The 144,179-nt window shown below is 43.8% G+C and overlaps 1 protein-coding gene across 1 annotated transcript; it reads right to left on the minus strand.

Annotated features, from left to right (window-relative positions):
* Positions 1-38,805: 38,805 nt before the first annotated feature.
* Positions 38,806-90,132, minus strand: LOC310798717 (uncharacterized protein; the record flags this gene model as incomplete). The annotated part of the gene is given in 15 exon segments (XM_083661271.1): positions 38,806-38,936; positions 40,534-42,330; positions 51,041-51,201; positions 53,014-53,313; positions 53,315-53,498; positions 56,438-56,484; positions 56,923-56,933; positions 57,568-57,727; positions 67,553-67,726; positions 69,051-69,224; positions 75,391-75,564; positions 80,747-82,610; positions 85,652-85,759; positions 88,512-88,619; positions 89,874-90,132. Coding segments are annotated over 15 exon segments (5,652 nt in total).
* Positions 90,133-144,179: the final 54,047 nt, after the last annotated feature.

The raw sequence follows: 144,179 nt of genomic DNA on the forward strand, positions 1-144,179 counted from the left end.
ACTGGTCGTTCAAGTACAGATAGTTGCCGTCATAGCCCAGAGAGTTCAGGTAGGACTTTGAAATCACAATGTTCATGTTGTCTGAGGAACAGTCCACACGACCTGAAGAAGCATTATATGTTTACAACTAGTGTTGTGACGTTCGCGAACGACCCCAATCTATTGAACGGCTCTTTGGTAGGAACGACGGGAACCGAGTCGTCGTTGTTGAGAACTGTTCTTTTCCCCCCTTCGTTCTTTTTTCCTCTCCTCTCAGGTTTCTGTCAGTCACACTCACCGGACTATAGCGCTGGAGCGCGCACACAGCACACGCACGCGCGCACACAACACACACACACACACACACACACACACACACACACAGCACACACACACACACACATACACACAGCACACACACACACACACACACACCCATCCCCCTGCTAAGTAAACACAAGCGGGCTCGCTGGGGAGCAGGAGGCTTGCTTGTCATGTTAAAAAGCACACCCCGTTTACTGGCTCAAGCGGGCGGTGTCAGCACTTAAAATAACAGACTACACCGCGGTGAGCATAACAAGTGCATCCTCATTTGATATGCAAAAAGGATGACGTCAACTTTGACGTGAACTTTCTGAGAAGTTTACTTGCAAAGTCAGAGACAGAGCCAGTCAGTCATTTGGCAGCGTGACGACGGCCCACTCCCGATGACGATGATGACCAAGAAGATAACGATGGCGACAATACTACTGCTGAAACCACTCCCACATCATCAGGTACTACAAGTCAGTCGTCCACCGTCAGTCACACCCATGCTGCATCTACCTCTCAGTCTGAAAATAGAACTGGGCCTACATCTCTGCCTGCCCAGGCACCAAGAACCACAGGCACAATACCAAAAACAAGACAGACATCTCTCCATGATTATGCAGCACCTGTCCTAACCCCATTGAGACAGGGGAAGATAGATGAAGAGCTTGCTAAAATGATTGCCACTGACTTCCAGCCATACAGAATTGTAGACGACAAAGGATTTGAGCGATTCTGCAAAGCTCTTAACCCTTCCTACACTCTTCCATCAAGGAAGACAGTAACCAAGACAGTGTCAAACATTGATCAGAGAGAAGCAGCATCACTGAAGGAGAGACTGTCTAAAGTGTCAGCAGTTTGCTTAACAACAGATTGCTGGACATCAAGGGCTACAACCCCATTCATGGCAGTAACAGCCCACTTCATTGGACTGTCTATTGGACTGTTTCGAGTTCATTGACCGGCACACAGGAGACAACCTGGCTGAAAACCTGCTCAGAGTGGCAAAAGAATGGGGAGTGGAGAATAAAGTGGTTTGCTGCATAACCGACAATGCCTCCAATATGAGCAAGGCTATCAAACTCACAAGATGGATCCACCTTCCATGCCTGGCGCATACCATTAACCTGGTTGTCAGAGATGCCCTAACAGAACTAAAACCCATTCTGGATAAAGTGAAAGCGGCAGTGGAACATTTTCATAGGAGCACAGTGGGTGCAGAAAAACTGAAAGCCACTCAGCTCCAAATGAATCCAAACAAGGAACCACAGCGACTCAAACAGGACTGCGTCACAAGATGGAACTCTACACATTACATGGTGAAGAGTTTTCTGGCTATCAGGGATGCCGTCATTTCCACCCTGGCCATCACAAATGCAGACGTCAGCCCTTTGACCCAGGAGGAATGGAGTGTGCTGATGGAGGTGTGCCCTATCCTGGAGCCCTTTGATGATGTCACAAAGGAGATCAGTGCAGACTGGTATGTTATTCTGTAGTTGTACAGTTGGTCAGCTGTAGCTAGCTTTGCATGTTCGCAAAAAATATATGATAACAAATGATGATAATGATAACAATTTTATTTGTAATAGTGTACATTACAGTGTCATTGTTGGTAACACTTTATAATACTGTAATTGTCTCACTATGTATAGTAATATCTCTGCTCTCTCTCTCTCTCCCTCACACACAAACACACACACACACACACACACACTCTAGCTACGTGACTGCCTCAAAAGTAATATTGCTGGCCAAGGGGCTACAGAAAGTTACAACCAACCACAGACCAGACGTAACAACACTAGAAGCAGCCAATTTGGTGGACTCGCTTTGTGCAAGCATGGCATCTAGATTCCACAAAATGGAATATAACCACACCCTTGCAGACGCTGCTGCACTTGACCCGAAGTTCAAGAAGATGGCATTTGGGGACGCCGGAGCTGCAGATGAGGCTTTTCAGAGTAGAAACTGCAGCAGGAAGACTCACTATAAGCAGCAGTAGCCAACCCAACCAGCAACAACCAGGGCAACAAGAAGCAGGAAGACTCACTATCAGCAGCAGTAGCCAACCCAACCAGCAACAACCAGGGCAACAGGAAGGAGCGGGCAGTGCTGCAGAAGGATCAGCTGTTTGGAGCCACTTCTTTGAGCGGGCAGCTGGTGCAGCAGCAACAAGGAATCCCACAGCAGATGCCATCATGGAGGTGCGGTGTTACCTAGAGGAGCCCCTGCTTCCAACATCCTCCGACCCTCTCAAATGGTGGGAATCTCGGGCCAATGTCTACCCCAGGCTTAGCAAGATCATGATGCGAAAGCTTTGCATTGTGGCAACGTCAGTTCCGTCAGAGAGAATATTCTCCAAGACTGGACAAATAATTTCAGAGAGGAGAAATCGCCTTAAGCCCGCAAAAGTGAGGGAACTTGTGTTCATAAATGCAAATCTGCAATAGATGATGGTGCTGCTTGAGTATATTTTTGCTGGCTGAGAAATGCAGCATTTGTTTCCAAAAAAAAAGCAGCTCATCTACACACTGCAGGACAGTTCAATAGTCCATTTCAGGGTTTATTATCTGTATATTTTTATCTATTTTATTTTTTATAACAACTTGAGATAGCTTTCAGAAGTTGGCTATGAGCCTTTTGCACAAAAGCACTATTTTGTTAAGTTGTTTTACTATGTTTACAAATTTGTAATAGATGATGGTGCTGCTTGAGTATATTTTTGCTGGCTGAGAAATACAGCATTTGTTTCCAAAAAAGCAGGTCATCTACACACTGCAGGACAGTTCACTAGTCCATTTCAGGGTTTATTATCTGTATATTTTTATCTATTTTATTTTTCTAACAACTTGAGAATTGTTCACTAGTCCATTTCAGGACTTGGCTAGAGTATGAGCCTTTTGCACAAAAGTACTCTTTTGGTAAGATGTTTTACTATGTTATTAATGTGTGATTTGCACTAAAATTTGTTTAGCACAAAAGTTAATTATACTTGTTTTTTTTATTGTGCCAATAAAAAGTTCTAATAAGTGCTGGATGAATTGTATTCAAGTATTTACATAACACATTTCATACACAGGGTAAATTCATTCAAAATAGTAATTCACTGACAAAGCCACCTTTAATGTTTACAATGCAGATTGTTGACATTAGGTCTGGCAATTCTGATTTAAATATAATGTGACATTTATGGGAAGTTTGTCATTGGTAAATTAATTAACACGTTGACTGCCACTGACGTATTAATACGTCAAAAAAAATCCAGCGGTTCACTGCCATTGACGTATTAATACGTCAAAAAAACGTTGATTTTTTTTTTAAGGTGCTACGTGGATCAATGCCCCCCGCGTCTCCTATGGAGATATTGGAAGTATTGAATGTGTATAATCTATTTTACCGACCAGCTAGGTGGCGACGGTCCTCTCCCGACAGAGAGAAAGTCAACCAAAAGCAGCCGCCTCCCGCGGCTGCTTCCTCCATTCTCAAGGAAATGGCTTGGCGATTTTACAGTCAGAAACGAACGAGCCTCATTCTCATACTGTAGGCGGGGACGCTTTCGCGCTGCTGCGGTGGGGGGTTCCAGAAATGGACTGGGTGGGCAGCATAAAGCCTAGAGTCGCACGGGGCTTCATCGGGGCTCTCAAACCCAAGAGACGAGTGAGACCTATCCACACTCGCTGCCAGGGAGGGAGGCTGCTCAAACTCGCTGCCAGGGAGGGAGGCTGCTCAAACTCCCAGCAGCAGAGCACTCGCTTGTGACAAACGCAGGCTGAAAGCCACTAGACACGCCCACGGAGGGAGGAGTTGAAGGAGAGGGCGTTCAGAACTATATTGTTTGGATGTCTGATCTCTCACTGATGCCAAAAATAAATGGTTAAAGTGACTGTTCTGCCTGTTTGATTGAATTTCACAAAACTGCGATTATCTCAGCTTTCACTCTCAGACGCTAAAACCATGCTGTACTCAACGGCTAATATCTACATAACTACTAACTCTACAAACTAACTCTTTTAGACAGAGAAAGCACACATTCTATTAGTACTTTTGTGAACTTTGTGTTGACAAACTCCAAGCAGAAAATAATCCTCGGCTCTTGTAAAATGAGCCAGAATCCTAAAAAAAACGGCTTGGCAAAAGCTACCTACAGCAAAAAAAAAACGGCTGGCAGTCAATGTGTTAATACATTAATTTATTCCTGTACAGGACTATAAAATATGTGCCAGTCTGCAAGAGGCATAAAATGCACGTTAGGTAAAAACAGATACCCTGTTTTAAATTAGCCTACATTTATTTACAAATTTCGCCAATAGGTCTACACTTACAGCTCCTGATCTATCTACTGGAAACAGTTTACAGTTTCACCTGTAGATGGTGGTCTACACTTGGCTAGAGGTCCTAGCCGCCCCGGGGAAAAAAAGGGGGAGGGGGGCGCGCACTACTGTTTCTGAACGAGTAGTGCGCGCCCCATAAAAAAAAAAAAAAAAAAGGAACGAGGAGCCACTATTTTGAACGGCTCTCAGAAAGGAACAGAGCCATAAGATCCGGCTCCCTTCAAAGAGCTGTTATTCGCATCACTATTTATAACCCAAGAGCAGCAAATTCAGTAGATTCTTCTTTTGGTTTTATTGGTGGTTGGGAAACAGCTTGCGGGTGCATTAGCGCCACCCACTGCCATGGATTATGGACTAGTAACAAACAAAATAAATAAATAAATAAATAAATAATACTAATATTCCCTAGATTCTATTCACTAATTGTCTTGTGTGTGTGTGTGTGTGTGTGTATATATATATATATATATATATATATACATAGATACAAACACATGTATATATATATATATATATATATATACACACACACACACACACACACACACACACACACACACACACACACACACACACACACACACACACACACACACACACATATATATAGCCCCAGATTAGAAAATGCACATTTTCTAGAACAGTTTGGCACAAGGGACACCCATGTCCTCTCTGAGTATGATTGATATCTGCATTCTTTCTTCTGATTTCATTATGAAACATCTGGGGGATTTCAGAATGGTATCAGGTGTGGATCTAAATTGGCTTCATATGGAAATTATGTTACATAAAGCAGAATTTCAAAAATTGCCCCACTTTACACACATCCATCAACCCTATAGATTAGTGATATTTTGCTCTCCAATATTTCTCAGTGCATCCTTTAAAACGTCTCTCCCTGAAATACTTCTGTGGTCGCCATCTTGAGCACAAATTTGATGTCGAGAGGGACACTAGTGTCAAACAAACATTAATGTTGTCAAAACTATACATGTCAGCACTCTAAGGTCCCTATCGTTGCATCGGCGCTGTTTCTAGGCCGAGCGCCTGGCGTAGCGCAAATCAGTGGGCGTGGACCAACGCACTTGATATCGTCGTGCTGGCGCTAGACGCAGCCTCAACCATTACAACCACGCCTTTTAAGCGTAAAATTATGCACCGTCATGCTCATTGGATAACTGCAATAAACGAATCCCACGCTTGCCTTTTTAGCTCCAATTCCAGTGATCCCGCAAAACCAGACGAAAGCCCTTCATCCAGTCTGTCTGTCATTATAGGCTATTATTCTGCAGTTTAAATACTGCAAGCATGTAAATACGCTACACTATAGCAAGATCAAAGTGAAAAGAATGTTCTAAATGCATCAGCTAGAAAAATATAGCCTATCCCTATATGATGAGATTAATTTTATATTGGTGAAAGTTTGTCCAGAACGATATCGTTTTCTCTCCCCTGCTGCAGGTAGAATGATGTACATAAATATACCCTACATTATGTAAAGTCATTGCATAAATGTGTTTTTATTGTAAAACTAAATGTGAGGTTGGGCCAAGTTATTGGAGCGGACATCACAGTATAGCACATGACAGTAGAAGGCGTTCCGCAGCGCGTTCCGCTGTCACTTATCTAAATCACGTTAAATCCACACAGGGTATATATAGGCTCAAGAGGACATATATGTTTCACATAGGGTGGTGTTTCATTTCGATGTTTTATTTGGTCCAATATTGAAATGTGTACAATTGCAGGTTGTGTTACCATTACACATTAATTTAGATCGACCTTTTATATCTATTTCGCCTCATTTGGTTGCTATTTAGTAGCGAAATGGAGAAGCACAATGCATGCTGGGACAGGCCAGACAACTTACAATTTATTTTTCCTATATGGGAAGTGTGTTGTGCCTGTCTAAGCTAGGGAGTCAGAGAGAGAGAGAGAAGGGTGACAGAGAAGAGGAAGAAGAGCACTGGCGCACTGAATAGGCCTGGTTTCAGAGAGAGACAGAGAAGGGTGACAGGGGAGAGGCAGCAGAAGAGCACTGGCGCACTGAATAGGCCTGGTTTTCAAAGGCGCAAAGCGCTAAATTTAAGGCAAGTGCCAAGATATCAGTACGCCGAGATTTAAGGCTGACACGCCCACTTTGGCCCATTCTGGGACTGCGCCACGCCCATTCGGCCTAAAGCGCATTTGGCAGCGTAAAGCCATATTGATATCGTCCCAAAACAGGCGCAAGGCACGTTTTTTTGCGGTTAAGGCCCGTTTTAGTGCCGAAGGCCTGTGGGAGAATAGGGCCCTACATGTTCTCCAGTGTGTTTTTGCAGTGCACTGAGATTGTATTGTTCCCTGGAGTGTGCTGCTCACTATCGGTGAGTTTCGTGAAAAATTATACATTGCATTGCTTATATTTTTGCCATTGTGATTGAGAGCGGTACTTGAAGGGCTTGATGTACAACATGCGGATCGTGTTAAAGTTGTGAACTGTCACCGTTTTATCAAAATGTGTGAATTTAGTCAAAAGTACAGCCTGTAAACTCTTCTAGAGTGAATTGTGAGATCACGGAGGCTGGCGGCTCCATAAGCTCCCATTATAAAGGTTGAAAAAGGTATAAAACTAAACTGTGATTTCTCATAAAGTACAAACGATTCAAATAACATACTTGTAATCCAAAGCACATATGTGATTTTGCTTTACTTTTGTATTGTAAAAAATAAAGTAATTACATGGCATGTGTGAAAGATCGCTCTTGACTCAACATGTTGCTCTGTATGATGCAACACCACAATAAAGCCACACAAACTGCACACACTGTTACACACAATGCAGGAACAGAAAGAAAAGACTTGTTAACCCTGAACAAGTCAGACTTGAGTCAATACTGTGAGTGAGGGCTTCTTCCAGTCTTGTGTCTTTTGTCCCTTTTGTAAGTTGGTGTAGGGGCATGCTACACTTCCTCCAGACTGTGTCCAGGCTATGGTCCAGGAACATCCAGGAGAAGAACAAGGGGATTTCCTCGACTTGCCCTTCATGTTCAACACAACTTTAACTAAACTAAAACAGTCAATGGTGGTCAATGTATCGTTAGCTTGCTTGCTAACATCACTGTTTCGTGTTCTGGCAGGTGCTCCACCCCCCGAACACATCTGGCAGGCTAACTTCGCAGATTTACCAGGCAGATGAATGTGACTGAACTGGGCTGGTATTGTCAACATCGGTCTATGGAGCGACCGTCGTCTTAGCTTATGACCATAAAACTGTCTGCAGAAGACCTGATTATTCCACTGTGCTTTATTTTACCACAATAAATAGCTGGTTGGAGTCTAAAGTAATGTACAAAATGAGTGTAACGTTATCTAACGTTAGTCAAAAAATAAATAATAAAATAAAAACACCAATAAAACCACAATATATTTGTAAAATAATGTCACTGTTTTGGCCAAGCTCGGTTCGCTCGCGCCGACAGCTGTTCAGACGTACAGCCGGTCATAATGCATGACGTAACGTCATCTGTAGTCGCAGGAGCCCGAACACATCTGGCCGGCCGAACACATCTGGCAGGCCGAACACATCTGGCAGGCCGAAGAGCCGCCCTGGCCGCGGTGTGCACGGCCGTCCTGATAGAGGTAGCGGCGGCTGACAATCAGGGAGCGCTGCTTCGAGACGGCGCCAGTGCGCCACACTGCCTGCAGGGGGCAGAAGGTAGAAGGAGCCTTGGAGCGCCAGCCTGCGTTCACTTTGCAGTCACCGGAGGATGTGTCATCGCGACAGTCACAGGTGGATTTGTGGAGCTCTCCTGCAGGACAACCTGAGTGACAGTAGGTAGCGTCTGTTGGCGTGGGGATGTCACTACAGGAGTCGGGTTTGGACCAAGATATTTTTCAATACATTTTTTTCTGGAAGCTGCCTGCGATTTGGCTTTTTTAGCTCGAAATCCTATAGGATCTCTTTCAATATTTCTTTGTCTGGTAGCTGCCTGGCGCAGAGCACATTTTTGCCTGAATGTGATTGGATCTTCACGCAATTGCCTTTGCCTGGAGGCAGCCTTAGCTTCAGTATTTTTTGATCTTCGATTTGCACTGGCGTGTTTTAGTAAAGAATCCATGTTGACGAGAGGTCGGCATGTTTTAGATCTTTGCAAGTGTATTAGCAAATTCCTACAGGGCTTTTGACAGACCTTGCACACATTCTGCATACTTCCAGTATGTTGATCGAATACATCCGTCGTGTGGACTCTGGCTGAGGGCTGCAGGGCTGCTTTGGTTTGGGACGTTTGGTTTGGGACAGGTGGATTTGTCGGGACAGTCACCTGTGGATTTGTGGTGCGCTTCTGCGGGACAACCTGAGTGACAGTAGGTGGCGTCTGCTGGAGAATCAGCAACTTGGTTATTCCCCCATTTGATAGTCTGGATGTCACGGGAACAAAGTCAGCTGGCATTTTGTTACTGGCACTAATAAGAACAGATGCAGGAGTACAATCCTGGTTTATCCCCTGACCTAGATCAATCGGAACTCCATTCATATTCTTGAACACAGCCACGATACTCAGGGGGGCGTTACTGGAGAGACAGACTGAGAGGCTACTGGAGCTGGAGTTTTGTTACTGGCACTAAGAGGGACACATGCAGGGGGACAACCATGTCCCGGGGGCTGGTTTGTCCCCTGACCTAAGATAATGTTCGTCCCTGATTGGTCAGCTGTGTTGGGAACAGCCATTAATAGGCCTATAGGGATCAGGGGTCTGACAGGTGACGGGGAGGCGGGTGATTGGATCAGGGGTCTGACAGGTGACGGGGAGGCGGGTGATTGCGTGTTTAAAAGAGTCTGTTCTGAAGTTGTAGTCTCCTGACAGGACAGAATCGGGGGCCGGCTGTGTGGATTATTCTGCGTTGAGAAAGTCACCTGTTGAGTCACCGGTGGATTTGTGGTGACAGTGACCAGTGGATCTGTGGCGCTCTCCTGCGGGACAACCTGAGTGACAGCAGGTGGCATCTGTTGGTGTCTGGATGTCACAGGAGTCGGGTCTGAACCGAGATATTTTTCTATTATTCTTTTTCTGGAAGCTGCCTGTGATTTGGCTTGTTTGGATATGTTTTTGTCTGGTAGCTGCCTGCGATTCCGCTTGTTTGGATCAAAATCCTAGGGGATCTCTTTCTATATTTCTTAGTCTGGTAGCTGCCTGGCGCATAGCGCATCTTTGCCTGAATGCGATTGGATCTTCCCGTAATTGCCTTCTTCTGTACGCAGCCTTAGCCTCAGTGTTTCTGGATCTTCGATTTTCCCTGGCTTGTTTTCGTAAAGAATCCATGTCGACGAGGGTTTGGCACGTTTTCGATTTTGCAAGGTGCATTACCAAATTGTTATACTGCTTTTGACAGATCTTGCACACATTCTGCATACTTCCAGTATGTGGATCAGATGCATCTGTTGTGTGGTCCTCCTTTCTTCTCTCCAGTAATCCTGCCATAGTCATCATAGGTGATCTACTTTTGATGTTGTCATTCAAGTTGAATCAGCTTGTGGTCTCTGGCTGAGGGCCGCTTTGGTTTGAGATGTTGGTGCACAGGACGCACTTTGGAGCAGGGTTGACGGGCACGTGTAATACAGAGTTTGACCTCTGCCATATCAAATCTAACCGCTTGTCCATCCTGTAGTCATCACCATCCTGACACCACAGCTGCCTGTATTAAAAACAACAGTTGTGTAAGTGTAAGACATATTAGATAGACATTAGACAACATGACAAAACTTGTTTTTTTTCATAACTATCACATAAATAAATGCAACAATCTTGGGCAACACTTTATAAAATAAAGTTCAGTAGTAAGTCATTTATAAGCTATTGATTATGTAGCTATGCCGAATAGAAGAGTAGCACCTGGTAATACAGAACAGTAGCACCTGGTAATACAGAACACGCCTCAAATTGCATTTTATGGTCTATGTACCTTTGTGGGCCATCAAGATTTGTGGATCATCAAGAAACACCGCGGATGCATTGTTCATACAAGCCAACGTTAAACGTTACATATTTCACTTTCTAAAGTGAGCAACGTTAGCCTGACGGTACTTCTAGTGTCGCCGGAATTAGTGGATTTGGGGAGCAGAATGCTGCCACACTGGTCATACAAGCTAAACGTTGCTAAGCTAACTACTAACCTAATTTAATAGTCTCGCCACATTGTAATGTAAACACAAGCTAAAGCACAGACGTGGTGTAACTATAACGCTTCATTTCACTTACCTTGGGGAGATGGACACATGACCTGCTCAATACATTCACAGTAGTCTTCCACTGTTTTATCCAAAAGTGTTTACATCCAAGAGGCAGAGCAACAGAAGATTCTGTTGTGATTTGTGGAATGGGACGAGACCAGACGCCTCTCTTCTTCTTCTTTGCGTTTTTTGGCAGATTGCAATCCAATTATTAAGGAGCATACCGCCACCTACTGGACCGGAGTATGCAATACAGGATCAACTTTTCCTACATCAGTCTATGAAAGAAATTAGATAAAAGAAAGAAAAAAAGAGAACATAAAAATCAAATTGAATCACCCCTCTCTATGTAATCCACACCTTATCTCCTTTTGTTCCCAATATCCCTTTCAAATCCCATCCCTCTCACCCTTTGTTGCAAACTTACCCTTTCTTCATTATATTCAAATTAATACGTGCTCAGTGTTTTCAACAATTACAGTGTGCGCAGTCTTATGAATTTACTTTTCCCAAAATAAATAAAGTCTTATTTAAACCAGTGTGATCGAATCTTAGCCTGGATAAAACTCCTATCATCATCATCTTCTTCTTCTTCTTTGGAAGCCTCTCTATCAATCTTCTTCTTTTGGCTTTATTGGCGGTTGGTAAATAGCTTGCGAGTGCATTAGCGCCACCCACTGGCATGGAGTATGGACTACAGCTCTGGCCTCCAACATTTCTACCAAATTATCTAAACAATAAACACAATAGACCCTTCTCACGGGGGCCATTTTGTGTCGAGAAGCCAGGGTAAACACAGGTGCAAGCAAAACACTAATGAGGGTTTCCAAATTCCAATCATTGAAGTTGGAAACCCTCATTAGTGTTTTGCTTGCACCTGTGTTTACCCTGGCTTCTCGACACAAAATGGCCCCCGTGAGAAGGGTCTATTGTCATAATTAAATAAAACATAACAATAAAAAATACTATTTATCAGATTCCATTAATTAATGGTGTTGATCTTAAACACTCCTATATCCAACATTTGTCACCTTACGTTTGATTTAAAAGAATATTACTGTTTTCCTCTTCAATCTTTCTCAGTGCATTCTTAAAAACTTAATACAAGTTCGGCAACATACTTTTCACCATTAGGCTTCACTCTATATTTATGTGGGTAAGAGACTGTTCTGAAGTTGTGATCTTCTGAGAGGGCAGAATCGGGGGCCACATCCATTGTTAAATGCACATCAAGTGAACATCCCACACCTTGAACATCAAATTGGACTTTGCAGGCCCAATTCTCTCAAATTCAAGGACCCAACACGACCACGACATAGTCTGAGACACGGAATAAGGTTCATTACTGTTACAAGTGGATCTGTTACAAGAATGTTTATGATGAGAAGTAGCAGGCTTTACAGAAGCTCACAGACAATTAAAGAGAGGCATGGATGTGGAGTGTGCTGCGTTACACGTCAAGTAAAAAAAACAAAACAAAGGAAATTAGATTCATATTCTTGTACAAAATATATAAATTCTAGCACGTTCAATGACCCATCTATTTATGTCTATTTTCAAAAAAGTTTCAAGACCTTGATTTTTTTCTTCTTCTCAAATTCACAAACTTTTTCAGGATTTCAAGGACCCGTGTGAAGCCTGTTAAAATCACCTCAAGTTAAAATCACGTGCTTGCTCGGAGATTCACACAACCGCATTCTCATGCTATGCCTTGGTGGTGGGACTGTGACAGGTAGGAGATTGCAGGGAGGGGTTGGTGAGGGGAGAGGGAGGAGTTTTCATTTTCTGTGGTGTTTAAAATGTTCTAAATAAATAACTGTTGAAATTGAGCGGCTTGGACTAATTTTATAAAAAATAATTTTTTACAACTGAAATTACATTTAAAAAACACATTTTACAGAGAAGAAAGTAGAGAACAAATTTACTGTTGGGTACCAGTACCGAATTCCAGGCGCTTGAAATGTGAATGGTACCCAACCCTAGACATTTTGTTTGGGGCAGTCACCATTGGATTTGTGGCGCTCTCATGCGGGACAACCTGAGTGACAGTAGGTGGCGTCTGGGGGAGTAACCAAGTTGATGCTTCTTCAGCATTTGAGAGTCTGGATGTCACGGGAACCAAGTCAGCTGGCGTTTTGTTACTGGAACTGACAGGGGCAGATGCAGGGGTACAACCATGTCCCGGGGGCTGGTTTATCCCCTCACCTAGCTCAATCACAAATCCGTTCATATTCTTAAACACACCCACAATACTCAGGGCGGGCGTTACTGGAGACCCAGACTGAGAGGCTACAATACTCAGAGAGGGCGTTACTGGAGACCCAGACTGAGAGGCTACAATACTCAGAGCAGGCGTTACTGGAGACCCAGACTGAGAGGCTACAATACTCAGAGAGGGCGCTACTAGAGAGACAGATTGAGAGGCTACAATACTCAGGGGGGGCGTTACTGGAGACACAGACTGAGAGGCTACAATACTCAGAGAGGGCGCTACTAGAGAGACAGACTGAGAGGCTACAATACTCAGGGGGGGCGTTACTGGAGACACAGACTGAGAGGCTACAATACTCAGGGCGGGCGTTACTGGATACACAGACTGAGAGGCTACAATACTCAGGCGGGCGTTACTGGAGACACAGACTGAGAGGCTACAGTAGCTAGGGTTTCGTTAGTGGCACTATTTGGGACAGATGCAGGGGTACAACCATGTCCCGGGGACTGCTTTGTCCCCTGACCTAAGACACAGTATGTCCCTGATTGGTCAGCTATGTTTGGAACAGTCATTAATAGACCTATAGGGATTAGGGGCGTGTTTCAGAGTGTCAGAGTCTGTTCTGAAGTCGTCTTGTCATGTATTCGGGGTCTCATAGGGATGAGGGGTCTAACAGCCACTGGTGGATTTGTCGGGACAGTCACCGTTGGTTTTGTGGCGCTCTTCTGAGCCACAGTAGGCGGGTCTAAAAAACCAAGTGTGCGTCTGAATGCAAGATATTTTTTAAACATTTTCTTTTCATGGGCAGCTGCATCCCTTTGAGCTTTTTTACATTTTTGATTTGCCCTGGCTTCTTTCAGTAAAGAATCAATGTCGACGAGGGTTCGGCATGTTTTAGATCTCTGCAAGTGCATTAGCAAATTCCTACAGCGCTTTTGACAGATGTGGCACATGTTCTGCACACGTCCAGCGTGTTGATCAGATACATCTGTTGTGTGGTCCTCCTTTCTTGTCTCCAGCACTCCTGCCATAGTCAGAGGTGATCTGGTTTTGATGTTGTCATTCATGTTGTCATTCAAGTCGTAGGTGTCCTTCAAATTTAGAGGAATTTGATAATTGCTTTTGTTTAAATGTCTCAATCAAAATCAGCTTGTGGTCTCTGGTTGAGGGCTGCTTTGGTTTGAGATGTTGGTGCACAGGACGCACTTTGGAGCAGGGTTGACAGGCACGTGTAATACAGAGTTTGACCTCTGCCATATCAAATCTGACCGCTTGTCCATCCCGTAGTCATCATCAGCATCCTGACACCACAGCTGCCTGTATTAAAAACAACAGTTAAGTGTAAGAAATATTAGATGCACATAGACAACATGACAACACCTGGTTTGCTAATTAGGCCCAACAAATATTGTTTTATCATGTACATTAGCAGCATAGAAGTGTTCTAAAGTTTGGTAGTTGGTCATGGCTGATATAGAACAGACCGCTGTCTCACTGTCACAAGGCACGGCAATCTGATATAATGCTCATGTGAGATGTGACCTCTTCATACATGCTGACGACTCTGCCCTGCTCGATTCCCAAAAACACAACATTGTGGTTGAACAAATATTGAGCTCAGAACCTCAGAAAGTCCAGGACTGGTTAGTTGATAACAAGGAATCTGTAAATGACTGTGTGTGTGTGTGTGCTTTATAACCCCCCCCCCCCCCCCCCCCGATTTTTTTATCCCCCATTAGTGCTAACTTAATTTATTTATCCTGGTTGCTACTCCACCCTCTGCCGATCTGGGGAGAGCCGAAACTGGCTCCATGCTTCCTCTGAGACATGGGCAGTTAGTTAGCCAGCTGCTTCTTTTCACCTGACAGAGGAAGCTTCACCGGTAGGACATAGCACGTGGGAGGTTCACGCTATTCCAACCAGTTCCCCTCCCTCTGAACAGGCGCCCTTAACGACCAGAGGAGGAACCACATTAGCAACCAGGATATTGCATGTTTTGGTGAAGGGGGTTCCTATATGAAGGAAACCCCCAGGAGGCACGGGGAGAACATGCAAACTCCACACAGAAAGGCCCTTTTGACGACCCCACCCGGGCGGTGGGCACTCGAGGACATGCGGACGGGCACGCATTCCTTCAGCGCTCACAGCGTCCCAGGTGGGATTCGAACCCAGGACCTTCAAGCTGTGAGGCGACAGCGCTTACCACTGCACCACCGCACCCCCCCTTTATAACCACTTGTCTGGAGAGAGCATGGCATAGAAAGTTCTTATAAAAAAAAAAGAATAATCAAATTCCTTGGCAGGACCTCCAGATTTCTTGAGCAAGTAGCTATGAAAACTCTTGCTGGTGCTCACAATGCCAATGGTTGTTAGATGCGGTTACATGCTGCCACTCCGACATGCTGCCACTCCGACGTTCTGCCACTCCGAAATATCGGCACTCAGAAAGGAAGTCTATATTCCCCGTTTTTCACTAACCTCTCCCAGCCCCCACGCCAAACCTAACCTCCCCCCATGCCTAAACCTAACCTCCCCCAGACCCTAACCCAAAACCTAACCTCTCCCACCCCCACGCCTAAACCTAAGGTCGGCATTGCGGCTTCTAAGGTGAACAACCGCCAGTCCGAATAATGGAAGTTAACGTTCGGAGTGGCAGCATGTCGGAAAGGCAGAGGAACCCCGTTAGATGCCACCTAACTTTAACCTGAGCCCCTTGTTTTGTTTTGTTTTGAGTGCTATATAATTGTGTATGTACATGTGTATGTATGCATATAGGATGAATCAGCGTGATGTCACTTTACCCCCAGAAATGCGGAACCCCGCAGCAGTTAATAGTATGAGTTGTGCACACTGGTTTAGATACCTACAAGTTAGAAATTATGTTAGATCCAAGATTCATGACTTTGAAGTTCTCCCAAATGAAAATGTTTTTTTTATGTTTTATCGATTCCCCCCCACTCCAGGCATCTTATTTCTAGATTTGTGTGTTTATTTGATGGCTGCATCAGAGCCCCCACTGAGAGGATTAAAGAGGCATGGCAGGAGGAACTTGGTGTTGAATTGTCTGAAGCTATTTGGGACAGGAGTCTATCTGTGGTCCAACTCTGCTCAATTAATAGCAGACACCAGCTGATCCAATTCCAAGTCTACTCTAGATTGCACAAGATCTACCCTTCTGTCTCACCACTATGTGATAGGTGTCAGGTGTTAGAGGGTACATTGTCCCATGCTTTTTGGTTTTGTACTTCATTATCTGGTTTTTGGGCCAAAATATTTGACTGGTACTCTAAGGCCTTCAGCCAGAGGCGGAACTCGCCATTTTCGGCTGCTCGGAATCCTCTCTGCTCCTCCCTACGGCTATACAACAGTCTCTGACGCAGGGAACGACTGTCGCCAAGAGACTCATTCTGAGGGAGTGGAAGTCTCCCTCTACACCTTCTTTTCAGCTGTCGCTGACGGACATGATCTTGGTTATACGTATGGAGAGGCTCCGGTTTTTGAGGACAAATTCTCTTGGGAAGTTCTTGGTTATCTGGGACCCGTTTCTGGCCTATTTGGATGAGGTTAATAGAGGTACGTGACTCGCATAACTGACTTCTCATGGACCCTTTGCGTGGGATCTAGGGCTGCACGATTTATCGTATTTTCATCGTCATCTTGATATGAAAATGCGCGATGAACACATCGTAAAAGTCACGTGTTATCGCAAAAAAAAAAAAACACAGTGCACATGAACGCAACATGCAAGATACCGGCTGAATAAGTGTCCAAATGTTCATGTCATTCTGGCCAATACTCCACTTCTGTTATAACATTTCAGTCTGGAATATGGAATATCTTTCAATAATCGTTATGACTAAAAGGCTAAAAGTAATCTCATGTGTAAGAAATGACTGTTCTACATTGAAGTAAAAATGGAAATAATTAACTTGTTGGTTTTGGATTTTTTTTTAGCTTCAAGAGTGCATTTTTGTTCGTATGACCCTCAACACAGGCTTTGAGAATCCCGTGCCACTTACTGATACGTATGCTTAAATTAACACACTCGTATTGCAAAATGAATTTAGGCCCTCACTGTAATACTTCAGAAGTTGAATTTGAAGTTCAGCATTAATACATTTGTCATTTTTTGTCTTAGATTTACCTTTGTGTGTTATTGCATTACATAATTGAGAATCGATTCTAGATTCTGGAATCGAGAATCGTTGGAATCGAGAATCGATTCTGGAATCGGATCGTGACCCCAGGAATCGGAATCGGATCGGATCGTGGCTTAGCCGGATCGGAGCACCCCTACCCATTAATATTTTTGTTTATAGCATTTTTTGATTTATCGCAGGTCATATCGTCATCGCAATATTGAACAGTGTTATCGCACATCGCAGCTTTTCCTCATATCGTGCAGCCCTAGTGGGACCCCACGCACATCCCTTGCATGCACATGGGGACCTTACGTGGCTGGTAGTGCCAAGCTGTAGTATTGGAATGTGAACTATGTTTGTTTTTTCTTTCTCTGTCTGAGCCTTTTGTGTTGTTTCTGTTTTGCGTTTTGAAAATTGCAAAATAAAATATATTTAAAAAAATAAAAAAATAGTATGAGTTGTGCCAAACAAACGTTCATATCTCAAAAACTATACATCACATCGCTTATATTTTGACATTCTGAGTGAGAGCAGAAGTAGCTCAAGAGTTTGATGTATAATATATGCATGTCGTGTTAAAGTTGTGTGAACTGTCGCAGTTTTTAAAAGTGTAAACAGAGTTAACTGGCTAAAGTCAGACACTCACGCCTCGCGCCACTTGGGCTCCATACACTCTTGGAATTATTGGGTCAATTTCATAATTCAACTGTTGGTATAATGCTATTGGGTCAGTGGTTGGGTCAGCTTGAACAAACATTGGATTAAATTTTTTTTTTTTTTTATACCATCTAATGGGTTAGAGCTGCCCCGCCCATAATAGAAAACAAAATGTATTGATGTCATATCCCAACTGTTGGTATAAGGCTGTTGGGTTCGAGGTTGGGTCTGCTTGATCAACGTTGGATTAAATAGTACACCATCTATTGGGCTGGAGATAGCCCGCCTTATGAATCCGCCCTTTGTTCCTTGCATCCCGCGTTTTATTGTGCAGCATTTGACCGGAAGCGGACCGGATCGGAAGCGGACCGGACCGACAGCAGCATCTGATCTGGGAGCTACTTGGCACTTGCTTTTTGATGATGAAATGAAACAGTAAGGACCATCAGAACATGGGCTTTAGTTATCCTTTGACATTACTATAAGATCATGCATTATCTGTTAAATTGGCTGTATTATTCAGCGTAAGATTAAGAGTAGAATAATGTTGGAATATCACTAACGTTAGCTTGCAGATTTTGGCCATAGCTGGCCGCCGGTCAGCTAACGTTACCTACTGACCAGGTCGTTATTGTAAACGATAACGTGTTCTCAATAATCTAATGATACCTTGTAGAATGAATGGATGGATGAACGAACGAACGAACGAACGAATGAATGTTTACAGCGAGCTAGCGTTACTTAATGTTATGGCAGCTAATAATGTTGGAACATCATTAACGTTAGCTTGCTAACTTTGGCCATAGCGGGCTGGTCAGCTAACGTTACCTTGTTTACAAGGTCGTTAAATAAACGTGTGTTCTCAATCATCTAAACTACCTGATAGAATGAATGTTTATGGCGAACTAACATTGACAGTAAATATACGTTAGCCACTATGGCAGCTAATACGAGCTGGCATTATTACCCGCCAGACAGCTAGCGTTAGTCTCAACCATAGACTGTAAAGGTCTCAACGCCATACCCGCTACGTTATTGTATGTTGCAGATGTATTATGTTGTTCATTTATGTTGTATACGGAGCGCAGCGATTCAAAGTAATATTTGATTCTGGGGAGAGAGTCTTACAGTATAGCTAATCATATAGCGTTTGGCTAGCTAGCTGGCTGCTAACGTTACATCAGGCGTGAGCTAGCATTTGTTGAGCGAGCTATTGATTACAATTCGTGTGGTGCGACACAGGCATTAGTTATGATGGAAAAAATAAGTAACGTTAATCTGGTCTGTCAAGGCCATCCCGCTAAATTAGAAAGCTAAGACAGTGTGGCAACATATTTATATTTGTGGAAAAATTGATAGCTAGCTTGCATTGTGTATTACTACCGGGTCGGGAGGTTACAAGTGTATCAAAGAGTGTAAGCAAGGGGTGACATTTTGGCCTAGAAAAAAACTGCCTCAGCCAATGGGACAACAGCACAGAACGATTACAGCCAATGAGAGGTGTCTCCTCCAGGCCAACATGGCGGGTTTGCTGTGCTCTGATGTTGCAATGGAATGATTTATGAGGTGTTCTTAACAATGCAAGTTCTTTGCACGAACCCCCGTGTGTGAATCAGAAAAACTTTATTGATCTCCGAGGGGAAATTGGGTAATGCTCATTGACTGTAATGCTACAGTTGTTAACACTCATGTAGGATATATATATATATATATATATATATATATATATATATATATATATATATATATATATATATATATATATATATATATATATATATATATATATATATATATATTATATTTAATAGTCATCTCAGAAGAATGGGAATGGACAATAAAAAAATAGAAGTTGGTGTATATATATAAAGGTATAAATGCTGTGCTCTGATGTTGCAATGGAATGATTTATGAGGTGTTCTTAACAATGCAAGTTCTTTGCACGAACCCCCGTGTGTGAATCAGAAAAACTTTATTGATCTCCGAGGGGAAATTGGGTAATGCTCATTGACTGTAATGCTACAGTTGTTAACACTCATGTAGGATATATATATATATATATATATATATATATATATATATATATATATATATATATATATATATATATATATATATATATATATATATATATATATATATTATATTTAATAGTCATCTCAGAAGAATGGGAATGGACAATAAAAAAATAGAAGTTGGTGTATATATATAAAGGTATAAATAAATAAAATATATAAACTGTCATGACACTTTACAACAACAAATTAGAGATCTAGGGCATCCAGGGAATGACATGGCTTTCGTAGGTATTGACAATAAGCTTTCTTAGCAATTTCCAGAACAATATACTAACCCAATCGCCTATGATCAAAATGGCTAGTGAGATATAGGCCCATAGTGTGCACACACATTCATACCTTCCCCTAAATATGTTTCTGCTCATTTCCAAAAGATGGACACGTTTGTGAAGGAGAAACTCCAGGAGTGGAATCTGGCTGAGTGGATCCCTGCTTTTGAAGGTATGTAATCTATTATTTTAGGGATAGTTCAGATTTTTAATGTGGGGTTGTATGAGGTACTTGCCTGCAGTCAGTGTACTACATTCAGTAGAATGTAGCCGGTGCGGTCCCTGTTTGGAGAAATGGAGACCGGCCGCATCAGGCAAGTAGAGCTGTCTGCTGAGTTCTTCTTCTTTTCATTCATTTTTGCTCATGGCCCACTTCACACTCAGCAGACGGCTCTACTTGCCTGATGCAGCCAGTCTCCATTTCTCCAAAGGGACCACGCCGGCTGCATTCTACTGCATGTAGTACACTGACTGTTGGCAGGTACCTCATACAACCCTACATCAAATAAACACAGCTATCCCTTTGAAACAGGTACATTAATGAAATATTAAATGTTACATGAGCACCAACCACACCAAGACAAATTCCTAGTATGTGACACCTTGTCAAATAAAATAATTCTCATTCTGATTCTTAAAGAGCATGGTGCAGGTTGGAGACCACATTGCATAAATATGTGGGAGGAGTATATAGCAATGGTGTTTTCAGAAGGAAAAATCACATAGCTGCATTTAGACTAATTTTTGTAAAGCAGCTGGCCACAGTTTCTGAAATGGAACTGCTTCCTGTAATGTCAGCCTCAGCAGAACGTACAGCAGCAAGCGATGTCACAAGAGGAGAACGGCTATTTAGAATGCTACCCTTTTCTCCATATTTCTGACCTGGGGGCCTTTTTGTTTTGTTTGTTTTACTTAGTTTCGAGCTTCGAGCTCTCACTCTAGTGCCATATCGCTGCCATAGCAGTGCCTCTGGTTGAACTAATTTTTCTCCTAAAAATGACTTTTCTTTAAAACCACCCATCCCACCTACCGGTGGCATGGTATAATGGTGCGGCCACCCACTTATGTAACTTTACTTCCTGATCATCCAGCTCATGAGCACTACGAGAGCTCTCACTAGCCAGCCTTGCTGCTTCGATGCGTTGAAATGCGCAGTGAGCTGGATGAGTTGGAGTGAAGTTACATGAGAAGTGGGCCGACGTGACGGTAAGTGGGTGGCCACACCATTCTCATGTATACCATGGCACCTACCGGTGGGATGGGTGGTTTTAAAGAAAGTAATTTTTAGGAGAAAAAATAATTCACCCAGTGGTGCAGCTATGGCAGCGATTTGGGGGTTGTCCTCTTACTAATCATGAGCCCAAAATGTGAATTCATCAAATGTTTTAACCTGCACCACGCTCTTTAATGGGTAAATAAATGAATATGCCTAAAATGTAGCTAGCTTTATACAGTTTCAATGGAGAAAAAAGTATTGGGATAAATAAACGCCATGTTATATTTTGCAGAGCAGCGGATTGACACAGAGTGCTTCTCCTTTCTCCTGGATGGAGACAGCGTAACCTCCCTGATACCTCTCCTTGGGCCACGGCTGAAATTTCAACGACACCTAAAAAAGTTGCTTGAGGTACCCTAGAGTAGGTCTAGACAAAATGGGTTACGTGTGTTTCAAATGCAGAAGGTCTTTAGGCCCTGACATGAGACAATTTTTTTCCCATCTGAGAGTGATGCATAATGTATTCTCCACGTCGAATTATTTCCAGTGTGCTCAAGTTGGGTGCCATCGTACATTTGATAACCAGAGATCATTTAGGAGACACCTACAGGGGCACGCTATTGAGTTTGATGCTGGAACAGAAGAAGAAGGTTCTTCAGCTCAACTTCTTGACGTGTCCATTTCTCCAGATCCACAATGCAATGTAGTAGGTGATGAGGTGGAATGCAGTGAGACTTCAGTGGAGGAATGGGATGAGTTAGGGGACGACAGCATAAAAGACAGAGTTGCACTCTTCTTAGCTAGGTTGAAGGCCAAGTCCTCACAGACATTCAGTGGGATTAGGGATGTTGTTGAACACACATCTAGTCTAATCAAAGATATAGTTGGTAGTCTGAAGAGAAGAACTGTCTCTTTTTTAAGAGAGATAGGCCACTCTGACACTCCAAAAGCAGAGGAACTGATAGAGCAGTTTGCATTAGCAGCTGAACCATTCCAGGGCTTTCAATCAGAGTACAAGCAAATGAAGTATTTCACCCAGTCTGGATACTTTATACAGCCGGAGGCAGTACCTCTCCCTGGCATTTCCTATACACAACAAACTGATCGAGAGACAGGGACTGTGAAGCAAGTGGCAGTTCGGGACACCTTCCAGTATGTTCCCCTGAAGCCAATGCTGAAGCTTATCTTGGAAAGTCCAGGAACAATGGAGAAAATCTTAGAGTGGCGAAAGCGTGAAACTACAGCCCTTGAGGATCTTAGAGATGGCACACTCTTTGGAACAAATCGCCTTTTTTCTGAAGAGTTCTCTATTCCAGTGGTGGTGTATGCGGATGACTGTCAGATGGTGAACCCGCTTGGTTCTAAAACCACAATCCACAAGCTTGGTTTCATCTATTTCACCATTAAATGCTTGCCACCAGAGTATCTGTCAAGCCTAAAGTCTCACTTCTTGCTGGCAGTGTACAAGACTGATGATGTGAAAACATATGGAATGAATGCTGTCCTAGAGCCAATTGTGAATGAAATTAGGGACTTGGAACAGAATGGTATTCAGATTGAAGCCACACATTTCAAAGGCACTGTAAAGGTTGGAGTGGCGCAGGTCTGTGGCGATAACCTTGGACTTAACAGCATCCTTGGTTACACAGAAAGTTTTGCAGCCAATAGTGTGTGTCGAATTTGTCGGGTACACAAAGAGGTGTTGAGGGGGCAGACTGTTGAAGACCCTTCATCACTGCGTGATAAGGTGAACTACGAGTCAGACTCCCTTCTAAACAACCCAACTGAAACTGGCATCAAAAGAGAGTGTTCCCTTAACAAGCTGCAGTTCTACCATGTGACTGACAACGTAACTCCTGATGTCATGCACGACATCCTTGAGGGGGTTGGTGGTTATGAAATGAAGCTTGTGCTCAATTCTTTAATTGAGCAAAAAATCATGACCCTGGAGCAGCTCAACTATAGACTGACCAGCTTTGATTATGGGTTTTGTGATGTCCATAACAAGCCATCTGCCATCAATCCCCAGGACTTAAAAAATCCTGATGGGGCCCTTAGGCAAACAGCTACACAGACATGGTGTCTACTGAGACTGCTGCCCCTCATGATAGGGGATTTGGTTCCGGAGGGAAACAGACACTGGGAATTGCTCCTCTCATTACTTAGCTGTATGGAGTTGATATTTTCTCCTGAATTGACACAAGGAGCAATAATCTTTTTGGCATCTCTGATTCAGGAACACCATTGTCTTTTTTTAGAGCTCTACCCTGACAGACACTTGAAGCCCAAACACCATTTCATGGTCCATTATCCTGGAGCCATCAGGAAACTGGGGCCTGTAGTTCACTTCTAGTGCATGCGTTTTGAGGCGAAACATGCGTTTTTTAAACGGGTAAGCCATGTGACCTGCAATTTTCGGAATATTTGCAAAACCCAGGCCTACCGACATCAGATAATGATGTGCTACACCCTGCTGTCTGGCCAGATGTTCAACCATGACTTTGAAGTTGGGCCAGGATACACCAATCTCCTTGGTACCATAGAAGATTTTGAGAAGGTGAAAAGTGGATTTGATGGAATTGCTGTTTTCACAGAAGTGTATTTGGCATCTTGGATTAAGTACAAGGGTACTAGCTACAGGCCAGGAATGACACTTTGGCTTTCTCACTCTGCCAATGGTGAGCCTCAGTTCGGAACCATTCGGAGCATTGTGGTAATGAACTCAAAAGTCAAAATCATTGTGAAAAACTGGGAAACGACAGGCTTTGAAAGGCATTTTTTTGCCGTCACTGTGTCTCCTACCACAGCAATTGACGCAGTTGACATTGATTCAATTGCTGACTATCACCCACTCCATGTTGTGACATCCCATAAGGAGAATGACAATGACCATTACATTTCTTTGAGATACAGGCGATTTTAAACATAGGGTGGATTACAGGGCATACTGTACTGTATATAGTTGGTAGTAATGTTCTCAAGATCTAGTTAATCTACCGTTTGTCTAGAGCACTACCTAGTACTACTTCATTTATTGCAACTTATTTCAATATTATGATCTATAATCAAAATTAATATTGCCGTGGAGAGAGATATCATATCAGACATGCACAGTACATCTTGTAAGTCTACCCAGCGATTAAAAAAAAAGAGTATTAAATTTGTATTTGATTTGACTCATTAACCAATTTATCCAATGTGTAGCTCTGACTCTGGTGATAAAGCAATCATTTCCTTTTCATACTTTTAAGGAGTCAAGCCCCACACCTGAGCCTATTGCAGAGCATGCCATACTGTTGCAGAGCATACCAGCCCCAGAAGGTACACCATGCCCAGCATTGCCTACAGAGGAACAAAGAGTTTCAGTGGAGCAAGGAGCAACATTCGTAAGTTCACTTGTTCTGTGCGAGCATTGTTAATAACAATAATAGAGCACCGCAGAAATGAGTCCAGAAGGCAGAAGTCCCAGACTTCCTGGATCTTATGGGGGTCAATGGGGTTTTAGAATGGTGATTTCACTTAAATGCATAAAATAAGGTTAAGTTCTGTAGTTATCAAAAGTTTATGAAACTGTGGCCTTTGTGTTGGCATGATAATCTTCACAAATATGAATCACTTTGAAGCGTTTTCTAAAAATCGTGTTAAAGAAAATGCATTCATGTTTCAAAAGTCATAAAAGTGGTAATTGTTTTGGACCTCATCCCTGAGGTACTAGCTTCACTTTGACTATAGGGAGGGAAGGGTTACAAACAAGTTTGTCTGATTAGTCTACATTTTGAGATTAATATTTTTTTCTTTTTTATTCCTTTTAATCCTTTTTTTTATAGAATGTCTGTGAGATCCTGAACAAAATAGATGATGGGAAATGCTTGGTTGCCAGTCTTGAGGAAAGCCATTACATTTCTATCACCGAAAGAAGATCAATGGTCCGGATACTCGTGTCCCACCTGATGGAGCGCTTCGGAGAGAAGTGAGTACACACAGATTAACTCATTGAGTGCCAGCCACTTTTGGAGAACGGACGCTCCCAGTGCCAGAGTTTCAGAGCGTTTTCAGTGATTTCTCGAGGCCCACAGAATATTGTGTGATATTACTATGTAAACACCGAACACGCAAAAAGAACAAGGAGACTCTATTGTATCATCAGCAAAAAAAAGTTTATTGATACCATTTTCCGTTCTTTAGTTATCAGCCGGAGAAGATAGGTCAAAAACAGCAAATACAGGCATTTCTATCTAGAAGCTGAGATATTCAGCCTTTTGTGAAATGCAGCATTTCAAGCACATTCACTGACTCTAGCTAATATTTTCTGATGTAGTGACATGGTGTAGTTGTGTGCTGCCCTGGGTGCCCCACCCCCCTCTCCCCCACTCAGCTACAAACTCCTCCCCACACTAGTAACACACAGCCTCACGCACCCAGCGTCTATTTTCGGAGTGCTTTTTGTGCGCCGCCTCCCAGGCAGCGCGACAACGAAATGCCAAGCCGGACTGCAGCGAAAGCGTTGGCACTTCGGCGTCGGGTGCTGCCTTTCTGGCGGCTAATCTTGTGAAGAAACTATGCAGACAGACAGACAGAGGCAGAGGAGCTCAGTTGTGTGCGCGGATTGACTGCTGTTGCCAGGCACCGTCAGTTGCAGCCAGAGCAATCTACATGGCTCTGGGCTGCAGCATGAGCGCTTTCTCTTTGATCAGGGGGCTTTTTCAGGCTATATTTCAGACATTTCTCTAATCTGGAGAGCACTGTCGCCACCTATGGGTCTGTAAAATAGGTTATACACACCCAATAGCTACAATATTTGTACAGGAGATACAGAAGGCTTTGATCAACGTCCCACCGTCAAAAAACGCAATTGACGAACATGTTCGTCCTTGGCACTCTACGTTACTAAACCAATTGACGAACATGTTCGTCCATGGCACTCAATGAGTTAAGCCTGTTTTTTTTTTACTAGTGATGAGGTACATTTTCACTAATGCGAACCACATCAGGGTTCCGAACGATCTCATCCAGGTAATCTGTGGTGTGATAACACAATCTGGGTTTAAAGGGATAGTTCAGATTTGAATTGGAGTTGTATGAGGTGCTCTTCTATAGACAGTGTATTACCTACAGTAGATGGCGGTCACCACACTCCCATTTTGGAGAAACAGAGAGTAGTACAGACACTAAGCAAAGCAATGTACTGTTGTTGTGACTGTGAGAGGGGCCAGCAGCAAAATGTAGTATTTTAGCCACCTAAAAGACGGCCCACCTAAACAAATAAATATCAGTGGTGTACAATATATTTTGAATATTTTCAGCACTTTACCAGCACAGTTGCGCTTAAATGTGCACTGTGCCGCAGATCAGCTGTTTCTATGGTTGAGAAGATGTAGTGGCAAAGGAAAGGGCTGTCTGACAGTAAGGTAAAGTGCTAAAATATGTTTTGCTGCTGGCCTCCGTCCAGACAGTAGATTGCTTTGTTTCCATGCTGGTACTACTCACTGCTTGTCTAAACTGGGCACATTCTACTCTAAGGGCTCTATCTTCCCGACGGCGATAATTTTGCGTTGGCGGGTCGGGCCGCTGTGCTTCACGTCATCTCAGCGCAAGCGCCGATAGGCGTGTTTATGCCCATATTAACAGGATTCACCACAAGTTGAGATCACTCCCCTTAAAAGCCACAGCGTCACCGCCTGCACGTCTGTGACAGGCAGCAGCTTCCCTCTTGCTCAGTGCAAGCAGAGTGACAGAGAGAGAGAGAGAGTAGAGAGGGGGGGGAACGAGAGAGGGAAGAGAGAATTGGAGGATGAACCAGTTCGGATTTGTAACAAAAATTGATGCTTTTGTAATGTAGCCTTTTAATTAGTCGTTTCGCTCATATAGGCTATAACATACACATTTAAAAATATTCGTTTATCTAATAGGTAATATTTTATCTAATAGGGTAGGGAAGTGTGAGATTTTATTTCAATAGCCTATACCTGAATTGTCTAGCCTATACTGGCCGGTGTTGTGTCAGAAAGTGATTTAGATCCGCGGGACCACGTACAGCGCTGCGGCCCGGCTAGAGACCCACCGACACGCCTGGGCCACGCCTACACCTGTGTCATCACAGCGCTAAACTGGACGGTGGAGGCATATATCTGGGAAGATAGCAATAAGAGGCGCGCAAACGCAGCGCAAAGGCAGCGCAAACGATAGCGCCGTACAACGATAGGGCCCTAAGTGTTAAACACTGACTATTGTACCTCATACAACCCCACATATATATATATTTTTATAAGAACTGTATTCTATAGTTTGGGTTGTTTAGTAGCCTTAACAAATGCTAATAAAATGCTTGTTTTAAAGTCCAACTTCAGCTACGAAGGCAAAGCTGGCGTCATCGATAGTGCATCAATTTGCATGCCTGAGGGACTCTCATGGCACAGGCTATGTAAGTAAAGTTACTAACCATATTATAATGAACCCACACAAAGCAAATCTGACAACCCACACACAACAGTCAACTTATTTCCCACACATTGTATCATGTGTGTGTGTTCTTTTCTGTTTTCTTTCTCTACTTTAGGATGCATGGTTCACCCCAGGGAGGAGTCACAAACCAGCGACAGGGTATCTGGAGGAGCGCCTCCGCAACGTCCGGAAAAGGCGCCGCCAAGGCAGGCGCGTGAATTCACCACAAGTGCCACAGGAGACCCAAGTCATTTTGCCAGGTACAGCAAAATGTCTTGGATTGAGATGGAAGGGACAACTTGCCCTTCTATGTCAATACAAATCATGTCAATGCATTTAGGAGTGGATGTGACTATGCTGTTTGCAACAAACAGAACTGTTCTTGCTTGAACTCTACATTGTAAACTTGGATGTCTTTATACACGATTTCAGACGGACAAGCCCGTCTTTATTGTCACACGATTACAATCAACACATGCACGGAGGGCCACAACACACACATGCTGACGGTGGCCGGTGAAATTTATCACTATTTGCTGGAATTTATTCTTTTCTCTGCTCATCACAGAACCAAATGTAACTGCAGAGCAAGCCCAGCAAATGAGCGAGTGGCTGAAAAACAACATATGGCCACCAGCACAGGTTGGCCAATTCATGCTGCAGACCACCATCCACAGGGCGCAGTGGATCCGAGCAAATGGGACAAAGCCAATCCAAGCCATCATCGAAGAGTTTCCGCGTCTAGTGGACACTCCAGGCATGGTGAGCTTACACATGCTTACATCTCACAGAGTAAGTTTGACTCAATCGATTATTGTTTGTGCCTTACACTTTTTTTTGCATTTTTGTCTTTTCCTGCACATAGATTTCTCAGGATTTCTCGATATTACATCCTGAGTCTACTGGGAGATTAACTGAAAACTGGAACCCTGAGTTCTCTGTGAAGATACTTCACATGGCCAAGAAGGAGAAGAAGACGGGTGACCTTCTTGCCAACATAGATTTGCTCTCAGCAGGTATTCACATTAAAAAATATATATTGTTGATTCTTTATATATGGAGCTGGTTGTAACATTTAGCCCTCAACCTTGTCGATCACAACTTTTTTAGAGAGCAACAGTAAGAGTTTGAGCATTCTAGAGATATCTGGTGCCAACTTTATCAGGCCCATCATAGTTTAAATTAGCGACAGGGAATCTAGACCACGGACCTCCATTTGATAAGATTTTTGCCCAGGGTTTCCCATCCTGATAAGATTTTTGCTTTTAGATGTTTTATTACAGAAAGCGTATGAAACCCATGACCAAAATAGTCATACATTCTGACATTGTGTTACTTATGGAAGGAATTATAGTTAAAATAAGTGATTCCCCTTTTTTCTTGGGGACCTTTGGAACCCTTTCAAGGATCCCTGGGGGTCCCCGGACCCCAATTTGAGAACCACTGCAGTCTATGGATCCACTGGCAAAAAATATCCACAAACTACCCTACTGTACATAAAGTTACCAGTCAAGTTAGTTACAAGTTCACTGTTGCATTTGAAATAAATTTGACAGATATTTTAATTTTACAGACAAACAAGGTGACATAGCGCTACAGCTGCTGCCGGTGCTGCTCCCAACTGCGCTCTACAAAATCGGGAAGAAAGTTTTCCGCCCCAGCACCCTGGAGATTCGCAAGGCCTTCATTGACGTCCAGCCTGTGAGTTAAGACAATCATTTTTAACATCCTGCCAAGTATTGACTGTTTTGGTCATTTTGGCATATACAGTAATGCCAGTAATACTTGGATCATGCAGCCAAACCAGCGGCGTAGTGGAGGGTAAACTCACGGAAATGCAGTTTACCCACCTCTTTGGAATGAGGCTGATAGTTTACTAACCTATTTTCCGATCAACTGTATCAATCAATGAGGGGAAACAAGGTGGGTAAACTACTCACCTTGGATAGTTTTCCCTCCTCTGTATTTACCACTACACCCCTGAGCCAAACTAATGAAAATAGTATATGAAAATCTCAGTTTACAGCACAGTTTACTAGGGCTGGCACGGATCACGGATAATCCGTGACCCGTACGGATCAGCCCCCGCGGTTCGGAACGTCAATGGTCCGCGTACCCCCCCCCCCCCTTTTTCATTTAATTTAACGTTAGTGTATGAGAACGCCTGCAGCGCAGCCAGACACAGACAGGCATAATCATGGCAAGCACAAGTGAGCTTCCTCATCCCTTGTCGCCGCTGTAAAGTCTCTCTGAAGGCTGTGGCTAGTGGCTACTAAAGACAGCGTCACACAAACTTATTTCAACACCTCTGAAAAAGCACAGGAATGCGATCAGCGTGTTGCGGGCTGCACAAGATAACGAGAGCCACAACACACACACACATGCGCACGCGTTTCACAAACACATTATCACCGGATGGTGAAATGTTGCCTTTGGACACATAACAACAAAACCACACGTGGGGCCACTGAGTAGCTTAACGTAGCATCAACGTTGTATTTCCAGACTCACCTGGCCTGGTCTGTCTGTACCCGTGTCAAGTGACTGCAGGTTGTTTGCAAGCAACAGCCACGAAGTTAGGCATAGCAGTGCCACCTAAAACAGGAAGTCGGGTTGTTCTGCCTTCAGAGTAAAAGCATACATTGTGTCACTTATGAGAAAAAAATATTTTTTGAGCTGTGCAGGGCAACAAATGGTTAGAGAATTATAATAGTATTAAAAAAATCTAATCGAAAATCTAATTTTGAGAGAAAAAATCTGATATATATACTTTTTTTGCTGATTCGAAAAATCCGTGATCCGTGGCTCAAAATCCGTCACGCGATCCGATCCGTGGGTTTTCTGATCCGTGCCAGCCCTACAGTTTACAGATGAATTAAGTTTACTTTGCACACTACCAGTGTTGTACTCAAGTCCAAGACTCGTGACTCAACTTGGACTTGAACACTGATGACTCAGACTTGGACTCAAGCATTCATGCATTCGGACTCAGAGGTTGGAGATGAGGACTTGGATTTGTTAGTAAATACTTTTTTTGTAATAGGGCCTAATGAATGATTTGGCATAATATATTGATAGCTAATTATATTAATGCAGTGACATTTTAATTCTGTGCAAGGGCAGGCATGTGTGTTCCACCTACATGTGGATTCACACTCATGTTCAGTAACTTCGGACTCAGGTAATGGGGACTCGATTTCGGACTTGAACACTGGGGAATAGAGACCCGACTGGGACTCCAGATATAGTGACTTGACTACAGCACTGGACATTACCTTTGGAGTTAAACATAACCTGTTGCATCAATTTGTAAGAATCTTGTTCTTTTTTTCTTTTTCAGCCTGGAACAAACATGGTGCACTACCTGACCACAGCAACAACAGAGTACCCATATGTTCTTATGCTAGGGGAGGGGCATCAGTGTTCCCAAGCTTATGTGATAATAAATGGGGCAGCCTTGGAGCACCCATCTCTTTTGGGTGAGGTTGATGGGTGTTTCAAAGCATTTTTTGTCTTTGATCTCAATTACCCAAAACCATGTGGCCAGGTTTGGGAGTTCATTCAGACCGTCATCTTTGACATCCCAGGAAACACTTCAAATGCAGTAAAGTTAATGAGAGCTCAACTTGCTGGTATGTAGGATGCAATTTAGCTAAGGTGCATGGCAAGAGCTAAGTAGGCTTCCAAGATTTGAAAATGCCCCCCCACCGTTCAATGGTTCAAGTTATCCTGATGTGAGTAAAGTGCAGTAGGCTTCCAAGATTTCAAAGTGGGTTACCCCTGTGCAATTGTTCATCTTTATGATGTAAGTTAAGTACACTAAAGTAAGTACAAAAAAAAGTTTTAACTTATGTAATTGGTCAATTGTTTACCAAAAGAAAGTTTTGTATCAAGAACATGAATGTGGAAAAAAATCTCAATGTATCTCAATTGCCACTGATATCTGGACTGAACATGTGATCAAGAGGGCCAAAAACTTGTTTTTTTGTCTCTTTCTCTTGAATGAAGCAACTCTTCTGTGGCTTTTCTCAGGATGTAATACATTATGATGTCAGTATAACATGAGATACATACCAAAGCACAAATGTCAGCATTATTTGTTATTATTTATTTCTTGTGTGCACTTTTCATTTAAGCTGTCAGAGATGTAACAATGCCCACATTCTTTCTTTTATATATTTTTGATATTTGACTTATTGTGCATGTGTTGGTTGTGAATATTGTAATGAAGTGTTTAGCACAAATGTCTGTTATCTTATGCACTTTTCATTTAAGCTCTCAGGGATACAACAACGCAACATTATTTTTTTCACTGTTTTTGATATTTGAATTGTTATTGTGCCGCAGTTGTGAATGTTGTGAGGAAGGTCTGTTATCTTATGCACTTTTCATTTAAGCTCTCAGGGATACAACGCAACATTCTTTTTTTCACTGTTTTTGATATTTGAATTGTTATTGTGCCGCAGTTGTGAATGTTGTGAGGAAGCCAGCAGTGAATTTTATGGTGTTCTTATGCAATTTTATAAATTTGTATTGTATGTATTTGAAAGTAAGTTCAAATGTCCTTTGCATAGCAATAAAAGAATGGACATTATGTGCTTGTTTCATTTAATCATTTTATAACAATCTAATCAATGCTAATGCTATGCTATTAATGCTAATTAATTGATTAATGCTGTTAACCCAGAATTTGGGTTGTATTAACCCACTTTTTTGGTAACCATTAGCCCAACAACATGGTTGTATTTTTAGCCCACCTTTTGTTAACATAACCCAACAACATGGTTATATTTTATCCCACTTTTTTGGTCACATTAACCCAACAGCATAGTCATGTTTTACCCATTTTTGGTTATACATTTTAACCCAACATGCAGGGTCAAGCCCATAACCCAACCCTGCTGGTCTACAACAACCCGTGGCTGGGTCGGTCCAACTATAATAGTGCGTTGGGTTACCCAAATAACCCAAAATGGATTGTTTTCAACCCATCTGTTTTAAGAGTGTAGGGTTCCATTGCCGTTGCCACCCAGTGACGCGGTTTGTTTACCAAAATGCTGCTCGGCTGATCCCTCCTATAGCCTATATGTGCATACCTGCACATGTATTATATACTATGTGTTTTGTTTATGTTATGTCATCTGTTTACAGGGGTACAGGCTGGCCACCCTTAGGTGACATCTCCCTTTTGAATCAAAATAGTTCACTTAATTGAATTACTTGATGTTTGCTGGTATGTCAGCACTTTTTTTCCCGTTGCTCTTATTGAATCTGCATCCCTGTGATGATGTTGTAGGTGTCTCTATCTATAATTGAAAATCAATAAAGATAAGATTAGCTATAAAAGGAAATGTCTCAACAATAGCCTAGCATCGACGGGAGACTCAGCCTTCATGAAGGCATGAAGGCATGAAGGCTCAGCCTTCATGAAGGCTGAGTCTCGCGTCGAGCCCAAACACAGTAAACCATGACCACAAGAGCTCAACATGTGTGATGGTTATACTTACAGCTGCTCATTCACGCGTTTAGAAACTGTCCATTTCTTGGCCATCTGAAGTGGAACAGCACAAACGAAAAGGTCGCCGTTTGCCTTCTTCTATGGATTTGATTAGCGGTTGGCAACCAGCTTAGAGGTGCATTACCGCCACATACCGGACTGGAGTGTGATCTCTGTTTGCCTTCTTCTTCTTCTAGTGTTTTATGGCGGTTGGCAAACGTATTTGTGCATTACCGCCACCTACTGTATTGTAACAGCTTCACAATTTAAAATACTCAAGTAATTTATATATACATGTCCACACAAATTGCTCCCCTTCACACATCGTCCATTCTGTAATGCATTTTCTATTCCGCTGCAAACGCCTCCTTCATAATATCGTTCACCTCCTTCCCTGAAAGTGAAACGTCCTGAATGTTCAAAAACGTCCTGGCAGCTTCCAGCACCATCTTGATTTTGCCTTCTTCTTCTTCTTTTAAGTTTTATGGCGGTTGTTAAACATATTGATGTGCATTACCGCCACCTACTGGAGTTTGATGTCCTCTTGATAGTGCAATCTATGCTACATGCACAACTGAAATTAGTACAGCTTCTTTATTTCCTGTCATCACTATTGGATGAACTGATTAATGTCAGGTGTGCTGCAGTCACAACAATGATCAGGCACACCTGATTAATCAGTTCATCCAATAGTGTAGGACAGGAAATAAAGAAGCTGTACTAATTTCAGGAAGTAAAAAAGTTGTGCATGTAGCCTATTTACAGTGTTCATCATATATCCACCCATAATGCTCCCAATTCAGGCTATATTGTCCATCCCATGACTCAGACTGATTTGGCAGGAACTCATCTCTCAGTGCCTTCTCTATCTCCTCTCCAGAAATGTCAACAACATTCAAGAACCTTCTAGCTGCATCCATCATCATCTTAATCTTTTCCTTTTTTCCTTTGACCTGTTCCGCAAAATGAATTACCATAGCCATGAATGTCAAAAATCATTTTTTTGTCCACACGTATGTTTTGTTTAATTCCCTTCCGTTTCTGCTCTGGTTCCTTTTCCATTTCCCCCATTTTTGTGTTTCTCTCCACTCTTCACTACGCAAATATGAATGTAGTTGAACTACCAGCAAGCTACTGCAAAATGTAGTTTAACTAAATGTAGTTCACTAATATCGGTATCGGACAAAATGTTCACATTACTGCATCGCTAGCAAATTCCTACATGGCTTTTGTCAGATCGTGCACACATTCTACATACTTCCAGTATGTTGATCAGATACATCTGTTGTGTGGTCCTCCTTTCTTCTCTCCAGGACTCCTGCCATAGTCATCATAGGTGATCTGGTTTTGGCGTTGTCATTCAAGTTGTAGGTGTCCTTCAAATTGACAGGTGATGTGGAGGCGGGTGGTTGCGTGTTTAAAAGAGTCTGTTCTGAAGTTCTCATCTTCTGACAGGACAGAATCGGGGGTCGGCTGATTACTTTGTGACAGTCACCTGTGACTCTATGGTGACATTCACAGGTGGATCTGTGGCGCTCTCCTGCAGGACAACATTAGGTGGCGTCTGCTGGTGTCTGGACGTCACAGGAGTCGGGTCTGAACCAAGATATTTTTCTATCGTTTTTTGTCTGTAAGCTGCCTGATATTTCACCTCTTTGGCTCTAAATCCTATAGGGTATTTTTCTATATTTTTTTGCCTGGAAATTGCCTTCCATTTGGCCTGTCTGGCTTTAAATCCTTTAGGATCTTTTTCTATAGTTTTTTGCTTGGAAATTGCCTTCCATTTGGCCTGTCTGGCTCTAAATCCTATGGGGTCTTTTTCTATATTTTTTTGCCTGTAAATTGCATGGCGCATCCCTTCGTCTGTGTTCGATTGGATCTTTCATTAATTCCCTTCGCCTGTACTCCGCTCTCCTATTTTTGTTGGACTCAGCTTTGTGCCATTTTCGTTTTGCTACGGCTTGTTTCCGTAAATCATTCATGTCGTTAATGTCGACTAGGGCTCTGCATGTTTTAGATTTCCCAAAGTGCCGTAGCAAATTAGTATACTGGTTTTGACAGATCTTGCACTCATACTGCAGACTTTCATTATATTGATTAGATACATCTGTTGTGTGCTCCTCCTTTATATACTGCAGACTTTCAGTATATTGATTAGATACATCTGTTGTGTGCTCCTCCTTTATTTTACCCACTTCACTAATTGACTTTGCTAATTGCCTTTGCCTGTACGCAGCTTTTTGTGATCTATGTTTTGCTACGGCTTGTTTTTGTAAATAATTAATGTCGTTAATGTCGACTAGGGCTCGGCACGTCGTAGATTTCCCATAGTGCTTTAGCAAATTCTTGAACTGCTTTTGACAGATCTTGCACACATTCTGCATAGTTTGAGTGACTGTAGGTGGATTCTGCTGGAGAATCATCAACTTGGTTACTCCCCCATTTGACAGTCTGGATGTCACGGGAACGAAGACGGGTGACGGTTTGTTACTGGCACTAAGGGGGACAGATGCAGGAGTACAACCCTGTCCCGGGGGCTGGTTTATCCCCTCACCTAGCTCAATTGGAACTCCATTCATATTCTTAAACACACCCACGATACTCAGGGGGGGCGGTACTGGAGACACAGACTCAGAGGCTACTGTAGCTGGAGTTTTGTTACCAGCACTATTGGGGACAGACGCAGGGGTACAGCCATGTCCCGGCGGGGGCTGGTTAGTCCCCTGACCGAAGGTACTGTTCGTTCCTGATCGGTCAGCTGTGTTGGGAACAACCATAAATAGACCTATAGGAATGAGGGGTCTGACAAATGCATCTGCTGTGTGGTCCTCCTTCCTTCTCTCCAGTACTCCTGCCATAGTCAGAGGTGATCTGCTTTTTTTTATGTTGTCCTTCAAGTTGTACGTGTTGCTTTTGTTGAAGCCTCGATCAAACCAATCAAAATCAGCTTGTGGTCTCTGGTTGAGGGCTGCTTTGATTTGAGACGTTGGTGCACAGGACGCACTTTGGAGCAGGGTTGACAGGCACGTGTAATACAGAGTATGACCTCTGCCATATCAAATCTGACCGCTTGTCCATCCCGTAGTCATCCTGACACCACAGCTGCCTGTATTAAAAACAACAGTTAAGTGTAAGAAATATTAGATGCACATAGACAACACTTGGTTTGGTATGATTCACATAGGGCTGGGCCATATACCCAAAACAATTATTGATATAAAAGATTTCATATCAGTCGATATCGATAATTATTGATCAGTTTAATGAGCTATTTTTAATAAAGACCATGAGCAAAAAATGTAAAATTTAACCACTTTATTTTGAACCAGCTTATTTATCAAGGCACACATGTAATCATTTTAATGTTAACACAACAATTAAAAACACAACTTGAGTGTTGCAGCTGTGTAATAATAAATATGCTCGGTTGGGAACTTTAGGATTTGGCTGTTTGCGTGTCACTCGTAGCACGCTCCATTATCAAGGGACATATATATATTCAACTATTGTCTTATTGCATTGATGAAGTGTCTCACTCTGACCCGAAGAGAAAGATTCATCTTTTTCCAGTACCTGTGTTCTGTTCTGTAAATCATTCCAATGACTTTTTGGCCCTGAAAGGTGTGAGTGATGCATCGTGTGTGTGTGTGTGTGTGTGTGTGTGTGTGTGTGTGTGTGTGTGTGTGTGTATGTGTGTGTGTGAGTGTGTGTGAGAGAGAGAGTGAGAGTGAATGAGTGAGTGAGAGAGAGGGAGAACTGATGCTGTGCGCACCAAGGATTTCACAAAATGCTTACAAAAATAGTTTTTCTTGGTCAACCCAAGCAATTCAGCTATATTTAGAATCAGGAGAGACCATAGAACATTTCACTCGGACCAAAACTGAATGTTTTTTTTACCTGTTGTTTTGCTTTTGAGCTGGTATGTGCCCCGTGTAAACATCACCCTAACCGGAGTCAAATTCCTGTGTGTGTACACTAATAAAGCAGAATGCGGCCACATTCTTCATACAAGCTAACTAACGCTAAACGTGGCTAACTACTAATTTAAAGCAGTCTCGCCACAACAAGCTAAAGCACAGACGTGTTAACGCTTCATTTCCCTTACCTTGGAGAGATGGACACAATGGTCTGCTCAATACATTCACAAGTCTTTAGTCTTCCACTGTTTTATCCAAAACGGTTGATATCCCAGAGCAACAGAAGATTCTGTTGCGATTCATTTTAGGAATGAGAGGAGCCTCTATTCTTCTTCTAGTGCTTTAAGGCGGTTGGCAAACGTATTTGTGCATTACCGCCACCTACTGTATTGTGAGCCTCTATTATTTGTTCTTCTTTTGGTTTTATTGGCGGTTAGCAAACAGCTTGCGGGTGCATTAGCGCCACCCACTGGCATGGAGTATGGACTCCAGATCTAGCTATGACATTGCCTTTTCTTTGTCCCAAGTATCAAACACCAGCAAATACAAAGTCTAATTGTCAAAAATATATTTTATATTGTTCAAAACATGCTGCTTTATGTGAACATACTGAACATTCATGAAATTCACCACTCACCTTTTCACAAAATGATCAACCAAATATGAAAATGCTCATATGGTGTGACAATATATTGTGTCCCTGCCTACTAGCAAATTTCACAAAGTTTAAACTTGAAGAAAATGAAGAAAAATACTCTCAACAAAATACAGAATGATAACACTTATTTTGAGTCATTTCTGATGTACAAGATTTTGTCCCAGAAATGAATATCATATGGTGTGACACTGTATTTTGATATTGAAACGGGCAATTGTTTGGATACCCTTGGGGAGGGGAGGAGAGGTCCTTGTTCAACCAGGCAGTACACAAAATATCTCAGAAGTACATGATGGAAGGCTAACAGAGTGAGTTGTCTCTTGTCATTTTTTCAACAAATCAAATATTTTTGGCACGCCCACTTCAGTTCCTTTTCCCAGTGCCTTTTGATGCCCCAGTTTGATGACAGTCCCCCTTTGGACACATCAAAGGGTGACGGTCACCGTTGGATTTGTGGCGCTCTCATGCGGGACAACCTGAGTGACAGTAGGTGGCGCCTGGGGGAGTAACCAAGTTGATGCTTCTTCTTCTTGGTTTATGCCGTCACCTAGCTCAATCACAAATCCGTTCACATTCTTAAACACACCCACGATACTCAGGGGGGGCGTTACTGGAGAGACCGACTGAGAGGCTACAATACTCAGGGAGGGCGTTACTGGAGAGACAGACTGAGAGGCTACTGTAGCTAGAGTTTTGTTACTGGCACTAATGGGGGGGACAGCTGCAGGGGTACAACCATGTCCCGGGGGCTGCTTTGTCCCCTGACCTAAGATACTGTTCGTCCCTGACTGGTCAGCTGTGTTTGGAACAGCCATTAACAGGCCTATAGGGATTAGGGGTCTAACAGATAGTTGCGTATTTAACAGAGCCTGTTCGGAAGTTGTCTTGTCAGGTATTCTGGGTCTGATAAGTATTGGGCGTCCAATACGCCTGGTGACTGTAACGGTCTCCGGTGGATTTGTCCAGACAGTCACCGGTGGACTTGTTGGTACAGACACCGGTGGCTTTGTGGTGCTCTCCTGAGTGACAGAAGGTGTGACAGTAACGGTCACAGGAGGCGGGGCTGAACAAACATATTTTTTGTTCATGGCAGCTCTCCACTGATCGTATACGATTGGATCTGCCAGTAAGCGCCTTCGCCTGTACGCAGCGGCAGATTTAGCTTGAGTTGCTTTGGATTGTTTTCGTACAGAATCCATGTCGACTAGTGTTCGGCAGCTTTTAGATCTGAGCAAGTGTAATAGCAAATTCCTGCTTTTGACAGATCTCGCACACATTCTGCATACTTTCAGATGTGTGGACTCTGGCTGCTGTGGTTTGTGACACTGGTGGATTTGTGGGGACAGTCACCGGTGGATTTGTGGGGACAGTCACTGGTGGATTTGTGGTGACAGTCACTGGTGGATTTGTGGGGACAGTCACCGGTGGTTTTGTGGGGACAGTCACTGGTGGATTTGTGGGGACAGTCACAGGTGGATTTGTGGGGACAGTCACCGGTGGATTTGTGGGGACAGTCACCAGTGGATTTGTGGGGACAGTCACAGGTGGATTTGTGGGGACAGTCACCGGTGGATTTGTGGGGACAGTCACTGGTGGATTTGTGGGGACAGTCACCGGTGGATTTGTGGGGGCAGTCACCAGTGGATTTGTGGGGACAGTCACAGGTGGATTTGTGGGGACAGTCACTGGTGGATTTGTGGGGACAGTCACTGGTGGATTTGTGGGGACAGTCACTGGTGGATTTGTGGGGACAGTCACAGGTGGATTTGTGGGGACAGTCACTGGTGGATTTGTGGTGCTCTCCTGAGTGACAGTAGGTGCAACAGTAACTGTCACATGAGTCGGGTCTGAACCAACATCTTTTTTGATCCTTCTTTGTTTTCTCACGGCAGCTTCCCTTTGATAGTATGCGATTGGATCTTCCAGTAAGCGCCTTCGCCTGTACGCATGTTGAGATTCAGCTTTTTTTTTTTTTTGAATAGCTATGTTATGTTCTCGCAAAGAATCAACGTCGACTCGGGTTCGGCATGCTTTAGATATCTGCACGTGCATTAGCAAACTCCTAAAGGGCATTCCACAGATCTGGCACACATTTAACTTTTTTTTAGTATATTGATCAGATACATCAGATAGATTGTTTTCTATATTTTTCTGCGTGGAAACCGCATTCAGCAAAGACATTTTTTGTCTCTAGCTACGCCTCCTGAGCAGCTTTTTTAAATTTTCGATTTTCTATGGCTCGTTTTCGTAAAGAATCCACGTCGATTAAGGCTCGGCATGTTTTAGATCTCTGCACGTGCATTAGCAAACTCTTACACGGCATTTCACACATCTCGCACACAGTAATCTTTTTTCAGGATGTTGATCAGATACATCTGTTGTGTGGTCCTCTTCTCTTTTCTCCACGACTCCTGCCAGAGTCATATGTGATCTGATTTTGGTGCTGTTATTCAAGTCGTAGGTGTCCTTCAAATTGACAGATGATGTGGAGGTGGGTGGTTGCATGTTTAAAAGAGACTGTTGTGAAGTTGTCATCTTCTGAGAGGACAGAATTTGACCTCGGCTGTGTGCATTATTCTGTCTTGTGAAAGTCACCGGATCTGTGGTGACAGTTACCGGTGGATTTGTGGTGACAGTTACCGGTGGATCTGTGGTGACAGTTACCGGTGGATTTGTGGTGACAGTTACCGGTGGATCTGTGGTGACAGTTACCAGTGGATTTGTGGTGACAGTTACTGGTGGATCTGTGGAGACAGTTACTGGTGGATTTGTGGTGACAGTTACTGGTGGATTTGTGGTGACAGTCACAGGTGGATTTGTGGTGACAGTTACCGGTGGATTTGTGGTGACAGTTACCGGTGGATTTGTGGTGACAGTTACCGGTGGATTTGTGGTGACAGTTACCGGTGGATCTGTGGTGACAGTTACTGGTGGATTTGTGGTGACAGTTACCGGTGGATCTATGGTGACAGTTACTGGTGGATTTGTGGTGACAGTTACCAGTGGATTTGTGGTGACAGTTACCGGTGGATTTGTGGTGACAGTTACTGGTGGATTTGTGGTGACAGTTACCGGTGGATCTGTGGTGACTGTTACCGGTGGATCTGTGGTGACTGTTACTGGTGGATTTGTGGTGACTGTTACCGGTGGATCTGTGGTGACTGTTACCGGTGGATCTGTGGTGACTGTTACCGGTGGATTTGTGGTGACAGTTACCGGTGGATTTGTGGTGACAGTTACTGGTGGATTTGTGGTGACAGTTACTGGTGGATCTGTGGTGACAGTTACTGGTGGATCTGTGGTGACAGTTACTGGTGGATTTGTGGTGACAGTTACTGGTGGATCTGTGGTGACAGTTACTGGTGGATCTGTGGTGACAGTTACTGGTGGATCTGTGGTGACAGTTACTGGTGGATTTGTGGTGACAGTTACTGGTGGATCTGTGGTGACAGTTACTGGTGGATCTGTGGTGACAGTTACTGGTGGATTTGTGGTCACAGTTACTGGTGGATCTGTGGTGACAGTTACTGGTGGATCTGTGGTGACAGTTACTGGTGGATTTGTGGTGACAGTTACCGGTGGATCTGTGGTGACTGTTACCGGTGGATTTGTGGTGACTGTTACCGGTGGATCTGTGGTGACTGTTACCGGTGGATCTGTGGTGACTGTTACCGGTGGATTTGTGGTGACAGTTACCGGTGGATTTGTGGTGACAGTCACTGGTGGATTTGTGGTGACAGTTACTGGTGGATCTGTGGTGACAGTTACTGGTGGATTTGTGGTGACAGTTACTGGTGGATTTGTGGTGACAGTTACTGGTGGATCTGTGGTGACAGTTACTGGTGGATCTGTGGTGACAGTTACTGGTGGATCTGTGGTGACAGTTACTGGTGGATCTGTGGTGACAGTTACTGGTGGATTTGTGGTGACAGTTACTGGTGGATTTGTGGTGACAGTTACTGGTGGATCTGTGGTGACAGTTACTGGTGGATCTGTGGTGACAGTTACAGGTGGATCTGTGGTGACAGTTACCGGTGGATTTGTGGTGACAGTTACCGGTGGATTTGTGGTGACAGTTACCGGTGGATTTGTGGTGACAGTTACCGGTGGATCTGTGGTGACAGTTACAGGTGGATCTGTGGTGACAGTTACCGGTGGATTTGTGGTGACAGTTACCGGTGGATTTGTGGTGACAGTTACCGGTGGATTTGTGGTGACAGTTACCGGTGGATTTGTGGTGACAGTTACCGGTGGATCTGTGGTGACAGTTACAGGTGGATCTGTGGTGACAGTTACCGGTGGATTTGTGGTGACAGTTACCGGTGGATCTGTGGTGACAGTTACCGGTGGATCTGTGCTGACAGTTACCGGTGGATTTGTGGTGACAGTTACCGGTGGATCTGTGGCGCTCTCCTGCGGGACAACCTCAGTGACAGTAGGTGGCGTCTGCTGGCATGTGGATTTCATTGTTACGGGAGTCGGGGCTGAACCAAGATATTTCCCCATCTTCTTTTGTCTGTAAGCTCTCTTGATCATAGCATCTTTTCGTCTGTATGTGATTGGATCTTTCAGTAATTGTCTTTGCCTGTTAGAAGCAGCTTTTAATTTGAGATTTGCCCTGGCTTGTGCTTGCAAAGAATCAATGTCGACTAGGGTTCGGCATGTTTTAGATCTCTGCAAGTGCATTAGCAAACTCCTACACGGCATATCACAGATCTTGCACACAGTCATGTTTCTTCCAGTATGTTGATCAGATGCATCTGTTGTGTGGTCCTCCTCTCTTCTCTCCAGTAATCCTGCCATAGTCAGAGGTGATTTGCTTTTGATGTTGTCATTCAAGTTGAATCAGTGCCTTGTGGTCTCTGGCTGAGGGCTGCTTTGGTTTGAGATGTTGGTGCACAGGACGCACTTTGGAGCAGGGTTGACAGGCACGTGTAATACAGAGTTTGACCTCTGCCATATCAAATCTGACCGCTTGTCCATCCCGTAGTCATCACCATCCTAACACCACAGCTGCCTGTATTAAAAAAGTTAAGCGTAAGAAATATTAGATGCACATAGACAATATGACAACACTTGGTTTGCGATAATACATGGAGCAACATGAATGACATACATTACATCCTATTTTGCATATTTAGAACCACATATTAAATGTAAATAAAAATATTGTTTTATCACATACATTAGCAGCATAGAACTGTTTGGTAGTTTGGTATTCGTCATGGATGATAAGAGGAAACTGTTGTTTCACTGTCACAAGGCACATGCACGGCAATCTGATATAAAGCTCAACAGTCATGTGACACTTTGGTTCTGGAAGAGTATTTCCCCATTCATATTCTGCCATAATGTCATAACCACCCAAGGTATAGACTTATATACCAGGTGAGCTGGGGGCGAAACAACACCTGTAGAAGCCACAAATCACCCCTTTTCTTTCTTTCTCATTTTTAAATCAATGTCATGGAGAAGTAACACTAATCAGTACAAGGTCAAGGTCAAGGTCTTCTTTATTTGTCTCCGTTGGGAGAAATGTGTCTTGGAGACATGTAGGGCCACAGCTGCATACATAGAAACATTTAACAAAAAACACCAAGAACCAAAAACATTGCATATATACACCATTGCACATACCCCTGTGATAAAGTGCATCTAGTCACTTCTAGTTAATGTCATTAATCATTTTGATTGACAGTACGCACAATCCTAAAGTGTAATATTTTAGTATTTAGTAGTCTTTGGTGGAGCTCGCTGATGGAATGTCAGCTAACCACTACACTAGTGGAATATCTCTGACTAGGCTACATACTAGGGCTGTGGCGATTCACTTATCTCCCGATTCGATACTATCACGATTCCTGGGTGCCGATTCGATTTATATTGCGATTCTTAAGTATTGCGATTCTACGATTATTGCGATTCGATATTACGATTTATTGCGATTTTTGTTTATTTTTTTCTTTTAGTTTTTCAGTTTGTTTGCTTTTTTACACTAGATTAGAACATGGGAAAAGTTGAATCATACACTAGAGACTGTATATTATATATCATGAGTAGGGCTGGGCGATGGGCGGACTGGGATCATAATTCAGGCCGGGCATTAGATACCAAGCAGGCCAGGCCGATATGGGCCGACGCGCGTGAAATTTGGGCCGTTTGAAGCCCAATTTGGGCCGTTTGAAGCCAGATTTGGGCCATTTGAAGTCCAATTTTACAATGAGATGCACCCACTTTAACCCTGAAGTGTAATTATTACTTCAGACTAACTAATAAAGTAATAAAACCACTAGTAAACCAGTAGGCGGCGCCTGACCTGCTGTTCAGTGAGTGGCCTGACTGCAAGCACCCAAAAAAAATAAAAATAATAATAATTGCGATTATCGATTCTGGAATAAAAGATGGATTCAAAAAATCGTGACATTAAAAATTGCGATACTTAAGTGAATCGATTTTTTCCCCCACCCCTACTACATACATAGGCTACAGTTTGCTGCTACAAAGGGCTGAGTGACTGAAACTATGTTGCATTTAGCGTTACGAGTCAGGCTGCTGTCAGCGCTGCTGGCACCCGCTTTGAAATCTGTTGCCCAGTTCGTTCACATTATAGCTAGGAAATGCGGCTGCCGCTATACTATAGCGTTAGCCATTGAGCTAACAGTCTAATGTGACAATTTAGACCGCTGGTCCCTCCCACTGACGCTCAGAGTGCTCTCCCATTGGCTGACAGGCCGTGTCCTCAATCATCCGTTAATCTGATTGGCTGCAATGGATTATGGGATGAATAGTTCCTTAACTCTTAAAATAAGATATGTACACACTCTTGTACCCAGGCCTTTTTTTCCAATGTGAGTGTGTGTGTGTGTGTCAGTGTGTGTGTGTGTGTGTGTGTGTGTGTGTGTGTGTGTGTGTGTGTGTGTGTGTGTTTTAGGGATGCACCGATATATCGGCCGTATATCGCATCGTCGTTGGCGCGTGGGGGGTTCCCTAAGCACCGGTCTCTGGAGATTTTGATTTTCAAATATAAATTTTGCCCAAAAGGGGCATCAAATTTGCATTATATTACTACTATATATTGTGCAGTGGTAGCATGGAGGGGGGTGTTTCCAGGACGCTGGATTACACCGTTAAGCCTTCTTGAGGTGTCGTGGGCCTAACTTAACGAAACGTCGGTGAAGGAAGGTGCCCACTTGAAAACCCCAATGACATGCTTCATACTGCTGTTGGCTAGGGTAGGTAACTGGTGATTTGTGTCTTGTTTATTAGTTTGTTAGCCTGTTAGCTTGTTCTGGATTGGGCTTCTAAATGTGTTTTTCCTTGGATTTTGGCACAAGTGATAGTAACATCTTGTCCTGTGTATTAATTAATACATTTAGTCTTTAACAAGTTAATTCTAGTATCAATCTTGTGAATAGGACGGGAAAATATTTGTCTAAAGATTGCTTTGACTTTGAACAGATGCTCAAACCTCAGTAAGCGCCTTTTGTCTTTTTAATACCAACTTTGGTCAAAATATAAGACGTGGCGTCACTGACAGACAGCGTTATGTGGTTCACGTGAAATTCCAGGACTTTTAGCACCTTGTTTTAAAAAGGGGCTATTTTCAAGATATTCCAGGACTTGATTTTTTTTCTCAAAATCCAAGCACTTTAAGCACCTCGGCAGAACCCTGTGTTCCATCTCCAATGCTCTGTGATATCCATATCAAATAAACCTAACCTAGCCTAACCTTTAGAGAGGAGTGTACGGACTGTGATTAGCACACTTTAAACAGATGAACTCTAAAACAATGCACTTTTGAGAGATGTATCATGCTGCTAGCTACCCCCATTACTGCTGTCTTTTAGTCCTCTCTAGTCTTTTAGTTGTTGTTGTTTTTAGTTGTTTTTGTATGTTTTTATTGCTGTCCATTGTTGTTTTAGCTGGTTGTAGTTTAGATTTTATTTATGTAATTTAACTTAACACGTTCCCTGTTTGACGAGTTAACTCGTCAAACAGAAACCAACCGTTGACTGCCGTCGACGAGTTAACTCGTCAAAAAAAAAAAAAAAAAAATTGACGGTGGGACGTGGATCAAACCCTTTTATGTCTCCTATAAAAATATGGGAGCCACCGAACGTGTACAACCCATTCCACCGACCCACTAAGTGGCGACAGTGCTCTCCAGACTAGAGAAAGCGAGCCAAAACTGCAGGGAAAAGCGTGAGGAAACCATTCTCATACTGTAGAATGGGTTGGCGAAAACGCATTCGCGCTGGCGCACAAGGTTGGCGCACAACGGTGGGGGGTTCCAAAAATAGACTGGGTGGAACACACTTTGAAACACGCAGCATAAAGCCCAGAATCGCAAAAGCTTCATCAAAGCTCTCAACCGAAACCCCAAGAAACGAGCGAGCCCATCCAGACTCGCCCGACGAGGGGCAGCCAGGCAGCAGACAGGCAGCAGAAACTCGCTTGTGACACACTCGCTGCAGCCACGGAGGGAGGAGGAGAACACACACGGAGGGAGGAGTTTGAAGGAGAGGGGGGTTTCCTGCTGTTATGGAGGAAATTACTGTTCAAAACTATTGTTTAGATGTCTGACGTCTTACTCATGCCAAAAATAAATGGTTAAAGTGACTGTTCTATCGAATTTCACAAAAAGGCATTTTTCTCACCTTTTCAGACGCTGAAACCATGCTGTATTCAACTGCTAATGCCTACATAACTACTAACTCTAACTAACTCTTTTAGACAGAGAAAGCACACATTCTATTAGTTCTTTTGAGATATTTTGTGTTCACAAAATCCTAACAGAAAAGAATCCTCGGCTCTTGAAAGATGAGCCAGAATCCTCAAAAAAAAAACTTGGCAGAAGCTACCTACAGTAAAAAAAAACTGTTGGCAGTTAATGTGTTAATAGAGCTGTTTTGGTTTTAGGTACTTCTTAATCCCTAATAGTTCAAATTTTTTATGCTATAGTTTTCAGGTGACTTAGTACTGAGACCTGAGTACTGCATTTCGCTCATTATGTTTGGCATGATGAATGACATTATCCTTGATCCTTGATTTGGTGTCTTCAGCTCACAGCTTTTTCCACCAGCAATAAGGTCATTTTCCCAACTCTGATAAGGAAAAGGCTATAGTGAACGATTAAAACAAGATATCTCCAGAAAGATAAGAAGTTTGACTTGTGGTTTCAGCCATTAAACCGGGTGGAAACGGCACATGATCATTTTTAGCAGCAGTTGAAACAGAATGTTCATAGAATATTGGCAAAAAGGTGTGCATGGGCGTCAGTGACTACATAATTGTTAACTTTAGCATAGCCTTGCAGTTAACGTAGCCCTTGCTAAGCTAACTGCTAACTTAATACAGTCTAATGAAGCATTGCTTACCTTGGAGAGATGGACACAAATGGTCTGGTCAACATTCAGAAGTCTTCATGTGTTTTATCCAAGAAAGAGCAGCAGCAGAAGATTCCGTGTGACAGGCTACATTTGGAGGGACAACAACAACGAGAGACGAGAAAGAACTCAGCATCCTCTCTTCTTCTTCTGTCCGATTTCCGGCAGTGCAAACGCTTCTGGGCCAATTACTGCCCTCCGCTGGACAAGGTTAACCTAACTCAAACACTTCATATTCTCGGATACAGCTCTGAGTCATGCAAAAAGTGCAAAACTGCTTTTGTAATCAGCTGGTGGTTCTTATTATTGTCAAACAAGATTTAAGAGAAAACAATACTACTCCTAGACCTGACGAGCTTTTATAAATGGTTTCCCTTTCTGTCCTATATTTAACACATTCTAGGAAAACATGCTTAACTGTTTCTGGACAGCCACACTCACATAGTCCATTCTGATGTTTTCCCACAATGTGCAAACACTGATTCAGGCCACAATGCCCGAGCCTCAGTCAGTCTGCACATTTTTAGACAATCTCTCATGGAACCAGAGCTGTAAGTGACTTTTTTTTAACCTGAGGCTGCATGGAAAAGTAGTGCCTTCCTTTGGTAACTCCTTCCTTGATCTCTAAAGTTCTCTTCTTCTTCTTCTTCTTCTTCTTCTTCTTCTTCTTCTTCTTCTTCTTCTTCTTCTTCTTCTTCTTCCAGCAGACTAGGCACAGGTTAGTGCATTGCTGCCTCACACTGGAGTAACTACGTCATTGCACATTTTCCCTTTGTGACCTATATCTTCTGATACAGGTCTGTGGTTATGAGGGAGTGAACTACTTCCCTACTAGCACTCTTTCTTGAGCCACCCCATCACCTAGCAGTGTTTTAATGAAAACGTTAGCTCCCTCCCTTCCTTGGCATAGTGCACTGCAGGCATTGTAACAGGACATGTTGTACAGACTCTAGGACTCACTCCACAATGCTCACAATGCATGTGTGTTTTCCCATTATCACCAGTCCACTTGCTAGCCCACGATGCCCCAGTCCTGTACCACAAAAATGAAAATACCCCGTAGTTTTTTGGAGAGATGGTGGCTCACTTGAGTGGAACACTCATTTTACAGATATTTGGTGCCATCTTTTGTTGTGAATGTGTAATGACATTTAAACATCTAAACCCCGAATATCAGACGACCCCACTTTTTCATATATATTTCCAGGAAGAAACAAATCTGTCTATATTCGGACGAATACTAGGCCTATTAGTTTTGAAATAACTATACTAGTACTAGCTCTCTACTCACCTCCTGGTTTATAGACTTGCACTGGCTTTCACTCTTTCTCCTGCTGTGTAAAACTAGATGTCCCCACCTTTGTGCACAAGGCTGTTTTTGTGCTTTTATTTCACTATGAATCACAGTGAAATAAAAGTACAAAATCGCCCTGAAATTATAGTGAACAACTTTAACAGCTGCTTCTTCAAAAAGGGAGATGAATACACTCAAAATGTACAGACACTTAAACTCTCACTCACACTCACACTCACACTCACACTCACACTCACGCACTTGCACACACACACGCGCAGTGAGCAATCCTTCATTCTACATGACTGACCATAAGTGAAGGTGGTTATTGGGTCATGACCCAAGCCATGACAAGAAGGGAGCTGCTCGGTTTGAAACAAAGAAATTTAACAAATGTATCAACAAAATAACAATAATTACATTTTAAACAACACATTTATCAACAAAATAACAATAATTACATTTTAAACAACACATTTATCAACAAAATAACAATACTGTAATTACATTTTAAACAACACATTTATTACAAAACACGTTTGGAAAAAGTTAAAACAGTGTTTAAAGTCGAGCTGAACCCAAAAATGACTTATTTTCCTTTAGTTCAAATACCTGGGTATGCAGTGCACCTATTTAATAATGTATGCAAAGAAAATCACAACAATCTAATTTCTTTAGTTTTTCACACTTTTTCACATCAAAAGTTCATTTTTCAAGATTTCATTGATAACAGTAATGTACAGTTTGCTGACGTCACCTAGTACTATCAAATTTCTACCCCATTTCAACCAATCATATCATGACATGCAGCTGTCAATCAAAATTTTCTCTTCCAAATGAAGTAGAAAATGGCACCTAGTGCCTGTCATCTGGCAGAATTCCTATCCCATAAACTAACTACTAACTTGGCCAATTGTTAGAAACATGAACAAAAAACAAAAACTATAATCTCTAAGAATGCAAAGAAATGTAACTGGCTCGTTACAACGCGCATTCCAGGGATATCGTATTTACAGCAGCGATAATGGCGCGCGCATCCGAGAGCTTGGTTGTCAGGGGTCGCACTTTGGAGATTCCAGGCCGACGTGCTGCACTCTCTTCTCGGCAACACGAAGGCAGCTGGCTGCCTGCGGGTCGCTGAGCTCCACTCAGCCACTAACCTCGCGTCACCAGGCTCTTCACGAGGGGAGCGCCACAACACACTAAATCCCACTCGATTTGGAGGCGGAACACGCCAGGATTGGCCAAAGCCCAATCCAGTCCCCAGAATTGTTAAATAAAATCATCGACATGATACTATGACCCGCCTCTCAACCTGTCATCTTAGACAAACTATGTTTTCAGTCTGAAACGGACTCATATGCACGTGACGAACGGGTTCAGTTCGACTTTAACATTTAACTCTGGTAAACAGTTAAAAAAAAAAAAAAAAAAATGTTAAGCTTGGAACGATGAGATTAATAAAATAGCAAATATAACAACGATCAAAATAAAGATATTTTAACCCATCATCATAAACAACAGCTTGACTCTGTCTGCTGTCATACTGTATTTTCATCTCAAAACGTCATGCCAGACAGAACTTTAAGCTAAGATCTACACTATAATGCCAGCAGTGTCTGTCTGTCTCTCTGGCCTTCGCGTATCTCGAGAACCGTTGGTCGGATCGACTTCAAACTCTGGGAGTGCGCGAAGGGGGAACTGATGGAGTGCAGTGCCCTGTTTTCATGCAATTTGGCATAGCGCCACCTACTGGCCACACAAAAAGTGGTTTATCTTGAGAACCTTTCGTCCGATCGACTTCAAACTCGGGGAGTGCGCTTAGGGGGACTCAAGGGAGGGCAAGGAGCTGAATTCCGTGCAATTCGGCATAGCACCACCTACTGGCCACACAAAAAGCGCTTTATCATTCTCGATAGCCATTCATCTGATCGACTTCAAACTTGGGGAGTGCACTGCTCCTGACATAGAGCAGTGCTGAATTTTGTGCAATTCGGCACAGCGCCAATACTGGCAAAACAAACAAAAAGTGGTTTATCTTGAGACCCGTTATCCGATTGACTTCAAACTTGGGGAGTGTGCTCCTGGGAACTCAAAGTAGTGCAGTGCTGAATTTCGTTCAATTTGACATAGTGCCACCTACTGGCAATGTCGCGGGTCAGCATGTTTATATGAACTATACAGCTGCCTTATTGTAGTCTTGGGAAGACTTTGGGGTGGGGAAAAGACTCACATGGACAGGTGGGAGGGGGGAGAAGATGTCTGGTGGTGCAGGTGTTTCCCCTTTCCCTAATTAGGCCAATCAGACACACCTGGAGAAAAAGGCAGCTGTAGGAGCCAGTGGGGATGAATTGGACGGACGAGCAGGCAGCAGGGAGCCACTGTGGAGAAGCAGCAGCTGACTGAGAGCCTGGGCGGCGGGACACGGACGGGAGGAACTGACCAGAGAAAGGAAAGTCGGACACCTGTCGCCGTGACCGGCATGAGTGAGTTTTGTTCCTGTTGTAATGACAAGCCACTGATTCGTCGCACTGTTTGTGTTTGTCAGCTGGACGCCGTACCATACGGAACCCGGACGCCTCACGGGAGAGCTTGGACCCGGACCTGAGACCAGATGGAGCCATAAAGACTTCACATACAACGCTCGCTAAATCCTACATAAAGGAAAGTCAAATGGCCATCTGCCGCTATGAATGTGTATCTCCTGTAAAGAAGTGCTGTTACTGATTCCCATTTTTGCTGTGTTCCGCCAGCTGCTGGACCCGGACGCCTCCTCCTCCACTCCTGCTGGACCCGGACGCCTCCTCCCCTATCCATTCGGAACCCGCGGACTCCCTGGTTCCTCCGCGAAAGCGTACGCGCGCCTGCATGCACGCGCGGCCGCCGTCAATGGGACACTGTGGGTTATAGCAACCCGCTCCTGAGCATCAACAGCCCGGGGCTGGTAAGAAGTGCGGGACTTCCGTCTGCCTAAACTCACTCCCCCTATCAGGCCCTATGATCAGGCCCCAAGAAGAGACCTTATAGGCTATAAGAGACTCTTAGGGTTTATTCCAATTTGGCCCAGTATAGCGCCGGCCAAATTGGAATGTTTTATTTTTCATTCAATTCATGTTTTGTCCTGTCTTAGTCCTGTCTTAGTCCTGTCTCGTTTTCTGGCCATTGGAAGTTTGGTAACCCAGATGCCCGTGGGTTCCCCAAATTCCAACTTGCCCGATGAGCTATCTCTGGCCAATTAAGTGTGCTGCGTTTTGCCCTTGAACCAATGGTGTGAAATTGTTTAGCTGGCTTTAACTGTGTGCTGTGCTCTAAACCTTTAGATGGTCTTAAACTCGGGTGCTGTGATTTGAACCTTTTGTATCGTGTTACATTTGTGTGCTGTGCTTTAAACCTTTATATGGTCTTATTGGATTTTATTTGATTGCTGAACTTGTTCTTGCATGTAGTGTGCCCTAACAGTGGCTGTTTTGCAGTGTCCTTTTGGGAAAAGAGCGTGGTGCGAACTGGCTGAATAAGGAGCCTGGGTTCACTGTGGCCGAGTTGGAGTTGGAGGGACACGCCACTGGGGGGAAGGGGAACTAAACTCTAGTCCAGAAAACCATATTGTGTGTCTTGATTTTACCTGTGAATTAGTGTTAAATAAAAGGAATTATTGTATAAATCTTACTCGTCTCTGTGTATGTGTGTCTTGGGGATTGTGAGAACCGGTGTCAATTGAAGTGGGCCAAATTGCCCTAGAGATTGGTTCAAGTGTGACAGCAACACAAAAAGCAGTTTATCTTGAGAAACATTTGTCCGATTGACTTCAAACTTGGGGAGTGCGCTGCTCGGACCCCGATGGAGTGCGTATGCCACATTTCATGCAATTTGGACTTATGCATAGTCATAATGCCACCTACTGGCAACACAAAAAGCGATTTATCTCGAGAACCATTTGTCTGATCGACTTCAAACTTGGCGGGTGCGTTGCTGGGAACCCGAGAAATGGCAGTGCTAAACTTTGGGCAATTCAACCAATAAGATTGTGTACGATTATTCAGACCAATAAGACACAGCTTTCACATATCTCCAGGACTGTCCATCTACTCAACTTCTGTATGTCCGTCCTTTGTGTATCTCGAGAACAATTGGTCGGATCGACTTCAAACATGGGGAGTGCGCGTAGGGGGACCTGACTGAGTGCAGTTTGGGGGGGAGCGCGCCGGGGTGGTGAATGGGGGGGAACGGGCACTGCACTAGTTTAATATAATGTCAACTTGATTAGCTACCTTAGCTCAAGTGTGTGTGTGTGTGTGTAGGCAGGGTGTGTGAACCTGTACAGAGTGAAGCATCATCTCAGAAGCTGTGTTTGGTCACAGTTTGAGTGCTTTTCACTGACACAGAGACACTGAGGAACCATATGACCCAAACCCAAACCCAGGGTAGAGTGGTTCAGTGAATGTGGAGGTGAAGGTGTGGAGGTGGATCAGTTTGTCAGAGGAAACTGTGTAGAATGACAGAGAGCCAGCAGGCCAGTCTAGATAGACTGCTACTCTGTTAGAGACAGAGGAGGAGTGAGGAGGTATGTGTGTTTCTCTGTTATTGTGCCGGGCAGTGTAACGATAATCAGAGCAGAACAGACTCCAGGACTTTTCATTATCTCCAAGCCTGCAGTCATCACCCTGTCCTCTCCTGCTGATTCCTCTGTAAGTCACTCCTATATAAACCACTCCTCCTCTCGACCTCCCAGTAACAGCGATCAGTCAGACCATTTCTACACAGCAACTGATGGCAGTCAAATCTCTCAGGGTGATCAGGATAGGATTGCTGCTGCCATCTCACCCTCGTCACCTTTCTGCTGTCTTCAGACAGGAGGAGCTCTGTGTGTGCTGTGTATGGGTCCAGTGTGAGTTCACAGGCATCTGATGAGAGAACAAGACTCAATAAAGCAGCAGCTTCTCATCTACCTGTTGAACTTCACTATTTATTATTCAACAGTTTCATTTTGTGGCAAATTTCATTTTATATTAATTTATTGATTTAAATTAAAAGAAAGGCAAACCAACATCTGATGGGCTGACAGGAGGTTTAATTTGGAAAATATGATGACTAATAACTGCAGGAAACAATAAAAAAATAAAAAATGGATAATAATCCATAATAATTAAAAAGATTACATCACTCACACACTCACAGACTAGCATGTGTGCGTGTGCACGCACACACGCATTCTGTTGGATTCGGGTTGAGAAAATACATAGTAGTCCTTTAAAGGCATCTGACCTTCCGTTTCCCAGAAAATGTCAACATTTCTCTGATTGGATCAAATTTGGCGTCGACCTCCCACTACCCAAGGGTTGATTAAATAAGAACAGCTGCAGTATTATTTTAAAATCTAATTGGTGTTCTGTTATAAAATCCTTAATTAAAAGTGAGTTGCCTGATAAAGACCTGGGTTAGGGTTAGTTAGGGGCCAGTTGCACAAAACACCTTGGCCTCTATCTTCCGACAGGCGCTATCCCTAAATAGCGCTTTGCGCACTGTTTGCGCGTGCCTTAAGGCACGTAAGATAGCATTCCGCCTTGCGCCATCCGCCAGGTGTTCTGCCGAGTTTTGCTCCCCTGCCAAGCAGCAAAAAAAAAACATCCCCACCTCACGGGAGCTACTTGTAATGATTTATACAGAAATGTAACTGTTTCAAAGTGATATAATTGTCTGGTAGACGTGACCTCCCTGATTTCTAAGTTAAAACAGCCCCGAATATGTTGGGGATGCAATTCTCGGCGGGCATGCGGAAACGTTCATGGCACCTGTCGCAAGCGCAAATTAGAGCCGTGCCAATTCTGCCAAAAATAATCTGCACCCCAAAATGCCTGCGCATGATTTGGGCAGTCTTAACTACCAGAATTATTCACAGGCGTGGCCAGGCAAGGCTGGGCATTACGTCAATCAAAACCAATCAGATTCCCGTCTCGCAATGGTTTGTTTGCACGAGGCATGCAATATGCTGTAATTCTCTCCATGCGTAATAGAGTGTACTCACTCGTGCGAGGACAGAGGGACCTTATTGACAGATCGTCTGTGGTGCCAATAACCCTTCGGGTTATGAAGGTAAATAGCCTATGTCCATTGTCCAACACGTTTTCTCAATAAATTTCCCTCTTTGCGATTTGATAAAAGTTTCTCAGTGAGTTATAGTTGATTGCCTCACTGAATTATCTGCTAATACCCAATTTAAGCAGCATAATTTGATGTCTTGGCGTGGCAAGGCTGTGCGTAATGACATATTCAAAAGGAATTCCACTTTCCACTCCACAAATACCTCTCTGCGCTGGGAGCGCAGCCGTAATCTCCGTGCAGAGCACCCAGCGCAGAGAGGTACTGTATTTGCGCGTAAGCGGTCCTTTTCAAAGCTCTTAGCGCAAAGTAATTGCGCGCTGCTGACGATAGGGTAACGCCATCTATCCCACATTTTAGCGCTGAAACACCTGCTTTGGCATGAGGCAGCCAATGCCCAGTACAATTATCACAGGCATGCACTTGTGTCCGCCCCCAATTTGCATTGCAGCGTTAAACAAGCGCAAATGCAAAATTAGCGCTTTTGGGAAGATAGAGCCCCTTGAGTTAAGATTTTCCTTAGAGTCCGAGTTAAGGTTTCCATCAAATAAAATCGGTTGCACAAAACACTCTTAAGTCTTCTCCTTAACTCATTCCCCACCATTGATGTCTATAGATGTCTTTTAACAGGCAATGCTTCCCCGCCATTGACATCTCAGGACGGCAATAAGTGTTTTCACCGTCATGTGATAGATGGCTCTTTTACTGACCTTGTGAATTAACTGTACAGCACGTCTAAAGGGGTACAGGATCGACCACGATTGTCTCACAAAACCAGGAAGCAGAGAAAAGCAACAATCTCCAAGGTCTGTACAGCTCCCCATGGCACTGCTCAAACGCTTGTCCAGCAGCTTTTTTCAATCACGGGCACGGACTCCATGACAGCGGGGGGCAGCCTGTCGTGAAGGATTTTCTCTTCACCACGCTGCAGGCACTGACACGTCCACAAATCACATGTCCTCAGGAATTAATAATCCAGTTCCTAAACTCTTGATGCCGTGTACATTTCTGCCGGTAGATTTGCTCCTGACATACAGTACACAGACAACCAGTCGCCCCCCCCCGCGCAAAACAAACGTGTGACCCGGCTCGCCTCTCTCAATTTCTTTTTTTATTTTTTTAATTTAACCTTTATTTAACCAGCTGGTAAGTCATTAAGAACAAATTCTTATTTACAATGCGGCGACCTGGCAATTAGCTGGGTGAATCTCTTTCTCACACCGGTGTTACAGTAAAAGCTGTGCCAACGGGCGTGTTTGACCGGAAGGGGAAACTAAATCATTATGGGGATCATAGTTGAGTGTAACACCGACCAGTATATCCGTCATCAAAGGCATTTATTCGGTTCAGGAGTCGTGAAGATGACTTCAGTTACAAAAATGCCTTTTCCTCCGCTTTCCGGTCACAGACTGGTGTTTTTGGTGAAAACGACCTACATTCAGGTGTCAATAACTAAAGAACAGATGAAAGTAGAATCACACTTTTTTTCCCTATGAAAGTAGAGGCTCTTTTCTTTTTAGAATATTCAGTCTTTACGTAGTCATAGAAGAAAATATTCTGTGGGTGTTGTAAAATTAATGAAAATGATCAAAAACCCTGGCGGTGGCTGGTGACTTTTCATTTGAACCTCTGGCAGGGAATGAGTTAAGGTTCAACATGTTAAGGAAAAGTAAGGACTCTAAGGAAAATCTTAACTCAAGGTGTTTTGTGCAAAGTTTAGTGTGTTCATGAATCAAACACTTACATTTCCTCAGACCTGGTTTCAGCCTCTGCTCTCCACCAGGGTTCACACTGGAGGAAGAAACAAAGTCAGATCAGAAATCAGAAATCCTTTATTATCATTGTACATGATACAATAGAATTAGGAGTGCTAAGTCCTCATCAGTGCAGTTAGGAGACAATATCAAACATAGCAGCAATATGACGGTCAAAAGGTAAAAAAAAAAAGTAGAAAACGTAGATAGAGAGTAAGGCGAGTAGAATACATATTTACAGTGGATATTTGTGCCAGGGCAGGGTAGGAAATGAAAAATATATATTTTGGGGTCCAAATGTCCAAATGTTCATGTAATTCTGGCCAATACTCCACTTCTGTTATAACATTTCAGTCTGGAATATGGAATAGGCTATATTTCAATAATATTTATGACTAAAAGGCTAAAAGTAATCTCATGTGTAAGAAATTAATGTTCTACAGTCATTTCTTGTGGGCCTGGGGCCGTATTTTGCCCAAGTGTGCTCTGGGCAAAATGCGGCGCCAGGGCCGGACTCAAAGAAAAACAAAACGACCCCCAAAAACTCAATAAAAGGCAGAATTATGTTAATAAATCTCATCTGCTACAGCCATTGGATTTGTATCACTATTATCTCAGGAGATTAACAAGAAATTACAAATCACAACGGGAGAGAGGGTTAAAAATAGGGAGACTCCCGCGAAAAGTGTTGGCAGGTATAATCTCCAATGTGTGGCCCTTCGCTTACTTGATGTAAGTCAGTGTAGCCCTCAGGAAAAAAAATTGCCCACCCCTGGTCTAAAACAACAGCACTGTTTGTGTGAGTGTGTTCTTCGTCTTCTGGCAACCAGCTTGCAGGTGCTGAGTGCTGAGCAGATTATCTTTGATGATGGAGACATGGACATTTAATAACCTTCAAATATGAATGAGTTTCTACACACCATCAGTCATAACTACTGTTACATGTTAATCAATATTCACCCTCTTCTCAGTGTGGCAGAGAAAATGTGTGACTCTCAGCCTTCTGGCAGATATTGCCTCTCCATACCTGAGAGAGTCCAGTCTCCAATGTGACAGTGAACATGTGTGTGACTCTCTGCCTTCTAGCAGATGTTCCCTCTCCATACCTGAGAGAGTCCAGTCTCCAGTGTGGATCCTCCAGTCCAGCAGTGAGCAGCTTCACTCCTAAGGCTCCTGGATGATTGTAGCTCAGGTCCAGCTCTCTCAGATGGGAGGGGTTGGAGCTCAGAGCTGAGGCCAGAGAAGCACAGCCTTCCTCTGAGACCATACAGTATGACAGCCTGCATGGCACGTGCACACACACACACACACACACACACACACACACCCCCACACACACACACACACACACACACACACGGATAATTTAGATTGGTTCTTATTGTGTATTACCAATAATTACTTTTTCCTGCCTTTTCACATAACAATTTTATGGTTTTCTGGAAAAGAGAGCCAAGTTCTCCATGTAGTCTAGGACCTGGCTCAGCCTCAGATATGTATGCACTTCATTTAGGAGAGAATATCTCAACTGTTATAGACTAATATGACCACAATACAAACAACTTGGGATGTGTGCCAAAATCTCTATCCGAGACGAAAACCCCCAAAATGGCCAAAATGTATTTTTTTTTAAGTGAATGGGATTTTTTCCCTTCAAAGATATCCTCATGATTTTCTACCAGTTGAATCTTCACATTAACATAAATGTTTTTTGTATTACACTTTTTCTTTAAAAAAGAAATCATGCAATTTAGGCAATATATCATTAAATATGCATAAATTAGCATATAAACTGTTGTAACTACAGGTTGTTCAGAATGGCAAGTTATTACAATACAACAACACACAAGAATTGCCATATATTTATTAACTTAAACTTTCTGGACTTAAAGCAAAGTTAGAACTTTTGTGTCATCTAGAGTTTAACTAACAATTAGGAATTTGAACAATATAATAGAGGAGTTGGCTCAGATGCACTTCAGTTAGGATAGAATATCTCAACTGTTATAGACTAATATGACCTTGTGATGTGTGCCAAAATCTCTATACGGGGCGAAAAACCAGAAAATGGCCAAAATTGCCTTTTTGACACTACAGGTGAATAGGATGTTTTTTAAGATAAATTGCATATTATAATTTTTTTAAGAAAAAGTGTAATACAAACAAATATTTATTTTAATGTGAAGATTCAACTGGTAGAAAATCATGAGGATATCTTTGAAGGAAAACAATCCCATTCACTTAAAAAACTGCCATTTTCGCCATTTTCATGTATTTCATCCCGGATAGAGATTTTGGCACACATTCCAAGTTGTTTGCAGGGCTCATATTAGTCTATAATAGTTGAGTTATTCTCTCCTAAATGAAGCGCATACATATCTGAGCCAGGTCCTAGACTAATGCACCTTTCTGTTTAAAACAAGATCCAATATTTGTGTTGTGTGCAGTGCACATCCAATAAAAGAAGTCGAGTCCGCACACTGCTTGTAGACTTCTCCCAGTAGATTTATTTTTTGATGTTTCGGTCACAAACGACCTTCTTCAGAATGAAGCAGGAAGTGACAGAGCATATAAATAGGTACAAATACATCAATGAAGTAAAAACAATCCCAAGAAAGACATTACAAAATGAGCATTAATGTAATAGTAATAGTCATAGAATATAATGAATCAGTGTAGTAGGAAATATATAGGGTGGAGCTCAAATACAGCAGAAAAAGCAATAAACTCCTATGTAAAATTTAAATAGGAGACAACGGCCCTAGAGGAGAATTATTATTAAAGACTGGTATCCATAAGTGGTGCTATCACTCCAATGAGTGGTAATCCAGCCCGTCACGTGAACTCCTATTTCATTTGGTTCTGCAAGATGGTCTGACCCCAACTCTTCACCCAGTCCTTAGCAGGGGCGGGAGCATGGGCGGGCGTAGTTGCATTGACAGACAAATGCCTTCAGCCAATCAGCATACCAAAACAAGTGACATCATCACAGGGCGCTGTTTAGTTCAGAGCCAGCAGCAACATTAGCAAGCTAGCGTTCATCACCAATGGTGCAAGTTGATAGATCAGACTTTTACCAAATCCAGTCGGTAGAATAGCGAAAACGCCTTTTCCGCAGAGAAACTCCGCAAGCGCATACTCTTGCTCTTGTTTAATTGTTGTTATTGAGTCTATTTCTGCAATAATTTCACTTATGGCTGTGTTTATGCTAACGTTCACGTTACTGCTAGTTACTTCGGAAGCCACCATCCGGGTTCTTCACTGTTTCTGCCTATGGGATTTTTGAATGGGCTTTTGGCGCGATGCTTCAAATAAGGTCTGTGGGCAACGCAAGCTTATTCAAGCGCGAACCAGTGTTCAGCGAGATAATCTTCACACATGAGGACCACTTTCATGAGTTTTGAAGCATAAACGCGAGCCCTAGAAGTAAAAAGCTCGTGCTAAACTAATCCAGAACTACACACAGTGTCGCATAGGCTTCCACGTCACGTCACAGCCAAATTCAACCTGTAGTGTTGTTGATGTGTGCGCTGCTGTGCACTGATTACCCCGGGCTGAACAAGGTGAGGGAAAGAGAATTTCCGTGTCCGTCCTTTGAAGTGATGACATTATTGACGTATAATATCCCCGTCGACTCAACAGTGTAGTCTCATTTAGCCGTTTGCTAGCTAGCCGCCCTTTTAACGGCACGTAAAAGCTTCAAAACTCAAAAGTGGTGCTCATGTGTGAAGATTATCCTGCTGAACACTGGTTCGCGTTTGAATAAGCTTACGTTAACCACAGACCTCATTTGAAGCATTGCGCCAAAAACCCATTCAAAAATCCCATAGACAGAAACAGTGAAGAACCCGAAAGTGTTAGCATCAATGTTTTACGGACTCATTCCTGTGGCTCTCTATGTGTCTCCCTGGAGGTGAGGACCGTCCCAGAGTCATTTCCTCAAATGCTGCCTGGCAGAGCAGCACTCTGACACGGCCCCATTCAGAGTCCCAGCGGGCTGCGGGGCCACGAAGGTTTTGTTGAACGGACAACTGCAAGCTACCTCACTGATTGGCTCCGCCTAGTGAACAGGCAGGGAATTTGAAGCAGTTCAGCACCGCCCAATTCAAAGCTGCCCCACGAAAAGTTTTAAATATTCAAATGGGGATATTTAGCCTCAAACTTTTTTAGGGTTATAATTACAAGGTGGCGTTCACACCCAACACGCTTTTTTTCAGTAAGAACTCTAATCATGTTGAGAGCGCTTCCATTGTGCAAAAAACACAGCGCATGGAGCGTTTTTTTGTGTGCTTCGTTTTGTTTTCCCCTACGGTCGCGTGCAGTACAGATCACACGGACGGTAGCCAGCTCGTTTCGTCTGTTTGATGTTGTTGACTGTCAACATGAAAGCCAGATTATTGCCAATTCTGGCAGCAGCGGTGGTTGAGGATCCCTCTGGGAGGAGAAGAGGTAGGATGAGTGAAAAGACGAGCACCGTGTTTTCCTCCAAATGTTCAACTTTTTTCAGCTTAAAAGCACCCAGAGCGCTCCGCCAAAAAAACTAGACGCCACCAGCGTTTAAATGCCAGGTGCGTTCCTTGAATGAGGAGCATGTTTAGCACGTCCGTACATAGAGAATTAATTGCAGAAAGACGCTGGTAGCGTTAGAAGGTTTTTGTGGATTTCCGTTTCCAGGGTCTTAAATTAAAATGCAACCATTAATGGCTCTGCTGCTGCTGCTGCTGCTGCTGCTGCCTGCTGTGCTGATATTATTTTGCTATTTGCCTTTTGCTATTTGCCTTTTCAAATAAATGCACAGCATCATCAGTGTTTATTAAAGGCGTGTCTAATCATTCTGTTCAGAAATCAAACAGTCACAGACTCACAGTTAGGCAATACAAACACCAGTTCTGTTCAGAATTTATATGGTCTCGTCCTTTCACCAAATAATACAAAAGTATCGATAGTGGTATCGATAAGGACCCGGATCGATACGCAGACTCGAAAATGGTATCAATATTATTAAAAATTTACGTTCCCCATCCCTACCAACGACGTATCGAGAGAGTTCGAGATGACTGCACAAGCTGTCACACACACACACACACACACACACACACACGCACGCACGCACGCATGCACGCATGCACGCATGCACGCACGCACACACACACACACACACACACACACACACACACACACACACACACACACACACACACACACACACACTTGAGCTATCAAGTTGACATCATCGTAAATAACAGAGCTTGAAGAGTCAAAAATCTGTTTATTCTTGTTCCTTTAGTTGGATCTTTGAGCTTCACTGTGCAGAATCATTTTGACACTAGAAGGCTCTTTTCACAATTGTCTGCTGAAAGTGGAAAGCTCCCTGAAAGAAAAGGTATTGAAAAGGTATTTTTCACTGAAAAGGTACTTTTCAAACAGCACGTATTCATGACATCACGAATACTGGAGCCAATCCCTGTCAAATGAGCCTATTGTCAGCTGATAAGCTTGCGTCACTGCAATTACTCACGCCTCCTATTTTGAGTGATTGGAGAACCGTTTGCGGGTCTCGTAAACATGTCAGTCAAAGTCGTGCTGAATGAACTTAGAGCGAATAGGAATAGTTTGGTGTGGTTAGCGGTGATTAGATGAGGGCGGCCCGAGACGCGGACGTTCATCTTATACCGGGGCCCCTGAGAAAGCCCGGAGTGGAGCATTTGGAGACACAATAGTGGAACGCTGCTGAAGCGCATGGACGTTCAGTGTTTCGTTGAGACAGGGATGGCGAGCGCTGTCGGAGTGCATGGGACGATTACCTGTGCGATTGCAGAAATGGACTATGTGGAGTTATAGGGCCCTATCGTTGCAATCGGCGTATAAACTGCGTTTAAGGCCTAGCGCTAGGCCGCCTAGCGCAGTAAGTGGGTGTGGACCAGCGCACTTGCTATCTTGGTATCGGCGCTACATGCAGCCTCAACCATTACAACCACGCCTTTTAAGCGTAAAATTATGCACCGTCATGCTCATTGGATAAGTACAATAAACAAATCGCACGCTTGCCTTTTAAGCTCCAATTCCAGTGGTCCAGCAAAACCAGACAAAAGCCAAGCGCTCTGCCCCCCCCCCTCCCTTCATCCAGTCTGTCTGTCTCCATATATAGGCTATTATTCCATATTATTATGCTTCTCAAACCAATCTAACTGCAGTTTAAATACTGCAAGCATGTAAATACGCTACACTATAGCAAGATCAAAGTGAAAAGAATGTTCTAAAGGCATCAGCTAGAAAAATATAGCCTATCCCTATATGATGAGATTAATAGATTGGTGAAAGTTTGTCCAGAAAGATATCGTTTTCTCTCCCCTGCTAGGATGGTAGGATATGCACATAAATATAGCCTACATTATGTAAAGTCATTGCATAAATGTGTTTTTATTGTAAAACTAAAATGTGAAGTAGAGCCAATTTATTGGAGCGGACATCACAGTAGGACATGACAGAAGCGCGTTACGCTGTCACTTATCTAAATCACGTTAAATCGACAAGAGATATATATAGCCCCAATATGACATAGATGTTTCACATAGGGTGGTGTTTTCATTTCAATGTTTTATTTGGTCCAATATTGAAATGTTCTACAATTGCAGGTTCTGTTACCATTACACATTATTTAGATCCTCCCTTAATATAGGTTTTCGGCTCATTTGGTTGCTATTTAGTAGCGAAGTGGAGAAGCACAATGCATGCTGGGACATTCACATTGCAGTGAACTTACAACTTCTTTTTTCTATGGGACGTGTTGTGTCTGTCTGAGCGAGGGAGTCAGAGAGAGAGTCGTATTGTGCCTGTCAGACTGATATGAGCAAGAGAGAGGGAGTGACACAGAGAAGGGTGACAGAGGAGAGCCAGAGGAGTGCTCTGCGCAACCGGCGCACTGAATAGGCCTGGTTTTCAAAAGCGTAAAGCGCTAAATTTACGCCAGGTGGGAAGATATCATTACGCCGATATTTAACGCCGAAACACCCATTCTCGCCCATTCAGGGAGTGCGCCACGCCCATTCGGCCTAAAGCGCATTTGGCAGCGTAAAGCCATGTTGATATCTTCCCGAGGCAGGCGCAAGGCACGTTTTTTAGCGCCAAAGGCCCGTTTTAGCGCCGAAGGCCTGTGGGAGAACAGGGGCCATAGAGCTCAACAGTCACCCGACAGTTCTTGGCCACCAGAGAATTCCCCATTCATTTTCTCCATAGACATTTTGGAAAATCCTTACAGTATATAACAAGTTTTAAGCCTGGAACCAAGCCAACCAGTCACCCACTGAATCGTGAGTGACCATACAACATCTCACTTGGAGCAAAAACAAAAAATAAAAACTCTAAATCCCCCCCTCCCCATGAGTTGGCTTGGTTCCAGGCTTAAAACTCTTTACACAAACATTTTTCAAAATGTCTATGGAGAAAATGAATGAGGTGGCCAAGAATTTCGGAAAAAGTGGGCGAGCCAGGCACTGTTGAGCTCTATTCATCTGAGGCCTATACCATGAAGCAAGATTAGTGGCTTAGCGAGGTAACTTCAGGTTTAACCCTAGGTTTGCCATACCACGTCGCTAGTTAACTTCTTACCGAGATAGATCACCATAGCAACTTATGCTCTATGGCTAACCTGCTCTGTAGCAGGTTAAGTTCAGGGGATAAGATCAAAACACCATTCATATAGAATCCCCACATGTTGAATTAATCGAGGCCTGAAGCCTTGCACTTGTTGCAGGCTACATTTAAATTAAGCCCTACTTACCACTTTGGAATTAAGTTTTTATTCACTTTTGTACTCCCAAGTAGGCTAGATATGTTTGACCCCGCCGATCGATTGCAGCCGAACGGTGGAGAAAAATCACTAAACCGGCGTAAAAAAGTTACATAAACGTCTCCAAAGCGCACAGTGCCATGTGCGCAACGGAGCTGAGGCTGATGTTGGGTTGGACATGGTCATACATGCCAGAATAGCCTACTACATAAGCAATTTAATATGGGATCGCCTGCACACAGATTATTCATATCTAGGCTACTCCTGCATTTTGCAGCTGCAACTGTGTTGCTTTTGGCCTGTATCATGTGATTGAACTTCATATTATTTCCAGCATAGTCCTTGTATGAAATATGGAGATATGCGACTCTGCTGCCAATATATGTGACCACAAAATAGGCAATTTTATGGCCACACGTACCATGTTGATTCAGTTCAGCAGCCTTTTTTAATTTTATTATAATTCTTTTTTTATTTATAGCCTATTGCCTATGTGGCCCGCACTGGAATTGAAAAAAAATAATAAAATAAAATTACAGTGCACCTGAACGCAACATGCAAGATACCCACTGAATAAGTGTCCAAATGTTCATGTCATTCTGGCCAATACTCCACTTCTGTTATAACATTTCAGTCTGGAATTTGGAATATCTTTGAATAATCTTCATGAATAAAAGGCTAAAAGTAATCTCATGTGTAAGAAATGACTGTTCTACTGTAAATAATGAACTTGTTGGTTTTGGATTTATTTAGCTTCAAGAGTGCATTTTTGTTCGTGTGACCCTCAACACAGGCTTTGAGAATCCCGGGCCACTTCTGATACTTATGCTTAAATTAACCCACTCATATTCTGGTTTATTTCAAGAAAAACATTTTGGCTAGTGGAAATTCTAATTGGCTGGTAACTTTAAAATCTAGCAGCCATATTGGCAGGTAGTCAAAAAAGTTAATTTCAAGCCTTGCAGGAAGAGCAAGTGGTGACATAGAAGTGAATGAGAAAAAGATCAAATATTGGTGTCTAAGACTGAATAATGACATCACAACTGTTAATTTAAAATGAGTTATTCCTCTAAACCTGACTTCAAATACCCCAAATTTTTCCGCGCCGGCGCCGTTTGGCCGCCAACCCTCAGCAAAATCTGCCCCTCTGGAAGCGAGGACATTTTTTTGTGGGCCTCTATCATCAAAGTTCCTGGGTTACAACATGACAATATTTGTTCGGCCCCCGGCAACAATCTGTGTTTGTCATGTGGCCCCCCATGAAAAATAATTGCGCACCCCTGCACTAGACCCTGCCTCTGCCTTTGTATGTCATGTATTTGATTGTTGTTAGTTTGTTTTGTATAAGTCTGTCTTGTGTATGTCTTATTTGTACTGTTATTTGTTTGCACATAAAAAAGGGTTTCCCTGAGAGCAGTCTATTTTCTTTATCGGGGCCTGCAACAGCAGATCCAAGTCCTTTACGTTGAGACTACAGCTCTGCTCAACAAACCATGGATGACTGGACACGCTGAGCCAGCAGCTCTAGATGGAGTGCTGGTCGGGTTGCAACAGTCCGCTTGAGAGACGACATGAAGTGGGCAGCACAGGTAAAGAATGCTTTCATTGCTGAATGCTAATGCCCAGGCCCCCAGATGCACCATTTATGAGGTTATCGTTGGTGTGAGATGTGTGGTTTATACCCTTAAGACAACGAATGATGCTAATCAATGAAGATACTAATGAATGAAGATAGACATTCACATGCAACCATGACAGTATTGTATTGTATTTGTATTGTATTGTATTGTATTGTATTGTATTATGTATTGGTATTGTATTTTGTCTGACTGCTGCCACAGATGCTAAATTAATTTCCAAAAGGACAAATAAATGAAAACAGTGCTTGTTGCGCACTGGTCATGCTTGGGCGTATCATATTTGCACACAAGGGTACCGAAAGCATTCCATCCAGCGTACAAAGTATGTGCCAGAGTGGTTATATATTAGACCGTCGGCATGAGACCCTGTTCTATTTCAAAACACTGACTGCACAAAATCGTTATAAGATGATTTGCAGATAATACGTGCTCACACTGAAAAATTGATTTAGGAGAGATGAGGACTGCTGGCCTAAAGTCATCCTAAATCTGTGCTTTAGTTTTCTGTGGAAATGCCTGGGATTTATCAGCTGATGCAAACTAACGAGGCTGTGGCATGCACTCTTGGAGAGGAGAGGAGAGCTGATTTGCCATGTAGAATGTTTCCAAATTAATTTAATAATTAGTCTAGTTAATATTAGTTGATACTTAGTCTATTAGACTAATATGTTTAATCTAACATGACAGCGGGGCAGCCTGTCACTCAAACCTGAATGTTTTTCTTTTCACCAGGCGGCAGGGGCTGACAACACGTCCACAAGTCACTTGTCCTCAGGTAGTTTAGTAATCCAGTACCTAAACTCTCACACCATGTAAATTTCAGCTGGTAGATTTGCTCCTGATCTCCAGACATGGACAATCAGTCCCCCCGCACCTGATGAAACTTTTTTCTATGAAAGTAAATCCTTTGAGATATTTGATGTTTACATAGTCATAGAAGAAAATATTCTGTGGGTCTTGGAAGATTTGTGAAAATGATTAGAAACCCTAGCGGTGGCTGGTGACTTTTCCTTTGAAACTCTGGCAGGGAATGAGTTAAGGCTGACTCTGAAGATAATAGTGAATTTGCCAGTGCAAGTCCCTCAGTAAAGCAGTCCACAGTCTAGAGGCCCTGATGGCAAAAGCGTTTTCATCTTTAGTGTGGAGTTTAGACTGTCAGTCACACCTAAAGATCTCAGCTTGCTCTCCAGCTCAGACAGAACTCAGAGTTATACAGTGTAACTCAGGGCCAAAACTAGTCAAACTCAGTTAAATCTTGATATTAATTCTTCATGGGCAGGTACCCAGTGGAAATATGCTAAATCTGGTATATATGATATCTGCTTCACACTAGTTAAATTCCTAGCTGCTCTATTCTGAATGAGCTGGAGATGTGCCAGTGAATCTAGATGGAGACAGGAGAAGAGAGGTTCAGTAATATAAATGACATATCAAAACAGGAAGGATCTTCTCTCAATCATCCAGGTCATTGGCTATATATGAATGTGAATCAGGACAAAACACATTATACAAAATCAAGCTTATGTACAGTGGAAATGAAAATGCCAAATTAAGCCTTTTTTTCCCAAGTCTTCCTTTGCAGATTTGGGAATACTGACCTGAGAGTTTTGAGAGTAGGGACCTTAGTTTGGGGAAATGCGTCAAACCACCCGAGGAAAGCTGTGAATGGATCTTACCTGAGAGTCTCCAGTCTGCAGTGTGGACTCTCCAGTCCAGCCGAGAGTAACTTCACTCCTGAATCCTGTAGGTCATTGTTACTCAGGTCCAGCTCTCTCAGACTGGAGGACTGGGAGCTGAGAAGTGAGGCCAGAGCTTCACATCTTCTCTCTGACAGCTGACAGCCTCTCAGTCTGCATGACAATTAGTGATGTAGACAACAACTTTACAATGTTTTCCACTTAGTATTCACATCACATTTTGATAAAGCGCTTTTAGTGTTTGTCAGCAGCTGGCACTATCCCAAATAGCACAAAATTAGCCACGGCACTCTGTCGGGTTCCGACAAACACTTTTTGAGACAAACTACATTTTGTCTTGCCAGTAGGTGGTGCTATGCTGAATAGCACTGAACTCTGAAAGGTCTCCCTAAGCGCACTCCCCGAGTCTGACATCATCCCCTCCATTGTGATGTCATCCGCTCCATTGTGATGTCATCCAGTCCCTTGTGAAATTTGGAGTGGGGATGGAGTGATTACCTTGATTGACTTTGCCTATATAGATTAATAAACAACTGTGCAACATCTGCCTTATAGCCTGGTTTACAATCCAGGGTTGTTTATATATACTTAGTCTGTACATTATATACAATTGTATACAATTATTATAATAATAATTATTTCTCCTATACACATATTTATTATAATGGTCACTCTACATCACACCTATTGTATATAATGTAAATAGCAGGTACTTGTTTTATGTACCTATCATCGATGGCCTTGTTTGTTGTTTTAGCTTTTATGCATACCTTTTCTTTTTCCCTTGTAAGTACGAGATCAATGCATGCTGGAGTCAAATTCCTTGTATACATAGTGTACTTGGCCAATAAAGCTGATTCTGATTCTGACATTGATTTTGTGGACCAACATTGATTTTTTTAGACCAACCAAGCAAGTGGCTTATAGACTGTGTATAGATAGTGGCTGGACATGCATTATCCATAATACAAATACAAAATAAAAATAAAAAATCCTTATTAAAACAACCAAACCTAAAGGGAACTTCACTATTTTACATATTATGGATAAATCATGGGGGGAGGGAGGGGTCATCGTTATTTTCATTTTTTTGCGTGCCAGGCCAGTGAAAATATAGAAGTGGTCAGTACAACTCTGATCTACTGGCCAAGTGGGTCAGTGGGGAAAATATTACTTTGAACACTACAGATATTGATATTCACAATAACATGAGATCAAAGCATGGATGATGTTCTCTCAGTCCCCCAAGTTCATGGTTGTGTATGAATATTGGTCAGGAAAAAACATTCTGGAAAATCCTAACTTTCTTTTCAGTGAACATGACAATAGAAAATGGTGCTGGACTCCTGATGTGAAACTTGCAGAGTCTCCCTTTGCAGATTGAGGAATACTGACCAGAGGGTTTTGAAAGCAGGGACCTTAGTTTGTAGAAATCAATGTGTCAAATCAAATAAGGAAAGCTGTGAATGGATCTTACCTGAGAGTCTCCAGTCTGCAGTGTGGACTCTCCAGTCCAGCAGAGAGCAGCTTCATATTTGAGTCCTGCAGGTCATTGTTACTCAGGTCCAGCTCTCTCAAACTGGAGGACGGGGAGCTGAGAACTGAGGCCAGAGCTTCAAAGCTTCTCTTTGACAGCTGACAGCCACTTAGTCTACATGAGAATTAATGATGGTGACAAACAACTTTAAAATGTTTTCCATTTAGTACTCACATCACATTGTGATAAACCTCTTTTTGTCTTTGCCAGTATGTGGCGCTATGCCAAATAGCACAAAACTATAAACGACTACACTCTGTCAGGATCCCAGCAGCACACTCCCCAAGTTTGTTGATCGGACGAACGGTTCTTGAGATAAACCACTTTTTGTGTTGGCAGTAGTCAAATCGCATGGAATTCTGCAATGCACTTTGTCGGGTTCCCAACAGTGCACTCCGCAAGTTTGAAGTCGATCCGATGAACAGTTATTGAGATAAACCACATTTTGTGTTGCCAGTTAGTCTGTACATAGGTATACAAGTATTATTTATTATTAGGGGTTCAAGCCGCGAAGGGGCTAACCCCTATTGTTTTTGCTCCGATTTTTATTTGTATTATTATTTTTATTTTTCCTCATCAGCCGTGACGCAAATTCCCGTGAGTTGTTACATCGCAGAGACCTGAAATTTGGCCCAATGACAGATATTGGTTGTTATTAGATGCTCCAGGGGAAAAAAGGGAAAAAAATTAAAATAATTCGCCCACGGTGGGTACTACAGCGATATTTCGTTTTTAGGCCTCCACAGGCCATTTTAGGGCGTTGTGACATAATCACCATCACCCTTCCCTGTTTTTCTATTGATGACTTTGTTCATATACACCTGGAGGTCAGTAGTCGATCTGGGTGAATCCACCTTGTGTAAAATAGTGTGGTCACCTGGAGGTCAGTAGTTGACCTGGGCTAATGCCCCTTGTGTAAAAGAGTGGGGTCACCTGGAGGTCAGTAGTTGACCTGGGCAAATCCATCTCATGTAAAAGTATGTAGTCACCTAGAGGTCAGTAGTTGACCTGGGCTAATCTATCTCGTGTAAAAGAGTGTAGTCATCTGTGGGTCAGCAGTTGACCTGGACGAATCCATCTCGTGTAAAAGTTTTTACACAATGGCTGGTCTTAGCGCAAAAAAAACACTACGCCAGGCATAGCCTGAGCGCAGATAGTATTCTCCGCACGCAGTGCAGGAAATCCTTGCTTGGATACATTTACGCACAGCATGGATGTCACTCTCCAACACCTTGCGCCTGCACACTCTTCTCTCCTCAGAATCATGTTGATTTTCAACTATAGCCTACATTGCAGAAAAAACACACCTTGATTTAAAATGGTTTTAGTAGGCTACATAATTCCCGACCATACAGGTCTGTGGTGTGTGAGGTATAGGCAACAGTAGATTGCTTTTGAGAAAGTTGTGCTGGCCAGTAGGCTATACAGTAACCTCTTTCCCCGCAATTGCATCATGCAACAATAGCTTAACCCGAGTGGACAATTCTGATATAGGCTATTGAAATAGGCTAGAATTTAAATCTCACACATCCCTACCTATATTAAAGAAGCAAATATTTTTAAATGTGTATGTTATAGCCATTATGAGCGAAACAACTAATTAATACTAATTACAAAAGCATACATTTGTGCAAATGTGTGCTGGTGGAATGAAATTAAACTTCAAATAGAGCAGCATCACGCCATCACTCATCGCGGCTCTCAGTACACTTCGTAATTACGCATGCAGTATAGCGCCGCAGCGGAGATGCAGGAGAAGAGAGCCCGAAAAGCATACATCCGTCCATATAACAGCATGAAAGCTGAAAAACATTTATGGCAACACACACATACCGTTCCCATTATTTGAGCCACGGCAGCATTAATTGCACACTTTTTTATAATGTCCTACTAGGTCTAATTGTTTGTTTTGGTCGGGCTGAGTATATTATGTGACAATGGCGGGCGAGTTGAGCTCGGTCCGTGTCTCAAGCGGGTTGGGCTAGGTCGGATTACAATTTTTTAGGACCGTTGAGAAGAGAACTATTCATGACAACCATCAAGAAAGGAGGACAGCACTGCAAGTTGAATACTTTTATTACCACACAGACTTTTGAGCAGCAGCCCTTTTTCAGCGTGGGAAATGGCAATACTACACAAGGGATTCACAGGTGGGCATGAGCATGTTATTTGATTTCTATGCATAACAGCCTCACATCTCTCTCTCTCCCTCTCTCGTTCTCTCCCCCTCTCTCTCTCTCTCTCTGACTCTCTCCCTCTCTCTTTTCTCTCTCTCACTCTGTCACTCTGCTTGCACTGAGCAATGTGATGGCGGTGGTGCTGTGGCTTTTAAGGGGAGTGATCTCACCTTGTGAATCCTGTTATGGGCATAAACACGCCTATGGAGGTTTGTGCCGAGATAACGTGAAGCGCAGCGTGCCGACACGCCCACAATTAGGGCTTTACGCGCCGCTATTCCAGCGCAAAACGCTAATGCAAAATTACCGCCGTTGCGAAGATAGGGCCCATTATGTTGTATGTTATGATGTTGGCTGATGTTTTTTTATGTAAATGTGCGCATTTGTTTTCCTTATTAACTCATTGAGTGCCAATGACGACTATCGTCGTCAATTCAAATAGTAACGTAGAGTGCCAATGACGACTAAAGTCGTCAATTGCGTTTTTTGACGGTGGGACGTGGATCAAAGCCTGATGCATCTCCTGTGAAAGTATGGTGGATGTTGAATGTGTATAAGCTATTTTACGGACCCATTAGGTGGCGACAGTGCTCTCCAGATTAGAGAAAGGTGAGGAAAAAACAGAGAAGAAGTCATGGGGAAACGGAAATCGCATCGGTATGCATCGATATGCATGAAGCATAACGTTATCTGTGCCTGCAGCAGCCAATCTGCTCCCACAATTGAGCCCCTCCGTCTCCGCTGCGATAGCTGCTCCACATGATTAGTTGTGGAGTTGTTATTATTCACAACTGGAAGCGCTGGGAGCCGGTGACAAATACACGCGGAACGCTGTGAAAAAGCTGGGTGTAGCGCACTTTTCAGTGCAGAGCAAACGCAGCAGAGAGCCACCAGAGACACTCCCACGGAGGTGGGGTTTGCAGTTGAGGGGGGTGGGGCACGCAGGGCAGCATACGACACCGACCCAGACAGACGCAGACAGCAGGACAGGATTGGCAAACACAAGCTAGAATATCTGATGCCCACCAGCAGTAAATCAAGACCAGCAAGAAGGTGTAGGGTCTGCGCACACAGGGGCCAGCGCTGCTGGTTGCAGCTAAAAAATATTATTTTGCCAAACAAAATTCCTTTGTTTTCGCTGTTTTATTGAAGGAAATTATTTTTGAGGTGTCACTACATCAGAAAATATTAGCTTCAGAGTCAGTGATGTGCTTGAAATGCTTCATTTCACAAAAGGCTCATTATCTCAGCTTCTAGTTTGAAACGTCTGTTTTTGGTGAAAATAACCTATCTTCTACTGCTGATAACTAAAGAACGGAAAATTATATCAATAAACTTTTTTTTGCTGATGATACAATAGAGTCTCATCGTTCTTTGGGCGTGTTCGGTGTTTACATAGTAATATCACACAATATTCTGTGGGCCTCGAGAAATCACTGAAAATGCTCTGAAAGGGCTGGCACTGGGAGCATCCGTTTTCCAAAAGTGGCTGGCACTCAATGAGTTAAGATCTTTAAACAGATCATGGCCCTGTCCAGCAGCTAGCTAAACTCAAGTCCGTGTTTGGTCCAAAGCTAATTAGCTTTACCTTCTTGATCTAACTTATTTCTCTCTCTTAAAAAATAAAAAAAATAAAAAAAAATAACCTTAACTTGTACCACTGTTCCTCCAGAAGTTGTAGTTGTCATAGACTGTGTTACATAGTTGATTGCTCTATTGCTGACAAAAATGTTATTGTAAGTCGCTTTGGATAAAAGCGTCTGCCAAATGACGTAATGTAATGTAATGTAATGTATTGTAGGTACCCACTCCATTCACTTCAATAGAACATTAGCTCCCTGTTAGCCGTTAGCGGGGAGACTGGACGTTTTATTTCGGTAAAGCATGAGAGGTTTTTATGTGGATTACACTAGGTCTGGGAGTATGAAGTGCTTGGATGTTTGCCACAACAATAGTTGGGGAGTGCTTATACGGATTGTGCTAAAACCGCTGGTGCCCTGCCTCGACCGATAGCGTTAGCCAGCTAATGTTCGCTAGCCTAACGCTAAACAAATCTGCTGCCTCCTCGCCAGGTTTGGTTTAATGTAACGCCAGCTCAGACTTTTTCTCTCCTCTGGGAAAGCCTTGCGGGACGACATGCGCTGCAAATCAGCAGAGGCTTTTAGCAGTGACGGGAGAGGAGAGAGCTCAGAGAGAGGCCCACTGTCCTTCCTTTTGTTGTGTGACGAGAGAAGTTGGTCCCCCATGCAGCGCATCCAACCTTTCGTCTGTGCATTCAGCAACGTTCCGTCCCATCAGTTCTCACATTATAATGCAGGACTTGTCCTGCATTATACATTCAAAATCTGCGTGAATTTCCAAAAATGTGCGCGATCCCTGCAATCCCGCGCTTTATTCTAAGCCAGGTGTGTGTGTTTGTGTGTGTGTGTGTGTGTGTGTGTGTGAGAGAGAGAGAGAGAGAGAGAGATACAGAGAGAGGGAGGGAGTCACTCAACAATGTCTGGCAAACAAGTTGTCATAACTCATCCTTTTTTGTTTGTGAATGCCATATTTGATGAGTTGTGGGAGGGCTGGGCAGCAGAAATTAAAGCAGGATTTTTTTTAAATCAAATGCATACTTGCTGAAATGTTATTATCATAAATGTGGTTCTCTTCTCCCTATGTATTCCATACTCTCTGGGCTCTATCTTCCCCCTGGCCTTAGGCGCCTACTGGCGTTAAATGCAAAAAAAAACACGCTTTGCGCCTGCCTACCCGTGACTCAGGGAGATAGCATCATGTTTTTATGCCTCGCAATGCGCTTTACGCTGAAGAGGCGTGGCGCAGGGCCAGAATAGGCCAGAATGGGCGTTTAGGCCTTAAATACCAGCCTAAAGCTATCTTCCCAACTGGCGTTAATTCTGCGGTTAGCGCTTTTCAAAACCGGGGATATAGCCAGTAACCTAGGCCTATACTGCAAAAGATAACTGTTGAAAATTCGATGTCTGGTTTTGTCACGAGTAGCATACAGCTGAAGTCTCTCTCGCCATCAAGCAGACAGTGACGGAAGCATGTTTCTTTATGTGCGCCAAGGGGAAAATGACGGACTAAATTGGTGGGAAATGTGGGGCGAGTACTGCGTGTGTAATTACGCAGTAATTACGCGTTATTTTTATTTATTTATTTATTTTAGTGTTATTTATTGATGGGGGTGAGGACGCCACTTGTTACATAAAAACTTCATATGGGAGCATGTAATTATGTGGAACAATTGATTAGCCTGGCATCGATTGATTTGTTTTCAGCACCAAGATGGTTGACAGCTCCAGTTAAGATGCTTCTTAAGAGCCTTCTTTCGCGCTGTCTTAAGAAGGGCATTAAGAAGGCGTTTGTGAAACACTCCCTTCTTTCTTTTTTTTCATATATATTTTCCCCCCGATTTTTTATCCCATTTTTATCCCCCGTTAGTGCTAATTTTAATTTATTTATCCTGGTTGCTGCTCCACCTTGTGCCGATCTGGGGAGAGCCGAAATTGGCTCCATGCTTCCTCCGAGACATGGGCAGTAGCCAGCCGCTTCTTTTCACCTGACAGGGGAAGCTTCACCGGTAGGACATAGCATGTGGGAGGATCACGCTATTCCAACGAGTTCCCCTCCCTCTTAACAGGCACCTCTAACGACCAGAGGAGGCACCACATCAGCGACCAGGATATTGCATGTTTTGGTGTGGGGTTCCTATATGAAGGAAACCTCCTGGGGGCACGGGGAGAACATGCAAACTCCACACAGAAAGGCCCTTTTTGATGACCCCACCCGGGCAGTGGGCACTCGAGGACATGCGGACGGGCACGCACTCCTTCAGCGCTCATAGCATCCCAGGTGGGAATCGAACCCAGGACCTTCTAGCTGTGAGGCGACAGCGCTTACCACTGCGCCACCGTGCCCAAGCCTTCTTCACTCCTTAAGAACGTTCTTATTTGGGAAACACAGCCAATGTAAAATGGTTCTGGAGTCCTGATGTAACACTTAGAGAGTCCCCCTTTCTAGATTAAGGAATACCGACCAGAGAGTTTTGAGAAATGAATGTGTTAAATCATATAAGGAATGCTGTGAATGGATCTTACCTCAGAGTCTCCAGTTTGCAGTGTGGACTCTCCTGTCTAGCAGAGAGCAGCTCCACCCCTGAATCCTGCAGGTTGTTGTTACTCAGGTCCAGCTCTCTCAGACTGGAGGACTGGGAGCTGATAACTGAGGCCAGAGCTTCACAGCTTCTCTTTGACAGCCGACAGCCACACAGTCTACATGAGAATTAATGATGGTGACAAACAACTTAAAAATGTTTTTCATTTAGTACTCACATCACATTTTGATAAATCACTATTTGTGTTTGCCAGTAGATTGTGCTATGCCGAATAGCACAAAATTAGGCACTGCACTCTTTCGGGTGGCCAGCAGCACACTCCCCAATTTTGAAGTTGATCGGACGAACTGTTCTTGAGATAAACAACTTTTTGTGTTGCCAGTAGGTGGTGCTATGCTGAATAGCATAAAATTCGTCAAGGCACTCTGTCGGGTTCCCAACAGCGCACTCCCCAAGTTTGAAGTCGATCAGACAAATGGTTCTTGCGATAAAGCACTTTTTGTCTTGCCAGTAGGTGGCACTATGCTGTTTTCCACAAAATTCAGCACTGAACTCCAACAGGTTCCCCTAAGCACACTCCCCAAGTGTGACATCATCCCCTCCTTTGTGACATCACCCATTCCATTGTGATTGTGAAATATGGAGTGGATGACCTTGATTGACTTTTGCCTAAATAGACCGATAAACAACTGTGCAATCTGACTTATAGCCTTGTTTACAATCCAGTGTGGTTTACATATACTTAGTCTGTACATAGGTATACAATTATTATTATTATTATTATATTGTATATAATGTAAATAGCAGTTAACTTGCTTTATGTTACTCTGATCGATTTTCCTGTTTGTTGTTTTAGCTTGTATGCATACCTTTTCTTTTTCCCTTTTAGGTACGAGGCAATGTATACCGGGGTCACTGAACAACGCTGTGCCATAATCATGATGCATCCAGTCCAGTAGCACTCCGTTTTACTAAAGCCCGTCACAACATTTTCACCCTCAGATATATTGTTATTGAGGCTGTCTAGTAAAGAAAAAAAACATTGCATGGATGCATAACTGGGACGTATCCTAAGTGATGTACCCTGGGGTCATAGGATGTTTCGGCTCTCGCAACATCATACACCCTCGCCCAGGTGACCCAGCCGGGGCTGGCCAAGCCCCAACTTACGTCCCAGTAGCTACCCACGGTCAGCCCTCCAGGAAGGGTCGAAGGTGGTCACGCGGTCAGGGCCACTCAATCCGCTGCTCCGGAACTACTCTGCCGGGACCGGGGGAGGGCTCTGGTACGTAGAGGGACCGGGCTCTGTGGGTTGCCACCCGGCCGGGCTCCTCTCTCGTCTCACCAGGTCTACGACCTGTGCGCTGCACCAGACTCCCCCGCTCCAAACATCTCATTCCGAGGTGATGGTATCTTGGTGGATAACATGCAGTACCAGTACTTGGTGGCACTGCAGTCTCCACTTGCGGCTTGAATGGCCCTCCTAAAAGGCCCCTCGTGGGTTGTTGGGCTTCTTCCTCACGGAAGACGCAGGCTGGGGAGCTAACCCATACTGCTACCCGGGTGCCGTCCCTGTTCCGGCTGTCAACTGACTCTCCAGTAGTCACTATCTTTCCTGGTTGTCACGTAGTCTATTCCTATGAGTCACTAGCTAAGCCAGGCTAACGATCTAATTCCTTCGGAGAGGAGGTGATATTGGCTCTCTACTCCTGAGGAGAGAACTATTTTGGATTTACACACTATGTGACCTTGGCCTTTGACCTTTGACCACCAAAATCTAATCAGTTCATCCAAGGTGATGTTTGAGGCTAATTTGATGAAACTCCGTCAAGGCGTTCCTCAGATATCGCGTTAACAAGCTTGAAAATGAGAGGTCACAGTGACCTTGACCTTTGACCACCAAAATCTAATCAGTTCATGCTTGAGTCCAAGGCGATGTTTGAGGCAAATTTGATGAAATTCAGTCAAGACATTCCTGAGATATTGCATTAACAAGCTTGAAAATGGCGTTCGAGAGGTCACAGTGACCTTGGCCTTTGACCTTTGACCAGCAAAATCTAATCAGTTCATCCTTGAGTCCAAGTCGATGTTTGAGGCAAATTTGATGAAATTCTGATATTGCGTTAACAAGCTTGAAAATGGTGTCCGAGAGGTCACAGTGACCTTGACCTTTGCCCTTTGACCACCAAAGTCTATTCAGTTCATGCTTGAGTCCAAGGCTATGTTTGAGGCAAATTTGATGAAATTCAGTCAAGACATTCCTGAGATATTGCATTAACAAGCTTGAAAATGGCGTCGAGAGGTCACAGTGACCTTGGCCTTTGACCTTTGACAAGCAAAATCTAATCAGTTCATCCTTGAGTCCAAGTCGATGTTTGAGGCAAATTTGATGAAATTCTGTCAAGGCGTTCCTCAGATATTGCGTTAACAAGCTTGAAAATGGTGTCCGAGAGGTCACAGTGACCTTGACCTTTGCCCTTTGACCACCAAAATCTATTCAGTTCATATGCTTGAGTCCTAGGCTATGTTTGAGGCAAATTTGATGAAATTCAGTCAAGACATTCCTGAGATATTGCATTAACAAGCTTGAAAATGGCGTTTGAGAGGTCACAGTAACCTTGACCTTTGACCTTTGACCACCAAAATCTAATCCGATCCTCCTTGAGTCTAGTTTCAAGAGTCCCATTCGGGACTCTTGAAACTATTTTACATCAGATAGTGTCATCTCATGTTTGGCATATGGAACAAACAAGCATAAATTGCTGATTTATAAATTTGTTTGTCTTTGAGGAAGTGTCATTTTGGTACAATACCCAACAATGACAGTATGTGGCAGCAGGACTTAGCTGTCAGGACTGTCAGCATGAGCTGTTGTAAGGATAAACAAGAGACAAGGCATGCCAGACTAACGTTAGTATAGCCGGGCTGTGCAGTAAATGCTATGCTATGCTTCAGTTAGATTTCATCTGTTAAACCATAATTTGTTCCAAAAGGAATTCAATCGTAACGTTAATCAAAATGCCACAGAAACATTAGCTAATCAACACAGAGCTGCAAAGATCGGTTCATCAGATAATTTCCCCTGTATAACACTTGACACAACAATATGTCTGACTACGGATAAATCAGATGATGACGATATGTAATGGAACACAACACAGCTCAAGAATTTCACACATGTTGTACATTGAGACGAACATCTTGTAGCTATCTTGTATTGGGACTGGTGAGCTTTTCCTTCAAGTTTAATGATCTCTTGTCTTCATTCACAGTACTGTCTAGCCAACAAATGATATTGTGTGATACTGTAGCTCTCACAAGCATATTGTACTCCTTTCTGTCTACTTCTGTCCGATATTTGGAGCTGTTACTCTAGAAATTGGCATTTTTTACGTGTGGCTTGCCTTCCATAGCAACTAACCAAGGGGGCAGGACTTAGCGCAGGGTGAATTGTAATGTCTAATGGCTCTCATGTATAAAAATACAAATACATTTTTCCTATGATGAGTCAATGCAGCAGCCTAACGTTGTCTTGTCTGGTCATTTAACTAACTTTTTTTATCAGACAATGCAACGATGACACATCACCTGTCGCTGGATGTATATTAACATGCTGGAACGACGACAGAACATGAACATTGCAAGTGGCAACTATCATAAATTGCTTTACTACAAACTGCCCTTAACCGTTGGCATGGTGATGGTCACATTACTGGGATCTGCAACACAGATTTGTTGATCCCAATTTTATTTGTTAGGGCAGTGGTTCTCAAATTGGGGTCGGGAGGCTCCCAGGGGTCATTGAGGGAGTTCTAGGGGTCCCCAGAAAAAAAGGGGAATAATATATTTTTAGGTTTTGAGGAGGTAGGCTACTGTTGGAATGGTACTTCAGGTATTGGTAGCCTTTCAATCTAATTGGTATGCTTTTTGAGGCATAGATAGTCACTTTAGATGAGTTCATACAGAATACATATCTAAATGCTTTCTAACTACTGTACTGTATGAATTTGAAACTGTAGCATGTGCTTAAGAAAGTTTATAAGACTATAAAGATCAGACTCTCCGAGCTTCCTGTCTGTGATGGAAGCTGTCATCAAGGCCGCAGGAGGTCCGTGTTTACAACATAAGAATTTATTTTCTTTATTTTTGTCGTCATTATTATCAACCATTAATCCTCCTGGCATGTTTGTGATTGTGAAAATTGTGATTAAGCTGGTAGCCTAATACCCAAAGTATTCTGGATACCAGTGTAAGGCTACTTGCTGCAATAAAGTTTTGTTTTTTTAAGCCGGGGGGCAACAAGACGAGTCTGAAAGTGGCCAATCATAAGAGGGCCAGAGGCCTGCCTTGGTTTCCGCCCACAATTGTCAAAAGTCACAACGCGAGCGCGCAGAACTCAACACGAGAGAGGAGAAAGAGAGAGAGGGAGGGAGAGCAGAAGCAGCACACACAGTGGCTGCTTGTGCGCTCGCTGGTACTAAATACACGGGTAAAGTTCTTTACCTCTCGCTGTGCTTTTCTCTGCTCGCGCACAGCTGCCTGTTGAGCGCCCTCGTGCAGTCTTTGTGCGCGCGGGATGTAAGATTGCGCGAGTGTGAGTATGTATTTGCGCGTGTGAAACAATATAATACGCTCGTGCTTATGTTTGATCAAGCTCTCCCATAGTGACATAAATCTGATTCCATACATACTGTATGATCTCTGCTTCACATGAGTTAAAAGTCCTAGCTGCTGTATTCTGAATAAGCTGGAGATGTGACAATCAATTTCGACTGAGACAGGAAAAGATAGTAATATAAATTACACAAGATCAAAGCATGGAGGATCATCTCAGTCCTCCAGGTTCAAAGTATGAATCATGGTCAGGACAAAATCATTGCTTGAAAAACCTAACTATTTTAATTGGCAATGACAATGTAAAGTGGTTCTGGAGTCCTGATGTAAATCTTAGAGAGTCTCCCTTGACAGATTCAGGAGTATTGACCAAGAGAGTTTTGAGAGCGGGGACATTTTGAGAAATGTTTGAAATCAATTCAGGAAAATGGTGAATGGATCTTACCTGAGAGTCTCCAGTCTGCATTGTGGACTATTCAGTCCATCAGTGAGCATGTTCAACCCTGAATCGTGCACATTAGTGTTACTCAGTTCCAGCTCTCTCAGACTAGAGGACTGGGAGCTGAGAACTGAGGCCAGAGCTTCACAGCTTGTCTTTGACAGTTGACAGAGACTCAGCCTGCATGGAAATTAGTGGAGACAAACAACAACTTTAAAATGTTTTTCATTTAGTACTCACATCACATTTGAATAAAGTTAATATATCCAGTTTTCTTGTCACCTACAATGCTTTATTGGAGGCTTTGACCACTGGCAGCAGCCTCAGAAGAGCCTCCTCTGAAGCAGAGTATTTATTCAGGTCAAACACATCCAGCTTCTCTTGTGATGACAGTAAGATAAAAACCAAAGCTGACCACTGATCAGGGGAGAGTTTGTCTGTTGAGAGACTTCCTGATCTCAGGTGCTGTTGGATTTCCTCCACTAGAGAATGATCATTCAGCTCATTCAGACAGTGGAACAGATTGATGCTTCTCTCTGCGGAGGGTTTCTCCCTGATCTTCTCCTTGATGTACTGCACTGTTTTCTGATTGGTCTGTGAACCACTTGCTCTCTGTGTCAGAAGGTTTTTTATGAGCTCCTGATTGGTCTCCAGTGAAAGTCCCAGGAGGAAGCGGAGGAACAAGTCCAGGTGTCCATTTGGACTCTGTAAGGCCTTGTCAACAGCAATCCTGTGGACTTTTGTGGCAGATGTTTTGCTGAAAACCATCCACAGATTTTTGAAAGTGAGTCGTGGCTTAGGCATTACATTCGTGTTGCTGTTGGTGAGTGACAGGACCACATAAAGAGCAGCCAGAAACTCCTGAATGCTCAGATGGACAAAGCTGAACATCTTGTCCTCGTCATTTTTCCGCCCACGCTCCTCTTTAAAGATCTCTGTGAACACTCCCGAGTACTGTGAGGCTTCAGTGAAGTTAATGCCACTCTTTTTTAGGTCCTTCTCATAGAAGATCAGATTGCCTTTCTCCAGCTGGTGAAAAGCCAGTTTTGCAAGTGACTGAATGTACTGAATGCCGTTTTTTCCGCCATACTTCTTTTCCATCTGATGGATCTGAAACACCAAGAATTCTGTGTACATCTCAGTCAGGGTCTTGGGTAGGTCTTCTCTCTCACTGGTTTTCAACAGATCCTTCAGAACTATAGCAGTGATCCAGCAGAATACTGGGATGTGGCACATGATGTGGAGGATTCGTGAAGTCTTGATGTGGGAGATGATCCTGCTGGCCTGATCCTTATCTGGGAATCTCTTTGTGAAGTAATCCTCTTTCTGTGGGTCAGTGAAGCCTCTCACTTCTGTCATCATGTCAACAAAGTCTCCAGGTATCTGATTGGCAGCTGCAGGTCGTGTGGTCATCCAGAGGCGAGCAGCGGGAAGAAGTTTCCCCTTGATGAGGTTTGTCAGCAGTACTTCTACTCTGGTTGGCTTTGTCACATCAATTGAGCACTTTTCATTGGCAGTGAAGTCTAGTTGAAGGCGGTTCTCATCCAGTCCGTCCAACACAAACAGGAGTTTGAAGTTACTCTTGTCATAGCTGGTGTTTCCTGACTTCTGTAGTTCTGTGAAGATGTAATTAAGAGCCTCCTCCTTGATTACTTTGGTTTCCCTGATACATTCATGAATTAGTTCTGCCAAACTAAAACTTTCTCCCTTCCATAAATTCAACTGGCGGAAGGTGAAGGGAAATATGAGATGAACATCTTGATTAGTTATTCCTTCACTCCAGTCCAGGATGAACTTGTGCACAAGGAACGTTTTCCCGATTCCTGCAATCCCAGTGGTCAATACTGTTCTTATGGGTGTGTCTTTTCCAGAAGGGTGTTTGAAGATGTCACTGAGTTTGATGGATCCCTCTGTGTCTGCTGTCGTTCTTGATGCCATCTCAATCTGCCAGACCTCATGCTGCCTGTTGATGTGTATGTCACCTCCATATGTGATGTAGAGCCATGTGTAGATATCAACCAGATGTTTCTGATCCTTCTTCTCTAACCATCCTTCTTGTACACACTTAAACATGTACTGGAAGTTAGGTTGGAGTTCTTGTTGGTACCATGTGATGAGTTGTGAATGCTCTGTTGTTCTCACCAGCAAATCTGTGTAGAACAAAGTAACACCCATGAAATCTAAACTAAAAGTATTAGCTTATTTGACAGGTACTGTAGCATATTAAACAGATGCGTGTGAGCTTGTTTTGATTGTTTTAACTAAAAGTTGGTGCTCTGAGAATAACAAACATGTTCTCACTGTCAACATCATGCAATGTTTTCCTGACTACTGTACATGCAGCCTTAGCCCACGTTTACACAGCACGCCGAAGCAACGCTCAACCGAAGCTGTACCTATGCTGTACAGTAAGTTTAATTTCGGCATCCTTGTTAACAGGCGAAGCCGTTCACACCACCCGCGCGCGTGCCATGCTGACGCCGTGCTGAAGCCACACTCACGCCTGACGCAGAATTTCCAAGCTTGACGCTGAAGCCGTGAAGCCATGATGCATGAAGTCAATGGGAGTTGTGGGTGGGTTCAAGGTGCGAGAGTAGGCGCTGAGAGGAGCTGAGAGGAAAAGACAAGGGGCCCTATCTCCCCAAACGCGCTAATTTAGCATTTGCGCTCGTTGTACTGGGCATTGGCTGCCACAAGCCAAAGCAGGCGTTTCAGCGCTAAAATGTGGTGATAGATCGCATTATGCTATCGTCAGCAGCGTGCAATTACTTTGCGCTAAGAGCTTTGAAAAGGACCTCTTATGTGCAAATACCTCTCTGCGCTAGGTTGCGCACCATAATCTCCACGCAGCGCAGCACAAGTAAAATCCCTTTTGGATATGTCATTACGCACAGCCTTGCCATGCCAGGACATCAAATTATGCTGCTAAAATTGGGTATTAGCAGATAATTCAGTGAGGCAATCAACTATAACTCACTGAGAAACTTTTATCACATCACAAAGAGGGAAATTAATTGAGAAAACTTGTTGGACAATGAACATAGGCTATTTACCTTCATAACCACCCGGAGGGTCGTTGGCACCACAGATAATCTGTTAATAAGCTCTCTCTGTCCTCGCACGAGTGAGTACACTCTATTACGCATGGAGAGAATTACAGCATATTGCATGCCTCGCGCCAACAGCCATTGCAAGATGGGAATCTCATTGGTTTTGATTGACGTAATGCCCAGCCTTGCCTGGCCATGCCTGTGAATAATTCTGGTAGTTAAGACCGCCCAAATTCCGTTTGCACAGGCATTTTGGGGCACAGATGATTTTTTAAACAGTTACATTTCTGTATAAATCATTACAAGTATGCTTCTGTGAGGTGGGGATGCTTTTTTTTGCTGCCCTGCGGGGGAGCAAAACTCGGCAGAACACCTGGCGGATGGCGCAAGGCGGAATGCTATCTTCTGTGCCTTAAGGCACGCGCAAACAGTGCGCAAAGCGCTATTAGGGGATAGCGCTTGTCGGAAGATAGAGCCCCACGAGTTTTAGGAGCTGACCAGTTTCTTAAGCAGAGGAGCTCAAAGGCTGAAAGACACAGGAGGAGAAATGTTCTCCAATTAATAAAGCTGTACAAATAGACTTATGATGCAGTTTATTTCATTCACTGGACGAGTGGACCTTGCCAGCATATATAATAGCACTTATGGATATAGGGGGTTAGCCAGATGTTGTCAGGGTCACTGATGGGCAATGGCGGAAAGTAACTGATTACATTTACTCGTGTTACTGTAAATGAGTAGCTTTTTTGTGTACTTGTAATTTTTTTAATCAGTCATTTTACTTTTATTTTTTGTCACCAGATGACATTGTATGCTAATTTGCATATTTATATATAACCTATATCCCTGCTTTCAATGGAGGGAGGGGGCTACACTGTGTGTGGGAAGCACTGTGACCATCAGACTTATCTGGATGACAAGCAAGTAGAGCAAAGAGACAAGGCATCAGCCGTACCAAATGCCGTGAGATTCAACATTTCACCAGAAGTTGAATGACGGTCAGTCAGACAGACAGAAAGACATACAGACACACAGACAAAGACAGGCAGGCAGGCAGGCAGGCAGGCAGACAGACAGACAGACAGACAGATAGACAGGTAGACAGACAGACAGACAGACAGGCAGGCAGCAGACAGACAGACAGACAGGCAGACAGACAGGCATGCATGCAGACAGACATGCAGGCAGACAGGCAGGCATACAGGCAGGCAGACAGACATGCAGGCAGACAGACAGACAGACAGACAGGCAGACAGACAGGCAGGCATACAGACAGACATGCAGGCAGACAGACAGGCAGGCAGGCAGGCAGACAGACAGACAGACATGCAGGCAGACAGACAGGCAGGCAGACGGTCAGTCAGGCAGCAACAAGAATACGTTGGTGCTTAATCAAAAAGGAGATGAAGACGGATGAGTTAGAAAAACTTGTCTGGACTTAAATCCAACTGAAACCCCATCAGATTTTGTTGAAGTTGAAGATGAACTAGAAAAAATAACTTAATTTGAGCTTTATGTCCCTGTATTTCTTTTATTGTGTGCAAGAGAATATATATCCCCCACAAAAGAAAAGTAATTCAGTAACTTTTACTCTGAGTACATTTTAAATTAGCTACTTTTTACTTCTAGTAGATTAAACCAGTATTTTTACTTCTACTTAGTAAACTTTCATCAAAGTAACAGTACAGTACTTCTACTTGAGTAGATTATTTTTCTGTACTCTTCCCACCCCTGCTGATGGGACAGACACTAACTATTGATTAAACAGGAATTCTCATTTTTGACAGTAAGTGAACGACAATTTTAATTGCTGTAGACTAAATTGTGTGATTATCTGATTCCTTGTGCGCATTCTGAATGACTAAAAGAGAGTCATGTTGAGATTTGTCCTGATGGACAAATGACAGCATCTAAAAAAGAGTGTCATACCTAGCAACAGAGTGGACCACCTCCTCACTAAGATCAAAGTTCTTGACCATTACCAGCAGTCACTCTGAGAACTTTCTTAAATCACTCCTTGCTAGGATGTTTTAGGCCAAGTTAACATTCAGTTAAGAGCTTCCTCATTTTAACAGCCATATACTAAATGGGCCGTGATAAGACCAACGTGTCAGCCAGGACAAGCCAGAGAATAGCTTTACCTTCAGCCAGACTGCTGTTAGTGGGAAGCTGATGAAGAGGAGCAGACTGTGGCTGACTGGAGGAAGCTCCTCTGTTCTCTGAAGGCTTCTCAAGATCAGTGATATCCACTGAGAAAGAAACAGTGAAAGATAGGGGGAGGGAGAGAGACAGAGAGAGTGTGAGTGACGCTGACTGGCTCCTCTTCTGTGTGGACACATTAAGAGGGAGAATGCTGCCTCCAGGCACATTATCTATCTTCCCGTGATTACTTCCTATAACACCCCCTTCCTACAATGACAGCCACAAATAGGAAAGCAATATGAAAGACGTATGATTGCTAATATCATATCAATGAGAGGGGGACGAACTGTAACAAGGAGACTTTTGTGTTTTTGTGTTGAGGAATGATAAAGACATGTTATTGTATGGCTTTGGCTGCTTCACTATAGTCAGGGTGCCTGAGGATGATGTTAATGTTTGATAAAGGTCAGAGACTGAAACATCACAATAAATTGTATTGCAAGTTTGGACAGTGTGTGGGACTCTCTTTTCCAATTTATGTAGACTAATGTAGCCTTCTCCTATCGTGACAAAAAATAATATTTCTCAGAATCAAAGGTGAAATAATTAAAATGGATGCAAACAACAGTAACCTATCCTATTGTTGAGTTATCAAGGACACTTTTTTGTTTTTGTGTTGAGAAAATGTTAAAGATATGTTAGATAGTAGATGGCAGGCTGGCTCACAAGTGTTGGAAGTACAGTACTGAATATGCTATTCAGCTTGCTAGAGAAGAAGAACTCTGTGCCATGGGTGGTCTCCAACGTACATTTGATTGTCAAATTATAGAGATGACGTAGAGAGAATACCACTCTCTGAACGATCAACCAATCTGAAGTGTATGGACTTCACGTTCAATGATCTTCCACTTGAGAGATTTCTCTGGATCCAAAGGGAAGTGGAGTCTGACCATTTCCAGCTTAATGTCAGCCCCAAGGATCAGCCTTCAAAACACAATGCCATTTTGTCTACGGTGGTCTCTCTGTATGATCCTCTCGGGTTTGTGGCAATTTGGAAGGTTCTGAAAGATGGAGCTGCATCATTTCTCAGGTGCCAGCATGAAGATCATGAAGAAGATTAACAATGGAGATACGTCCGAACCAATGAGAGGTAAAAGGTAAAGGTCTGACCATTAATGAGTTCAGTTCAGGTCCAAATGGCTACTGGCTTCCAGGAATCATCCAGGCAGTAGCATCCTATATCGCCATCGCTGTGTCACCTGACAGCACTTAAAACCAACAGGAGAGCAAAGGATGGCTGCTCTACCCCCTGAACATGTGGAACCGTCCTCCCAATTCACCTTCGGTGGGTATGGACTGCTTCGGCCCATTCTTTACGAAGCAAGGATGAAATGAGAACAAGAGGTACTGTCTTCTCTTCACTTGCCTCACCTCCTGTGCCGTTCATATTGAGATGCTTGACAACATGTTTGTGTTTCATCGCCACATGTGGTGCCGTTTGTCAGATAAAGTTTGATCAAGGAAGCAACTTTGGTGGAGCCAAAAATGAACTCAATGAATCTCTAAAGGAAGTTACGATGACTGGCTGCATTTCTTGCTGAGAAACAATGCGACTTTAGCATGAACACACCCTATTCAAGTCATGTCAGAGGGGTGTGGGAGAGACAGAGTAGGACAGTGAGAAGCCATCAAGGTCCAGGCTCACCCCTTCCTCTCACCTGTCTCGCTGACAGGAGGCTCTGCAGAAAAGGGGAGGATCTCCATCAGATGTCTGAAGTCAAGTGCCCAGTCCAGAAGCTAGACTGCTGCTGGAGACTGGCTAGATCTGGCAGGGTGGCGCAGTGGTAGCGCTGTCGCCTCATCAAGAAGGTCCTGGGTTCGATTCCTGCCTGGGACGCTGTGGTGCTGAGGGCGTGGTCCCCCTATGACTGTCCTCAAGTGCCTATGGTGCCCAGTTATCTCGTGAAAAGGCCTTTCTGTGTGGAGTTTGCATGTTCTCCCCATGCTCCCTGGGGTTTCTTCCCCATATATGAACAACCACTAAAAACAAGAAGAAGATCGCCACCTGACCAGCGACGACAGAAGATGGTCACCGGGAGAGCTGTATGCTGTAGCTGCCCACTGCTCCTGGCTGCCCCCCGGTGGAAGGGTATGCCATATCTGGGTTGAAATGAGCAGCAGACTGTATTTTACTGGCCACTGTGACAGCACGGTGGCTCAGTGGTTAGCGCTGTTGCCTCACAGCAAGAAGGTCTCGGGTTCGAACCCCGGTCCGTCCCAGGTCCTTTCTGTGTGGAGTCTGCATGTTCTCCCCGTGTTCGTGTGGGTTTTCTCCGGGTGCTCCGGTTTCCTCCCACCATCAAAGACATGTATGTTAGGGTTAATACTCCTGTCAGTGCTCCTGACCAAGGCAATGGCAAAATAACTGGAGTTGGTCCCCGGGCGGTGCACTGTGGCTGCCCACTGCTCCTAGTTCTAGGAAGGTTCCTAGTAGAGGATGGGTCAAATGCCGAGGATGCATTTCCCCATGGGAATAAATAAATAAAGGAGGATAACTGTCGGCGAGAGAGAGAGAGTGAGTGTGTGTGTGTGTGTGTGTGTGTATGTGGCTGCATGCGTGTGCTGTCGTGTGACAAATAAAGACGGGTTTGTCTGTCCAGTTCTTCTTCCCTCTCCCTATAGTTTATAATACCCTCCTTCTCATAGCTCGTAAATCTTATGTAGTTTATAAGGGGTCAGGAGCTGTGACATCAAGTAAAAGAAACATACTGTATGAACTAAATCATTCATCATTTTAACAGTCAGTGGTCAGTGAGAAGACCAACATGGCAGCCAGGGGGAGCCAGAGAATAGCTTTACCTTCAGTCTGACTGCTGTCAGTGGGAGGCTGAGGAAGAGGAGCAGACTGTGGCTGACTGGAGGAAGCTCCTCTGTTCTCTGAAAGCTCCCCAGCATCAGTGACATCCACTGAGAGAGAGACAGATTGAGAGAGAGAGAGAGAGAGAGAGCAAGAGAGAGAGAGAGAGAGAGAGAGAGAGAGAGAGAGAGCAACTTTAAAACGGCTTGAATTTAACACTAGCCAACCAGCCAAAAGCTCCTATTCATCTCACAACTCTACATTTATACTGAAGGACTGAAGGAAGGGAACATTCATCATGTTTAGTTTTCATCTGAATCTCTCACATGAATAAAGGTCCTTACACACCAAGAGTGATTCCTTGGTGTGATTAATTCACACGTCAATAATATTTTTCGAACATAAATCAGTTAATGCGCCCGTGCATATTGACATAAAATTTCACAGAGTGAAATTGCAGCACATTTTTTCAGATCAAGGTCGATTTTTCTGAGGTTTCGCCAAATCTACATAGATAGACATAGACAAAATAATGTGTAGGCCACAATACCATGGTGGAGTGATGACTAGACAGGTGGCTACATAGGCTGGTTATATTTGTCTGTGTGTATTGATAACCATAGGATCTAGGACCCAAGTCGCACCTATAAACTTGACCAGAGGAAAATCAATAATGTCTCGATTATGAAACATTATGAAGTGCATCACTCTTCAGTTATAAAACGCTATATTAGCTCCATTATCTCACTCCTGACACACTTTGAACCAATCTGGTGTAATTCAGAATTCTGCATCCCGGGTGAGAATTCCATCCCCCAACATATTTTTGGCTGAAAGAGGGGGATGCAAATCTCATCAGGTACAAACCAAGTCAGCCTCCTTGAGGCAGAAGAGACCCAGGCCTGGAGGTCAGATCTACCTGGATTTTAATCACCAAAGTCGGCCTCCATGAGCCAGAAGAGACCCCCAGGCCTGGAGGTCATCACCTCTACCCAGATTTTAACTCATTCCCTGACCATTTTCACTGATCTTCCAGGACGCACAGAATATTTTCTTCTATGACTATGTAAACACAGAATATCTCAAAAGAAAGAAGAGAGCCTCTACTTTCATGGATCCAAGTTTGCATGGGTTAGCTAGGCTAAGGGTTCCAGTTTAATTTATTTTGTCTTCATTCCGTTTTTTCTCTCGAGTTAGTTTGTCATTTGTTTTCACCCAATTGAGTATTTTTCCATTTTGTAATTTTGTTGCAACTCCACACATGGGAAATGCTCCACAATCTTTTGTTTCTCCACAATAAATATTTTGTGGTAAACTTGAAGCCTGCCTCTGCCTCTTCTCCTGCTCACCATCCTTACACTTACCTTCTGACAAACTCTGCACTAGAACGTTCTTCTTCATCCCCCTCAAAACTTTTTTGGTCACCTCCAGAGAGTTTTCAGGGTAGGTCTGGACCATCTCATCCACTGTGTCCAGCCTGTCTGTGTTCCCCAGTCGGCTCTTTGGGATGACTGGGAAGCCTTCCAGGAAGTCAGCCTGCTGCAGGAACCACTTGAACTTCTTGAACTCGTCATGGTCCAGATCCTCCAATACTGTTAACAGCGCCAGCTTGTTAGATGCCATCCTTGTTGCTCCCTGCAAATCAGAGGTTATTTTCAACTCAAAGGACAATTATGTAGTTTCTTCCCTTACAAATTCATCTCAGCTCATGGGATGTCTTGGTGGCTCAGTGATTCTCAAACTTTTTGTCTCATGACCACTTAAAACTGAAGACTGATGTCATGTGACCTCCGTCACAGAACATGATAAACAAGACAACTTGTAAAAGACAAGTTTATTTCCCTATTCCAAAAATCACCTCATGACCCCCCAAAATATCTTGTGATCTCCTGGGTGGTTCCTACCCCCAAGTTCAGAACCACTGCTGTTTCCTTTCATGTCATTCCCCAAACAGTGGTAGGGAGCAATGCGGTATTTGTGCATAATGAAATATGATCCTGCCGACGTCCCTGCGTAAAGTGGCAAAACGCAATTATTGTGAGAACTGTGACGACATGGCTCCAATTCACCATGAAAGACAATTAGCATAGCAATATAGCATGGCATAAGTAAGTCACATTGGCATTCAGCAAACATCAGTCTGATAACGATTTGCACATAATGGGCGATAGGGGCCTGCTATTAATGTTTGTGAATATTAATTTTAACCGTGCACGCATATTAATTAAAGACCCTCAAACTCACGGCCAGATACATCAATTTCCTCCTCCATGGGCTGCGAAAGCAGGCCTTTTTGATAGGGCTTTACTGGGTTTTTATTCTGTAATGCAACCATTCTGCAGCAGTGTACTGTATCACCATGACTGACTTCTGTATCAATATGTCAATAATTCATTTAAAGTTTAGTTCTATGAAGCTGCATCTATCCCACTAGAAATACACAAAATACCGGGTGCTTTTACATTCAAAATAAAAGCCCTAATTTATTAGGCAGATGCTATTGCACAGGGGTGTAAATTGAGAATGTGGCTACACCCGGGCGTAAATATCCCTGGTGGCTATTTGTACCCATGTGTATTTCAATCAGGAGACTTGATGGATAAACAATGATTTATTATATTGATGATGAATGATCTTTACAGAATATTATGATGAGAAAGTTAGTTAGTCTTTGGAGCTTGACACCACAGGGAGATATCGAGATCGAGCTGGATCAGCTCGAGCAGCACAGCCATATATACCCCCCTGTGGAGTCAGGATACTGGTGCTGGTGAAACCTCTTGATGACTGATGGATCAAGGAACTTGGCGGAGACGGGGAGGTGGTGGGTGTGCGTCAACCAGCAGGGTTTAGAGAGACTGAATGAGACACAGAAAAGCATATTTATGCACACAGCAACCATGTGATAGGCTGCCTAAAGGGGAGTGCCACAACGTGATAGGCTAAAAGTGCAGGTGAGCAAAGGTGTATGAGGTGATGTGTTGCTATGCTATTGGCTTATGGGAAACTAGGAGGCAACCACTGATTATTCAATTATCACCAGGGAGCTGACAGGTTAACAGGTGAGCAAGCAGGAGAAGTGCAGTGACTGTGGAACCGGTGAGGATCAAGATCGTCCTGTCTGAACCTTCGTTAAAACTCCACTTAGCTCGTGTGGGAATTTACACCCCAATTCACAGGGCCTACAATTTATTTGTGAGGGGGGATTCCCTCCTTATATGCTTCACATGGGGGGAATTTATAGACTTTTTTGGGGCGGGGATAGACTTTGGGGAGAGAGGATCCGGGGGTCCGGTGTATGAATTGGTGCACATATATGTTTCTCATAGGATGATTGCAGAATTGGAGGGGAAAATGTAAGAACTTACTTGGCGTATGTTAAATTAACCTACCGTTCATCAATTATAAAAATTGCACCGCTGTTTATTTTCTGTGCAGCAGTACTGTAGTGGTCAGAAAAGGTGGGTAAACTATACATTTCTGAGGCAGTTTTCTTGCACGTCACGCCTTTATAAAAAGTGCATAAACTTCAGTCGCCCATATACGAGACTAGATATGAGACTAGAACAACTGAAACTGAATCATATAACCCTATATAAGTGTATTCTTATCATCATCATCATCATCATCATCACCATCATTGTTGTTATTGTTTATTTTGGGGTGTGATCTTTGTTGTTTATTTTGTGTACTACTGTGGACTACTTATTTGTTGTACTGGTCTTAGAACATTTTGAGGGCATCAAATATGTATCAGGCTATCCCTGCAAGCATACTTACGCCATGATGACGTTCATTCAGCAGTTTTATACATAATATATGTCCAGATTACCAATTAATGCAACATAAAAAATAAAAAAAATAGTGCCCCATCTAGGATTCGAACCCAGGTCTCCTGTGTAAGAGCGTGCTATTTTACGACAACGCTAAATGTTTGCTCAGATAAACAGTGGCACAAACTAATATACCATACCATTTCAAAACATGGATCCCTTTTCTCTTGTTCTTTCCAATAGTGTGTCACATCCAACCATGGAGTCGGGACAGTTTAAAGAACGAAACACTTTTTTTTTTCATTCAAACCTTAATTTCGAAGAACCGTTGAGGTTTCCCTCAAATTTTACAAGCATAGCGTGCACAGCCAGCACTAACATTGGGAGAAAGAGAGAGAGAGAGAGAGAGAGAGAGAGAGAGCTGTTCATATTGGCTTTATGTATCGTTGTCTTGCAAAGGTCTTGAGTCATTGAATTAAAAAATGTTTGCAACTGCTGCTGAAGATGAACTACAGACATTGATGTAGTGTGTGCACGCATAGGCTGCACTGCACTCGCAGCTCCGAGCCTTGGTAAAGGTGTGCTTGTAAATAGGTGTAAACAGCATAACGGCACGCGCACGGCAGATTTGCACAGAGATACGAATAGACACTCAGAATTTATTACTGTGGGTAAATAGAAAACAGAACAGTTGACTCAGTACGGGTTAAAATTGACTTTTCGAAAGCAGCAGCTATTCCTGCATTTTGTCTGTTTTCTATGTGTTCTGTGTATTGCGGATTACACACACACACACACACACACACACACACACACACACACACACACACACACACAACCCTTGCAATGTGCATCAATAAGGCTATTACTTTATTTAATTGCCATTACTGTGAAGGTTCTAAGTTCCTGTTTCATTCTGGTTGACTTGATGCAGCTCGGAGTTGATGACATATTGCAGCATGGTCTGCATGCAAATCCTTATCACAAATGCTGTAAACGCAGAATCAAAGGCCAGAACGCAACGACCGTTGTTGTCTAAATGTGGCCTTAAAGTTGAGCTGACATGAAAAATTACTTATTCCATTTTAGATCACATCCCAGGTTATACAGTGCACCTATTTAAAAATGTATGCAAATAAATGACAAAAACCCAATTTCTTTACTTTTTCCAGAAAATTTCACATCAAAAGTTCACAAAAGCTCTCCAGTTTGCTGACGTCAGCTAGTACTATTAAATTTCTACCCCATTTCAACCAATCATATCACAACATGAAAGCTCTCAATCAATCTTCAGGCTTAGAGAAAATTCTGAGCAGGCAAGATGCCTATGGGCTTAGAACAGTCTCATATGTATTGAACTCTCGCAGGGTTTTTCACGAATGCACATGCTTTGTTTCACAGTTGTATTTCGGACTCACTAATGCACACAATCTGTTTCGCAAATGCACACGCTCTGGTTCACAAATGTAATTTTTATGCAAACTTGTAATATAAATTCGGAAATGCACACGCTCTGCTTCACAAATATACTTTTTATGCAAACTTGTAATATAAATTCGGAAATGCACACGCTCTGCTTCACAAATATTATTTTGAAGCACACTTGTAATATAAATTCACAGATCATGCGAATTGCTCAATGTGCATTTACAAACTGCTTCTCATTTGTGAACCTCTGTCTACGGTGAATTTTGAGACTCCCCTGACGTGCAGATCAACGAATGTCACCATTGGCTGTTAAAGCTGTCAATCAAATGTGATTCTGATTGACAGATTCATCAGCCAATCAGTTGTGTTTGCTTTCAGCCAATCATATGCCTCCTTACATTTGCGCTAGACTACAACAACAGCTAAAGCTAATGGCTACATCCCAGCCCATTCTGAGATGGGTTGTTTTGTTAGTGTTTAATGGACAACTCACTTTCAAACGGCATCCTGGACAATTTATCGGTCTTATCACCCTCGAGACGGCCGGGAAGGATTATGGACGAATTACTGGATGTTACTGTGGCATGTTTGGTCGTGTTTTGGCTTGCGATGGCTGCGGGGAGCGGGGAGTAGAGACGATACCTTGAGCCAGACTGTATAGCTAACAAGTCTATGCATTGGGCTAGTAGAACATTTGTCCTGCCTGCCCTGGACTGTTGGTTTTTATCAAGCTCTGCTTGAACACTTTCCCCACCCGTTCGCTAGATTTACGGTGGTTCCATACCTGCTACACCAGCTAAATGGAGCAGCTACACCAGGCTCCCGTTCCAGGCTAAGACCACAGCACAGCCCTTCCCATTCACTCACTCCCAGTCCCAAGCCTCAAACCTGGGCATTTCTGAACACTTATCTGTTACTGCCGTCAAACAATGTTCCATAAGCACGATGGTAGTAACGTTATAACGCATATTTACAACTGTTCCGTTATCCACACAAGACGATTATGTTATGTTAGCGGAGCTTCTGGGTGTAGGGTTGTCAACCGTCCCTTAAAATACGGAATCGTCCCATATTTCTAAACAAAAAGACGTGTTCCGTATTGAACTGATACGGGACGCGCTTTGTCCCATTGGAGAAACATTGCAGTGAAAAGAGTGAAGCGCTATTTGTGAGCGAGACGACTCCGCCGCCCGCTGCTGTTCTGCCCCTCAGCTCGGCCTGTCTGTGCTCTGGTGTCATGTTACGTTCAACTAACGTTTGTGTTTGCCGCCAGAAGCTCGTCAGAAGCCCGATCTTATTTGGTATTTTTATCCGGTTTTAAGCCACAATTTTAAGTTGCACGTTTTAGTCACTTGTTATGTTGTATCTTATGTTAAATTCGGCCAAACTGTTTTAGCGATTTGTCGTTTGGATTGATAACCATTGTGACTGAACCACCAGCTCCTGACTGCTGCTTACCTCGGCTTGTGTTTAGCTTTGAACATGTAGCCGCCCCGGTAAACAGTTTGTTTTTACCGGAGAGTTGAATCAACATCATCAGTGGATTTACCCGTGTCTATCCCGGGACATTTTCCCTCGAGGAAGTCTACCAGACAAAAACTTACCAGAGGTGATCCATCCGCAGCGGGCCCAATTTCCTGGGCCCTCCGTGGTAAGTTTTCAACTTCGCCTCCCAGAGTTGGATTTCTGCTGTCTTGCCACCGCTGCGGGCTCCTCTTGGAGCCCGAGCGTGTAAGTTTCTCTCCTGCTCCTCTGTTTTCCCGTGCGGCGCTCTGGTGGTTTTTCCTCCATCTGTTTGGCTGTGGTTTGTCCATCTGTTGCAGTTGTGATGGCCCCAGCGGCAGAGGTGACCGAGCTAAAGAGTGAACTGCGCTCCATTGAACGGCTCATTGAAGATCTCCTCCAGCGGCAGACGCAGCTGTGTTCCCGGCTTACTGCCATTGAGCCTGCGGGTAGCCAGCGCGCCCTGGCCTCGGACGCAGCGGCCGCCTCGGTCCAGTCCTCACCTCCCTCCTGGGCATCCATAGTAAGGAGGCGCAGGCGATCCATTCCCATCTTCGACCCGTACAGCAGCGGCGATGATAACATTCCTCTCTCAAACTTTTTCTCTCCCCTGGCTGACCTTCCCCTGGAGCCTGTCCTCTCCCCCATTCCACCGCCTGCTCGAAGAGTAGTGTCGGCCATCAGTCGGCGCCCTCCACCCGGCAATCCCTCTTCGCCTCTGGGCTCCTCATCTCCTGCTCACCCCACCGCAGCTAATTTGGCTACAAAATCAACACCATCAAAAAGGCGCTCCTCGCCTAACGTTAGTGCATCCTCCTCCTGCTCTCCCTTGGGCAAACGTCCCCGTCTATCATCCTCAATATCTGCAGGTAACATCAGTCCTGGTGGCGCTGCTGAAATTGCTGGAAACGCCCCCCTCTCCACACAGCTGTCCGACCACATAGCGTTAGCCTTGCCAGGTAATGCTAATGTGGCTAATGTTGCTAACCAGCTCCCTCCCAAACTCTCCGTTTATGGTGCCTCTGGAAACTACAAAAATCCCGAAGTCCTGATTCTAGGTGATTCTATCATCAGATTTGTGGAGCTACCCGGCGCTGTAACTTACTGCCTTGCTGGTGGCAAAGTTAGAGACTTTATTGAACTCGCACCAACGCTGCTTGATCTGCACCCGTCGGTGCGTAAAGTCATAGTGCACGCAGGCACTAATGACGTCATGGACAGGGAGTCCTGCAAACTCCAAAATGAACTGGAGTCCCTGGCGCTTACTCTTGAGAGCTTAGGTAAAACCTGCTACCTATCTGGTCCCATCCCAACTGTGTCAACTAGATCTGAACGTTTTAGCCGTCTTTTTAGCCTCCATCAGTGGATGAACACCTTTTGTATAGCGACAGGTTTGGGTTTTATCAGCAACTTTGATGCGTTTTGGACTGAGCATGTTCTATATAGACCTGACGGCTTACACCCAAATGGGATGGGTACTAAGTCACTGATGTCAAATTTTATTAATTTTCTTGCTTTCAGTGCTGTCTCGGTTGACTCGTTTTGACCCTCATCCCAGCATGACCCTAATAACCCTACCCCCCCTCCAGTCACACCCACTCTTATTAGAGAGGGTCCTGCTGAAAACCATGTACTCCACAGTTTTATCCCTGTCATCATTACTGTTAACCGGGTTCTTAAACATAAGAACCAAAACTGTCAAAACCAGAATAATATTATCCATATTAAGCCTTTCAGTCTCTCTATCCCCTGCCATCTCTGCCAGTTCCTCCATGCGGTTGGCTCTCCTCAATATGAGGTCACTTGTTAATAAGTCTTTTTTATGTAATGATTTTATGCTTTCAAATGATATTGATCTTTTTATGCTCACTGAAACCTGGTTGTCACTAAATGACCATGTGCCCCTACTTGAAGCCTGCCCACCTGGGTATCGTTTTTTAAATCAGCCCAGACAAACTGGCAGGGGCGGTGGCATTGCCCTTTTTTATAAAGATAACCTTAAATGCTCCAGCCTTGATCTAGAGCCGTCTAGCTCATTTGAAGCTCTTTCTTTTGTAATAAAAGGAGATTCTCCTTTTCTTTGCCTGATAATTTATAGACCACCCAGATACGATCCCAGCTTTTTAAATGAATTTGCTGAACTGCTGTCCTCAATTACGACAAAATTTGATCGATTTCTGATCGCTGGAGATTTTAATATCCACGTCTGCTGTCCTGACGTCACACTGGGTCGTGAGTTTTTAAGCCTTATTGAGTCTTTTAATCTTGTTCGTGCCTTGACTGGACCTACTCATTTGAGAGGTCACACCCTTGATTTAGTTTTATGCCACGGCATATCGGTCCCAGATGTTGACTGTCTGGATGCATGTAACTCTGACCACCAATGTCTTTTGTTCAACCTGTTATTGCCCTGTGCTACATGCATCTCAGCTCCCAAAACCAGTTCTAGAATTTTTAACTCTTCCTCTGCTGCCAAATTTAATTCAGCTTTTAGCCCCCCCACTGTGTGCTCTCGCTCGTCTCCCTCTGCGTGCACGCTTTTAAATGATTTTAATAACATGTGTTCCTCCATTTTAGATGTTATCGCTCCTTTTAAGACTAGAAAATCGAGTCGTTCTTCTATGCCCTGGTTAAATGAAAATATTCGAGTGCTGAAACAACGTTGCCGAAAGATGGAGCGCTTGTGGAAAGCAACTAAACTCACTGTCCATCTGGAGCACCTTAGGTCTCTTCTTAAATCTTTTAACGCAGAGGTTAAGCTTTCTAGATCTGGGTACTTTGCTTCATTAATTGAGTCTAACAAGTCAAATCCAAGAACCTTGTTCAACGTCGTGAGCAGTGTCATAAACCCGCCCCAGGCTCAGATTCTAGATGCCTCCACTGAAAAATGCGAAGCATTTCTTTCCTTTTTTACCCAGAAGGTTTTAAACATCAGAAATGACATCTCCCCTCCAGTTTCACCAATTATTGTTGAGAAGCCTTGTGTAGTCTCTCTCCAATCTTTTAACCCAATCACGCCATCGTCTCTTTCTGATTTTATTATGAAAATGAAACCCACAACCTGCCCTTTAGATATTCTTCCAGCAAAATTTCTAAAGGAAGTTTTTAATACAGTATCTCCCTCCATTCTCCAAATTTTAAACTGTTCTCTGTCCACCGGCGTTGTTCCTGAGTCTTTTAAAACTGCTTTGGTTCAACCACTTTTAAAAAAGCCATCTCTCGATTCTTCTGTTCTTAACAATTTTAGGCCTATTTCTAAGCTCCCATTTTTAGCAAAAGTTTTAGAAAAGGCAGTAGCAGATCAATTTCTGGTTTTTATCCATGACAATGATTTGTTTGAGAAATTTCAGTCTGGTTTTAGAAAAAACCATAGCACCGAAACGGCACTTCTCAGGGTCATGAATGACCTTTTACTATCAGCGGACTCTGGCCATAAATCAATCCTGGTTCTCTTGGACCTAAGCGCAGCATTTGACAAGGTAGACCATGACATCCTCTTGGATCGTCTTGAAAACTGGGTGGGGATTAGTGGCACTGCTCTGAACTGGTGCAGATCTTATCTGAAAGACAGACATTTTAGTGTTGGTATCGCGGATTTTAGATCAGCTGTAACCCATGTTCAATGCAGGGTCCCTCAAGGCTCGGTACTGGGTCCAATTTTCTTCTGCGTCTATATGCTCCCTCTTGGTCTCATTATCCGCAGACATAACATCAGCTTCCATTTTTATGCTGATGATACCCAGATATATTTAAATTTTGACCCTGGAAACCCTTCTTTTAACACAAATCTTCTTAACTGTCTGCATGACATCCACATGTGGATGGCACAAAACTTCTTGCAGCTAAACGCAGATAAGACAGCGGTTTTAATCATAGGGCAAGACGGCACAAACAGCGACATTTTTAACAGTCTTGGTCCTCTCTCAAAGTCAATTACCCCCCAATGTAGAAACCTCTGTGTCATTTTCGATCAGAACCTCAACCTAGACAAACACGTAAACTCAATGGTTAAATCCTGCTTCTATCACCTCAGAAATATATCAAAAATCAGTTCATTTCTCTCTCGCAATAACCTGGAAACTGTCATTCACGCCTTCATCACCAGCCGACTGGACTACTGTAACCCCCTGCTCTCTGGCATCAGCAAAAAATCCCTCTCCCGCCTTCAGCTCGTTCAAAACTCTGCAGCCAGAATTTTAACCCGGACCAGGAAACACGACCACATTTCACCAGTCCTGGCTTCCCTACACTGGCTACCTGTGGCTTTTAGAATTGATTTTAAGATCTTATTGATTGCTTTTAAAGCCCAGAGGGGCCTTGCCCCTAGCTATCTATCTGAGCTTTTAATGCCCTATGCCCCCTCTCGCTCCCTGAGATCAGCTGATGCGCCTGTTCTTATTGTTCCGAGGACTAGGCTAATTCATAAAGGGGACAGAGCCTTTGCAGCCAGGGCTCCAAGACTCTGGAACGACCTACCTGAGGAGATCAGGGCTGCAAACTCTGTCGCATCTTTTAAAACACTATTAAAAACCCACCTTTTTAAATCTGCCTTCCAGGGATTTTAGGGATTTTTAGCATCTTTTTAGCTACTGTTCTTACTGTGTTTTATTTGGCCTTTTAAGATTTCCATTGCTGTGTCGTTTTAGGGCTTGTTTTTCTTTCTGGGCTTTCAATTTTTAATTTTTAATTTTAATTGTAATCTTTGTTTTATTCATCGTGCATTTTAAAACGGTGTCTGCTTTTATTGTAAAGCACTTTGTAACTGTGTTTTGAAAAGTGATATATAAATAAAGTTTATTATTATTATTATTATTACCATAGAATGCGCTTCTCATTCTTGTGAGTCACGACCAATGAGAAGCACTGTCAGCGTTGCTATAGATTCAATAGACTGACGACATCACGTCGTGACTCAGCCAATGAGTGTGTTCTGTTTTGCACATTGAGTTACTTGCCTAACCTTTACCAAGTTGTTTTACTTGCCTAATCTTAAACAGGATGTTTTTACTTTCCTAACCTGAACCAAGTTGTTTTACTTGCATAACTTAACCAAATGTATTTACTATAACCCTGGCTTGCCATTTGCACTACTGTTTGTTTTTTCTTAAGATACCACTGTTTTATTCTAAAGAATGAGAAACTTTGTTTTGTAATGCCAAAATAAAATTCTTGAATGATAATGTATAACACGCTTATTATTCCTATTGCACAAATATTCAAAAACTGACCAAAGGATTGTGAGCTTGCTTGTGTTAATAATAATAATGGGGAAAATGGTTAAAGCTGAAGCCATTGCAGTTATGTGGTTGTTATATCTTTAAGTCCACTACTGAGCAGGTGTAAGACCTTCTACTCTCGCCCTTGGACCGAGCGGACGCTATCTCCTCCCTCTCCAGCTTTCCTGACTTCCCGCAGCCTGCTCCCTGCAAAGAATCTTTTCCTTTCCGCTGTCTCTTCATAAACCCTGAGGAATTATGGAATTAATTAGCTGGTCTCTCAACGCAATTGATAAAATTATCTCGGGTCATAATGCTGGTCCAGGGGAGCCAAAGTGCCCAGACGGAACGTTTTCGGCCGGGTACGTGATGGATGGATGGAAGAAATGGCAGACTGTATGCCTTGCCATTTTGACCGTTGAGGACGTCGAAGATGTTTACCTATTCGGATTCATGATAGCTGGACTTTTGCTGACCGGTGTCGGCATCGCAGTCGTCTATCGCAAAATTTGCATGACAATGGGGAATAATGAAAGCCCAAAGATAGCCATCCTCATAAACATGATAAACGAGCTGGCCCGTGTTGTGAACTCTCAGTCTAATGCGATCACAGACCGCATGAACTATCAGACTAATGCAATCACTGAACGCATATCAAAGGTGGATGGTGTGCTGTCAGACGTGATTAAAAAACTGGATGAGATCTTGGAGAAGGTGCAAGACCGGGACTGAAGAGTTTTAAGTTGAAGAGTCGAGCTCCGAGGGAAAGATTTGGATTATACTTTCCTCTCGGGTAATTAAATTATCCATCATTTATCTTTCGGACCCCCAGACTGCCTGATGGTGTATGAGAAATTCTCCCCGTTGAAGGGGGGTGGAAACGAGGAGCTCCCCCATCACCCTTCACCTAAACAGCTGCAAGATATTGACATTGGACAAGGCCGTATGCTCGCTTACCACCCGAGAAGGAGGCTCCCTCTATCTGGTTGTTTAGGCTTACAGCTCACAAGGACAATCTTTGGACATTCCTGGCCACACTCAAACTGACACACACACTTCCCCCCCACCCCCCCCCTCCCATGCCGCCCGGTCCGGCCTGACAGCCCTTGCAAACTCTCTCCTCCACGCCATCCTCACCCCCCCCCCCCCCCCTCGTTCCCTCGGTCACATCTGAATGGGGCCATCGAGATATGGAGGCTGCTATGAGTGATATGCATAGCCCCCAGTTCCTGTGTGAACGAGCTTCTCCCCCCCCCCCCCACTGCTAAACCCCCGCAATCCCTCTCCTTCCCGCCCCTAGTATTTCATGTTTCTCTATGTATGTTAAGTCCTTACATATAACAACAAATGTTTATGTATTGTATAATAGTCAAGTGTGCCATTATTCCTATTCAAATCTAGTAATAATGTTAAAAATAGTCTTAATTTGAGTATAGAAGGTGATATCCATTTGTGTGTTGTTTTTTGTCCCTCTGTTGTTTGTAGAGGACGTTTTTTCTGTAGTTTCCTCACTGCCAGAGTCATATTGTGGTCAGATAGTCCTGTTATTAAGTTATAATTTTTTGTTATTCGTTCTGCTCTGTTCGTGAAAATGAGATCAATAAGAGTTTTGCTGTTTCTGGTAATTCTAGATGGAGAGTTGACCATTTGTTGAAAATTGTATTTGGACATGATCGTTTTTAGTTTTAATTTGGTTTTCTTGTCCATCCAGTTTATGTTGAAGTTTATATCTGGTCCCCTTTTGAAATGATACTTCAGATGTTTAAATGTCCACCTAAAATCCCCTTTGGTTTATGTTGCGTGTCCCACACAACTTTCGCATGATTGACTGTTTGGAAAAATAGATGTTGTTTTTGTTTCCGAGTTGCTGTTGAGACAGTGGGTTTGTGTCCATTCGAGTGATGTTTCATACTCGCCGGTCTGATGAAAAACCGTGAAGGACAGTGCTGGGCTGCTGCTGCTGCCTGGGCCGGACGTGGTGGTAGCTGGGCTGCTGGGCTGCTGCTGCAGCCTGGGCCGGACGTGGTGGTAGCTGGGCTGCTGGGCTGCTGCTGCAGCCTGGGCCGGACGTGGTGGTAGTTGGGCTGTTGCTGCTGCTTGGGCCGGACATGGTGGTAGCTGGGCTGCTGGGCTGCTGCTGCTGCCTGGGCCGGGCATGATGGTAGCTGGGCTGCTGGGCTACTGCTGCAGCCTGGGCCGGACGTGGTGGTAGCTGCTGCTGGGCTGCTGCTGCAGCCTGGGCCGGACATGGTGGTAGTTGGGCTGTTGCTGCTGCTTGGGCCGGACGTGGTGGTAGCTGGGCTGCTGGGCTGCTGCTGCTGCCTGGGCCGGGTATGATGGTAGCTGGGCTGCTGGGCTGCTGCTGCAGCCTGGGCCGGACCGGACGTGGTGGTAGCTGGGCTGCTGGGCTGCTGCTGCACCCTGGGCCGGACGTGGTGGTAGTTGGGCTGTTGCTGCTGCTTGGGCCGGACGTGGTGGAAGCTGGGCTGCTGGGCTGCTGCTGCTGCCTGGGCTGGGCGTGGTGGTAGCTGGGCTGCTGGGCTGCTGCTGTAGCCTGGGCCGGACGTGGTGGTAGTTGGGCTGTTGCTGCTGCTTAGGCCGGATATGGTGGTAGCTGGGCTGCTGCTGCAGCCTGGGCCGGATGTGGTGGTAGTTGGGCTGTTGCTGCTGCTTGGGCCGGACGTGGTGGTAACTCGGCTGCTGCTGCAGTCTGGGCCGGGCCTGGTGGTAGCTGAGCTACTGCTGCTGCCTGGGCCAGGCGTGGTGGATAGAGCTGGCCGGCCTGCTGCGGACCCGGGCTGGAGGCAAGCCACTGCCGCTGCAGGAAATAGTCTGCTGCTGTGGCCTGGAGGTGGCAAAGTCACTGCTATGGCCTGGGTAAAACATGATGGTAGCAGGGTTGTTGCTATGGCCCACTGGCCCACTGGCCCCCCTAGCAGGCCCACTGCTGTGGCCTGGGGAAAGCATGATGGTAGCACTGTTGTTGCTATGGGCCACTGGCCCACTGGCCCCCCTAGCAGGCCCACTGCTGGGGCCTGTGGAGAGCATGATGGTAGCAGGGTTGTTGCTGTGGCCCACTGGCCCTCTGGCCCACCTAGCAGGCCCACTGCTAGGGCCTGGGGAAAGCATGATGGTAGCTGGGATGTTGCTGTGGTCTGGGAAAGGCCATGTGGTGTCAGGGCTGCTGCTGAGATCTGGGCCCAGTCTATTTGCTGGGCTGCTGCTAAGGTTTGCCCTGGTGTTTGCCAGACTGCAGTAACTGCCTGGGTTTGGCTAGGCAGCCGACTGCTTGCTGAAGGACCAGGAGCTCCTCGTTCACGCTAACGTTAGTTACTAACCACTTCGCCGCAGCCAAAACACGACCAAACATGCCACAATGACACCCGCTAATTCGTCCAGAGTGGATTAATGAAATAGCTGTAAATACATTAGTGTTGGCTTGTGTGGGATGTGATCTATAACTAACTAGATAACGTTAGCTTACTTGCTAACGCGGCTAGCTAATATAGAGCATTTACCACCCAGAAGCTCCGCTAACATAACATAACTGTGTGGATAATGGAACAGTTGTAAATATGCCTAACGTTACTACCATCGTGCTTATGGAACATTGTTTAACTGCAGTAACAGATAAAGTGTTCAGAAATGCCCAGGTTTGAGGCTTGGGACTGGGATTGAGCGAATGGGAAGGGCTGTGCTGTAGCCTGGAACGGGACCCCGGTGTAGCTGCTCCATTTAGCTGGTGTAGCAGGTATGGAACCACCGTAAATCTAGCGATCGGGTGTGGAAAGTGTTCAAGCAGAGCTTGATAAAAACCAACAGTCCAGGGCAGGCAGGACAAATGTTCTACTAGCCCAATGCATAGACTTGTAGCTATACAGTCTGGCTCAAGGTAACGTCTCTACTCCCCGCTCCCCGCAGCAATCGCAAGCCAAAACACGACCAAACATGCCACCGTAACATCCAGTAATTCGTCCATAATCCTTCCCGTCCGTCTCGAGGCTGATAAGACCGATAAATTGTCCAGGATGCCGTTTGAAAGTGAGTTGACACATCCCATCTCAGGGATGTAGCCACTAGCTCTGTAGCTTCTTCTTCTTCTTTTTTGGAGTTTTATGGCAGTTGGCAAACATATGTATGTGCATTACCGCCACCTACTGGAGTTTGATGTCTTCTTCATAGTGTAATCTAGCTCTGTAGCTGTTGTCGAGTGTGGATAAAATGTAAGGAGCCATATGATTGGCTGAAAGCAAACACACCTGATTGGCTGATGAATCTGTCAATCAGAATCATACAGCTTTATCAGCCAATGGTGACGTTCGTTGACCTGCACGTCAGGAGAGTCTCAAAATTCACCACAGAGATTTCTCTCACAAATGTAGACAGAGGTTCACAAATGAGAAGCAGTTTGTAAATGCACATTGAGCAATTTGCATGATCTGTGAATTTATATTACAAGTGTGCTTCAAAATAATATTTGTGAAGCAGAGCGTGTGCATTTCCAAACTTATATTACAAGTTTGCATAAAAAGTATATTTGTGAAGCAGAGCGTGTGCATTTCTGAATTTATATTACAAGTTTGCATAAAAATTACATTTGTGAACCAGAGCGTGTGTATTTACGAAACAGATTGTGTGCATTAGTGAGTCCGAAATACAACTGCAAACCAGAGAATGTGCATTTGTAAAACAGATTGTGTGCATTAGTGAGTCTGAAATACAACTGCGAAACAAAGCATGTGCATTCGTGAAAAACCCTGCGAGAGGTCAATTCATATGAGACTGTTCTAAGCCCATACTATGGCTGCCTAGTGCCTGTAACCTGTGCAGACTTTTCTAGCCTAAAAAATATATATATATATATAATTGACGATGCACGGTCCTATTGTCGCAAAAGCGGTAATTTAGCGTTTGCGTTTGTTATTTGCTGGGTATATTTATGGCGGCTACTCAGTCCAAGCCGGCAGGCAGCACTCTGCCTCGGCTTGAAAACTGCAGTCTACCCAGAGGCAGACACCCAATCCTCTGTCCTGGGGCTGCCTTCAAAAGCAGGCTAAAGACCCACCTTTTTCATGCTGCGTTCGACTAGGCCTGTTTTAACCCTAAGTGTTTTTAATATTTTATTGTGTGTGCTTGCATTTCTCTTGTGAAGCACCTTGAGATGTCAGTTTGATTTTAAAGTGTGCTATACAAATACAATTCATTATTATTATTATTATTATTATCCCCAGCTGATCGTTTAATAGGCTATTGTCCGTTCTGAATGCGAGTTGGGCCAATACGTGTCAATCACAACACCTCTCTCTCTCCCCATATCTCGTCTTTTGATTTACTTGCATGTGTTTTATTGTGCCAATGTTTGTTGATATTGTTGCATTTTGTGCTTTCAACTTGTTTTCATTTTCTAGCCCACTTCCCCTTCCCTCAAGTGGCTCTTGTCGCTTTCCCTTGTAAATAAGAATTTGTTCTTAATGACTTGCCTGGTGAAATAAAGGTGAAATAAAATAAAATAAAATAAAATCAGCTACTTTTAATTATTGTCATCATTGACAATAACTTATAGACCCGCTTGGTTTGGTTTCAGAAAATACTTTTTAAGGTAGGCTATGATTCATGTCTCATCTCTCTCTAATGCGTCTGCATACCGAGCTGCTGACCGAGGCGCTGCACATTCAATCAGATTGAGTGCATCTTAATTGTAAATGTAACAGTTGTTGTTCATAGCATAAGGTAGGCTATATACACATCATAAAATATTCACTTAGGGCTAAGCCAGAGAACTTTGGTGCGGGTGTGTCATTGTGTGGCAATTCGGCATCATAGGCCCATTAGGCTATACTTTTTTTTGATTTTTGATTTATTTATTTTGGGGGGGAGGGTTAGTTCCGTCCTGTCCCGTTTTCCTGGGATGTAATGTTGGCAACCTTAGTTTGTTGTCCTATGCCATATGTAACACCGTGGACACACCAGAAATGTCTCAGACGCAGCACGTCACGGAAGCGTCGAGTAGGAGCCTCGCTCTGTTTTGCTCCACGCTGGTCACAACTTGTACTGACTTCATGCCCGGCTGCAGGCGGGCGCTCGTGGCTCACGTCAAACATAGACCAGACGCGGAAACTCTTGCAGGATGCAACAAGGATGCCGAGATGAAACTGCCTGCGCGATGCGATGCTTCAGGTGTGTCCCCGACGTGAGGGAGTAGATACGCAATACGACAGAGCAGTGCTTCTCAAAGTGGGGTCCGATGACCCCCAGGGGGTCCTTGACGGGATTCTCCAGCAAAAAGGAGAATAATTTATTTTCATTATAAGTCCATCCATAAGTAACACAATGACAGAATATATGACTGTTTTGGTCATGACTTTCATACACTTTCTGTAATAAAACCTCTAAAGCAAAACATCTGATCAGATGGGGGTCTGTAGAAAAGGCTCCGTAATGGCCCATCATCAGGCCTGTTCGTGGGGCAATTAACGCCCACGAACCGGAGGACCCCACGACGCAATGATGACATCATCGGTGATGATGTCAGAGTTCACCTTGTGAGGTCATCGGTGATGTCAGAGTTTCCCCTGTGAGGTCATCGGCGATGTCAGACGGTCTAGGCTGTCTCCAGACTGTGATGTCAGACGTGACTTTGTGAGGTCATCGATGATATCATACCTCCCGGGACGTTGTGACATCACCAATGATGTCATACCTCGAACGTGGGAGGTATAAACGTGTTGTTCTATCATGTTTAATTAGGTCCTGTTCCCTTTCTGCACCTCATACACGAGGGGGACCGCCTTCCATTCCGAAACACCACCGTTCCGACACCCCCCCACTGAGAAACCCCCCCATTCCGAAACCCCCCCACTCCGAAACCCCCTCACTCCGAAATTGATTTTCAAGTCCATATTTCTCCGAGTTTCCTGCATTCCTGCAGCTTGAAATAAACGTTTCAACTCATTGTTTTTTTTATTATATTACTTTACTTTACTTTACTTTATTTCATTTGGCAGACGCCTTTATCCAAAGCGACGTACAACAAGTTATTTACAACAACAGAATACAAGTCAGAGACTAGCAAGAATAGAACAATATAAACAGTAAAACAAGGCAGTGACAGGATCAGAACAAGGGTCAGGTCATGAAAGAATACCGAAAAGGTGAGTTTTTAGTCTTTTTCGAAAGATGGGAAGAGTTTCGGCCATCCTGACCGAGGGAGGGAGTTCGTTCCACCATTTCGGTGCCAGGGATGAAAAAAGTCTCGAACGGGATGAGCGATTATTGAGTACATGTAATGGTGGAGGGGCGAGGCGTCCAGCACTAGTAGAGGGGCGGAGGGAGCGGTGTGAGGGCTGGAATCTGACCATAGATTGTAAGTACGGAGGGGCTGTCTGGTGTACTGCTCTATAGGCTAGAATAAGTGTTTTGAATTTAATACGTGAAGAAATGGGAAGCCAATGGAGGTCATGGAAGAGGGGGGTGACGTGGGAAAATTTGGGTTGATTGAACACCAGACGAGCTGCAGCATTCTGGATGAGCTGGAGTGGTTGAATAGCAGAGGTAGGTAAGCCAGCTAGAAGGGCATTGCAGTAGTCAAGCTTCGATGTGACAAGTGACTGGACCAGGAGTTGTCACTGTCTTCATATAATTTCGCTATAGCAGTAAACACGAGCCTGCTGCATTCAGATAGATACAGGAATGTGAACATTGGATACATCCTAAAATCAGCTGTGGATCACAGACATGTTTACACTCTGTGTTGTTCAGAATTGCGCGAGCCGCTGCTCAGGGACTGGGCACAGCTGTCCCGCTTGCTTTCTCCCCCACTCAGCAAAGAAATAGGCTACACCTTGACAGCGCACACTCTAGTTAAGCGCGTATCGGGCCCGGAGCAGTGTTTTTTTTGTTTTTTTTTGGCACACAGACTTTCCACTCTGCTGGTCTAAATACCAGGTGTGGTCTTGTGCATTCCTGGCTCGCAGTTTTCTGCAGGTGCACAGAGATATTTCTACAATCACTAAACATTGTTAATTTATGTTGTCTTGCCATACATTTGTTAAGTTTGTCAAATGCGTAATCCGAGAGCGCGAGGATCTGTTCCACAGCAGCATATTCAACTGATTATTTATATCTCCTGACACGCCGACAGGATCTAATCATAAATGATGTTTTCTACACATCTAAAGGTGAGCTGTTGTTACACACGCCCACATTCATACCGTGAAAAGTGTTTGAAAAAATTAATTGTAACTTTGAGTCAAATGCTCACAGTTGAATAAGGTTCATTGAGTCATATATTAACAAGATGAGGATGTTCTTATTTGTGAATGAATGCCAGTCGGGTTGAACCGGTTGAACTGATTTTGTTTTATGAAAATCTGATGAAATTTAGCTTCCCCATTCCCGATGGTCTAGCGCCGCCTATGCATATTTTCAATAAAAAAACAATGAGTTGCAGTGTTTGATGCAGCCAGGAAACTCTGAGAAATATGGACTTGAAAATCTATTTCGGAGTGGGGGGGTTTCCAAATGGAGGGGATGTCCCCATTCGGAATAGCGGTGCCTTTAAAAAAATGGGAAAACCCCTCCATTACGAAGAATGGAGGTCGATCTTCGGAGTGGGGGGGTTTCGAAAAGGCAGGGTGTAACCATACACGAGGTTCCCCTTTCCCTGCAATCCGTAAGCTATCTATCTGCTAGCTACTCTGTATGTTGCTTCTGCCTGATATTTCTGCCTGACAGCTCAAATAAACGGCCTGAAAGACATCTCTGTGGTTTTAATCGATCACCCTTCGCGAGCTCTTACCTAAGATCCAGCAAACTTTTCACAAACTTCCTAACAGGGTCCATGGTCTAATTTGTGTCAGTTTAGGCTCCTTGAGGTGAAAAAGTTTGAGAACCACTACGATACATAACTGTATTTCATTTTATAAAAACAAAAACAAAACCTGTAAGCAATAAGCACTGTTTCCTGTGTGAATACAGCCTCTCATGACATGTTGTGTTTGATTAAACTTAGCTGGAATTTAAAAGAAGAGGAAAACGTATAGCATGAATGATCCAGGTCCAGGCACTCAAGGAGGTTTTGAATATAAAAAGCCTTTATTTGGATGGGCTAACACCAACGCGTATCGGCTGGTATTTACTCGTTATAGGAGAAAGGACACAATAGGCTACATTCAACTGGTGTGAATGGGACTACATTTCTTTATTTTTTTTCATTTTGAGAAGCATTTTTATTTTAGCTCACATACCTCTGAAAGACTTCATGAATTGTCAGCCACCAATATTGGACACTGTAGGGAGCCGTAGTCGGCACTGCTCCCTTTCAGTCTGAAAGCCTAGTGGGGGAAAAGTACACAGGACTTGTTAATAATGTAATTATTAGTAAATGTGTGTTTTTTTATGTCATATCTACAGCACCACTTTGTTACAAACACAATATGTATGTTTCCTCAGCATGGTCAGAACAGAGGGTGCTTCCCAGTTTACACTTCCTTTGTTTCTGTGAACTGTTAAATATATTTTTCCTTTTTTTAACTTGGCAAATTTGGAAAATGGAGAAAGCAGCAAAAGCCAACAGGGTGCGGCTGCAGAGTGCAGACCTCCTTGTCAGGCTTCTCTCTGGCTGCTCCAGCACAACACATTCTCACACCCAAGTCCTCAAACAGTACCGTTCACTCCCTTGTCGTTGTTGACGAGGTTGACGTGGTTGGCTGACGAGGTTGTTTACTGTTTACATTTACTGTAAGTGAATAAAATGTCAATTCTAGAAGTGTTAGGTTGTTAATCAGTTAAAATAGACAGGCGGTCTAAACCCTAATTCAAATTCTACGTAAATATGTGCTGCATCCTTATTAATCTATTTAGGGATGCCGACATGTAGCGCGTATCCTAGGTAACAAAGTTTTGTCATGTTTTATGGTCCGGATGTTAACTTTTGACAGTAAGCAATTAAGGCAACATCATGAAATGCATGATTTTTGGTTACCTGAGGGTTTAGCCAGACAGCGGAAGATTTACTTAATTACTTAAGTCACATTTACATTTTATTGATATACCAACATTTCCACCACCCTCAAGTGTTTTTGTTTTGTTTTTGACGATATTTTGAGGCCCCCCCCCCCCCTCCCCCCGAATTTCGCAATGTTTCCACTCAGGTTTTTAGTGCGCAAATCTAAATGCGCATAAAAACAGGTGGATGGAAACCTGACACGACACAGAGGTCACAGGTTGTGAGGGAGCGTGCACAGACATGCTGACTGCAGGAATGCTCACCAGAGCTGCTGCTCCTTTGAATTGAATGTACATTTCCTCATAAACCGTCTCCAATGTGTTATGCTGCCATCAATTGGAACTTGTGAGCTCGGGGTGACGACATGTTATGACATGGTTATGACATGGGAAGTGGTGTACATGATATTGTGAACACGTCCACTTCCCAAGTCGTGAATACCACAGGAGGGGCGCGTTCATATGGACTCATGTCGTGAACACGGTAAACACGACTCCAAGGCAGCATTATTGGGCACAGCCCATGGTACACCTCTGCAATAATCATGCCGTTTAATCAGCATCTTGATATGCCACACCTGTCAGGTGAATGGATTAGCAGGGTATATTCTGTCCTTTAAAACCACGTAGACAGAAGTAGTATTTGGCTTCAATATACAGTAGTAGTAAAGTACTTGGACAAGAAAGTAGTATTTGGGTAGAATATACCTTCAAAACTATAATACTTGGTCTCCAGCTCTACAGATAGCTCTACTGACCTGATTGAACAGTCTGGTTAGCTTAGTTGGTAAAGAACGAGACTAAATGTCAGGTGTGGGTTCAAATCTCACCCGGAACAACTCTTGAATTTATTTGTTAGGTACAAGTAATGATTCAGTACTCATTAACTACTCGGTATGATGTTTCACTTTACATGATGCACCACTTAGTTACACAAAAAGAGTAACTAATGGACAGGTAATAATTAAGTAATGATTCAGTACTCATGACCTACTATGTATGATACATCACAATACAATAGGGTACACAAAAAGAGAAACTAAATGACATGCAGGTAACAATTAAGTAATGAATGGTTAACTACTATACTTATGAACTGATCATTAACTGTGTAAATAAAATGGACTTGACTATGGAAGGCAGTGAAAGAATTCCTGACGGAATGTGAATTGCCTATAGCCTCATGTTGTAACAGATTGCATACCTGAGTGTAGAAACTACCAAGACAGCCTGCAATCTTCAAATAGACCAATCAGGTCCATCCACATTCCACAAAGAACAATTTCAAGCATTTCAAACAAATAGCAGGTGGAATTTACAAAAGGCTTTTGTGCTAAATGGGAGTCTCTCATTATTGGGGGAAATTGTTTTTACCAAGTTTTTCACTTGGTATCTAACAATGGTTAAAATGTCTTTCAGTGTAATGTATTTAAGTTAGTTGTCAGATTAGTTACGAGATGTCCTGACATTTTACAAATCAGATCATGTGACAGTCAGACTTGTGGCCTGGCATTGATTCACTTAAGTTAGTTCTGTTTATAGCCCCTTATCACAAGCATCACAGTATATACATTTGGCAATGTCTGTTTGTTTAAATGTTTGTCCCACTGATGATGTCATAGTGACATCACTGATGATGTCATCAGTGATGTCATAAATCACTGATTATGTCATCAGTGATGTCATAAGATGCAAAGTTGTGACATTATCAGTGATGTTATTCATCAGTGATGTCATAAGAGCAGGTGAGGTCGTCCAGTATGGCGGGCTCGGCTGTAGCATTGTGACCATAGCTAGATAGCTTACCCGCGCTGCCGGCCAATGGAGAGCGACGTCGTCGCATGGCGGCCATCTTGCTACAGGGAGCTACTAGGAGTTATGAGCATCTGTTGTTGGGTTAGTATGGCAACATCATATGATCATAACTCCTAGGGAAATGGATGAAACTGCATTAAACTTTGTGCCTGAATCCCTCTCATGGCATAGATGCTTCGGTTTAATTTTGGTGTAATTTGGAGCCCATCAAAAAAATAGTGTTTTTAGTGGGTTTTTTTTTTTTTTGGTCTATCTCGGGAACGGAATATGCTTGTAATAAACCAAACCGTTTGTAAATCCGTCAAGATTTCAGCGAGTTATGAGTATTTTTGTCTGTGCAGGTCACCAGCTACCATAGAACGTACCAGAAAGGCACTGTAGCAAGATGACGGCCGTTCAACGACGCTGCTGACTCCGCCTTAAGCCATCTAGCCTTTATATATATCTATGATTGTGACATCATCAGTGATGTCATAAAATTGTGACATCATCAGTGATCATCAGTGATGTCATAAGAGCATGTAAGCCCACGCAGCGGTTACATTACATTACGATAATACACAAACACACCATGTCTTTAGACTGTCAGAGGAAACCCAGGCAAACATAGCGAGAACATGCCAACAGAAAAGGACCGGGGTGGAGATTCAAACCCACAACCTTCTTGCAGTGAGGTGACAGTGCTAACCACTGAGCCACCGTACCCTCAGGCGCTTCTAACAGCTGGCCTGATGACTCGCTGGGGAAACGCCCTCTCTTACCTTCCTGTCTTAAAACTTGTGGAATCCGGCTCACCTGGTAGAGCTCATACCACAAAGGCTTTAGTACTTTGCATGACGACCCAGGTCCTTTGCTACATGTCATCCCGTCTTTCTCCCCCGTCCCTGTACTGTCCTATCCAATAAAGGCAAAGATGGCTAAAAAAATGATAAAAATAATAATTGTGGAATCCTGTATCAGGCATTAAACTCTCCTTATTTCTGCATTCTGAAGGTTTTGGTAGAGTCAAATGGAACAAACTATGGTAAACCTAGTTGTTTTAAAAGACAAAGGACCTGACACCCAAGGCATGTGCACTGGCGGTCTCAGTGCCAAAGTCATGCCCCCTTCCGGGTTAGGCATATGAACCAAGGGATTTTCCGCCGTTCATTTTTCCAGACATTTCGTAAAATGCTTATAAAAATAGTTTCACTTGGTCAAACCGAGCGATTCATTATATATTTAGAATCATGGAGAAGATAGAACCAGCCGGTTTTCGTCAAACGTCTTTTAAAAGAATAACAGCAAACTTTTTGAAGCAACTAGGATTCTGATAAGTTAAGTTTGTTCCATCTGACCGTAACGAAACCATCAGAATGCAGAAATAAGGTAACTTTAATGCCCGATGCAGGATTCCACAGGTTTTCATGCAGTAAGCCCGAGGGTAATAAACCAATCTGCCGCTCAAATAGGAGCAGCAGTAATATATATATATATATATATATATAGCTCGATTAACTATAATATAGTTTTTATAGTTAGTCAGTTTTATTACTTTTATTATTATCTATGAATTTGAGAGTCTTAATGTAATCATTAAACTCATAAAAATCTAGTGAAGCTGGGGGAAGAGTTTATCAGTTTAAATAAGAGTTTATTATAGAGATTTGTCGGATATATACTATGCAAAACTTTGATGTGCACCTCTTTAATTGTATTATTAAAGAACATATATGTGGTAAAAGCCATGCTCTCTGCCAGTAAAAATGTTGTTCCAAAAAGCTTTCCTTCTAGCAGTGATTTTTTGTTCATAGAATACATTACAGATATGTTTATTGTTATATTTAACATTCATAATGTCGATACCGTTCATCATCAAAATGGTTTCCATCATCATTCTTCTTGATATTGAAGATGATTTTTCATTAGATGGGATAGGCGGTTAGGGATGGCCTTCATCACATAGTTAGCAGCAGCAGTAATGATAATACATGGAATGTCAACTATGAAATCATCATGTCATCATCATAGAAAAGGTTTGTTTTGGCCCCAAAGTCACACATTGGGGAAATCATAGCACACTTAACCATATAATTCTTCACATTTCCAAGCATCAAACACAATTGGAAGACTTCATATTAAATCATATAAGAATATATTATACAGTCACACAGTTACACAATACAATTCCACATGGTTCATGTATCAAACATGTGTAATGTTTCCTGGTAGGATCCTTACCTGGTCAACTCACATCGGTCAAGCCAAACAAACCTTCAGCCTTCGTCTGTAGAGGAGACATCACACTTCAGTCTGTGTTCATTTGAGCTGTGACTGCTGGCACACCCTACCCTCCTAACTTCACTGCTAAAGGAGTGTGGCCATCCAGGTTGGACAGGTTCCCGCCCAATTGGGCGGTCTTTGAATTTCACTGAGCGGGTCAAAATTGCTTTAGGTGGGTGGACAAAATGTGGGCAGGTTCACCATGACAGCCACATGAGGTCAGTCTGGGGGAGTGTGTAAAGTGTGGGAGGAGACATTCATGCACAATCACAAACTGATTGTCATTTATCTTTATCGTTATTGTTTATTTCAATCAGGAGACTTGATGGATAAACAATGATTTATTATAATGATGATGAATGATCTTTACAGAATATTATGATGAGAAAGTTAGTTAGTCTTTGGAGCTTGACACCACTGGGAGATATCGAGATCGAGCTGGATCAGCTCGAGCAGCACAGCCATATATACCCCCCAGTGGAGTCAGGATACTGGTGCTGGTGAACCTCTTGATGACTGATGGATCAGGGATTTGGCGGAGACGGGGAGGTGGTGGGTGTGTGTCAGCCAGCAGGATGAGAGAGACTGAATGAGACACAGAAAAGCATATTTATGCACACAGCAACCATGTGATAGGCTGCCTAAAGGGGAGTGCCACAACGTGATAGGCTAAAAGTGCAGGTGAGGAAAGGTGTATGAGGTGATGTGTTGCTATGCTATTGGCTTATGGGAAACTAGGAGGCAACCACTGATTATTCAATTATCACCAGGAAGCTGACAGGTTACCAGGTGAGCAAGCAGGAGAAGTGCAGTGACTGTGGAACCGGTGAGGATCAAGATCGTCCTGTCTGAACCTTCGTTAAAAACTCCACTTGACAGGGAGAATGCACAATAAATATATTGCACCAGAAATAGCTAAAAGCTAATTTGCATCTGTAGTCCCTGGGCGGGAGCAGCAGTGGCACGAAATTCTGAGCACAAAATTCTGAGCTTTGTCAATCAATTAGTGATTGCCTGTGAACCTCTGAGACCCTGGGTTTAAATGCTGGAGAGTTTGGTTCTGTGAGAGATATAGCCTATTTAAACCAATAGAAGGAAAATCTGAGTTTGGTTCTGTGAGAGATATAGCCTATTTAAACCACGCAGTGGTGACGGTTAGAGAAGCGAGCTTGTGACCGGAAGGTCGTCGGTTCAATCCCCGGGACCGGCAGGATAGATCTGGGTGGGGAAAGTGAAAGGGCAGCATAAAAAGCATTTTAACCCAATTCTGTTCTTCGGGCTCTCCTCCGCACCGCACCCCACTCCTCTCCACCGCCCCCGCGCTCCCCCCGCCCGCTCTACTCACCTTCGGCAACAACAAAAAAAGACTCCTCATGTCTAGAAAGGTAGATGTCCTATCCATAAACAATTTGTCACGTATTGAGCCAAGTGATACAGTAGGCTATGTCTAAGAAAGTGGACAGTGAAGCTTCAGATGTTTCAGCACCGAGGACAGCGCAAGGCGCTCTATGCATCGATTGATGAACATTTCAACACCACCGCCGATGGACAGCGACAGGCTGTCACAGACGATGGTCTGCCCATGTCACACACACCCTGTTGTGAAGCTTGATTCAAATATAAAAGCAAATCTCTAAATCTAAATCCTGCTTTGCAGATAAACATTTTATTCACATGCCTTTCAACATGTTGCCTTTGCCAGAGCCATTCAGGCGGTGTCTCCTCATATAGACGCATGGTCAATGGGTCAGCATGGCCGGGGGAAATCGGAATCCTAACACTGATAGACAATGATGGCAGATGATAGCCTACCACTGAAATATTCTTACCGACGGTGTAAAGCATGTTATGGTTTCGCGTTTTACTGATGTTCATGAAAATTGGTGGAAGGGTGTAGCATGGTCCAATGAGAAACCCATAGCCTATATTGAGGAGCCCATTCTCCAATAGTTTTGATGAAGGATTTAGTCTGAAAATCTAAATCCTCTTTCAGCCAAAGTCCATCTGCAACATCATGATCAAACAAAATAGAATTACAACCAATTTTAAATGAACAAAAAACCACAACATGTTGCTTGCTGGCTCGCAGCAGTTAAATGTCTACCTGCTTGCCGATTTAAATCAAATGTGCATTGTCTCTCCAAAGCCAGCGAGCCAGCAGCCAAAAAAAACATATGAACGCAGCAGCAGCATCCCGATTCCCCGCGGACGGCCGACACGAGATCAAAATGGCAAAGCAGACATAGCTGGGCAAGTTCTTTTTTTCAGTTCATCATCAGCTGAACAACCTATATTTGCTTGACTGGTTTTGACACGAGGACAGACAAATTTGCGCATTCCGGGTTAATTGACACGGGTCAACACTGTTAAAATGCTTTTTATGGTCAAATATATTTATTAGCCTACTCCCCCCCCCCCCAATGACAACTTCAGTGCATATTGTTACATAATGCGTCACTTATTACATTTTCAACCAGAAAAAAGTGCAACCCCCGCATTATGTAATATTTTGCGCAATATGTAATACATGTATTACACAATGCGTCAAACGTTATTACATTTTGCGTTCAGGCGATTTATTACATATTGCGCATATTATTACATACTGCGTCGTTATTACATATTGAAAGTAAGGTTTTATTACATTTTGCGATTTTATTACATAATGTGCAGTTATTACGTAATACGTCGTTACAAGGCGTTTCAGCACAAAAATGTGGGGATAGATGGTATTATCCTATCGTCAGCTGCACGCAATTGCTTTGCGCTATAGAGCTTTTAAAAGCACCTCTTACACGCTAAGTACCTCGCTGTGCTTGAGCGCACCATAATCTCCGTGCTGCGCAGTGCAGAGTAAAAATCCTTTTGGATATGTCATTACGCACAGCCTTGCCACACCAGGACATCAAATTATGCTGCTAAAATTGGGTATTAGCAGATAATTCAGTGAGGCAAACAACTATAACTCACTGAGAAACATTTATCACATCGCAAAGAGGGAAATGAATTGAGAAAACTTGTTGGACAATGGACATATGGCTATTCACCTTCACCTATCCCATAACCCGAAGGGTCGTTGGCACCACAGACGATCTGTGAACAAGCTCACTCCATCTTTCTCTGTCCTCGGCACGAGTGAGTCCACTCTATTACGCATGGAGAGAATTACAGCATATCGCCTCGCACGCACACAGCGATTGCAAGACGGGAATCTGGTTTGTTTGATGTAACGCCCAGGCATTGCCTGGCCACACCTGTGAATAATTCTGGTGCTTAAGACTGCCCAAATCCCGTTTGCGCAGGCATTTTGGGGGCGCAGATGATTTGGCACGGCTCTAATTTGCGCCTGCGACAGGTGCTTCACGCCAGGACCACCGCCTTCAAGTCCGGAACGCCTGAAGAATACAAGCAGACACGATACGCCCTCCGAGTCTCAATCAAAAAAGCACGGAGAGAATACGGAAAGCAGCTGGAGTCCAAACTGGACACTAACAACCCCAGACATCTGTGGAGTGGACTCCATGCTGCTACAGACTTCAAAGGGGAAAAACAACAAAACCCAAACATATAACCCACCCTGCCGAACTCAACGCGTTCTACCCAAGGTTTGAGCGCCCCCCCTCCTCCCCCCCTCCTCTCCTACCCCTCTCCGCCACCTCTCCCCCCCACCACCCCCCCTCCTCACCTCTCCCTCCACCTAACCACCAACCCCCCCTACCCCCCACCCCCCACAGATCCAGACCGCCCTCTCACCATCACTGAGGATGAAGTGCACCGGTCGTTCTTGCGTATCAACCCGCGCAAGGCGGCCGGCCCGGACGGCATCCCCGGGCGTGTCCTCAAGGCCTGCGCCCACCAGCTGGCAGGCGTATTCACAGACATTTTCAACCAGTCCCTCTCCCTCTGACAAGTTCCCTCCTGCTTCAAATCAGCAACAATCATCCCCATTCCCAAACAGCAGAAAGTGACCAGCCTCAACGACTGGCGCCCTATAGCTCTCACGCCCATAGCCAGCAAGTGCTTCGAAAAGCTGGTTATATCACAGATCCGCCCCACACTCCCCTCGGACCACGACCCGGTCCAATTTGCATACCGCCCCAACAGGAGCACAGCGGGTGCAGTAGCACACGTGCTCCACACCGCCCTCTCGCAGCTGGAGGGGAAGGACACCTATGTGAGAATGCTGTTCATGGACTACAGCTCAGCTTTCAACACCATAGTACCCTCCAGGCTGGTAAGCAAGCTCAAGGATCTGGGACTAAACACAGCAATGTGTGACTGGATCCTGGACTTTCTGACAGACCGCCACCAGGTGGTGAGAGTGGGCAACCTCACCTCCTCCCCACTGACCATCAGCATAGGAGCGCCCCAGGGATGCGTCTCCAGCCCCTTCTGGTACGACCTTTACACCCACGACTGCATGGCGACTCAAACCTCGAACACCATCGTAAAGTTTGCAGACGACACAGCGGTCGTGGGGCTGATCCCCAGGAGCGACGAGACAGGCTACAGAAAGGAGGTGGAGGCCCTGGAACAATGGTGCCAGGACAACCACCTCTCTCTAAACATCTCCAAGACCAAGGAGATCATTGTAGACTACAGGAGGGGGGGGGGGGGGGCACACCCCCCAATCACCATCAATGGCACAGTGGTGGAAAAGGTGGATAGCTTCAAGTACCTGGGAGTCAACATCCACCAGGACCTGACATGGGCCAGCCACACCGCCACTGTTGTCAAAAAGGCCCAATAGTGACTACATGGACTCAGACGCCTCAAGAAATTTGGACTGAGGCCAAAAATCCTCAGGGACTTCTACAGAGGCACCATTGAAAGCCTGCTGACTGGCTGCTTCACCACCTGGTACAGGAACTGTACCACCATGGACCGGAGGGCGCTACGGAGAGTGAGACACGCGGCCCAGCACGTAACAGGATGTGAGCTACCAGAACTGCAGGAACTGTACAATCAGCGGTGCCTCAGGAGGTCCCTGAAGATCATCAAGGACACTACCACCCCCACAACAGCCTGTTCTCCCTGTTACCCTCAGGGAGGAGATACAGGGTCCCAAAAGCACGAACAAATCGCCTGAGGGACAGTTTCTTCCCGCAGGCCACGAGACTCCTTAACACACACAAATAAACAATCATGTAGCAGCTGCTACCATTACATAATGATAATTATGCTTATTTGCACCTGTGCAAACAGAATGTTTAATTATGTTTTAAGGTGTCTACGCTAGAAAAGAAAAGGAAAAGTTTACTGTTATTGCTTGTTGTTCTCTTGTTTTACTGCATCTATATGCCCTGTTTTTGCACTGTTATACTGTTATTTGCACTATGTTGTAACAGAGCCTACAGCACAATAATTTCACACGTGATACTTGTACTACGGAGTGACAATAAAAATCTTGAATCTTGAATCTTGCCGTGAACGTTTCCGCATCCCCGCTGGGAATTGCGTCCCCACCATATTTCGGGGCTGTTTTAACTTAGAAAAACAGGGAGGTCATGTCTACCCAGACAATTATATCACTTTTAAACAGTTACATTTGTGTATAAATCATTACAATATGTTCCCCTGAGGTGGGGATGCATTTAGCTGCTGCCGGGCGGGGGTGCAAAACTCGGGGTCCACCCGCTATGCCGACCACCCGCAATGCCGACCTTAGGTTTAGGCGTGGGGTTGGGAGAGGTTAGGTTTTGGGGTCTGGGGGAGGTTAGGTTTAGGCATGGGGGGAGGTTAGGTTTGGCGTGGGGGCTGGGAGAGGTTAGGTTTTGGGTTAGGGTCTGGGGGAGGTTAGGTTTAGGCATAGGGGGAGGTTAGGTTTGGCGTGGGGGCTGGGAGAGGTTAGCTCCACCGACACGCTGCACGCCGCCTCGCTCAGCTGGTTCTGCTTGTGGGCTATCGGCATTGCGACCTGTCGGCACATAGACGCGGCACCGCAAAACTCGGCATAACACCTGGACACTTGCGCAAGGCGGTCTGCTATCGTTAAAGCACGCAAACAGGTGCGCAAGTGCAAATAGGGGATATCGCCTGTACCAAGATAGGGCCCAGCTTGTCTTTAGGCCCATATGTCTTTACATGCTAGCATGTCTAAAGTCATGCTAGCATGATCACAGTCATGTAATACATGTACATCATATCGACACACAACATAGGTTACATACATCATATATACTACACAATTGTACTAGATTACATTACGATAATACACAAACACAGCATGTCTTTAGACTGTGAGAGGAAACCCAGGCAAACATGGCAAGAACATGCAAACTCCACACAGAAAGGACCGGGGTGGAGATTCAGGTAAGGTAAAGGTAAAGTCCCACTGATTGTCACACACCTGAGTGTGCGGAATTTGTTCTCCGCATTTGACCCATCCCCTGGGGGAGCGGTGAGCGGCAGCAGGCAGCACCGCTCTCGGGAATCATATGGTGATCTAGCCACCCAATTCCAACCCTTTGATGCTGAGTGCCAAGCAGGGAGGCAAATGGGTCCCATTTTTATAGTCTTTGGTATCAGCCGGGGATCGAACTCACAACCTCCCAGTGTCAGGGTGGACACTCAGCCCACAAGGCCACTGAGCTGGTGGTCTTGCTGTGAGGTGACAGTGCTAACCACTGAGCCACCGTACCCTCAGGCGCTTCTAACAGCTGGCCTGATGACTCGCTGGGGAAACGCCCTCTCTTACCTTCCTGTCTTAAAACTTGTGGAATCTGGCCGTTCCGGTAGCTCACCTTAGAGCTCGTACCACAAAGGCTTTAGTACTTTGCATGACGACCCAGGTCCTTTGCCACATGTCATCCCCTCTTTCTCCCCCGTCTGTACTGTCCTATCCAATAAAGGCAAAGATGCCCCAAAAAATGATCAAAATAATAATAATTGTGGAATCCTGTATCAGGCATTAAACTCACCTTATTTCTGCATTCTGAAGGTTTCGATAGAGTCAAATGGAACAAACTTGCTTCAAAAAGTGAGCGGTTATTGTTTGAAAGGACCTGACACCCAAGGCATGTGCACTGGTGGTCTTAGTGCCAAAGTCATGCCCCCTTCCGGGTTAGGCATATGAACCAAGGGAATTTTCCGCCGTTAATTTTTTTAAGATTTCGTAAAATGCTTATAAAAATAGTTTTACTTGGTCAAACCGAGCGATTCATTATATATTTAGAATCATGGAGAACATAGAACCAGCCGGTTTTCATCAAACGTTGTCTTTTAAAACAATAACCACAAACTTTTCGAAGCAACTAGGATTCTGATATTAAAGTTAAGTTTGTTCCATCTGACTTGAACGAAACCTTCAGATTGGTTCTGTTGAACTACTACATGGGGGGGGGGGGGGATAAAAAAGTGATAGCTACTAAACAAAGTTGATGCATTCAGGATGCTGTGTGTGTGTGTGTGTGTGTGTGTGTGTGTGTGTGTGTGTGTGTGTGTGTGCGCGCGCGCGTGTGCGTGCGTGCATGTCTGTGTGTGTGTGTGTGTGTCTGTGTGTGTGTGTACAAATGTGTAATTATCAGGTTTACTGTGTATAATGTAATTGGTACGGGGGTGTTGTGTGCGTGTTTCCTCCATGTTCCTCCATGTTGGAACCCATCGGCTTTAGCCCATCAGAGTGTGTGTGTGTGTGTGTGTGTGTGTGTGTGTGCTTGCGTGCGTGCGTGCGTGCGTGCGTGTGTGTGTGTGTGTGTACGCGTGCACGTGCGTGTGTGTGTTTCCTTGTTTACAACATTCTTTAAGGCTATATTATCTTAGGTTCAGGAGCAGCTCAGGCATTCCCCTACCTGTCATTCCAGGGCCTACCTGCCCAGCAGCATACCTGTTTGTTGTTTTCTGCATGCCCCAGTGACTCTGTCTCTCTCTACCTATCTCTCTCTCTCTCTAAAACCTTAGTGCTCAATTCTGATTGGTTGCAGTTTACCCCGCTAGCTGGGTGCTGGGGACCAGCCATGGTAGGGTGACCTGACGTCCCCGATTTTCGGGGACAGTCTCCGATTTCGGTGCTCTGTCCCCCGCTGGAGCTGTCCCCGAAAATGTCCCCGATTTTGGCCACAAAGTCAAATAATAATACTGGCAAGAAACTCGATAACAGAGCATTTGCGGCACCACAAAAGCCTGCCGTTGTGCTGCGCACGTTGTGCAAAGTGCTGCCTGTGTGTGACAGAGTAGATCACAGAGTAGATGTTCTCCCTCTGCCCGTGCCATGGTTTTCCCAGGACCCAGCCGCCCGCAACTGAAGCCCCAGAGGTGGCGAACGAGAGGGGGCGTCTGCTTGCTGCTTTTGCTACCGTCCTTGTTTACCGGACCCCATTCAGCGGGTTATCCATCCCAGTTGTTTTGAATAATTAAAAGTACAGTAAAACTACCTGGTAAGTAAGTGCAGTAACTAACTCAAAACGTTTTTGCAGAGAAGTCAGTAACGTTTGTATGTACACCAAACTCCATTGAAAAAAATGTCAATTTTTAACATAATTGGCGATGGATCATTGTTATCTAGTCATTAGCCTACTCCCTAAATTGGCCTTCAGCCATCAAAACTTTGATAACCCCTGGTTTAAATTAACACAATTATGGTCATATTTATCTATAGATTAAAATTTTAATCATTAAAATTGCCTTTTAGTATTAACATGATGTTTTTTTTTGTCAGCATTTAATATTAAATTAGCAGTTAATATGGTCATGTGGCCATTGAATACTTGAAACTGGTGAGCGACACCCTAAACTCAAGGAAAGTGTTTACTGAGGTAATAAATCAGTACTGTAATGTTTTTGTTTTGTGGAAATAAATTATCCACCAGTTGGTGAGGTCAAAGAGAGATGTTGTCCCTCTCTATGTTCCTGCCACAATACACCAGTATTTCCCATGAATTACCTAGGCCGTCTAATTTGTGGTAAAATGTGCCAGATAACTAGTAACCATTGTAAACTGCTTCTTTTTCAATTGTTTAAAAATCACAAAGTTCTTCATAGATCTAGCCTCCTACTTTTGCTCTCAAAGTGCACCAGATTGATGCATTTTACTGTAAAATGTACACAATTTTCTAAAAGCCGGGGGGGCACAGCCCCGCCCCTGTGCCCCCCTAGCGGAACAGAAAATGTCCCCAATTTTCATTTGAGAAATCTGGTCCCCTTAAGCCATGGGGACCCAGCCAGCTTGAAGTGAAGACGTTCCGATGCGCAACATCCTCTTCTAAAAAGCAGAATGCGCGGCTTCCAACTTGTTGCATAAAATCCACTTTTATGTCTTTGATATCAAAAAATCCTTAATCTGGAGTCAACCCGGACATGCGACGCACTGTTTACTCACTACTGCCCCCCACACTTCACACTGTTTACTCACTACTGCCCCCCACACTTCACACTGTTTACTCACTACTGCCCCCCACACTTCACACTGTTTACTCACTACTGCCCCCCACACTTCACACTGTTTACTCACTACTGCCCCCCCACACTTCACACTGTTTACTCACTACTGCCCCCCACACTTCACACTGTTTACTCACTACTGCCCCCCACACTTCACACTGTTTACTCACTACTGCCCCCCACACTTCACACTGTTTACTCACTACTGCCCCCCACACTTCACACTGTTTACTCACTACTGCCCCCCACACTTCACACTGTTTACTCACTACTGCCCCCCACAATTCACACTGTTTACTCACTACTGCCCTCCACACCTCCGGTCACTCCAGATCAGAGCATGTGAGCGGAGCGGAGCATTGAGCGAGCGGGGGGATTTTGGCTTGAGGGGTGAGCGGGGATCAGAGCGGTACCGGAGCGAAAGTTGGGGCGACGATCACCAGCTCAGTCCCGCTCCAGTTTCGATCACAACATGTTCGAACCAGAATGCATCGGTGCGTGGCCATGTGCACGCCCACTATTTTCTTGCCAGTTGCTGCGAGACGAGAAGGAAGAGAAAGGAACATGCATCCGACTCTGCTGAGCTCATGTTATTTGTAGTGAGCAATGCCCATTGCCCACGCGTTTAACTCATTGAGTGCCAGCCACTTTTGGAGAACGGACGCTCCCAGTGCCAGAGTTTCAGAGCGTTTTCAGTGATTTCTCGAGGCCCACAGAATATTGTGTGATATTACTATGTAAACACCGAACACGCACAAAGAACGATGAGACTCTATTGTATCAGCAGCAAAAAAAAGTTTATTGATACCATTTTCCGTTCTTTAGTTATGAGCCGCAGAAGATAGGTTGTTTTCAGCAAAAAACAGAGTTTCAAATTAGAAGCTGAGTTATTCAGCCTTTTGTGAAATGAAGCATTTCAAGCACATTCACTGACTCTGAATCTAATATTTTCTGATGTAGTGACGTGGTGTAATCTATACACCAATCTATATGGAGCAATCCATATATAATCTATATGGCTCTGGCTGGAGCATGAGCGGTTTCTCTTTCATCACGGGCTTTTTCCTGCTGTTTTCCTGACTTTTCTCTAATCTGGAGAGCACTGTCCCACCTAAGGGGTCTGTAAAATAGGTTATACACATGCAATAGCTACCACACTTTCAGAGGAGAGGCATAAGGCTTTGATCCACGTCCCACCGTCAAAAAAGGCAATTGACGACAATCGTCGTCATTGGCACTCAACGTTAGTAATCGAATTGACGATGACTGTCGTCATTGGCACTCAATGAGTTAAATGCTAATTATTGTGGCACCTAGAGACCACAGTCACAGGTTCCAACGCCGTTAAGGCACACACACCAGGAAGCAGCTTAATATTAAAATAGGAATCTTTATTTTCGACAAAAATATATTATGTTTTAATTAAAACAGCTCATACCATCACAGCACAGGTTGGTTGACACTTGTTGCATATCACCACGTCATGATAGCATGCAGCAACAATAATTACGTGTAAGGGCTCCCGCAGGATGGTGGTCTAAACACAGTAAGTTATACAATCAAATCAAACTAATGTATCACAATGACAAAATAAATCATAACCAGCCAAGGCAGTGGCTCACTAGCTGCAAACCAAATGAAACACAAACATAATTAATTCCCAACACTTACTTCCCCACAAAACCCAAACAGAAAGAAAATATAAACACAATATGAGAAAATACAACTCAACCCACCAGCTACACAGCCGATCCCCTGCTCGGATCCCCCCCACTGCGCACACAGTGCTCGCGCACACAGTGCTCACGCACGCGCGAGAAGCCCCTATAAACACAATCATGGAGCCTCGGTCAACCAACATACAACAACAAACAACACAGCAAATCACCCCCCCTGAAATACAAGCAACACATGTACCTTGCACGGGTGGTCCCTCAGCATGTCACACACGTTTGTGGTCGGCCACTCGTTATGAACGACACCTCCTCGACACTGGGGCTCGTGCTCCTAAAACAAAATCGTTTCATTAAGCTACTGTCCGTACTACTAGACAAATGTAGTTCTCAACGTAAGTTCAAGCAGGAAGACTATAATATCTTTTACACTTCCTTAATTCACTTTATATCTCCACTCTTCAATCTACTCACAAGATCATAATAAGCTGTCAATTTCCGGGTTTCAATGAACAATCAGCTGGTTGCCGCCCAGTCTCTGTTAACCAATTGCATAGTGTCACATCACTGCTCTCATCACCTCTCACCCTACGCACCTCCAGTATAAGCCTATCACGTTGCTCCACAACGTAAGCCAATTGCTTGGAGGCGGGTTCCTTAAATATGCTTGTTTCTGTCTCATTCAGCCTCTCAAACACCGCTGCTGTCAGGCTCGCACCCTCCTCCTCCCCTTCTCCTCCCGGTCATCGCAGACTTATCCGATTTCAGTCGGAAGAGTCTCATCATGATGAGTCTCAGAAGGAAGATCACCAGCACCACCAGTATCTAGACACTGCAGGGGGATATATCTGGATGCTGATCTGGGCTGATGCTGCTCTCTCAAGATCTCCCTGCGGTGTCTAACCGCCAAAGACTAATAACAATACTTTATTCTCAACATTCTTTCTGTAGTAAATTATTCACTTTATTGTAATAAATATCACTTTATTCATCCTTTGGTCTCTAGTCTCTCCTGATTGAACTACCCCACATTGACGCCCAGCGGAGACTTACCCGAAATAAAGCAGCAATAGCACACCAGCCTGTCGCAGCCTCGCTGGCCTGAATGTATAGGTTACCCCAGCGGTGCATACGAGACTCCAGCCCTCCGTCGAGGCAAACAAACAGCGCCGCGGAATGCCAACAGGTGCTTCTTTATTCACCTAATCACTGACTCTCCTCCGGCTGGATCCACCCGCTACGTCAGTGACCACACTAGTGGTGTATCCGCTACGTCACCCCACTAGGCTACATTATTATGCTCTGCTCCAGATGAAGGATTTTTTGATATCAAGACATAAAAGTGGAATTTACATGTATGCAACAAGTTGGAAGCCGCACATTGTGCTATTTAGAAGAAGAGTATGTTCCGCATCAGATAGGGACTTCACTTCAAATGAAACAGTGTGGGACAATGTGTACAAGAATAATTAGCACACAATGAATCAAACATCAATTAATAACTGCAATTAAAGTGAGCTAGTGGCCCTATAATACATACATACACCAAAGAGGGCGCCGGGAGAGAGAGGGCGACCAGCTACAGAGCTCTGTAAACTTCGTAGGATATAGGCTTTTTTCTTAGAGTAATTTCGTTTTGTTTATAATTTCGTTGCGTCTATTCGCTTTGTAAATATCCAGTGTATATATCAACGTCCTTTATATAGTGCACATAGTAGCGTATTTGCACTTTTTGCGGAAAAAGAGCACAACAACGGGGACTATTGTTTGCTCGCGCTGCGCGCCAAATGGAGGATATCAACAAGGATATCAACAACAGAACTCTCACCAGCGCTACCACGTACAGATACAACAGCTAATAAACATCAGAAATAAACATCGAAATCACCCCAACCAGGACTGGTTGGCCCCGGACCTCGCCAAATTCCCTGAACTCAAACAACAGCAACGGAGAAGAGGGAGGCGAGGAGATTAAACGCCCGCCTAAGGAGACGGGCAAACAAACCACCTTTGCCGAGCGTTCTTCTGGCTAATGTACAGTCACTTGAAAACAAAATGTGCGAACTAAGAGCACGAGCACAATTTCAAAAGGACATAGCGAGCTGCAACGTTATGTCCCACTGAGCAAGAATACGTCCAAAGAACGTCTTATGAACGTAATTTTTGGACGTCCAAAAGAGCTCCACCGAGGAGCCAGACTGGAAGTTTTTATGACGTCTTTTCATGACGTCTTCTGAACCTCCAAAGTTTGACATCCATAGGATGTCATCAGAATTACTTCTTCTGAACGTCCAATGTTTGATGTCCAGAGGATGTCTTCTGAGCGACGTCTTCTGAACGTCCAATGTTTGATGCCCAGAGGATGTCTTCTGAACAACGTCTTCTGAACGTCTTTGTTGGACGTCCTAAAGACGTTCAGAAGATACGTGCAAATGATGTCTTCAGAACGTCTATGTCAGACGTCTAAAATATGTCTACTGAGGAGCCAGAATGGACGTCTTTTTATGACGCCTTGTCAACGTCTCTTGTTGACGTCCTGAATACCTCTTTATAAAAGTTTAAAAATAAGTTCAAATGTGGTTATTTTTTGGACGTCTTGTAACGTGACGTCTTTTTAGACGACACCTTTTAGACCTCCACATGTATACTGCTATACAAGACAATCTATACAAAGTTGGCCTTACTTATACAAATAACAATTTCTCAAACTATTTAATTATCACTTACATTTATTTGAACGTCATAATCCAGGACAGACAACAGTAATAGTAATAACATTAATGAACCGTAAAATAAAGATTTCGCTGGTCCAAATTACCTGAAACTTTGATGGGTTATTTTTTGGTACCCACTAAATCAATTTCTGAAATACAAAGAAAATGGACAAATTTGGAGATACAAGGTTTCCATCAGACAGCAGCGATATGGAAAATTAGGTAACAATGTGAATGGAACAATCAAGAAACTAATTTTAACAATAAGCAAAAATGTTGAGGGTAGGCTACAGCTACGCATTTAGACATCAAAGATGGTTCCACTTATTATTATATAAAAAAAAAAGACTAGCAACTAGGGTTGGGAATCACCAGATGCCCACGATACGATACTAAAACGATACTTGAGTCACGATACGATAGTATTGCGATATCGTCAATATTATGATATGGGTTATTTTTTGGTACCCACTAAATCAATTTCTGAAATACAAAGAAAATGGACAAATTTGGAGATACAAGGTTTCCATCAGACAGCAGCGATATGGAAAATTAGGTAACAATGTGAATGGAACAATCAAGAAACTAATTTTAACAATAAGCAAAAATGTTGAGGGTAGGCTACAGCTACGCATTTAGACATCAAAGATGGTTCCACTTATTATTATATAAAAAAAAAAGACTAGCAACTAGGGTTGGGAATCACCAGATGCCCACGATACGATACTAAAACGATACTTGAGTCACGATACGATAGTATTGCGATATCGTCGATATTGCGATATATTGAATATTGCGATATTTCGATATATTGCGATTTCTTACTTTTTCAACTGCAAATGATGTCCCCAAAGGAAAACTTTGTCAACATCTGGTTTATAAAAGAACAATTTTCCAGTCTGTACATCTGACTTCAACCATTTTATTGCAGCGACAGACCCAACAACTTTAAAGTCATGTCATAGTTGCATGCACTTGACAAACTGAACTGTTTGTTACAGTCTACTTACGGTCCACCTTAACTGGATGTGTGGACTACTGTACTTAGGTAGCTTTTGAACAATGCTACTTCACTTCACTTCACTTGCACAAAACATCTTGTGCAGCCCATTCAGTAACTAGGGAATTTCTAAATTACTGCTATGACAAAACTGTTACTGTTAAAACAAAATGAAAAGATGCTACAGTTTGTTTACTGCTGGCCTTGGAACTAAAGTTTATAAAAAAAAAAAGAAGAAGAAAAAAGCAAAAAACCCCTATGAATGACCTCCCTTTCTGGCTGGTGCATGCTTGAGGTGCTCTGCAGCATGTTGGCGGATAACCTCCTCCGTTGCATCCTTATTCCATTTCAGTACAGCAGCTGCAAGAGTTGAAAAAGACAAAAATTATAAATGTGCAATTTTAGTCTAATTCTCTTGTGCTCTGGCCTCTGGGTTGAAATAGGTATCGCTGTTATCTACTTGGAAGAAAGCAGAAGTTCAAATAATAAAAACAAACCCTAAAAACTACATCAAGTGTATGTTTTCATTTTCATCTCTGTGGGCAGTGGTGGCCTAAAGGTAGGAAGCTAGCTTGTGACAAGAAGGTTGTAGGTTCAATACCAAAAGAGTGGGTAAAGTGAAAAGCAGCACTTGCCCCTCCCTCATTACCACCACTGAGGTGACCTTGAGCAAGGCCCTTAACTCTGACCGCTCCAGTGCAGCTGATCAGTGGCCAGCAGATCAGACTGTGGTTGCTGGTCAGCTTCCAGGTGTGAATGTGTGTAAGAATGTGAACAGGGTACTCTTGAAAAAGAGACCATTGCTCCCCCTGTATAACATAAAAAAGGTAACAATTTTCTTCCCCTTTGCAACGTGAAATATGGGCTTACCTTTTAGTGCTCTGTAATGGTTGGCCCATCTTCTCTTTTTTCCCTTTCCCCTTCATATTGAAGTGGGCCATGAGGGAATTAATGAAGAGCCTGAAGAAAAATAAATGTGATTTACACAGAGGTGGGAGTAAGTCACACATATGCAAGTCACAAGCAAGTTTCAACCTTTAAGTCTCAAGCAAGTCTAAAGTTAATGTGAGAATCAAGCAAGCAAGTCCAAATCACTGCTCTATGTAAAGTCATTGTTCAGGCCGGGCAAGCAGATGACAAGTCAAGCCACACTGTATGAAATTCTGACCCGTTTCCACATTTAAAGCTGCTGTAAGTGATTTCCTCATTTTGCATAGTTCCGGTGGCATTTTCAGCACTGCAGTTAGCAGTCCCCCCCTACATCATTGGCTTTCGGCCTGTGAACACGCACAGAGGACCGCCACTTTGTAGAGTTCTGTCTCCTGATTGGATAAGGTGGGGAGGCTCCCAGAAAAAAATCAGTTTTGCTGCGGGGCGGAGGGACTGAGAGATCCATGTCATTGACCAAATAATTTATATTAGTGATAGCTGTCAGAATATCGAGCTGTTTTACACCTATTTCAACCAAAAATATCACAGCAGCTTTAACTCAATTAAAACACAGTGGTCAGATGTCTGATGAGAGAGAATGCAGATGTCTCTGTGTGTGTGTGTGTGTGTGTGTGTGTGTGTGTGTGTGTGTGTGTGTGTGTGTGTGTGTGTGTGTGTGTGTGTGTGTGTGTGTGTGTGTGTGTGTGTGTGTGTGTGTGTGAGAGAGATTATTGAAAACAGTTCATGAAACATACCGGTCAAGGACTTTGTGGACACAGTCCTTTAGATCCTTTCCTCCAATTCGGGCAAGTTGCAGCACCTGTTAGAAAAGGTCCATTAAAAAACAATTTTCAGAATATTAAAGACCCCCTAAAGTCATGCTTCAAGATGTGTATAAAATACTTTGAATAATAATTTGTGTCTGATGGTTTTTCCCCACAAAAAAGTTAAAACCCCTCCGCACCCTCTTCTCTACTGTCAAGAAACGAATCCAACCCCCCGGACAACACCACACTTTGCTCCCCTGATCTCAGCAATGCCTTCCTCCACTAACAAAATCTCCCAAATCAATAGCTACTGCCTCCATCACCAACTCCTCCACCCCCACCCCCACTATAATCTTCCCTTTGGCCAATTACACGCCCCCCTCTTCTCTGCAACATTAACCTGCAACATGCTCTTTAAATCCCGACTCCAAACCTACCTGTTATCCCAAGCTTACAACCTCCCCTACCCTTAACCACCTCTTCCTACCTCTCCACCCACATTTTCCACCTCCCTCTCTTCTGTCTGGCCACTGTCCCTCCCACACACTCCCTCCTTCCCCTCTGTTTCCATATATCCCTAATCAACGTGAGTTACTTGTATCTGTTGCCTGTTGTTATCTTGTTTTCTATGTACTCATACTGTGTCAGCATCTTAGGGTCATTGAAAAGCGCTTTATAAAATAAATGAATTATTATTCTTTATTATTAATTATCTTGTTAAAATCCTTAAAATGGCTTCCCCTCCCTCTTCTTCATTTAAAAGTCCAAAGCAACCAATCAGGGTTATCTAGATTCTAGAACATAACTAGCCAATCACAGCATACAACACAGGCTTTTCAACACATTCTCACTCATTACAAAGTGACGACAAGGGTTCCTGACCGATTAAAAATGTGATAACTGCTGAATACTGGACAGGGATTGGCTCCAGGATTCGTGATGTCACGAATCTTGCCTGTTGAAAACGGCCTTGGCTGGGTTTCCCAAAAGCTTCTTAGCGCTAAGAAGCTTCTTAGACCCTTCTTAAGGCTCCACGGGAGGGGTCTAAGAAGCTTCTTAGTACTAAGATACTTTTGGAAAACCCGGGCCTTTTCAGTGAGCTCTGATAAACGTTCCACTTTCAGCAGACGATTGTGGAAACAGCCTTCTAGTGTCAAACTCTGCACAGACATCATTCTGCACAGTGAAGCTCAAACATCTAACAAGAAGAAAAACAGATTTTTTACTTTAGGGGGGCTTTAAAAATGTACTTCTTCAATGCTATACTCCAGTAGGCCTATATACGCTCGTTCCCCATGAGTGCACTGGAGCAATGCATTTATCCATTAACCGAAAACATTTGGAACAAGCGCACTACTGTTATTACTTTCAGACTCTTGTTAATCCTACCAGGTTATTAAAAGTGTTGCTGTCCTCAAGGTGTAGCTCCTCTCTCTGGAAGTCCTCCATGGTGTCCAACCTCTCCACATGGGTGGCTGAAAGGGCAGGCGCACTTCGGCAAATGTTTTTGATGTCTGTGTGAATGTCAAACAATTTCTCCAAGACTCTTTTCTGAAATTCTGAAATAAAAAAGAACACAAATGTTGATAGTGATGACTTTCTGTAATAGTCATTGAGGATGTTCGACTGAGTGTAAGTTCTGTATTTTACTAAGACCAAAACTGGCCTAACTTAGTAGCACAACGTTAATTGCTAATGTTAGCGCACTTGGCCTGCCGACAGCCATATCTGGAATAGATACAAATATATTTTCTTAAGCGGTGCAGAATACTGCATTCACTTCTAGGAGTGACACGTCTTTTAGGGGTCACCTGACCTAACCATAACTCTAGGGCACAAACTTTGCACACCTGTATTCATATCATGAAAAATAATCTGGAAATGTTTTTTATTTACTTCACAAATGTATTTACTTAACTAGTGACATCATTTTAGATGTTTCATAATAAGTCTATAGCTGGTTGAGTCCCCTTTTAGTTAGGCAGGTTGTCACAAAATCCCACGGCACACCTGGCCTTGCCTCACAGCACACCATTTGGGAACCACTGCCCAAGGGGTACGCATCCCCCAGTTTGACCTGCATTCATCAACAACTACAACATCCCCATATACAGTCAAAGGAAAGATATTGCAGTATCCCTTTAATTTTCTAAATTCAGCAATTGAAACAATTATGGTTTGACAGCTCAATTTGAAACACTTTAGCACTTACCTGCTTCGGGCATTGGGAATCCGGCTGGTGCCCTCTGAGACCCTGCATCTGTAGTACATGTAAAACAAAAGTGTTCAGGAAATTACCAAGTGACATTTCTGAGAGAGAACAGATTTGGGCCCCAAGACGCAGTTGTCAGAAGTTTGCATACACTTAGGTTGAGGTCATAAAAACTAATCCAAAAGATTCCACGTTCAAAAAATGTGTTTGCTCAGCCGGTTAGAACATGTAATTTCTGCATGACAAATGTTTAAAAATAAACTTTTTTTTATAGACATTACTTCACTTAAAGCAGCTACGAGCAACTTTTTCGATTGTTATTAAACAGTATAATTACAATATTGATGCATCACATCTTACCTATAATAGTAGCTGAGACCAAAGCCGTGTGGATCAGAGATTGCTCCCGTAGATTATTATTAAGTCTGTGTCTGTCTAAACTTGCGTCAACAGGGGGCTCTCTCTCTCTCTCTCTTACCGCCGGACCGGCTAAACCCGGAAGTGAAACGCGGAAGTGAAACCCGGAAGTGAAACGCAGCTGCCTGCCTACCCCGTTCGCGCTGCCTAGCAACGCAGCATAAACAATGTGAATGCCACGCATACTCTCGCGAACATCTCTCGTTATATTCTAACAGGTTTTTTGGAAGTTATTTTGTGGTTATGGCCGAAGTGGCTGCTGCAAACCGTTTCAAAGCTGAACTAGTCCTTAAACCTCAAATCTAACCAAATGAGAATGCTATTGAGTAGGGGAGAGTGGGGTGAGTTGTGCCAGGGGGGAAGTTGTGCCACCCCTTGTATCTAGAAAACCATAGAAGAAATTGGTCATGTGACCACACATTTTTGAAGAGGCATCCATTTTACTCACTCTGCAAAGAAGGGAGGCAGATGGCACGTTCAAAAAACTGTTTTTTTGCCTCTCAAAGTAAATTTTTATGTTGTGTCTGAACAATTATAGACAAGCTTGAAAACATTTCACACATGTGTTAGTCAGGGCCGGTTCCAGAACAAGATGACTAGGGGTGCATCCTAGACAGGAAGGGGTGCAGATGCCCGGCCAAAGGCCGGGCCCACTCGAAAAATTTGACATGTTATTTTACTAAAAATAATGCATTTGACCATCATTTCAAGTAGAATGATACCACCCAAGCAAGAATATTTCAAGTGTTTCAAGTGCTTTACTGAAATATTTGGACCATATAATGATAATACAATTATCTCAACCTTAAAAGGTTACATATAGGTGCCAAAAAGCCATAAAATCACATCAAAGAACAAAGAAAAACAACAACTATAATTCAAGTTTAAACAGTAAGTGTGCAGCTGTAGCATTTATTAATTTTTTTTTTTTTTTTTACTTTTCAACTGAGCATGCAGACAATTAAAATAAGGGTGCAATGCATGCTTTTGCACCCCCGTAGAACCGGGCCTGGTGTTAGTGTTTTAGTAAGCTACAATATGAGGCTATACTGTTAGCATGATGTTAGCTCCAAACCAGCTATATGATACAAGTTTGTTAAAATGGTGGGGATGGGGTGATTTGTGCCAAAAGGCCTGGGTTAAGTTGTGCCAGTGCAGTTGCAGTTGATTTAGTGAAATTTTATTTCATTTTGTTCTTAAGTCATTGAGTGCCATTGACGTCTAAAGACGTCAATTGCGTTTTTTGACGGTGGGACGTGGATCAAAGCCTGATGCATCTCCTGTAAAAGTATGGGGGATTTTGAAGGTGTATAAGCTATTTTACGGACCCATTAGGTGGCGACAGTGCTCTCCGGATTAGAGAAAGATGAGAAAAAAGAGTAGAAGAAGCCGTGGGGAAACGGAAACCGATGCATGCTGTAACGTTAGCTGTGAACAGCAGCCAATCTGCTCCCACAATTGAGCCTTTCTGTCTCTGTTGCGATAGTTTCTCCATATGATTAGTTGCCAGAAAAGGAGCACCCGACACCAGCGTCTTTCTGAAAAGTTAAATTATTCTCAGCTGGAAGCGCTGGGAGCCGGCGCACAAAAACGGCGGAGCGCTGTGAAAATAGATGCTGGACGCAGCGCACTTTGAAACGTGCAGAGCAAACGTGCAGCAGAGAGCCACCAGAGACACTCCCACGGAGGAGGAGTTTGCAGTTGAGGGGGGTGGGGCAAGCAGGGCACCATACAACACCGACCCAGACAGCAGCCTTGATGGACAGATTGGCAAACACAAGCTGGAATACCTGATGCCCACCAGCAGTAAATCAAGACCAGCAAGAAGGTGTAGGGTCTGCGCACGCAGGGGCCAGCGCTGCTGGTTGCAGCTAAAAAATATTATTTTGCCATCAAAATTCCTTTGTTTTTGCCATTTTATTGAAGGAAATTACTCTTCAGATATTTGAGGTGTCACTACATCAGAAAATATTAGCTTCAGAGTCAGTGATGTGCTTGAAATGCTTCATTTCACAAAAGGCTCATTATCTCAGGTTCTAGTTTGAAACATCTGTTTTTGGTGAAACCAACCTATCTTCTACTGCTGATAACTAAAGAACGGAAAATGATATAAATAAACTTTTTTTTGCTGATGATACAAGAGAGTCTCATCGTTCTTTGGGCGTGTTCGGTGTTTACATAGTAATATCACACAATATTCTGTGGGTCTTGAGAAATCACTGAAAACGCTCTGAAAGGTCTGGCACTGGGAGCGTCCGTTTTCCAGAAATGGCTGGCAGCCAATGAGTTAAATGTTTAAATAGACCTTGTTGAAGAATATTGCAGTATTGGCAAGTGTAGCCTGGCTCTGTGATAGTTGATTTTGTTCATTTTGAACATAATTTTTTATTTCTGAAAATGTTAAATATGTAGGTCAACTGCTGCTACCGTTTAGCCTTGTTTAACCCTGCAGTACACTGGACTTTAGTGTTATCTTTATTTTGTCTTGCTTTGATATATGAAAATGTTCTGTTTTACTTCAGTAATCAATGGCACAATTTACCCCAACATATTCTCTCCAAAGGCACAACTTACCCTGCACCGGGGGCAAGTTGTGCCAAGAGACCACTTTTTTAAGAATAGCCATATTTTTTTAACAGTTTATTTAAGATCCAAAGGGAGTGTTCCCAGTGGTGCACAACATCCTGAAATATATTTACATATTGTAGTTGGAGGCATTACTGCCATGCCCTCACTTTAAAGACACCTCAAGTAAAAAGTGGCACAACTCACCCCACTCTCCCCTAACGTTCGTTTACATTACATTAAATTACTCATTTGGCAGATGGTTTTATCCAAAGTGACTTACGTTTAGGTTTATAATAGGCTATTGTTAATGTTTATCTGTGAGCTCGTTAGCTGTTGAATATGCGGTCGCATTGTAAAGAGTGTCCTGAATCGATGACTGTGTTGTGGCAGGAGTAACTATATGGGGCTTTGTCTTTTTGTTCGTTTAGCGTTATTTGTTGGTCATAGACCACTTTGTGAGTGGATTTCAAGTGATTCAATGAAAGAGGGAGAGGTCGTGTTGCGGGGTGCTGCCACGACCGCGCATATCTTGACAGGTGGGTCAAAACTCGCATCGCAATTCCGTGCTGTATATTCGCGTCACACATCAGTTACACATCAAGAGCGATGCGAATATACAGCACGGAATTGCGATGCGAGTTTTGACCCACCTGTCACAGCCACAGACTTGGAACAAAGAGTGCAAGATATGCGCAGTGTAAGAACCTTTAAACTCGGCGAAACCTTATAGTGTTTCCACCCCACATATGTTGTTTCACCTCTCTTCTCGACCAGCGGCTCTCTTTCTGTGACTTCTGTCATTTATTCTTGTGCTACCACGGAAATAAGTGGGGAGGAGAAACGTCCCGTGGCTCTTCACATGACAGTCATTTCACAACTCGAGCTGGTGTGCTTAGGGGGAGGGCCGAGCAAAGGAAGGGGTGCGCTTGATTTATAACACAAGACAGAACGAGAGAGACAAGAGCCGCAAAATCGTTTGATGTCGATTATCTTGTTTTCATAATCGTGGACAGCCCAAATCGTAATCTAGATTAAAATTTGATTAATCGAGCAGCCCTAGTGTTCAGGTTGTTCTTCCTGAGTATTCTCAGAAAGTGTAGGCGCTGCTGTGCCTTTTTGACCGTTTTGCTGGTGTTGGCTGTCCAGGTGAGGTCCTAGGAAAGGAGATAGTGCCCAGGAAGTTAAAGGTGGTCACCCTCTCTACACACTCCCTGTTGATGTGAATAGGGGCAAGTGCAGCCCCCGGCTTCCTTCTAAAGTCCAAAATCAGCTCTTTGGTTTTTGTGGTGTTCAGTGAGAGGTTGTTCACCGAGCAACATTATGTCAGTCGCTGGATCTCGTCTCTGTAGGAGGTCTCATCTCCTCCTGTGATGAGTCCCACAACGGTGGTGTCATCAGAACTTTATGATGCTGTTGGAGGAGTGGAACGCTACACAGTCATATGTGTATAGGATGTAGAGTATTGCAGTCAGCATGCAGCCTTGTGGGGCTAAGTGTGATGATGGAGGAGAGAAGGGGACCAAGTTGAACACACTGTTTGTTTGCGGTTGGTTAGAAAGTCTAAAATCCAGAAGCAGATGGGTGGGGGGAGGCCCAGGGCGAGTATTTTGTCACGCAGTATGTGAGGGATGATTGTATTGAACGCAGAGCTAGTCGATAAACAGCATCCTCCTTAGGCCTTAAGGCTCCGCTCAGCTACCTTAACTAAGATCAAAGTGCTTCACTTAAAGAGCCCTTGATGACACATTTAGATTGCGGAAAATTCTGACCATTTGCAACAGCGCCACCAGCGCCGCTGCTGGCCATTTGGGTGCCCTAAGCGTAAATGTTTGCATTGTGCCCCCACCCCCCACCAAGAAAAATTCACAAATGCAATTGTGTGTGTGTGTTAGTGTGTGTAGAAATCTCGCACTTGTACTGATGTCCAGCATGACTGGTGACTGAGGGAAACGTGAGTTTGTTTACTGCGTCACATGTAATTAACGAGGAGATCCCACAACTTTATTTTAAGGGGGCACCGTGGCCAGTTAAAAAATGCCAAACTGGCCGTGTGGAGAGTTAATTTTAGAAGGGGCATTACCAAACAAATTACCAAACAATTCTGTCTGGGTCCATTCAACAGTTCACGTTCAGCTTCATGTGAGACTGGCGTGTGATCTCACCGTTGCTGGAGTTGTACACACGGACACAACTCTGCCATTCTTAAACTGTTCAGGGTAGAACACAGTGAGAATAATCACTAGGCAGTGATGAGAGGGGCTTTGTGTTTGTGTGACTCTTGCGTGAATGGCTAACGGTGATTATCAATAATCACACAATAATAATAATAATAATAATCACTAATTAATAAGAATAATCACTAAATCACTAATCTCTAAATAATAAGAATAATCACTAATCACACAACTCAATCTTCCACTGAGCTAAATGCCTCCTGCCATCTCAGTACGCTTTTGGAGAACGATCCTAAACTACAGCAGATTGTTCCTCTCTTCCAGAAGGTGATGGGTGGCCTACCTCTTGAATGGTGCCACAGGTGTTGATGGAGAAGCTGAAGATCACTTGGTATCTGGAGACCTGGGGCCTGCAGTACTGGTCGTTCAAGTACAGATTGTTGCCGTCATATCCCAGAGAGTTCAGGTAGGACTTTGAAATCACAATGTTCATGTTGTCTGAGGAACAATCCACACGACCTGAAGAAGCAATATATGTTTACACCTAGTGTTGTGACGTTCGTGAACGACCCGAATCTATTGAACGGCTCTTTGGTAGGAACGACGGGAACCGACTCGTCGTCGTTGAGAACCGTTCTTTTCCCCCCTTCGTTCTTTTTTCCTCTCGTCTCAGGTTTCTATCAGTCACACTCACTGGACTATAGCGCTGGAGCGCGCACACAGCACATGCACGCGCGCACACAACACACACACACACACATACACACACACACACACACACACACACCCCTCCCCCTGCTAAGTAAACACAAGCGGGCTCGCTGGGGAGCAGGAGGCTTGCTTGTCACGTTTACTGGCTCAAGCGGGCGGTGTCAGCACTTAAAATAACAGACTACACCACGGTGAGCATAACAAGTTCAAGTTTCAAGTTTATTAAAGAAAAAACATTGTTGCATCACAAGATGAAATGAGATGTTTTTTTACAAGTTAGAAAACAGACAAGAATATATACAGTATAACAATAAAATGCCTACAGTACAGGGAGGAGATAACTAAAAGGATGGACAATGTGAGCACAGCCTGGAAGCTCTTGGTAAGAAGGACTGCTGGTGTCTTTGTGTGTGACTTATTGGCCCTGTGAACAATCTAGTAGTTCTCAGGCCATATTGGTGCTGTGGAGTTTTGAGGCCTCCGAGTAGGGGGTTGGACCCTTCCTCCTCCAGCATCCGCTTGAATTCTCTGGAGGTGGCTTCATCTCTCCGCTCCGCCAGGCTGGGGAACGTTCCACTTGGTAGGCCCATAATACGGCAGCACCTCCGCTGCACACATTCTAGGTCCTGAGTTAGGTTTTTGTTCAGCCCTCCCCAGACTGGAGAAGCATACTCCAAGACAGGTCTGATGAAGCTCACATAAATTTGGGACAGGACGTCAGGTGGGAGCCCTGCTCGCTTGGCGACACTCAAGTAGTGTATTCGGGGTTGGGCTTTTTAACAACAAGTGCATCCTCATTTGATATGCAAAAAGGATGACGTCAACTTTGACGTGAACTTTCTGAGAAGTTTACTTGCAAAGTCAGAGACAGAGCCAGTCAGTCGGTCATTAGGCAGCGTGACAAGAACCAGCCAGGAGAAGTAGACGACATGGGTTGAAAATGAGCCAAACTCGCAAACGCAGCAGCATCTGGATGCACTTCACAAGTAAAACTAATGATGAAGCGGAATGCAATATTTGCAAAAAATATATATCTTTCAAAGCAGGATCAACAAACAACCTTCACCGCCACTTAAAAACACAGCATCCAACCGTGCAATTGGCTGAGGTGTGACGACGGCCCACTCCCGATGACGATGATGACCAAGAAGATAACGATGGCGACAATACTACTGCTGAAACCACTCCCACATCATCAGGTACTACAAGTCAGTCATCCACCATCAGTCACACCCATGCTGCATCTACCTCTCAGTCTGAAAATAGAACTGGGCCTACATCTCTGCCTGCCCAGGCACCAAGAACCACAGGCACAATACCAAAAACAAGACAGACATCTCTCCATGATTATGCAGCACCTGTCATAACCCCATTGAGACAGGGGAAGATAGATGAAGAGCTTGCTAAAATGATTGCCACTGACTTCCAGCCATACAGAATTGTAGACGACAAAGGATTTGAGCGATTCTGCAACGCTCTTAACCCTTCCTACACTCTTCCATCAAGGAAGACAGTAACCAAGACAGTGTCAAACATTGATCAGAGAGAAGCAGCATCACTGAAGGAGAGACTGTCTAAAGTGTCAGCAGTTTGCTTAACAACAGATTGCTGGACATCAAGGGCTACAACCCCATTCATGGCAGTAACAGCCCACTTCATTGAAAATTTCAAATTGTCCTCCTGTCTATTGGACTGTTTCGAGTTCATTGACCGGCACACAGGAGACAACCTGGCTGAAAACCTGCTCAGAGTGGCAAAAGAATGGGGAGTGGAGAATAAAGTGGTTTGCTGCATAACCGACAATGCCTCCAATATGGCCAAGGCTATCAAAATCACAAAATGGATCCACCTTCCATGCCTGGCGCATACCATTAACCTGGTTGTCAGAGATGCCCTAAAAGAACTAAAACCCATTCTGGATAAAGTGAAAGCGGCAGTGGAACATTTTCATAGGAGCACAGTGGGTGCAGAAAAACTGAAGGCTACTCAGCTCCAAATGAATCCAAACAAGGAACCACAGCGACTCAAACAGGACTGCGTCACAAGATGGAACTCTACACATTACATGGTGAAGAGTTTTCTGACTATCAAGGATGCCGTCATTTCCACCCTGCATCACAAATGCAGACGCCAGCCCTTTGACCCAGGAGGAATGGAGTGTGCTGATGGAGGTGTGCCCTATCCTGGAGCCCTTTGATGATGTCACAAAGGAGATCAGTGCAGACCGGTATGTTATTCTGTTGTTATAGAGTTGGTCAGCTGTAGCTAGCTTTGCATGTTTGCAAAAAATATATGATAACAAATGATGATAATGATAACAATTTTATTTGTATTAGTGTACATTATAGTGTCATTGTTGGTAACACTTTATAATACTGTAATTGTCTCACTATGTATAGTAATATCCCTGCTCTCTCTCTCTCTCTCTCTCTCTCTCTCCCTCACACACAAACACACACACACACACACACACACACACTAGCTACGTGACTGCCTCAAAAGTAATATTGCTGGCCAAGGGGCTACAGAAAGTTACAACCAACCACAGACCAGACGTAACAACACTAGAAGCAGCCAATTTCGTGGACTCGCTTTGTGCAAGCATGGCATCTAGGTTCCACAAAATGGAATATAACCACACCCTTGCAGACGCTGCTGCACTTGACCCGAGGTTCAAGAAGATGGCATTTGGGGACCCCGGAGGTGCAGATGAGGCTTTTCAGACAGTAGCAACTGCAGCAGGAAGACTCACTATAAGCAGCAGCAGCCAACCCAACCAGCAACAACCAGGCGAACAGGAAGGAGCGGGCAGTGCTGCAGAAGGATCAGCTGTTTGGAGCCACTTCTTTGAGCGGGCAGCTGGTGCAGCAGCAACAAGGAATCCCACAGCAGATGCCATCATGGAGGTGCGGTGTTACCTAGAGGAGCCCCTGCTTCCAACATCCTCCGACCCTCTCAAATGGTGGGAATCTCGGGCCAATGTCTACCCCAGGCTTAGCAAGATCATGATGTGAAAGCTTTGCATTGTGGCAACCATAGGTGTAGTCCCGGTAGAACGCGGGGGAACGGCATTCCCATACTTCTCCAACGGGTGTTTTGTGTGTGTCAGTGTGTGTGTGCATGTCGACCCAATAAAACGAGTGAAACTTGGCAACGTTGTCATTCGTCCTATATTTAAGGTGGGCTGAATTATTCACACAGCATCAACTCGCGGCTTGAAGAAAGAAGGAAACATTCCACCTTAACTATATTTAAGGTGGGCTGAATGATTCACACAGCATCAACTCGTGGCTTGAAGGAAAAGGACACATTCCACCTTAACTAGCTACAGCGTGGGGGAAACCTTGGTTTAATAAAAGCTATACTGAAGCAGGTAGGCTACTGGATTTTTCACCATCAAAATATATTTTTTTCCCCCAGTACCCCCCCAGCAAACACCGAACGTCAATCCGACGTTCAGATCATGTCTATATAGCGTCCGTCAGTCCAGAACCCATATTGCATGTCTAGTGGACGTCCAATACGGGTTCAATATTTGGCCGTCTGGGCAGGACCCTTTTTGGACATCTGCTGGACGTGCAAAACGGGTGCAACTTCTGAACGTCAGGTTGAGACCCTGGTTTGACGTTGGTAGACGTACAAAACGGGTTCAGTATCTGAACGTTAAGTCGGTACCCCGTTTGTACGTCTGTGGACATCCAAAACAGGTTCAATATCTGAACGTCTAGCTACAACCCTTACCGGATGTCTCTGGACGTCCAAATTAGGTAAATATCTGGACGTCCGGCTCGGACCCTTATTGGACCTCAGGTGGACGTGCCAGACAGGTTCAGTATCTGAACGTTAGGTCGGGACCACGGTTGTACGTCTGTGGACATCCAAAACAGGTTTAATATCTGAACGTCTAGCTGCAACCCTTACTAGATGTCTGTGGACATCCAAAATAGGTCAATATCTGGACGTCTGGCTACGACCCTTATTGGACCTCAGGTGGACGTGCCAGACAGGTTCAGTATCTGAACGTTAGGTCGGGACCACGGTTGTACGTCTGTGGACATCCAAAACAGGTTTAATATCTGAACGTCTAGCTGCAACCCTTACTAGATGTCTGTGGACATCCAAAATAGGTCAATATCTGGACGTCTGGCTACGACCCTTATTGGACCTCAGGTGGACATGCAGGACAGGTTCAGTATCTGAACGTTAGGTCGGGACCACGGTTGTACGTCTGTGGACGTCCAAAACAGGTGTAATATATGAACGTCTAGCTACAACCCTTACTGGATGTCTGTGGACATCCAAAATAGGTCAATATCTGGACGTCCGGCTCGGACCCTTATTGGACCTCAGGTGGACATGCAGGACAGGTTCAGTATCTGAACGTTAGGTCGGGACCACGGTTGTACGTCTGTGGACGTCCAAAACAGGTTTAATTTATGAACGTCTAGCTACAACCCTTACTGGATGTCTGTGGACATCCCAAATAGGTCAATATCTGGACGTCCGGCTAGGACCCTTATTGGACCTCAGGTGGACGTGCAAGACAGGCTCGGTATCTGAATGTTAGGTCGGGACCACGATTGTACGTCTGTGGACGTCCAAAACAGGTTCAATATCTGAACGTCTGGCCAAGACCCCTGTCGAACGTCTGTGGATGTCTGAAACAGGTTCTATATTTGAACGTCTGGGTAAGACCCTTTTGGATGTCTGTGGACGTTCAAGACGGGTTCAACATCTGAACGTTAGGTCAGGACCCCATTTGTACGTCTGTGGACGTCCAAAGAAGATTAAATATCCGAATGTCTGGGCAGGACCCCTATTGGACATCTGCAGACGTCCGAAATAAGTTATATATCTGAATGTGTGGCTAGGACCCCTATTGAACGTCTGTGGACATTCAAGACGGGTTCAATATTTAAACGTCTCTACTAGACCCCTTTTGGACGTCTGTGGACATTAAAGACGAGTTCTATATCGTTCAATATCTAAACATCTTATTAGGCCAATTTTGTACATTGATGGACATCCAAAATGATTTCAATATCTGAATGTCTGTCTAAGACCCCTATTAGACGTCTGTAGACATCCATAATGGGTTCAATATATGAGCTTCAAGCTAGGACC

The sequence above is a fragment of the Poromitra crassiceps genome (genome assembly GCF_964638095.1).
Source record: "Poromitra crassiceps genome assembly, chromosome: 26".
NCBI classification, from domain to species: domain Eukaryota; kingdom Metazoa; phylum Chordata; class Actinopteri; order Beryciformes; family Melamphaidae; genus Poromitra; species Poromitra crassiceps.